Here is a 144,179-nt window from a genome sequence, read left to right on the forward strand (position 1 = left end):
GGTTACTCATGGGGGCAAATGTAAGTCAGAAAGTCCTAACTGGAAGCACACAGAGGTTCTGGAGGTGTCCTGGAGAAAGATGAGATGACCTGTTTTATAAAATCGGGAAAACAGAGTCCTGGTAGTGATAATTATCTTCTTTTATATGTACCTTCTACACATATCAGTTAAATTCTGGCCCAAATGGACCGATTTCAGTCCATGGTGATGGTGTTTCACTCGAAGTTCATGGACAGTCTCTTGGCTCATAAGTTGCTGCTAAACAATCGCCACGGTCTCTCTTCTTTCGCATCAAGGAGTCAGTACTGTGCATCAGCTCCTTGGTGCCCCTTTGAATTAAAATGATTAGATGCAAGATTAAACTCTCTCTCGCACGGTGAGATCCGGATTCAGGTGCATCTCGTAATGCAGCAGCATGATCCAGTGGGAAAGACGTGCATCCGGGACTGAGCAGATCTGGCCCCCATGTTCAGCCTGGACAACTTTCTTCGCTCTTCGGTTTTCCTTCCTGCCTCTTATCTCCTTCGTTTATTATAAGCAGGGACTGCTTCTTACTGCATCTCTGAGCAGCACCTGGTCTAGAAGCATCCACCCCCTAAGTGCTGCTTGAATATAAATAAGAGCAATAAAACCCCTTTTCCCTGTGCTAATATTTCAGTGGTGTTTTTATGCAGAATTTTGGCCTGCAGCAAAGTATAATTGGCAGGCAGCTTTTAACCAGGGAGGCCACACTGACCTATTTCAGCAAGGGACCACAGAATAACAAACCCATCTTATGCTCTAAACGTAACTGAAATCAGAAATGAAGCTTGGGTTTGAGAGCTCCTCCAGGATTTAAGGCTGGTTTCCCCCTTCTCCCCCTGAAATATCTAGGGTAAAAAAAACCCCAAATAAACAGAAGGACAGAGATGAGGTTATTCCACATGGCAGTGGAAAAATAACTGTAGTACTGGGAGTTTGAGTGCATTATCTGGTATTGCACTTTAGCTGTGCCCTCACAGACCATCCCGTTAGCACAGATGCTGTCCCTCCTTCTCTCTGTACATGGGCTCCTGACAGGAGTTATTAGTAGAGCTGGTGAAGACCTTCCATCTATCGTTCATTACTTTTTCCTCCGTTCAATTTTTCCTTCCCTCATTCAAAATTTTACGTAACGTGAGGAGGTAGGATCGACGCAGGTTAGATAGATAGAAAATAAAATTACATGTGTGCCGGCTCATCGCTGAGTTTGGCAGCCCCAGGGTAAACTCAGGACAGGGCAAGGAGGGGCTTCTCTGTCCCTTCTGCTCTGGGCCATTGGATAAGGCAGTAGGCAAAGCAAGGATGGGAAAGATGACTTTTATATCCCATGTGTGTATGTAGATGCATATATAATATACATATTATATATATAATACACAATATGTATAAGCATTATATGTATTAGATATTTTATACTATATATACACAGACATATATATAAACTAGTAGCTAATTCTCAAAATATTGCAAAGTCCTAATTCTGTAACATGGTATATATTCACTCTTTTCTCTCTTGAAATATGTTGTAAATACCACTGTTTTTTTTGTTTTTTGCCCCCCTTTTTTTCCTCTGATTTACAGCGGATAAACGAGAGACACTGCTTCTGTGAGGCCAGTGAGATTTTTCCCCTGGGATTACTGTTGCAGAAGCAGGACTACCAACAAGGAAAATGTGACTGCCCTGACTGTCAAGGTAAGCAAGCGTTGGGCTTTCTAGGAAATTTTTGTTAAAGTGGGTGAGCGCATGACCAAAGCTGGGGAAAGCGAAATGAGGACAGCTGAAGAATTGGGGTTTTTCTGTTTCCTGCTATTCATTGTTTAGCAGCATGGTCTGCAGTGTTGTCAGAGATGTTTTCCAAAACATTGTCAGTGTTCAGGAATTGAAGTTTGGCTTGAGACATAATCTTTTGCCCCCCTGTTACTCTTAGGCAAAGGCAAATGATCATGCAATGATTCAGGCTGAGAATAACTTCGGCACCTGGAAGCTTGCAGATGGTCCTTTTGGAGTCAGAGAACTGGCTGGAGGGTGCTGAGGGATGGTCCATATTTCGTTCAGCCGAAATCGTTGTGGTCATATTCATTGCAATAATAAAAAAATCCCTTTCCAGATAGGTCCGTGAAGAACAGAGATGAGCTGCTTCCTCTGGTGCACGCTTCTCAAATGGCCTCCCAAAGCTGTCGGACACATTGTGGTAAATACCTGCCTCTGAACGGGCTCAAGTCTCCAGATTAGGAAGAATCTTGCTTGTCAGAGGACTGGCATGGGGCTGAGAAGTAGATGATGGAGAAACTTGGTTCAGATCAATGAGTTTATTTTGATAAAATGAAGATTTTTGTGCAACTTGCCAGCTAGATTAGATTTAGATTAGATTTAGGCTAGATCCTAATACTTTCTGCATCCATATAACCTTACTGAACTAAGTGGATCAGATTATGATCTGCAAAACCCTCCTGATTTCAGTGCTATTTCCTAATAAAAGGACTGGCTCAGTGTGACCATTGGTCATGTAAATTGGTATATGGCATAAAAATGCTTATCAGATCTGTCCCTGAGACTATGACATTTACTACACCTTTGGGTTCAGAAGATTTGCTAAAAACTCTGCTTTGAGGGAATTTGACACTGTGGCTACTCATGAATTAAAAAAAGAGGACTGTGTCATTTGCTGGTTAACTCCAATTTCTGAATGATTCATTTGATGTCACGTACTCTTTGAGATATGAAATCAGTCTAATTAAAGACAGATGTACAAAATATAGCCTATATGATGGATATAATGTAAACATACTTTTCCATGTGAGTGGCAAAGCCTGCAGCCACAAATACCTTTCCAGCTTGGTAGCCTCAAAAATGCGTCCACAAATATTATTCATCTCAGTGGTCTGCAAAGATTTATCAGGGGTTATAGCTTCCTGAAAACATCTGTGAAACCAGGAGTTTTGTATATGTGTGTATTTGTCACTTACTAAACAGTCGCTTTCTTTTACTCTTCCCACTAGTCCAGAGAGCAGCAATTATGAGTAAGGGAGTCTGGTAGAAACCGAAGTGTTCAAAAATGGATATTATGGGGAAAATATAGCTTGATGTTTACAATAACTTCTCCATTTAAAGTCATACAAAGCATCTTTTCAACATGTCAATATGTCTACTTACCCGTTTTTTGTGGGAGAATCTTTTAGAAGGAAGAATCTGTCTGAATTTGCCCCAAATGCTTTTAAAATAGCTTCCCATTTTGATGAGGAAGACAGAATATATTCACCTATAGATGAATGCACAGTAATTCTGAAACTCCACGAGTTGAGAAAGATGCATCTGGTATTCATTGGTTTTGATGAACGACCGCTTCTTGGTTAATGGATGTTGTTGAATCACTATGTTACATCAGACTTCTTCGTGGTCATTAAGGCATTCTTAAATTTCTTAGAAGTTTCTTAGAAGTAAGAAACAAGGAAAATTCCCCATGGGATGTAGAACTGATAGCTTGTTGGAGATAGTAGGTACACTGGAGTGTGCTAAAGACCGTAAGTGTACAAATATACACCCCAACCAATACCAGCATTTCTCTCCCACACTCACAGAGGCTGGGGTGCCATTAATGTTACTCAGAGCTTTGGTTCATGAAGGAACCACAGAATAAGCTACTGAATGTCAGTGCTGGATTAAATACCTGCTGATGGTACGCGTTTTCTGTCTTTCAACGTCTAGCTGAGATGGGTGGATTATAGTCACTACTTCTGGATGTGTAGTTGTAGAGCAGAGAGAGACAGTGATTCCTAGGAACTACTGGGTTTTCTCATCTCCTGTTTTAAAAACAGATAAAATAGGGGCTGTTCCTAGGGGCTTCCATTCTGTAGATTAAACTGTCTTTTCCTGTTGATTTTCTCATTTTTCTTTTTAGCTTATCCCTTTGATGTTATCCATTAAGACTCATAGATACTGTCCCCAAAACCTCATTAATTTCAATATGATATCCACTTTAGATAATCCGTCATTTAAGAAAAATCAGTATTTCTTTTGGTTTGTTCCTGTTTCAGCTTTCCAGTCCCTTGCACAAACTAAAGGTTTTTCTCCAGAGCACTCAATGCATGTTGGTTGAAGATCTTTCCTTCTTACCTTGATGCCGAGCTCCGATAAGATTTTTGTGTGTGTGCAAGAGCTGAAAGATCAGATGTGCAAATATATAATGGATTATTGCAGCTAAAGTGGACTTGACCTGTTTGGGTTTTTTTAAGTGGTATGTTATCTATCCTTTCTGAGCTTTTTATATTTGCACTTGGTTTACTAAGAAGACCACACTGAAAGGAGTCATTTGGAGGAACTCCACATTTGTCCTGAACTATTAATTTATCTGAAGAATGGCAAATCTAGAAAATCTGGGGGACAAGAACAGAAACCAAAACTACCCAACAAAATGCTGCACAATTTCCCTGGTAGGAACTTTGCTTTCAGCTCCTCCGTTTACTGTAACACAGATGACGATTCATATGATCACAGCCAAAGGTCAACTCATTCTTGATGCTTCTCCAGAACTGAGCCAAAATCTGTTGGTTTATCTCATATAATGAAAATATAGTGTGATGATACAGAGGAGAATGACGTATAAAAAGCTTACAACTGGAAAAGGTGGATTTTGGTGAAATTTGAATCTTCATAGTGGTAAAGCTAGATCTAGATTCCACCACAGAAGTCTTAAAATACAAAAGAAAACCAAGGAACAAGGTAAATGTTTTTAGAGCCAGAACCAGGAATTTGTAAGATACAAGCCAAGAATTAAGTCCTGGGTTAAGTTTTGGGAACAGGGGAGATTATGTCTGAAGACAGATGAGCATGACTTTGATAGAAGAATACCTTAAAAAGGGTCCTTTACACAAGAGAAAAGGGCTTATAAAATAATAAAGGCAACACCTAAAATAGAAAGAAAACAGCAACATAAAACACTCATCGTGCTTTCAGTGTGAAGTGAGAATTTGCACTCCTAACCTCCCACACTGGATCTGGGTCTTGAATAGCGTTTCTGTTTTCTCTTCAGCTGAGCTAATGACAGATCTGAAGAAGTGTCAACACTGCAACCGAAAAAGCTCGAAGCGGCAGGAATGCCATTCGCAGGGGAGATGAGATGGGAGTCACAGCAAATACTCTTTTCAAGGTTGGTTACTCCTGACTAATGGCATGTCATTTTCAGCAAGAAAAGCCAAAAACCTTGCCCACAGGCAGCAGAGTGCTCCAGATGAGTCCCATGCCTACTCCGCGCAGCAGCCGGTGAGGCAATGCTGCTCTCCTCTCCCTGGCTCCTCTCTCTGCTCCCGCCGCCAGCCCCGGCTCCGGCTGGGGGGTTTGCTGTACTCGGAGGGCGACGTCACCCGCGGCCGAGGAATCCAGCCTCATTCTTGATGGCTCTGTGTGTCACTTTCTCTGTCGGCAGGAGGAATTAATCCTATGTGACTTCACCTTCCAAAAGAAACGGCAGGTTGAGTGTAAATCACCTACGCTCCCCAGGCACTCTGTTAGAGAGATTGGCATCCCTATGCAATTCATCCCCGCTCCCTTGGAGACCTGTTTTACTCTGGGATGAATCACCCTCTGGACACAGGACGAGAGGAAATGGTCTCAAGTTGCGCCAGGAGAGGTTCAGATCGGATATTAGGAAAAATTTCTTCTCAGAAAGGGTTATCAAGCATTGGAACAGACTGCCCAGGGAAGCGGTTAAGTCATCATCCCTGGAGGTATTTAAAAGACGTGTAGATGTGGTGCTTAGGCACATGGTTTAGTGATGGACTTGGCAGTGTTAGGTTTATGGTTGGATTCAATGACCTTAAAGGTCTTGCCCAACTTAAATGATTCTACGATTCTATGGCATGCCAATTTTTCTTTAGTGGCTGCAGAGATACTGACGTTTCCGATCCAGATATGAAGCCTTAGTCTGGAATGGTGAAAATTAGGAGAACTGAGTTGCTTGGTGCGTTAGATGGTGATCTGGAGCAGGTGGTCTGCTGCAACCTCGTATTTCTCTGACTGGCATCATACATCTGGACTAGCGTGTGGGGCACATCTCATCCTGAGGGCAATGAAGTGGGTGAATGAAGGGAGGACTAGAAGTTTGGGTACTCCTCCTTTGGTTTTCTTTGTGTGTTTTGGTTCCCCAGGTAGCATGTGCCAATGTGTGTTTTCTGCTTTCTATTCAGTGTTGAGTATGTTGACAGTTTGGAGGAGTTTGGGCTGGATTGGTCTAAAACAGAGCAGAGCTCAGCCCAAACTCTTGAAATTATTTGAGTCTGGATTTTTCCATGTAAGCCCAGCCTAGGAAAGACTCATGTGGCAAAGAAGTGGATGTCATCTTTGTAGGAATTATGTGGAAACAGAGCATTCCCCTGCCAGAGCGTGCTGCAGTTTCACAAACCTGTTAATGGTTTCATGAGTTGATGGTGTCAGATACGATCTGTTCTGAAATTCTTACCTTTTCAGGCAAAATACATCGTTCCCCCAAATTTGTCAGTTTTGCTACCTGGGACATAACTTTTCTCTTAGTTATAGAAGGTAAAATAAAGCTGATTATGACTTTTGACATCTCAGCCACATGGACTGAGCAGAAAGCAAGTTGCCAAGGGTCTCAAATTTAGGTCAGAAGCTGGTACCATGCCTGATATTTGCAAACAAAAATGAGAACCAAAATGTTTTGTTTCTGTCCTTTCAGTACTTTTAATTTTGTTCATTACTAAATATTTTAATTTCCCTCCCTTCTTCTGCAACTTTCCAAGTTCAATTACAAATGAGAAATTGTTTTGAAGCCAACAATTTCTTTTCCCCAAAAAGTATTTGATGAAGTTTATTCCTTTTTTTGGTCATTATTTCAAGTGCTGATCAGCTGATCTCTTTCAAGAAAGGAAAAGAAACAAAAAGTCCTCTGAAATATCCCCCAGGAATACCCACCGATAGAGGTATTTGTTGATGTGAGGAAAAACATGCCGTTTCAAAAATATGGCAGACATTTCCTCTTTCTGAGAACTTACTCCTGGAAAACAAAGAAGAGAAACTCAAACTGGTGCATGCAGGCATCGGGTGTTTGCTGCGAAGCATTTGACAGCAAGGGACGGGTTTGCAAAGGGCATCGGACTCCAGGAGACCCACATAGACTGGGAAATGGGGTTTTACTCAGGTGTCCAAAAAGGGGATTTATTTCTAAAACACCAGTGACCTGTGGCTACGTGAAGATATCTTTGCAAATCCAGTTCTTATTCCCAGTGGGACCTCCCGTTTCTCAACAGGTCTGAAATTCAGGCTGTTTCATTTTTAGAAAGCTAAATGAACAGCTAGTGCTTCTGAAATTCTGGCCTTGGCCAAACTCACTGTAGCCAAGAACAAAGTTACATGAACTCAGAAAGAACAAGCCATCAAGTTAACCTTTGGTCATCAGAAAAATATAAAACATCTTAGATTTATTCCCCAAATCCGATTCAGGTTTCATCTGTGCTGAACAGTCAGTACATCAGTGAAATAAGGGGGAATTTCATGAATTAACCAACCTGAAGCCATTGCTGGCAGTAGGGTTTTTGTGTGATTTGTGCATGACAATTTGTAAAAACCAGAATCCATCATTTAAACCTGGTGGAAAAAGTTTTTTAGTGGTGGGGTTTTTTTGTTGGGTTTTTTAAAATCATCCTAAAGGAATTTTTTTAGCCCAGTGATTAGAACTTGCTTAACTTCCTATTTTCCCCAAAGGGTGGTTATGGAAGATGGAATCTAATTGATCTAAAAGCAAAATGAGTAAATGTTAAATGAATGTGTTTGGCAGCAGTAAAGCAAAATAAGTGTCTGAGAGAAAGGAGGTAAAAGTCCTGATCTTTTGCTTTTCTCCTCTCCATCCTCCTGTATGATGGGTGATGTTATCCCATGTCCATCACATCATCATCCATTGTCATGTCCATCATGGGGACTTGAAGAAGCTGTATGGTTAATGCCATCCCTGCTGGAGATGCGGTCAAGTCATTGCAGAGAAAAGCCTGTGTCCTTACTCGGATTTTGTTCACCACTTCAAGGTGTGACTCATGACTACTCCAGAAATTTGGTATGTCTCTAAACAAGTTCAAGTTTGGTGGGTTTGGACTCTAAGGGATCTCTGTCATACCTGGAGGTCTTTGAGGCACAGCTACCGAGGGATGGGTTTCCAGCAGGGGATGAAATGAGTGGTAATGCAAAACTGCCACCAAAACACAACCCCAGGTTGTGTTGAGGGTTTTGGCTAACTTTTTTTGGGGGGGGACATGTTGTTTCTTGGTCAGTTGACATTAGCTTTAATGGGAATGGTATTAGCTAGGGCTGGAGGGGCCTTCTGAGGACTGCAGAGAAGTGAGCAGGGGGAAAGACTGGAGCCAGACCTCATTTCCCCTTCCTTGTTCACACACCTTTTCCACAGCACTGGAAGAAATAAATTGTTCAGCTTCAGCATCACTGATGGCATAATCTGCCTCTGTTGGCTTTCCACCTATTCGGAGAGCGGATGAGGCTGGAACTGACGGTGGTCCGTACGGCTGCTCCCCAGCACCGCAGGATGCTGAATGTCAGCCTTAAACCTCCTCGGCATCCTCTGTGATCAGTCCTATCACCTTCAGCTTAGGCTGCCTTGACACTCCTAATAGGTACCTGCATGACTGTCCTGCTTTTTAAACCCACAGTGAGTCTAAAACACAGTAAGTTAACTGGCCCGATGCTTTCTGGAAAAATAGGAAGATGCTACCCAAGACATTTCTTAAACTATTTTTATTTTATGAATGAACATTACACAGGCAAAATGTTTTTAGGAGATAACAGCTGGAAGAACAAGCAGCCCCTCACTATACTGTGAAAGTCACGGCACTGTGGAAACGTAATGTTCGTTGTAATAAGAAATACCTGAAAATGTATAGAGAGATTTTACTGCGAACTGTATCACAAATATAATTCAGCGGTATGTAGCATGAGAAACTGCACCCATGGAAAGATGGAACTGATTTAATAGACATCTGGTCTAGATAAATTTGTCATGTCTGCCATTGTAATTATATGCTAATGATCTGATTTCACACTGCTCATAATCTCAGAAACGTAGTGTTTCTAATTAGACATTACCCAGAAAAAAGGCCTTTCTGGCTTCCATCTTTCAATTATTGTTTTTATCCAGACACCCTCTCTCTAAGTAGGTAATTTTATGGCTACCATTGCTTCTGGTACCTGAGAACCACCTGAACGTCGGTGGACTCACGCTCACTAATCCCTGCAAGTTTAGGAAAGAGTATAATTATTGTTGCATTTTGGGTGGAGAAAATCTTCAAAACAGTGGTAAGGCTTTTAAATGTGCTTCTAAGAATAAAATAAGAAAAATTCTGTGCCAAAAATACAGTTAGTGGCTTAGGTCTGCCTCATCATTTTGCGTAGCAACAAGTCTTTCATTAGGTTTTAGTGTCTCGGAGACTTCTCCCCGTATGCAGCATAGAGTTCCTTTCCTTTAAAACCAGCCTCCAGAGATCGATGTGCAGCTGCCATAGCTTGCAAACATCTCCCACCACCTACCTCGCCAAAGAAATGTTGTTTCTGATGGCTTGCTCATGGTACTTTGTGTTCTCTCTCAATTAATCGAAGAGTTCTTATCTTTTCTGCACTTCATCCTATCTAACAAGCCTTCCTAAGGGCATCCCAATTTTATTTCTAGGAATAAGCGTGTTGTCTTATCGGGACCATGTGTTAGTCAGAGCCTGCCCTCTCTCCTCTCTCCAGTACGTATGAGAAACCATATTGATTCATTCCCAGAGCACCATCTTCGAAGATTCGTACTATTTTTATTAAACGTAACTCTGTTTTTTTTCTCCCTTCTCCCCTTTCCCCTGCACCCTCCAGCTATATCCAGTCTCACCCAGTCAAAAAAGGAATAAATGGAAAACATATTAAAAAGAGGCTTATGTCCATATGGAGGAGAATTGACATCGATTTGCAAACTGGGAAGACTGTGTTATGCTGTCCAGTTTGACCTTTGGTTATCCGTACACCTACGCTGCCTGTGCAGGCGAGTCAACGCCCGAGCACCCAAGGAAAGGACAGATGCCCCCAGTCCCGTCCCCTCGCCAGCAAGGTGTTTTGCAAAAAATGCCGTTATTGCTGTATGCAATGCATTGTGGTCAACTCACCAACGCCAGCATCAGCTCTGCAGCCCGGGGGGAGTGCTCTTACATGGACGCTCTTCCCCCTTGGAAGGCTGCGTGCTACGGCTGGCGTGCGGGGTGTAGCAACCCCAACGGGGAATATCTGCCGCTCTTGCCAGCGGGGTTTCTCATGTGGGGGTGGCTGCTCCCCCCTCGCAGCCCCAGAAGCAGCATGGGCATCTGGTTTTTTGCTTTCCTGATCCCTTGTGGTGAAAGCTTTTCAAACCTATAGATCTACTTACTGGGGTTAATATCTGTGAATCATGTTGGCGTTACCTTTACCTGTGGTCCGCACTTGGCTTATGCAAGGACCCGAGCAGCCCCGTCTTTGCTCTGCACTGAGAGCAGGTTAGAAATGGGTGATGGAGAAAGAACAGAGCATGGCTTCAGTCCCACCAGGTCTCCTCTCACCCCAGAAGCCAGGAATTTCTCCCAGACCCTCATGTGTTCAATGCAGTAGTCCTTGTTTGACCCGGTCGGCTCTCCTCACCACCGGTGCATTGCAGGGAGGGCCAGAACATCCGCACACAGCCTGCAGACACACACAGATGTGGCTGAAGCAGCTCCTTGAGAGCTGCCATGTCTGTGCCCCATGGGGAGCTCAAGTCCTGGGAAGAGTGTCTGAATGCGGAGCTGTTGGTCAACCCCATGAATCTCTACCTTCAAATCTTTCCTTAATGTTGCCCCATTCTGTGAAGGATTTGAGATTCCTATTGTCCCCAAAGTGCCTCTTGTGCTTCTCACATGTTTCCCCCAGAGATGGACTGAGGCTGACGTATGTCCTGCGGATACCCTGGGAGATGCTGGTGAGAAGAGCAAAGGGACTGCAGGCTTGCTCTCCTTCGGGGTGATGCCAAAGCACTGAGATCCCAGCACCACCCCTCTCCCCGCTGCCATCAGCCCGTTTCCCATATCAAAGGGAACTTTCCAAAGGCAGATTTTTATGTCTAACACTTGCCTGAGGTCTCTCCCCAGCTTCCCAACTCGTCTGCTCTGTCAAGTTAAATCATTGCAAGGTAATGGAGGAACCACCTAGAGATCTCTGCCTCTTGGCTGGGACAGGCGTCTGCTTCATTGCGATAATGAGCAGTGCTGAGTAGATGCGAGGGCATCTCAAAGTGAGCTAGATTTCTCTTGATGTTAATAAAACTCAGTCCCAGCCTTGAATAGATCACGGCTGAATGGCAGCTGGGACTCAGAAAGTGACGTAAGAAAGTGGGGAGAGGAAAAAGAAGAGACTGTTCAACCCTCAGCAAAGTGTTGCTACTCTTCAGGGCTGCTTTGGTGCTGGAGTGGTTTGGAACAGGGTGCTGACATCTGTTTGAAATAGATAGAACGGCTGCATCGTGTCAACACAACACCACCTTCCGTAACAAGTCAGTCCTGATTATCAATATGGATGTGATGTTGAAATCTGGTCCTGAACTATGAAATTTGCTCGTTCCCAGTACACTTTTCTCATTCCCTGGATGAAAAAAATGTCCAAGCAAACCGTCACCGCCCAGCTTTCTTTGGAAATAAGCCTTATCCCTCACTTTGGACTGAGAAATCGAGAACATTGAGGGATCTCTAAAGCCAACACCTATCAATATCAAGGCAGGAGCCCACGTGTCTTCTCTCTGGGCCACAATTGTACAAAAGTGTGGTGAATACCAAGACTATTTTGTATGGGTGAAAAACCCATACAAAACCCCCTGGAAATGTAGAAACCCGCGAGCTCTGAGTTGTGATAGTAACAGAGCGCTGAGAATCAGGCAGGATTGTGCCCATAGCTCAGTTCAAAAAAATGTGCCAGATTAATAGGCATAATCAAGACTGACACTGAGTATGAGGCAAGAACGACTAATCAGATGCTAACTTAGCTGATGCTGGCATAACTGAAAGCCTGGGGGCATAGTCCAAGGATAAAAACATAACGTCTTATCTAACCAAGGAGTCATTTGTGCACCACTAGTTACAACATGTTCTTAAAAAAGGAAAGAAGGAAAAAAAAAGTATCTATGGCACATGAAATTATTTTATGCCTCAGAAATGATAAGAAAATAAAGCTAAGTGTTCCTGCACCCAATCTTTATAGAGGAAAAGCCTGTCTAGAATTAACTCATTGCAATGTCCACTGTAAGTCCCCAGGATATGGAAAAATACATTAAAAAAAAATAAATAAAATGGGGACGAAATCAAAATTATTATATCTAAGACATTTCAAAGCTCAGTTTTGGCATATTTCGTGCTATTTGGAGTTTGCCAGGATACATGGGGCCGCCCTGCTCCTCGGTTCAGTGAGAGTTCAGGCAGTCTGGCAATCCTCTTCTTTTAGCCAAGGCTCCTTTTCTGGCAACACATCTCCCTATTTCTCAAGACTCTTCTTTTCCTCCAGATTCAACAGGATGTTGAACTGGATCTTGCAGAACAGCTCATGGAAAGGAAAGGCCCTCTGACACAAAAAAAACGTCACTGGAGAGGGAATCGTAATGTCAGGGAGGCACCTGGAACATGAAACCAGGAATAAACCAAGCACTTCAAGCTATATCGCTTTGCATGGCTGTGTTTTCTTTCCAGTCTTTTGCAGTACAGCTCATGAGTCTTAACAAGGAAGGAAGGTCTATGCAAAATTCAGTAAATTACAAAAAACCCAACCCACAGTCCTTTGGGGAAAAACTGGAATTGTACTCCCAAAATAGGGGCCTTTCCCAGAAAAGCCAGGCTCGGGTCAGCGTGAAATGCAACACCACACATCTGCAAGGGAGTCTGCCCGGTTCCTTCCAGCCTTCTCCATTTTCATCATTTGCCATTGCTTGAAACCTTCTGCCCTAACGACTCGCAACCACAACCGAGCTCATTCTCAACGGGAGATTTGGGCTGCCTGGGGTCAGGAGAAAGAAGACGCAGGTGATGGGGACAGTGGGTGGTGGGTGGGAGAAGTCACCTTCCCTCTGCCAAAGGGGGAAGGTTGAAACCACGTGGATGGCTGTAACCGAAGCCTCATTTTTCCCTTCCAGTAGTAACTCAAGGTGTGATCCAGTGTGCAGCACTGTTGGTGTCTCACGGCAATGCCTCAGGTTCTCAGTGCCGACCTATCTTGACGGTTTCCAGCCAGTGGTGAGACTGACTCATTGTCTTCACCAGGTTCAAGTGACATCATTTGGTCTTCTCCCAAGGGCAGGTAGCCGAGCAAGGTGACATCGGTACGGCATTATTTGACATGACCACCACTTTGCTCTGGAAGAGCGGCGCATGTGCGTGAACGCCTCTCCGCAGCCCGTTTCAAAATGTTTGTGCAAGAACAGCCATAAACCGGGCTGCATTGACCCGAAGATGCAATCCAAGTCGTTTGAGTCTAGGCCTTATCTACATCATATTATCGGGACCGAGAGAGCGCAGATGCACCTCGGGAAGGGAGGAGACTGCGTGCGCAAGAGGGAACGGCTTCATCCCTTCTCTCCTGGCACGGGGAGGGGACTGCGGGCAGAGCTGGGTAATGATTTGTCATCAAAAGGGCTGGGGTGTCTCTCTTTGTGGAGGAAACCTTGGCCGTGATTGACAGCAGGGCTGTTTTTTGCCGCTTCCCTTGCTGTTGACAAGCAATAATGAAGCTTTGTCAGTCCATCATGGACATGGATATGCCAGATTACGTCGATTCCTTGGACTCCTCATATACCATGCTGGAATTTGACAACCTTCGGGTGCTCCCCAATAACACCGGTGAGATTTCTGTTTGCTTCCTCTTGAATAACCTCCACTACCGTTGTTATAAAGCTGAACACCTAGGAAAGGCAGGTAGGAGGTGTGGGGCAAAGGGTGGAAGGGGTAATATTTAAGCAGCTGCCTGGTCAAATTCTGTGGCATCTGCAGCTGTGTTTCGGCTGAAATGGGACCCCTTCGCTTGCCGGTCCTATTTTGAGTTTTGTTTTCCTTGGTGGGCTGAGCGTCATGTCCTGAGGAGCCCACAAAGTACTGCAAATGTTGGTAGAGCTCTTCATGGCACACCGTAGGATTGTCCCCCTGTATGACTTATGAGAGGAGTTATCACCACTATTTCTTCCTTAAAATGTGTGTTTCCTTCCCACGTATGACTTAGGTTCATATTTAATCCCTGGAAAAAATGCTGTCTCAAATGGCATTCGTCTGTTACTCAGGCAATACACAATGTGCCCAATTTAACTTGTTCCCAGGTACTTAGGTTGAGAAGCAATATCCAAATCGTTACTTGCCTTATATTTTTTTCTGGCTACCAAAATGGTCTAAAAGCCTTTTATAGCACACAAAGAACTTGGCTGTGAGGCGTGAGTGTTTCTATGCAGAGACTTCCGCTTTGTTCACAGCAATAAAGCGTATTGCGTGATATTTAGGTTTTGAGTAGTCAAAAGTACTCTGACGTAAAGCGAACACTGTTCTGTGAAATTTCACTGCTCGCTGTGTGAAAAGTAAAGGACATTTCAGTCATATAGCATGAAACCAATCGTGTAACCGAATGAGATTCCAACGTCAGCAATGCCTTTGGAGAGTTTTTGGCAGCATTTCATTTGATTTGTTAAGAAGCTTAGTGAAATTAAGATGGGATTTTCAGGGTCTCACGTTTGCTCATTAGCTATCTCATCAAAAGAAACCAGAGTTTCAGTAGGGCTATCGTCTACAATATAAAATGATTTGACTTATTATTGTGGGGCATCGAGGGATGTCAGGAGACAAGTAAAGTTAAAAGGCCCAAATAAATTTGAATATAAAGTTGCCTTCAAGAAAATCTCTGTCTGTCCCCAAATAAAGGATTTTCAACATATTTATTTTTTGCCAGCTCCAGATAGACTGGATTTTATTTCTTATTCTTGCAGAAAGGTTTCCATCTGCCATCCTACTCCAGAAATGTTATTTAACACAGATGTTTCTCTTTGTCACTTGCTGCTGAACGATAAGATTTCATTTTTTTTTTTACATTTTAGAGTGGTACAAATTTCCTCAAAATTCAACATAATTTTGCAAATTAACTATCAAAACCTCTCGGGGGCTGTCTGTTGTTTCATGCAGTGGAACTGACAGGTTGAGTTTTTTCTGAAGTTTATCTAGATCAGTATTGCGTTATTTGACTAGCTGTTAATGAGTAACCGGTTCTCTCAGGAACTAGCTGTTTTGAAATTAGCTTGTTTGTCTTGGGTAAGTGTCCTCTTCTACAGTTTGTAAAAATAACTTCAAAAAAGACCTGAGATGTCCAGGCATGGAAATATATTGCTAACCAGCTGAGTTCGGTTCCCAGAGGTAATTCAAAATAACAGTTCACACAGGTATTCTGTAGTTTCAGAAATATTTTTAAAGTTGTTAGAATCAAGAAATAATCCCATTTTAAGTATTTTTAAAAATATACTGTATTGTTTTAAGCCGTAAATTCCCCATTATGCAAGTTTATTCTGTATTATTTCTCCTACTAAATCTAATGGCAGTTTTGCCCTCTTAATGAATGCGAACAGGAAGTGGTGCAATATTTATTTTAATGGACTCAGGACTGTTTCGTACATTCTGAACAATTTTTCAAGTGAAAATTAGAATATTTTCAAATAAGGTCAGGCTTTCTTAAAATGAACTGTTTCCTTCTTCGGAATATTATTTCATCAACATTTTGGGCTGATTAATGATGTGGAACACTGCTGGTGCTAAGCTTTCTGCCTCAGGAAGCTGCTATTGTTTTGAGATTTGCCTCGATATATATTTTGGATTTTCCACCTTTAAGTAGCCCATAATTTGCCAAGTATTTTGAGACTAATTCAAAATAAAGAATAGAAACCATTATGAGAGTGGAGAAGGAGTACAAAAAATTGTCTGTTTTAATTTTTAAGAACTGCAAAAGGAAATGAACAAAAATCAATGCTAATCCTGTCTTTCCTTTATAAAATATGTGTTATAACTGCAGAAATTTTCCCATTTGGTACAAACTTGTTTTTTTTTTACCTTGGCTGGCATTACAAGCCATATTCTCACTTGGTATTTATGTGCTGTTAATACCCATTTCCTCACGCTCTTGTCAGAGTTGTCATTTTGCTTAAAATAGAAGCATTATTGTAATATTGCACTAATTCTTTAGGCGAGTGTTGGCAAACACTTTCTCCCACGGTGGTGCTTGTTCTCTCATCTCAGCACTCAAACACCATGCTGATCCTTGGGACTTTGGCACAATGTTGGTGAAACACCGTTGCCAGCCCCGGCTACAGTTTGACTCAATTCAGACCATGAAAAAGCCATCAAAGATATTTTGACAGTGCCTGACCATCTTTCAAGCTGCATGCTTGCTTGCGAGGAGCTCTGGCCTTTCTGGCTGGCCTCTTCATCATTGCTACTGTAGGATTTGGGAAGACTAAATTAAAGCTGTGTTTTATATCTCAAAAACTCCCCCTCTATTTGCTAAAAGCTGATGTAGAAAGCAGCTGACCTGCACATGGCCAGGGCTTCAGCGCTAGCCCCCGTCCAGCCTGACATTTGTATGCACAGTTTTCGCAACGCTGGCTTTGGCCACTGAGTTTGACGGCCTGTGCATGCCCTAAACCTGCATTTATGGTCTCTTTACATTCTAGTCCAGCACGTGTAATTCGGGGATTTGTTAGCTGCGAATTACGTGCACCAAGACTGGCTTGGATTTCTGGGCAGAGAAAAGCAAAAACCATTCTGGAAGGTATTGCAAGGTAATAGTCCTATAGGATGTGCATCCAGAAGAGATGAGGACTACCTTGAAGAGTTTAGTAACCAGTAACATAATGGATAGGAAAAGCAGCAGAGAGGTCTGCGGGGGTCAGGTATCGTGCCAAGCTACAGCTCTGAATGGAAGCCAGATACCGTTCCCCGGCAGCATCCTTGCTGAGAGCATCCTCACCGACATTTCTTACCACTGTAAGACTTGGCATCTTCATTTCAGCCCTGGTTTGGCAATGGCTTACGTACAGAGGCGGTAGGTAAGAAAAAATTGTCTGCATTTCAGTTGCGAGCTTGGTTGACCCCCAAAGTTGGTGAAGCCGCTGGGACACTCTCATCGGCGTTAGGTAGGCTGTAGTTCCCAATCTGCATGCTGCTCACACATAACTCACAAAAGGTGGTTGAAACTTCCGATTTTTCTGCCAGTGAACATCTGGGACAGTCCTAGTGAGGAGTCTGGCCACAACACGGGTCTTCAGCTCAGCCTCGGACCCACACAGGATCAGTGTCAGTCTCTGCTTGGAGAATGTCACCAGCTGTATCTCTCCAGGAGGAACTTCAGAGACGCTGTGACATGAATTAGGGACCATTCTGTTACACCACGGTGACGAGTGTCTATAACGGATAGATGTCGCTGGGCACCTCTCACCAGGGTGGTGAGGACAGTTGTGAGCTTGTTGCAGTTGTTGTGAGCCAGCTGGGCTCTGACCAGATCCATCCTAGCAGCCCACGAGCCCATCTCAGTGCGGTGCCGAGCTCCAGGTAGTCAACCCCTCCAGAGAGGCACGACGTGTTGGATGAGGCTCTGACCAGGTTATCGTCTTGTGTCAGACGGGACTGAAGTACATGGTCTACAGTTTTCAGCTGATTTCACAGGCAGGCAACTGTGCGGGCAGGGATCCTGGCTTCCCTCTGCCTTCCCTAGCAGTGCTCAGTCCCCAAATACTGGGTAGGTTTGAAAGCCACATCGAACAGCCTTCTGATGCATGCGAAATTCAACAAAAGTTGTGCCTTTGCTCTTCTCTGAGCTAATTCTCATTTGGAACTCATCATCAGCTGGTGACAGGATTTTGTAATTAAAATTAATCATCATAATTAGCATACTGGCTTAGAGCTTTCCCTTTCTTTTTTTTTTTTTTTTTTTAAATCTCTGTTCACCTCCAACCAAGCTGAGAAGGACACGTGGTTACCTCAGAGGGACTGAACTTTTAGCTATTATCTGTCCTAACAGAGCCATCCAATCAGCTGTAGCCCATGGGTTTGTTTGTGCTTTCATGGGTACAAGTGAGGGCAAAATTTGGTTTGCTAACTTCCGTGGGCCCTCACGTGCTCAGTGCTGATGGCCCTTCCTCCTTGGTTTAAGGCCAGATTATTAATTTCTTCCTTATATCAGCAAGCAGCTCCTCACATGTCCTACTCACATAAGGGGAAAAAAAGTCTTTTCTGGTGAGTAAAGGCTTTCCAGCATCAGGGAACATTTTGCAATCTGGACCCAGATGAAGGATGAAGGGTCCATTGGAGACCCAAACTGTATGACCTTGGCTTAATTCCTCTGAAGGCAGCACAGAAAGCATGAGCGGAGCAAAGAGAAAATTGGCCGCCTTATCTTTATTTTTGTTGTGCAACTTTTTAAATGGAATCCAGCACACTTGGTGCATTTGTTTATGGTCATATGTTGCTCCAAAAAAATAGCTGGAGCAGCAGACGCACACATGTTTACCAGTAGTTACCCTTGAAGGAGTATTTTAGTACAGCTCATTTAATACTGAGTTATCAAGCAAAATAAAACTAAGAATCAATGTAAAAAAATAAAAATCAATGTAAATTACCATTAAATCGCCATTAAGCACAATGTTCCCAAAGGACCCAAGTGCCACTTACTGACAAATATCAGAGCTGGGAGCATCTTACATGGATTTCGGGAAAAGGTACATCTCAATTCCTGTCATTATGACCTCAGAAGGATTTTGATGCTGTCATTCTTTCTTGTCATGTTGCTCCCATCTTGCTACAACCTACTTATTTATTCAACCATATGTTAGAAGGTGAAATAGAGATCAGAAGAGTTTTTTGAGGTGCTGAAATGAACTCTGACCTTTGCATTTGTGAAGTATTACCTAAAAATGTTCTAGTCTTAGCCCTAGCTAAAAAACTTTCCTTTTTTAAAAAAAACCTAAAGCTTTATTGTTGGGTGGTTTTTTTTTTCCCTTTTGATTACAATTTTCATTGCATGGCAAATATTTTCACTAGAAACTTTGATGTGTATTCATATACAAAAATAACCTTCTCTCTCTTTCTCTGTATATATATGTGTTGTGTGTGATTTTGGGATTACCCAAAGCTATTTTTAAGCATTATGCATTAGACAACTTCCTCTGTCCAGATCAGATGCCAATTCCTCCTCTTTGAGTACTTTTCTCTAAGATTTGTCATTGCTCAATGCAAGAGCAGCTGAGCTTTTCTCATCGCTGCCCGCCTCTCCTGCGAGGCAGGATGCGTCCGGTCCCAGAGCCTTTGCCAAGGTCACTGTAGCACGAGATCAGCCCCCCTGGAGCGAAGAACGTGCTCCCAGAGGTGTGACAAACTCATAAAAGCATCTTGCAGCGAATGCCTAGGTCAGGACAGCCTCCACAAACGTTCCTTCTCTCAGCAAGATGTAAACACTGTCATCTGCATCTTCTCAAGTGTCTCCTTCCCCCCCCCCCCCTCTTTTTTTTTCTTCCTCAAGCTGTGCCTCAAATTAGGAGGATTAAGAGGGCAGCGTGTCTGGTGGTTAAGGCCAAGGGAGAAGTTTAAAGGGGAGTTTCCAGGAGTGTATGCACAGGCCATGCAGGGGCAGAGCTATTCCTGCCCCAAATGAGTGGGTGCGAACAGAGGACATGACAGAGGACATTCATATGACGTAATTTTAGGTCCCTAATTTAGAAGGTCGATCTTCCTGAACCCCTCTATTGCTTTCCAGTGGAAAGCAATGTGTCTTTTCAGAGGACAGTTCAAAGCAGGAACCAGGTTTAGGAGAATTAAAGTGACCCCTGTGGGACCTGCTGCCTCTGTCTTCCAGCTCCAGAGGACCCTCAAGAGCAGCCTTTTACCTCCAACACCTCTGTCGTGCATGAAGTAGTTCATCCTTCCTGCCTCTGCTGTCTCTTCTCTGCTTTCTGTTTACTCAAGTTAATGACATTCTTCCCGCAGTCTTCTGTGGGCACCAGCTTTGAACCACCTTCTCCAGATGTCTAACCGAGGGTGGCTCCCCGTCCCTCATAAGCATGTATCTCACATCCAGGTAACATTTCTCTGCATCTGTCAAGAAAAGCAGTGGTAATTGTGAAATTCTCATGAGCGTGTTGGGTTATGCAGCTTGAAATCTCTCTGTTCACTGAAGCAAGGGAAAACACCAACGCCAGAAGCAAAGCAACTGAGCTGCTCTCAGCTGAGGTTGAGAAGAGCACAACCTTCAATCTGGAGGCTTTACTAGCAACACGTACTGCGTGCGCACACCTGTGTGTGGGGCTGGCTCAGGGCATGCTTTGCTTGAAAAAAGCAGCTTGCTGTCAGCTGGTTCTGTTTTCCATCACAGAAGGGTCTAATGGTCCCTGTTCTCTGCCCGCAGAGGCCATCGCAGCCGAATCGGCAAACACCAACCTGCTCACCAACGGCATCGGCTCCTTGTGCTCCATCTGCGGGGACCGGGCGACCGGCAAACACTATGGGGCATCCAGCTGCGACGGCTGCAAAGGCTTCTTCAGGAGGAGCGTCCGCAAGAACCACGTCTATTCCTGCAGGTACCTGCCCTTTCTGCAATAAACAAATGCAATTTATTGATGCTGTAACTAATTTGGGGTGGAGATCAGGTTGTACAACGGGGCCCCTATCCCAAATGCTGAATTATCGTGTTACCAACGGCAACACTGCAGCTTAGTTTATGGCTGGACGACAGGTAGCCAAGGAGTAAACTAAGTCCTATCTCATCTTGGACCCTGACACCTTTTGTGGCTTGGAGCAATCCATTTGGCAAGTTGACCGTCACTGCTTTCCCCACGGTGTAAATCAAGGGAAACTTATAGACCTGAGGTTTGACTGGTGTGTATAATACGTAAGTACAGATTCTGGGTGTGGAGTGACACCATGACCTTTCACAGCCCAGCAAGGGAAATCCAATGTGGCAAAGGACCAAAGTTCCAGAGATTTCATCTCAAACGCAGTCTTTCTTGATTTTCCTGGTAAAAAGCAGCAAGCATCCAAGAGCCTGTCACCTCCAAAGCTTCCACCTCCCCCACAGCTGCTCCATTTTTGTTTTGAAATACATTAAGCTATGTCTGCTGACATATCACTGATGATTTTACAACCATTCTGAGAACCGAGCACGGACCAGCGATGATTCACGTCCACTTTGGCACACAGGTATACATTTGAGAGAATTTTTTTGCTAGGAGGAGGCCATAAATTATAAAGCAGCTATCTTGGTTGACCTTAGAAAAATGGTGTTTATTTTAGCACAGGAGGAAGGGGAAAAAAAACCCTGAATACACTCAAGCCCTTCATCTCTAATTAAAACCTGGAAGTTTTCTTTCTGTTCCAGAGCGCTTCCCCCTTTAAGGGCGTTCCAGATTTTTGCAACGCGAGTCATCCTGTTTGTTCAAAATTCTCCTGGGGTCCTTATCACTCCAGGGCACACCAGCCATGAAAGACACCCAGGGTGAGCGCAAGCGTCCACCCCAACATTGCCCATCCCTGCAGGAGGAAGCAACAGCTACTACTGATTTCTTTGAAATTTCAGCTGTCAGTCTTCTGGGAGTGGGGCTGTTGCCCCTCCCCAGGGATCCATGACCTTGTGATATTTGGCAGCTCAGGGAAGATCCACAGCATCGAAGCCAAGCAAATGGCAAATGCTCGCTTGTCTGCAAATCCTTATTTGGTGAGCCGTGCCGTTAGCCCAGCTTGCAGCTCTGTTGTTTATCGCAGAAGTTAATTCCTTGGAAAGTCTTTGGGCCTTTGTACCTTTGGCTTTTTACCAGTCTGGGAAAGTGCCTCAGCTTTTACAACCTGATGATGGTCCCGGAGCAACGCACGTCGGCTCCTCTCTGCGTGGCAGATTCCTCTTCCATCACTTCACCCACCGTGGCAAGAGCTGCCAAGTCTACGTGGGCCACCCCTTGAGCAGCCCCCATTGCAATGAATAGGAATTAGGAGCCACGTGCCTCACAGCTGGGCTGCAGACACAAAAGGGGTTGTGGTCCATAATGTAGTTTTTCTACTCAAAGCAGGACAGTGTTAACAAGCAGGATCAGGCAAGCCCCAACACTGAACACCCAGTAACTGTCTGAAAGTGGGAGATGGAGTTCCCACACCAGCGCAACTTGAGTCACAGTCACGCTTTCGCAGCCAAAACCATCACAGTCCTCGCAGGGTGGGTGGTCTGAACGCGCTGCGCTCCCAGCTGGCAGGAACGGCGGTGGGGAAGACGAGGAACTGGGCCAAGCCAACGTTGATTCAATCCATTTCTAGCAAACCTTTGGCTCTTCTCTAGGTTCACGCAGTGCATAGCTCAGTGGGGTCTGGGACTGTATTTGGGGTTGCTTGGGGAGGGTGGGGTGCAGATGCCAGGCTGGTTGCTCCATGTTTTATTTCCCGTCTCCTCGCAGGTTCAGCCGACAGTGTGTGATAGACAAAGACAAGAGGAACCAGTGCAGGTACTGCAGGCTGAAGAAATGCTTCAGAGCTGGCATGAAGAAAGAAGGTAGGCACAGAGACATTTAAAAACTGCCTGCTGCTGCCTCTGGCCCTGCTCCCACTGCAGAGCATGGCGGAGAGCAGCGGCAGCCCTGGCACGGCGAGGTGATGCTTGTGTCGCAGTGAGAGATGTCTTCTTGTAGCTGAAAGCCCCGTTTCCCATCTTATCAGGTGGGAATTTCAATGAGCACCTTGCAACAGTATTCACCCGTCCTGGAAGGCTGGGATTTTGGGATATTTTTATACTGGGAAAGGGATGGGTTTCCTCAGGGTTTATTTGGTCTCTAAGTGCTACATACCTGCTAGTGCAACTCCTAATCCCAGCTGTGACAATCTCAGTGAGGACCTGCCATCCTCAATGTCATAAATGCCAACAGTCGACTGCTGCAGAGCAGTGTTTGACGGTTGCCTTGGCTGATGCTCGTGTAGCTTGGTGCAACGCTTAGGGCAAGGTGCAGCGCGAACACGATGCCTTACGGTGCGAGAGATGCTCCTCCGTGGCCAGGGCACAGAGGCAGCCGACTTCTGTGTCCCCCAAGCTGGGACCCGAGTCAGAGTCGAACCCTCTGGTGGTGTTGTCCCTGTGGTGGCTATGGCATGACTACAGAGCCACTACTAGCACGAGTGCTGAAGGGCCAATCCAGTGGCTGATGCCTTTTGATGCCCCTCACATGGGCTGTATTAAGACGGAGGTGGAGCACTGTAGAGCGTTTGGGTACTAGTGACCCTTGGGAGGTGCCCTTCCCATGCACTAAAGGAAATACTAAGTGTTACAGTGCCTGGTGCTGAGCAAGAGGAAACCCACTTCTGTTAACCTGTGCCTCACCTCCCCACAGCCAGCTTCCCTGGGAAGGTTTGGGACCTATCACAGCATTTCTGACCCACTCCTTCAGTGTTTGCATAGTGGGAGAGCATTCAATGATGTTGACTTTCATTGCACTTTTTTTTTTTAAATTTTCACTATTATTTCACTTACCCCAAGATTTCTGTGCAGAGACTGCGTTTGTGCACTGAGTGTTAAGCTAAGTGGGGGCCCAACCCACAACAGACGGTACATCCCCCTGTCGTGCAGGTAGTTGGGTGATGGTTTCAACACTCTTCACCCTTCTTTTGTCCCATTTTCCAACCCACTGACAGCTAAAGGATGAGGGAGCTGAAAGGAACTCCAAAGTTTCTTTCCACGCCACCGAGTTAAACATCCCCCACCCAAGGGGTGAAATCATGGTCCCACTGAAACCAAGGGGAAACTTGTCACTGATTTCTGGTAATTCGTAAGATTTCACTGGTGATGAAAAAATCTTTCCAACCTTCTGACCATATGTTTTCCTGAAGAACAAGGGTGTCTTGAAATTTGGCACAAGTCATGGATGTAGCAAAAATGCCTGCTGGTTTAATTTAGGAGAAATGGAGTAAATACAGCAGATGGAAAAAAAAATAACCCTCAAATTAATAAAGACCAAACCGAAGCTGATCTGGTCAGTTCTAGATGGGGATGAAGCCAGTTGCCAATGCAGCAAGCTCCACAGCTTGGAAAGGCCTAAATCTGGTTATCAGCTCCATTCTTTGAGCTGAAGCATGATTTTTATTGGTTTTATGGTAAAAGTTATAAAATCTTGGCTCTTGCCTTCGTTATTGATTGCAGCTCAATGGAAGATGACTCATTTCAAGTTCCACATAGTCACATTCTTTGAAACTTTTTTATGAGTGCAGAGTCAGGTTGTGTGCTCACAAACCGCTCATGTGTTTGGTAAGGAAGATTTTAAAGCACCTTGAGCAACTGCTTTGCAGAAATTAGTTTAGCTGACCAGAGCTATATCCAAAGCATGTGTGAAAGAAATTTTCTTGCACAACTGTGTGCACAAAAAGAACACAGTTGTTTGCTTTAGGATGGCTCTAGATTAATATTAAACGGTATTGTGAAGCATTAGGAAAAAGGAGAAGCCGTGTCTTGGGATAGAGCAGTATTAGGAAGATACAAACGTTTGTACAAAATCTTTTGGCCGCGTGCTCCAGTTCCTGCTGGGAGACCACAGCTGTGCCGTCCACGCTCGCCGTGTCCCGTTGTCGCAGCGCTGGCACGCAAGAGTCTGCCACTCTCTGGCACGCCACTTTTCAGCCAGCCCACCGAGCAGCCATCAGACTTTCCAGGGTGTGGTAATAGCATTGTTTATTCACCGCAGAGGGGAAGAAGCTGGAAACGACCCTTTTCCCAGCCTGTCTGTGACAATACACCTGGGGTGGGATTAGCAGGGTTGTGTCACCCTTGCCCTCTCCCCGCGTGCCGCTGACCCCCGGCTCGACAGCTGGTTGTGCGATATCGGAAAACTTGCTTTTCCCCAGCAAAATTAACTGATAAACTGTAATTTTGGATCCCTAGGGATTTTTTTTTTCCAGTCCTGTGTTGTAAGACATGATGTGACACATTTAGATATTTCTTTTTTTTTTTTTTTTTTCCCCCCCCATTTTGGAAACAATTCTAGAGGTTAAGAAATTGGCTTGGCAGAAGGAAAATTTCTGCCTGGAGAAAAGGCCATATGATGCAACTACTAGCCAGCTTCACACTGACCGTCTATAGGGGCAGCAGCGTAGGTGCAGGGCTGAGGGTCTCGGCACGGGCTGGCCCTGGGAGCACAGTGAAGTCAGGCTGTAGGTTCACTATGGGTTTGGGGTGGCTGGGCAGAGATTGTTGAGAGAAGCATCAGTAGGGTCCTTCAGATTGTCTTGTTTGTACACTCTGAATTCGATCCCGCTTTTGGAAAGGACCAGGACTGACCCACGCATGAGCCCTACGGCTCCAGGCTTGTGCATTGAGATGGAATCCAGGTTCCATCGGCGCCAGCGAGAGCAAGAACGGGCCAACACTTGAGTCTTGTGGAAAATCCAGTCCCCAGATTTCCTAGAAATTAGCTCATTCAGAAACACTCCTATCCCAATTACATTTTTGATATCAATAATTCACTTAAATAACTACAAGTAAACAATCATTACAGCTGGGATGAGGGGAGAGGAAAAGGCTCGCTTGAACACAAACCCCTTCTTGCGTCCTGAAACTCCACTATGATCAGGATTTAGGATTTTTACAGGAGATTCACTCCTTTACTCTTGTTTTGTGGTTAAGGCTGGGGCTGTGCCACAGGGTGGTCTGGGTCTTTGGGGGATTTTCTGGCTGTTCTCTCTGATTTTCTCTCTTTGCACAGGAGAAGGTTCAATTTCTATCGTTTTGCACAATGCCACCGGACAGGTTTTTGGTCACTACAGCATCAGTGGATGAGGAATGCACCAGATACTTAAACACCCAAAGAAAACAGTAGGATACTGTTCTTAGCATCTTACTGAGATCATCTTTAACCTTGAATAAATTAGCAGGGTGTGATTTTTCAAATGAGCCAGGTCATCCACTCATATGGAGTTGAGCGTCTGAAAACCTGTCAGGATTCAGTTTGCTGGTGAAAAAAAAAGGGGTTAATATTTAACCTCTCATCCCCTTTAATTTATGAATGTACATGAACTCCTTTAGTCTTACGCAGAAGTTGAAAGAATTAAAGTATCACTTATGGCCACAACACGGTGGGAGGATTTGAGGTTATTTTTTATTTATTTTTGTTAAATTGGCCAGGTTTATAGGACATTTTTATTAGTGTTTCACAGGACCTCTATCTTGTTTCATACCTTTTGTTCGCACATCTCTTCTGCCAGCTTTTAGAAGGCTGGGACTGCAGTTTATTGCAAATAGGGATGGAAAATGTAAAGGCTTTTCTCTACTTTGTGATAGTCATAAATCAGGCCAAGAGACCATGAAAGGATTAAATGTGTATGCACTATTGGGATTTATTTGTAAATAAAATATACCACACCTACAAAATCAGAAGTACCTTGGGGAAAAAAATTATTTGTGCATATAAATTAAACAGGCAGCAGAAGGGGTAAATCTATCAGCGGAGACAGAAACACTGTGGGCACCGGCGATGGCCAGCACCACGCTGGGGCACTCGCCCCTCTGCGCTCTCTTTATGCCATTTATTAATGCATTTCCACCCCCGTCAGCATTAAATAAGGATGGCTTTGGTGGAATAATATGGAAACGGTAACTCCCACGCAGGCAGGGCTTTCACCTCTGCAGTCACCATGGAAAGTTACTGGTTTGCTGTCGTCCCCTCCCAATCGATGCCTGTGCCCAGAGTTACTGGGGTGCCCGGAGTTACTGGGCTCCCCGGAGGTTCCCCGTCACAGGCTCTGCACCTACGTGGCAAGGCAGCAAGGACAAAACGTTTGGGAAACGCGGGTTTGTTGCAATCTCACAAACACGCCGCTGTTTGCTCGAGAGCCGCCGCTCGTGCTCCGCAGCCCGCCCGGCTGCCGGCATCCTCGGCGCGCTCGTGGCACGAGGGTCCCGGCTTGCTCTGAACGACAAAACCCCTCCGATGGCTCCTCTACGTCAGCTGGAGAATATGGTCTTTTTCCTGCGTCCCGCGGTTGGGACGTGCCGTGGCTGGGGACGATTCCCCAGAGGGAGATGAGGGCACCATCCCGCCCTGCTGCCCCTTTCCCCGCGGGAAAACTGGGGCTATCCCCGGCCGGCAGCACCGCGGGGACTTGCTCTCGCCGACGTCCCCTCGTGCGGGGCGGCAGTGGCCCTTCACGGGGTTTACTGGCTTCGGGGGTTGCAGCACCGTGCAGAGGACAGGATTAGGGGAAAGAAAAAGGGTATCAAAGCTTTTGCCAGGCACATACTGGGAACAGTAGTTCCTGGGAGACAGCGGGATACAGCACTGGGATTTTAGTCCTTCCTGCAAGGTCGCTGAGTTTTATTGACTGCAAAGCCCAGATCACATCTGAGCCTGAGCACCCTGAGAGCCAGCACACCCCTCGAGCACTCCCGATGCCTCACCACGAGTGACCTATCCCTTCCCTTTTACAAGCACAATAAATATAGCAATATAATTACCACACAGTAACAGATTAATTTTGTGGCAGGTAAAACATTAACTCCCCTTTGTATCCAACTCCATCGCATCTTGGGTGCTTTCAGTGATAACACCCGAATCACCTTGAGAAAGTCAGTCTGTACCATCCACTTACACTTGAAGATTGAGCTTATCAGAGCATGAGGGAAGCACTGAAATATGTGTCATAAAGGGACCCAGGAGGAAAACAGGCTGAAGCCTCTTGAAGGAGTCTGTCAGTGGGGACTAGACCAGGTCTGGGGACTAGATCAGGTCTGCCTGCATCTGTAGGATGTAAAATAAGACTCGGCTGGAAAAGCAAAATTTGCACCTTTTCTTGTAAGTGGGCAAAAAGAGCCCACTCACCCCCCGAGAGCTATTTCGGGGAGCATCTGATATGAAACCAGGCATAGAAGGTTGGGTGGGGACTTTCCAAAGACGTCAGCGATGACGTGGGTTCGGGTGGGCTTGTTTCTACGCATTTCTACGCAATGCAAGACGCTGCTCGTCTTTGTGGCGTGCCAAAAAAAGCTGTGAAGGGTTAATCTGTTCTGAAGATTAATCAGAAATGATGGCTCCTATAACCACCTTTGCCTTCAAACTGGTGGGGATCCCCACAGCTGAACAGCATCTTCCGTCACCGCTCCCATGCGTTGGGTGATGTATGCTGCTGCCCAAGGTCGGTTGCAGAGCCTCCCAAAGGCTATAGTTGTTTTTACTTCTAAATTGACATCTAATTGCCTCTGTGTAGTACCCTTAGCCTGAAAAGGCTCCAGTAATATGTCTGTGTGTTGCACCTTTTACAAATCGAGGTACCCACTCACGCAAGGTTGGCTCCGAGGTGCAAAATGGCTTTGGCGGCTGGACCCCAGCACATCCCCCAAGCACACGCAGCTCAGCAGCGAGCTGACGGCAAGGCTAAGCCCCAAATCCTACAAAATAAATACTATGCCCTTGCCGATAACGGGAGATATTGATTTTTGTCACTGTTGCTTGTTTTCTGCCCTTTCACTTTGTTGGCCTCTCATCAGAGGCCGGTTAGGAAAACACAGCAGTGGTTGGACCTGAGCTAACAAAAAACCCACCTCCCCACCCTGCATGAGGGGCAGTGCCCACGTCTCCTCCTTTTGCCTGAGTTCAGAGGAACGTGCCCCGTGCAAAGGGTGATGCTTGCTCTAAAGGCGAGCACCAAGGCCAAGTCTCGAAAGAGTGATGGTGAACTGATTTCGCTGACTCTGCAAAAAATCTTTGCTGGAAATTTCTTTTCCACTGGCCGCTTTTGAGAAAAAACCACGCTGTTTCACCTCCAAGGGGTTAACGCACCGAGCGAGCTGCGCTTTGACAGCTATGTCTGAATCACTCCCCCTAAATAAAACCAAAAGGAGCCTGGAATTGCTGTATGAAGGAGGAGGGATGTGCTGCATTACTACCACATGCTAAATCTTCCTGCTTTGAGGACCTGACAACTGCCTTTCCGAGCTGTACGTAGCCAAGACGTACGATCTGTCAGGAAAACACTGAGCCCGTGTTCAGGCTCCTTCCTCCAGCCCCACATGGGCTGGTTTGCTGCTGGAGGGAGGCAATAGGGCTTGGGGGAGAAACTAACACTGAAAACGAGGTTGCTCTAAGCCTAAATTCTGCTTTTTTCTCTGCTGCTGTTTTATTTGATGGCTGCAGTGGAGGTGAGTCAGTTCTTGGAGCCTGTGCTGCAAAAAACAAGCTGCTGAAGTGCAATAAATCCCTCACGTTCAACACGCAGGATTGATGGACCGTGGGGCTAGAGGATTCTTGTGCTTCAGGGAAAAAGATGGCTTAAAGGGTGGAATGGACCTCAAAAAATCAGTGTTTTTCTGTAATTCACCGTGGCATGGCCATGCCTTTCTGTTTGCAAAAAGGCCAGGGCTGCTCCTCACTCCGCTGCGGGCACAGCATGTCCAAGGCGCGTTGTGGCACTGTTGTTAACCGTTCAGGACACCGAATGGCCTTATCTCCCGTGCTCGGTCGTCTCCGTGGTGGGCTTTTCCCCTGCCCCAGAGCCCGTTTAATCTTATTCCAGCTTCCAACAAGAGAGGGGGGGCCTTTCAGGCACTAAAGCCCCAACCCTCTCCTGCCTGGGGACCACGGGGAACAGCAGGCCTCGGCGGCGCGGGAGGTTTCTTGCTAACACGACCGCTGCTCGCTCTCGTTCCAGCCGTGCAGAACGAGCGCGACAGGATCAGCATTCGCAGGAGCAGCTACGAGGACAACGGCTCGCTCTCCATCAACGTGCTCACTCAGGCCGAGGCCATGGCGCAGCAGGTATGAAATGGGGGGACGGCCCTTCAAACCGCTACGTGGCCTTCAGCTGTTCTGTATAGGGGTGCTGGTCGACAGCCGGCTGGACGTGAGCCAGCAGTGAGCCCAGGTGGCCAAGAAGGCCAACAGCGTCCTGGCCTGTATCAGAAATAGTGTGGCCAGCAGGAGCCGTGCAGGGATCGTGTCCCCGTACTCGGCACTGGTGAGGCCGCACCTTGAATCCTGTGTTCAGTTTTGGGCCCCTCACTACAAGAAGGACGTTGAGGTGCTGGAGCGTGTCCAGAGAAGGGCAACGGAGCTGGTGAGGGGTCTGGAGCACAAGTCTGATGAGGAGCGGCTGAGGGAACTGGGGGTGTTCAGTCTGGAGAAGAGGAGGCTGAGGGGAGCCCTCATCGCTCTCTACAGCTACCTGAAAGGGGGTTGTGGTGAGGTGGGAGTTGGTCTCTTCTCCAAGTAACCAGCAACAGGACAAGAGGAAATGGCCTCAAGTTGTGCCAGGGGAGGTTTAGATTGGATATTAGGAAAAATTTCTTCACCGAGAGGGTGGTCAGGCATTGGAACAGGCTGCCCAGGGAGGTGGTGGAGTCACCATCTCTGGAAGTGTTCAAAAAACGTGTGGATGTGGCGCTTCAGGACATGGTTTAGGGGACATGGTGATGTTGGGTTAATGGTTGGACTTGATGATCTTGAAGGTCCTTTCCAACCTTAGTGATTCTGTGATTCTGTGATTCTGGGTTATGAACCCACTAAACCACCCAGGGCTGGATCTTTTTCTGTCCTTGGATGGCTCTTGCACAAAGCCACAGGGAAGAAAACGCATTAGAGATACCCGAAAGCAGACAGTAAAAATCCTTGGTGCATTATCAAGACAACATGTCCTGCAAGGAGCAGCTGCAGCCTTTGGTGTGTGAGATGCAAAGCTGCAATCCCAGGGCTGAGGGATGTTGCAGACCCCAGGACCCCTCTGCACCCAGCCTAAATTGTCGCTGCACCCAGCCTAAATTGTCGCTGCACCCCTAAAAACGCACTGCACCTCATGAAGAAGTTTATCCCTCCTTGCTGCACACTCTGTCCGGCTCAGAACGCAATGTTCCCGTCATGGTTGATTATATCTTTTCTTGTAACTTCTTTACCAGGGCAACAACTTTAGGGGAGAAAAATAAACCTAATAAAATCGCTGGGCTTCAGCTAACGCTGATTGCTTTCTTATTTCATGTTCCACAACGAATTCACCCTGCTCGTCCTTTAAATTCTTATGCAAATATCCTTTCTCCACTGAAACATACGGTCCAGATGTTGCATATTACATGCAGCAATGCATCGGCTTCCTTTTCAAAAATTACTATGTTTTAACCCTCTCCCCTCCATGCAGCTCTTCAGAGATTGAAACGGGTGTTTTGTGTCCCAGGCAGCAACTTGGGGGAGAAAGGCTGGATGCATTTTGTGCATTTGGCTGGCTTACGTGATTGATGGGAAGCTGAGACCAAGTGCTCCTGGCTACTGCTAGGAACGGAAAGATTAATCAGATTTTGTCCTAAACCAGCCTGGAGAGTTGGGAAGGAGGTGGAGGAGGGAGGGGTGTCTGTTGGGACCGAGCACCACCTCGTGGAGGCTTCACCGTGGGCTGTACGTTGGACAGTACACACTGCTGAGCAAATAAGTGTGCAACCACAACGGCAAACGTCTTGTCAATGACCTGATGAGGTCAATGGCCGTGAAGGCTCCTCATGTTACCAATAAATTGTTGCTGTCGAGGATGGCAAAACAGCACTGACCTGGTCCCAGTGCACACGGGTGGTTTCTCTTTCAGTATTCGTCACTGAGTCCGGCGCACAGCGCAGACATCGCGATGAAGAAGGTCGCAACCATCAATGACGTGTGTGAATCCATGAAGCAGCAGCTTCTGGTGCTGGTGGAATGGGCAAAATACATCCCGGCGTTTTGTGAGCTCCCACTTGACGACCAGGTAAGCTGCAAATGCTTCTTCCCTGCAAACCCACCAACTTCCACAGGAATTCCCAGCCGTATGTTTCAACAGGGGAATCTGACAGTAACGTATAGATCACCCTATGCAGAGTAAGAAACTAGCAGGAGAGGAAGGATAATAAAGGACAAGGGTTTGATCAAAATTAGTCCAGCAGCCAAAATCCCCAGAAATGTAATAGAGTTGCACAGAATACGCACAAGGACCCAGTCGAAAAGGACTGGGTTTCCCTTATCGATACCTGATAGTGGAATGTAAAAGCCATTTATTTGCTGAGAACTCAAGTTACTCGAGCCGCTTTTTGCTCTTTCATTTGAAAACAACTTTGTATTTAATTTGCCATAAATGTAGCACTTCTGAAAAGTGAAGATATATTAACAATTTCTAGCTCTTAATAGTATTTTCCCTGTAGATCTGACATGTCTAAAGAAACACCAAATTTGGCGTAATCGAAACAGCAACAGCTCATCGCTCCGTTCTCTGCTTTTCAAATGTAATGTAATTTCTTTCTTCTGTGCCGTCTCCAGGTTGCCTTGCTCAGAGCCCACGCAGGGGAACACCTGCTCCTCGGGGTAGCCAAGCGGTCCATACCATACACCGATTTTCTGTTATTAGGTACAGTAGGGAAATTCATTCCTGCTTTTATAACTCGCACACACGAGTCATTGCCAAGTACTCTGCTTGCCTGAAATCCCCTCTGGACTCCTGGGCATGGTCTGCACATCTGGCTTGAAACTAAGAGCTTGAGAAGGTCTCGGGAGGAGTGTAAAAAGGAGCAAGAAAATTCACTGGGACTTTTACAACTGCTCCCTTACTGTTTTGAAATTGTGGATGAGAAAAACTCCAATATTTAAATGGCATCTCAAACTGTGTTGCCTTGTTTTTGTAACTGGAATTGCCAGGACACAGGCGATGAGGTATTTGGGTATCAGTGCTTAAGAGCTTAGCAGAAAGGTCTATTAAAAATTATAGTGCAAATAGGTATTTCCTTTGCATGTAGCTCCCTGCCACCAAAACCACAGGTGATTTTATTCTTGGAAAAATGAGAATACTGACCTTGAAAGCCACACATGAAAGAAAAGAAGGAGGGGGGGACTTTGTTTTTGGTGGTTTGTTTTTTAAAACAAAGATGTAACACCACTTGCAAACAGATGCTAGGTATAACAGAGGGTAAACCAGAGCAGAACAGGGAGCAGGCTTTGTGTACACTGTGGGTGCACCAACACGTGCAAACGAGGCAATTAAGGACCGAAGAACAAAATCCACAGCTTGCTTCTCAACCATGAATCTGAGTATCAAGCTGCACACTGGAAATCTGCTGCACATGGACACAGGAACTATCTGGGAACATGCCCCGGGGTAACTTCTGGGTGAGACCTTGTCCTCACAGAGCTAGAGAGAAAATCTGATGCCAGAATTGTCTTGTGTCCCCAGGGAATGACTTCATCATCCCAATGCACTGCCCAGAACTGGAAATTGCTCGTGTAGCCACCAGAATCTTGGACGAGTTGGTGAAGCCCTTGCGGGACATCCAGATTGATGACAATGAGTATGCTTGCCTTAAAGCCATCATCTTCTTTGACCCAGGTAAGCTTCCGTCCGGATTGCCGAGCACGGGGCTTGAAAAGCAGGTGAGGGCTCTCCAACCACCAGGACAAGCCCTGAGCAGCAGCTCTGCATTCCCCCTGCCCCTGCTATAACGAGCAGTACTTAGCGGCGCAGCGAGGACGTGTTAGACGTGACCTATTCCGGAACACTTCAGTATTTAGCAAGTAGTGAGTCCAGCCAGACCGATGTGCAAGACTCTGCAGGTCCTAGAGGAGTTTTGCTGCTTCCGTGGCTTTTGGCTTCAGGAAAGCCCATCAGTCTGAAACGGAGGAGATGACTATTAAGGACATATATGCCTATAGTGAATTATGCATAAGCAAAGCGAGGCAACCGAGCAGCGGTGCAGAGCATCCGTCGGAGTTCAGAAAGCAGCATTAAAAACCGTGGAGAGCTGGACTGGTCGGAGTACCCAGAAATACCAAGGGTGTCTGTTAACGGATCTTGCTGGCAGCCAGTACCGACCGAAGGCAGGGCTGATCCTCGCAGGGTGGAGAACAGGGAAACACAAAACAAAAAGCTTGTTTTGAACCTTTGCTGTCTCCTCATTCCACAGCCACGGAGGTTTCTGTCTCAGCCCAGGTTCCCCCCAAACACTCCTGTTTGTTACCCCCAAACACTCCTGTTTCTACACGCCCACAGCACGCTCGGCACCTCCGCTTGTCACAACGCGTGAGTCCCATCAGTGTGTATTGCCCTGTAGCTTGGAGAAGAGATGGTGGAACAATCCCAAGTCCAGAAGAATGCCCTTTTCTCTTTGGCATCTATTAGCATAGAGAAAATAGTTATTTTTTGCTGTGTTCGCTGATTTGAAATCGAGATACTGGAGTTTTACCAGCATCCTGGACTTTGGCTCGCTAAAGAGCCTGCTGCAAACCTGAGTAAGGGTGGTATTATCCAACCGAGTTTGACAAATTACCTTCCCGACTGACCATTATTTCAGCAAAGATTTTATTTAGATTTAGATTTAGTTGATTTAGACCACTGCAACAGCGAGGCGCTGTGATTTCATCTGAAAGGAAGAAGTGCAAAGCTCTACAGAAGTGAAATTCATTCGTGCTAAGAAGTAGGCATGTCCGTGCAGTTCCACGCTGATGGACAATAACTTGTTAACCATTCTGTCTCATCTCTTGGCATGATGATCCCTAAAATGTGGTGCTTATGGCTTCTTTGTAGACAGTGAAGGAAATGGTCCAGTGAGCCAGAAATCTCAGTTTTAGATAGCAAGAGAGGCAGTAAAGCTGTAAATCCTTCACCCTGCCCAGAGAGCATGTTTATTTGCGTAAGCAAAACTGGACCAGTGGTCCATGAAAAACGGATCGACCACAGGTCAAAGACAGGAAATCAAGACAAGAATCTGGTGCTGCAGCGGGTGCAGCAGGCAGGCACTACACTTGTGTGGATTTAGTGGTAGTAGTTCAACTCAAAGTTTTCAGAGGGAAATTTCAGGCCATTTCCTTGGAAGGACAGATATAGTTCAACTTCTAAATCCTTCCTCTTCACTGATGGCAGTAGCCAGATACATCCATCTGAAACAAGCTCTTATTTTCCTGCTATTTCCCCTCAAATAGCCTATGGCATGTGAGATACTTAATAGTGGCAGCCCGATGCTCATCTGTCAGACAAACTTGGAGACTCAGAGATAATTGTCAGAGGATCACTGGCATCTCATCCTTTTCCCTCTACAGGCCCTGATGGAGAGGGTAACAATTTTTGCTTACACAGGCCAACAATTATGTTCATTTTTTCCCCCTCCCAGACTGCAAAGGCCTGAGCGAGCCTGGAAAGGTGAAGAACATGCGCTTCCAGGTCCAAGTCAACTTGGAGGACTACATCAACGATCACCAGTATGACTCCCGAGGCCGGTTCAGCGACATCCTCCTCTTGCTGCCCCCACTGCAGAGCATCACGTGGCAGATGATAGAGCAAGTCCAGTTCGTGAAGCTCTTTGGTGTGGCCAGGATTGACAGCTTGCTGCAGGAGATGCTGCTGGGAGGTAGGAACCCTGCTGAGAAAGGGCAGCAGAGTTGTTTTATTTCAAGGTCATTACAGGACTTCATAACTGGGTTTGTGTCCTTTTCTGGAGGCCCTTTGGTAGAGAGAACTTGGTCTTGGGAGGAAGGAAGTGAAGGCTCAGGCTGAATTGTAGCTTGAACATGGGTCCTTCTCACTCCAGACCAATGCCCAAGCCATTTCTTTCCAGCCTATCTCTGAAAATCTGACCCAGGATCGGTTTTATAGAAACGGGTACACTCTGTGGTGCTTCACACCAGCAGGGCACTCGCATTTTACACAACCTATCAAACTGATGCAGTTTGCCAGAAGACAACATATTTTTTCCTAGCGATAGGCAAAAGTTATAACTATATGGGAAACCCTGATACGAGCAGGAATTGGGACACACAGGGAGACAGATGAACAGTGCAGTCAGTTACTAGCTGAAACCCCAGCCATCCCAGGAGGTTGCCCCTAGACAGTGAGAAGGCTGAGAGCAAAGAGGACAGCCGGAGCAGGAAGGAAGCAAAGATGAGCCAGGACATTAACCCCCACCCACAGAGGTCTTCCACATTCTCTGAAAAAAAAAGAGATTTGGCTCAGAGCGTCTGGCTTCTCGGTAACTATGCAAAGAATGATGTCTTTTCCCACTTCCACTGCAGGAACCACCATTGATCTCCAGTACCAGTCAGGACCTCCCAACCTCAACCTGGAACCGCTGCCAGGACATGTCCTCCCAAGCAACATGAGCTCTGTGATTCACACCGCTCCAGACCGTACGTGTACATTTTTACTCTATCAGTGTCTGCGTAATGAAGGGACCAGGTAGGAGAAGCAGTTAAGAAAAAGACCTTTAGGTTTATTTATACCTTTAAGCTTTACACTTGAATCGGAGTTCGCAGCCCCACTTGCTGACCTCCTTTACTAGGCAGTCTGGAAACATGCTTCCAAAGAGGAGCTGAGATTTTCACGTAATAGCATAATCCGGGGGGACTCTGAGATGCTACTAAACATCACAAGATTGAAAAAAAGACTCCAGATTGGTGACAGCGTATTTCTAGGAATGCGGGCAGCACTGGGAAATACCACAAAGAAGCACACGCAGTTATTAGTGGCAAGAGTTTCCCCACGTAAAGTGTCTTGGTTGCTGTCAACCACAACACAATCTGACCTGAATACAAGACCATCTTCAACCACTCTGGGCACTGCTGCTAGGCAATGGCTATTTATTTGTTAAGGCATTTATCTGCTGTAGTAGCAAATGGACCATGCTATTAAAAAAAAACCCCAAAAAGTAGAACAAGTTGGAATTTAACAACCACTGCCTTGTAAGCACAACGTCTTGCACACACAGTCTCCTTCTGCCAGTTACGATCACCTATCTCTTGCAGCATATTTTGCTGTTTCTCAGCTATATCAATGTTGACATCACGTGTGTCAGCTTTCTGAGTTTTTTTAAGCCACATCATTGCAGCAAGGAAGGTTAGAGAGATGCTGTGCTCTGTAAGCGAAGTACAGTGGCCAGCAGGTTGAGCTCTCCTCTGACAAGGAGAGATGGGATTGAAAAGCAGTTGGGGACATTTCCCAAGTGCAAAATACTGAGAAGAACTGGTACGTGCCTATCAGTCCACCCTGTGCCTCATCACAAAGCAGGAAGGAAGAATATGCCAGAACATGCCTGAGTTTGGGATCAGTCCCCCAAGCTCCTGCTCCTTGGTTTATAGGATGGTTTGCTGATTTTATTTGGGCACTGCTCTATTGAACAGTGTCCAAGTCCCTTTTTAATCCTGTTTCTTTTCTCTCCTACAGCATCTCCTGAAACATCCCTTCCATCTCCTTCTACAAGCACAGGCAGTGAAGACTATAAACTAGGCTCTAGCGCAGGACCCAACACCGTAGCGCAGCTCTTGCCTCAGACAGCCATACCTAAGCAGGAGATCTTATAGGGAGAGGTGGAAGGAGAAGCTGGGAGCAATGTGGAAACGGTGCTGAAAGTGAAACGGGCCCTTTCTCTTTGCAGAGGCAAAGCGCAGCAACCCCCCGCCTGTAGCCGGATCTGTCGGTCACGCTCTCTGCCGTCCGTGAGTCGAGCACCAAGTACCAGCCTGCAGCAGGAGCCTCCCCGTGGTTCTGCCCACCGCCGTCACCCTCAATTCACAAGCGAATCGGGGATCACGCTCTCCTCAGCGGGACCAAGACTGTAAGCTCTTTGGAGCAGGGCTTCTGTTTGCATTTGTTATCACCTCGCTCGGCGTGCTCAGACCCCTCCAACGCCTTTGGCTGCTACCTGCATAAACCCAAACGCCTTACACAGCTCCTGGTAATTGTCAATGAGTACAGCGTGTCTGGAATTGTCAGTATGAAAAGGGCCATTCCCATTAAAAATTTAATTACACTCCCATTTCTCCTGCTGCATGTTAAGCTTTGGGAAGAACATCTTCATAGTCTTTGCCGGCCAACACTTTCTTATTCCACACAGAGGTGTCCTATTCCATATAGACCAGCTAACATTTACTGCCAGTCAGCTACTGGCTATATGTGATCAAGAACACGAATGTTTGGTTGTCTTCCATCATTTCCAGTGTATCTAGAGCGCAGCTGTGAGTTATTTGGGCAGATTTCTCGTGCGGACACGTAACAGACCTCTGAGATAGCAGCAAGGAGCTCTGCATCAGACCGTGGCTGCTGGGTCTGGTAAAACCCACACCTGGAAGGAAGCGCAAGAAGCTTCTTTCTATCTTCTGCAGACTTTTACTGCAAACATATTTGGAAGAGGCAACAAAAAACCCCGCTTTTCCCAGCACACAGCTATGATTTTGCTGTGGTTTATGTATTTTTGTAATGTCGGCAACCTAAATGTCAAAGCTCTAAATTAGCAAAAAGAGGCAGAGGCAGGTCTCCTGTGAGGCGTGGATTTTAAAAAATGTTTGTATTTAAAACATAAGGGTTTTCTGCACTAAATGTAAAACTTAACTTAATCAGCAGTAGGTGACCAACTATTAATTAACCACGTTACAACTATTTAAAATGATCCCAGCAGAGGACTATACAACCTCAAACCTTCCTAAAGCGCGGCCACTGTGGTACGGTGTTTATTTTGCATAAATTGAACCTCCTCAGAAAGGAGGCTGCTCGACTTCTACAAAACATATGTTCACCTGCACAGAAGTCCAACCACCTCCGTCAGAGAGCTCTTGAGCAGTTATGGGCGGCCGTACTGAACAGCAGTAGACCATGGAGAAGTCTTAGTTCTGCCAGATCGCACAAATCTGTCAACCCTCGCGCGTCCCCCCTTCGTGGCAAAGATGAGATGATGGTGCCCAGGCACGGCTTTGCGTTATTTCACTAACGCTCATGGAGCACTTTGGAGGACACGGTGGAAATGCAGGCCCATGGCTCGAGAGAGAAGTTGGGAGAAGCATCTGGCCCTTCATCAGAGGGAACACTCTGTACTCGGGCTCCCTTTCATTCATGGGGGAGATATTTTAGAGTTGCTATTCTACAGCACAAGAGAGATTTGAAAACCATGGAGGACGGGGTTGAATTTCACCTAGGAGCACAGTGTTTTATTTTTCTACTGTCTATGATGAATTTGATCTGACATTATATACTGATAACTTTGATTTGAAACAGCCATCTCTGGAAACCAGGTTCCACTGCAAACAGATGCAACTGTACTCACCGAACATTGCTCCCAGTTCCTCCCTCCATCGTGTAGATTAAACGTACATTTATACTCATTAATGGTAAGAAAATAAATCTGTGGGGGAAATAAATTCCTTACTCTCATACTTCATAGGGACAGTTTGCCTTTTTTCTTTAATTCAAACCCATGTTTTCAAGTTTCTCTATTAACTTCTCCAATACAAATATCTTGGGGATTTTCACCTTCAGGATTTATTCTCCATAAAAAAGAATCACCTATGGCTGCAAAGCACAGCTTTCGCTTGAGATTGTTGTAATTAACAATCTAGGATATTATCTGATAGAAGAAAATAAAATTACAGGAACAAGCAGATACCGGCTAGCCCGGTGAAGGTTTACAGCAAGAATAATTTACTGTCTTACAAGGGGCCTGTATGAAGGGCCAGAATAAATTCATAGCAAAAATCTCTTTCTGGCTTCCCTCTGTCAAACCCCAGTCTAAATTAAGCCAACAGTCTTATGCAACCATACCTTGGAAATGACAGTTTTATCAAATTTTTGCTTTATTGGAATGATGATTTTGTTAACAAAAGAGGTTCGAAGCCATCATTTAAAAATATTTTGGCTGTCTGGCAAGATGCCAGCTGCTTTGTCAGAACAACATGAATCGTGCATCTCAGGTAATAAAGGCATACCTATTTCTCTGTAAGTTACCATTTCTTTCACAGTTATAACATTTAGGTTTGTTAACATTGAATCTAGGTCTTTTTTGAAGTTTATCCTGCACTACAGTATTAAGAGAAATTGCAGAAATATTTTAGAGGTACAAAGTTCTACTTATGTTATTAAGAAACTTAGGACTGTGATTGCTTTGATGCATGCTGGCTGTTTTCCAGAGCTCTATCTGGGTATGACAAGGGTAATTTGCATTACAACAGTATATACGCTACTGCAATAATCAAGAAATATTGAAAAAACTGAATGACAGTATTCCCTCCATGAAGAAATTCAGAACACAGTGACACAAGCAAAAAAAAATTAATAATCTCAATCAAGAAGCACCAATCCCCATTCAGCCACAAGGTACACTGCATGAATTCAACTGTTACTCTGTTCAGAGGACTAACACTGAAAAAATATACAGAATTGTAACGCTGGCGCATTTCATTTTAGTGTTACTAACAGATTCAAGAATCATTTTACAGTCCAATTTCTGTATTTCAAAACCTCTTGTGCCACCTTCTTTCTCCAACAGCATTGAATACATTCACATATTAACACCGTGCCAACAGAAAGACGTGAGAACATTCATAGAAACACATTTCCACACAGGATAGGCATAAAGAAGTCCATAAATGAATTCTCACTTGCAACTGCTCAACCTTTTCTGAAGTCTAAGACTTCAGAAATGGTTGAGGAAACAACCTAACATTACTACTAGAAATTAAACAAGAAAATAAAAAGGACAGAAATTAGCAGGATCCATCTGCAGAGACATCTGTTCCATTTGGAGAGTAAACAAGCTCTTCCCTAACATACATGTAAATACAGCACAGCCTCACTGTTGCGGCATACAAATACAATGAAATCATTAACCTGCTTAAAAAAACCCAAGAAACCATGGCATGAAGTTTACATGAATGTATTTGGAGCTATTTTCTCCATACCTAGGAACAGCAGTGTACAAAAGTGTGATATTATAACCAGGAAAGGTACCACAGTATTTTTTAGAATTGTTGGAAATAAACTGGTGCCAGCCTCTCCACCCTTCCCCGCCTTTGTAAACCTCGTTTCCTCCTGTCCCTCACCCTTGCTGGGTCAGTTGTTCTGTTCACAACTACCTGAACTGCTGCTTTCTAGGCTGCAAAATTGACTGTCTTTGTATCTGAGGCTACAGAACTAGTGGAAAAAGTCAACATTTGGGCAGAGAAACTAGGGAGTCCAACCCTGTGCATTACACAAATACCTTGAAGGTGCAAAGCCCGCAATACCCTGTTAAGAGTTTCCAAATAGGAAGTATTCACTGTGTGTTTTCCCACTCACCTGAGACAAAGATAAGCAGCTACATCAGAGGATGCAGAAAAAGAAATGCTTAAGAACAGCTAAGCACTTAAGCATAGCTTAAAACCATTAGTAAGCAGAGTAGCATCTTTAATTTGGAGCAGTATCATCCGTTACTTGATATACATGTACATAGAAATTACAAGCCATTACCCTGAAGCTGCTGTAATCTAAATATATGTGAATACGCACATATATGTGCAAAAAAGTGACATGTGGAGCAGAAGTTAATCAACTAGGACTTCAATTCATTACTTTATTCTTTTTACATTAAAAAAATTACAATGTAACAAGGGTTTGAAAAGCCAAGTAAACCTGATTTCACACACGCACACACTTGCTAAGTCACAGGGTTCAACTGCTTGACGTGGTATTTTCTGAGTTCCATCAGGATATTTTATTAAACAATATACACATTAAGAGCCTCATGACAAAGCCAGACACATTTTTCCCCCCAATCTTTAAGCTGTGTAACTAAATATGCAAAGATTCTTGTGGAACTTCCAACTTTCCCCTCAGTTACACAGGGCGTAGTGCTGTTCGTAGTTTTGACTGCAATTTCATTGCATGTGTCCACCTAGAAATTGTCCAGTGTTACACATCATCTCCCCCAAGGAAAGTGAACATAATAAAGAGTATTGCACAGTTTTGTTCGCAGGGCCATAGATAATAAATGGATTCCTTAGTAATTTCACTCACCCAATGGTATAAAACCCAGTGAAGCTGGACCGAAGATGCCACAAACACAAAGAAATGGAGAAGCAGGTCACTCAAAAAAGAAAATATAGCTTCTGCAGTACGTAAACTTTAACGCAAGATTCTTCAGCACATTGAACTGCTTGGGGTGGGACAGATCACCAGTGCTACTGGCAAAGCAAAAGCAAGAACAGGACAATTTTAAGGCAAGTCCCAGAACAGGGAGCTATTTACTTTCTAGGCACAATTTCAAGCTATGCATCAAGGCTCCTGCTTTAGCCTTTATATTGTCAGTGATTTATAGAACAGATTAACAATAATACAAAAAATAGTCTCAATGTCATTTTTAAAGAATCCACTTTTAGCTGAATTTCATTACTTGCAGCTTGGATTTCATTACTTGTAGATTTATAAACATTTCTTAGCACTACTACTGTTTGTCAGGCCCACATAAAGCAGTTCTAGATCTATATTGCTCTCATTTCTTTAAAGTAGTTTTGGCTGGAAAACTGTTAAATTCAAAATAATTCCTTCTATTGCAGATCTTTCTACATTTCAGATCTGTTGTACTCGAAAAAGAGGCAACCTCCCTCATTCCTCTGATGTATTTGTTCAAGAGATCATTAAGTTAACAGCTTTCCTTCTATGAAAAGTCTGTACAATAAAAAAAGGGGCAGAGCAAGACCTTACAAAGACAACTGTTTTCAGTTAATTAACTCCAGTCTGCAGTACATTCATTTTAATCTCACACAGGAGGATACAGTCACTGGTCCCTCCTTCCCTGCACAGAGGACGAGACACAATCCTCCAACACCTACACTTAAGTTCCTCTAGAATCAACGCATTAAGAATTGGAGATGCATATCTGGGGGCAGAATATGGCCCACAGCTGTTAGTTAAAAGTGTTGTTTACCAAAGATTGAGAACTTACCTAAATGCCATATGAGATTAATACTGCCAAACACAAGGCATGCTTTTGTGAGCCTGGGAAGACATTTGGCAGGGGTGTAACAGTGCCTCTGATGTGTTATGCTGTTGTGTGCACCAGTCCTTTGAAACACTTGCATTTGAGGAATGTGTGCCTGAAGTGGGACACAAGAGTACAGCTCTGTTTATTAGGACAAGCTGAAATATAAATTAAAAGTGAACAAACCACTATTCCCTGAAAATTGCATTTAGAAGGCTAGGTCTCATTTGAGATCAACTTTCACCATAATGCTCCTCCTGATGATTGACAATGGCACCTAAGTATATACTTTTTATAAAAACACACAGGTAATTCCCCAAACATTTATCAAATAAAAAGGGTTTAACAAAAATGGATAATTAATCTCATAAAATAAATTACAGTAGCATGACAACATTTGGCTTCCTTAGTGTGACCACGTGCTTTTCCTTTGTTATCTTGCTGTTAAGACCATTACAGATCCAGTTCGTGTCTCTGAAAGTTAATGAGATGTCTGTGACGATAAACGTATAAAACTCTGCTTGCTACAAGCAAATGTCTGATATTGGTTTCACCTGGTCACAGATTACATGTAGACAGCCTTCTCTGGCCCCAAATAAATATTACATAGTATTTTTGCAAGTTCCAGCATAATTAGACTCAAACAGAAAACTCGGGTCCTCCTTTCTTTGCTCTCAGTAGAAGTCGCCTGATTCGAAATCCTGCAAAAGGATTGATCCACAGGAGCGACGGCTGACCCCCAAAAACAGATTTCATTCCTTCCCAACGTAGTCTCCGCTCCCATGTTGGCTTTTCACTCTTCAGTCTTTCAATCTCCTGTGTATAAACAGCCATGCAGTGACACACTGTTAAGTCTGAAGTTTAGTCAAGTCTAATAGCAGTTACCAAAACTGATGACTATTTTGCATTCTTTTAATGTACCGCTAGTGAGCCCATTAGCTTCTTATTCTTATTTATTCAGTAAGGAAGAAATAAGGATGGCAAATTTATCCCTGTGGGTACAGGGCAGAAGACTTAGAACATCCAATGCGTACCAGAAGGTTGGTCTACGTCTACCTCTCCCCCCGTCCTGCCCCAAACTAAAAGACAAAATGACCAGAAAAGCTGATGTTAAAGTAGAAGATCTGCACACAATATACCTACACTAGAGGCTGTTTACTCAGTTAATGAAACGAGACAATAAGGCTTCCAAGACAGCTCTGGTACTGTGATTACTGAAGCCAGGCTTGCTCTCCCAAATGCATTATTTTGATGATCATTTTTTGTACTTGCCACTAATGAAGGCTGGACATTTACCAATTGTTTTTCACAGTTACTTTTCAGTACAGTACACTTTTAAACAGCCCCACAGGAGAAAATTCTGAACAGCCACAGGATTCAAGTTCCTTATGTTTCCAGTCAATTATCCATCACAAAACATCCTCTCAAGGCTTAAAGCTGCAGATCTAAGGGCAAGGGAGCCAAACGTCCAAACTCTGGTTATACTCTAAGTATGTCAAAGTAGAGGAAAGTGTGAAGGATTGATACAAGATAGCTACTTTAAGTGTAAACCTGAGAAAAGCAGTCATGTCTCATGAATGTACGTATCATAACGTATCAGGAATGTGTGACAGTTGAGAAGTGCAAGTCCAAGCTGAAGTCAGAAGCTGTCCAATCTTTGTAACTGAAAGCTTAATTATAAAATTTATGTCAGAAAAGCAAATAATGCAAGAACTTAGAAAGCAATCCCCAAGAAAGTATTTCATATTCATTCCTCTAACTGTAGAAAATAAAAATGATGAGCTATTTCAGATTCCTCCAAAATAAGAGCCTCCCCTCATACAAATAAAGCAACTTCTAATCACATCTTCCTAGAGTAATTATTACAGCACATAAAAGTAGAGGTCTTTACCGTTTCATCATTGCATATTGAGTGGATTTGGGTGCCAAACATGACTGCAGTGAACGTGAGAAACAGAAAACCCTCAAGGCACAAGAAGATCATCAGGATCACAGTTACAGGTGGGGAGAAGTCACTGCATTCTGTGAAAATGACAAATGTAATTATAAAAAAATAAAATTAAAAAATCCATAGAGCATGTTCATACTGAGACATCCCTTCGTCAACAAACAGCAATAAAAGCTAAATATCTGACACTTGAAACAACATTTCACAATTTTAATTTCTAGCACTGCAGCAGCTTTGTTTGTTGCCCAAGGAAATAAAGAATTTTAAGGAAGTAACACTGTTGGCTTCCTATAAAGCACATAGTACTGCATGACTGCAATCCTGCCTCAGTATTTCAAAGATATCAAACAAATGTTTGCATGAAACGATTTCAGGACTCGGAACTGCACATATGTAAAGATGACAGCAGCTTGAAGTTTCAAACATGACAAATGCTGTAAGAACCGTCACCACTGTCAGCTCTGATTTGCCAGTTAATCCAGACGTTCCATTTTGCTGTGATTGCTTTTTTTTTTTTGTTAATTCACCACACAAAGTAATCAGGTTCTGACTTACACTTACAATCACATCGCTGGAGATCCTCTGACCAACTGATTAACTCAATTATAGTTAAACAAAGAAGAAATTGAATAGTATACAGGAAGCAGAATGTTTCAAGTCAAAAAAGGACTAAGACTCCATCCATTTAACAGAATATTCAGCAAAAAACCAGTCACATGGATTTTCTGTTGCTTCAGGTACCAGGAAGAACATATGATCAACCATCTTCTGTCAAAAGCACAAGATCAGAATGAGCTCTGGCACACTGGAACATTAAGAAATGTGAGTCAGAGCCCCCAAAAACCAACTGGGACAGTTTAGGAAATTTCTTTTCTACAGGAGCCCCACAGTTGGCTCCAGTAACAGAGTGAGGGAGAAATTTGTTTAGGTTTCAGCTGTAGTTCAGAGAAATGTGGTGGGACACACGAAGCCCAGCTGGCAGCTTCAGGTAACACAGTGCTGAGGTTATTCTAGATACCAGCTATCTGTTTCCTTCCCATTACAGAAGCGATACATGTTTACCACGTGGAAAGGGAGCGAGAATGCCTTTGACAGCCACAGCTCTTACAGTGAATGACTAAAGGAAGGGTGGGGGAAAGGGGGGGGGGGGGGGGGAAGAGAGGATGGCTAAACAGGTATGAAATATTTTCAGGACCTCACTTTAAAAAGACCAAAGTCCTGTAATATTTCATACATGGGACTGAAATGGGTGGAATGCTATGACTTTCCCTTAATATCTACTAGATTAGGAAAATTAAATATTTGCTTACCAGTCCACTGCCCTCGAACACAGGAGAAAAACTGAAACCCACACAGTATGAGCGCATGAGCTGAAATTAGGGCTATATACATCTGGAAATAAGAGAGAGTGATTACTTTTGACTGCTTCCAGGTAGTAAACCAGATGATCCTTTCAGCCAGCCTCCACCACTGCTCAGTGAATACACTTTCCTATTTCAATTTTGAATTCAATACGATAATGTGAAAACAAATTCTAATTAAATTTTAATCTAAAAGTGTAGGCAACAATGAACGTTTAAGGATTAGCTTCCTAAATCACAGTACCATTTCACTAATTGTTACTACATAAAACACAGAAAAATTAAGACTGTTTAAAATGACAGCACTTTACAAGATTAAAATGAGTATGAGTAGAAATATCTTCCTGCTTGGAGACTATCTTGCATAGACGGGAAAAAACACACCACCACCAAACAACTGTGCCCTCAAGCTATTACTCACTACGAAGCACACCCAGAATTGTTATAATCAAGGTAGATTCATACTGAGATCAAGCTGCTCTTGATTTTTGCTTACCGTAAATAGAACAAAAAATCTCTGATTTTTCTCCCCCACGCAATTATTCACCCACGGACAGTGATGATCCATCTTTCGAATACATCGTTTGCAAATACTAAAGGAAAGGAAGACAGGCTTTTGTTAAGAAACAATACTTTGCATTTTAATGTAGAAACAAGGGTATCCAGTGGTCATAAGATGATGTGCAGAAATCTACCTTCTTGAAAAACTGCAAACAGTGGTTTTACTAACATTTTATTTGCTCACTTAAAACTCAGTTTCTGCTTGTCATAAAACTGTGTAGATAAGATACTCTTCATATAAGAAAACCAGTGTTAATATGAGAATCATTGCATATCCAAACACACAATCAAGCGAACCCAATAACTTGACTTAGACACTTGTGGCACTGCATGAGCAAAGCTTGAGTTCTTCTGCATTCAGTATTAAAAAAACCCTTCCTTTCTGGAGGAGCTTTTTTAGATAGTTATTTCAAGTTTACAGACTTTCAAGTTGTACATTTATTTTGAGAATCAGGGAAAAAAAAAAGAAATTTACATCTTCAAGACAGAAATTGCCACTCTTGAGGTTTCAACTGGCCATACAACTCTAAATATATGCAATCAAAATCTCAACTACAGAACAGATTATAATGTCACACCTCACTTCCTCAACATAAAACAAAAATATTGAAACTATAAGCAGCAAACATTCTTTGCCTACTTGTTAATAAATACTTAACCGCTACTGTTCTCTGCTAGTTCTGCAAGTAATTGCTTAGTTTCTGCCCAGTTCTGAGTCAAGGTTATTTCCAGAAAGAAAAGTCAAATATTTCAGTAAGTCTGTTTTACATCTGCTAGGCCATACAGTACCAGAGGGCTCATTTCTCTTATATTCAGGTCCATCTGCAGCCAGACATGAACATTTATACAAGGGAAACAGAACAGCTGCAACATGTGTTGAAGTTCTTCCATAAATCAATATCTTAAGTAATGCTGGTATTTCATTTTCCTAGCTTTGTACTTAAGATAGCCACACAAAGTGTTTCAGATTTTCCTGCAGAACATCCAAAATATTAAGCATTTTCATTTCAGCAACTACAAAGCCAAATAAGCCTAAAAAATGCAGGCACTGTTATTCAAAATCCTTTGTTTTTAACGCATGCTTATTTATGTATGGTATCTATGAGTGCTCCAGTGACAAGCCACAAAGCAAAGCTAGATGACTGTCACTAGAGTGAAGAAAGGGGTGTGCATGTGCGGGAAATCAATGCTCTGAGGCATAAAATGATTTTTAAGTCATCGCATATGCTTGATTATAAGGTAATTCAGCAAGAGGCAGAATATACTCCTGTGCAGGTTATATGAGAAAATCCCAAATCACTCACTGCTCCTCTGAAGCTCCCTTTGCCCTGAGCTATCATAACCGAGCCCTTATGTTCCCCACTGCCTCTTGGTTTATGGACATTAAAGATGATTCATCTTCTGATGCAAATTACTTTTTAAATACTGCCCGTTACACATGAAAATCCCAATACCATAACTAAACACCGCAACCATTCTCTAGTGCAGAAGAAACAGGTTGCATTCAAGAGAAGGCATTCAGAAGGCTCTCCAAAAAATTTTCATCTCACAGCCTGCTGCCTTTAAGTTCAGCCTCTCATTAATTTCCCGAGCTCTGTGGGAAGGTGAGCTAACTCCAGTCACTACACTGGTGCAAGCCTTCTAAGGTAACACAGAAAATACACTGTCACTCTAAAAATAATGTTGATGTGACGTACCGAGTAAAATCATATCCAGATTCAATCAAGCCAAACACTGGAGGATGTGAGGTGGGCAGGACACACTTTTGCTCATTCAGTATTTCTCACAAGCCCACACAGAGCTCTCCAAGACATCAGATGTCTGGAACCCTGCCTTCATTTCTAATCTCACACCATGATTCAATGAACTCGCAGAAAAGCTGAAAACAGTGGTTCTGCCTTCTTCCTACACCCGTCACTTGTATTCTGTTCCTTCCTTTGTCCAAGCACAGATGTTCACGCGGCAAGAGTTTGGGGAAGTCACTCCATTAGCTGCAACCTGGGTCACTTCACTGTGCAGGAACGCTCACGCCTTACACAAGAGGAAGGTGAAATATGGTAGTGAAAACAAGCAGCTGTGGACAAAGGAAGGTCTTCTCCAGCTTGGCACTGCTGCTGAATGCACTCAGGCAACTGCAGGTGCAACGACAGTTTTGAATGCCAAAAATAACATTCAGAAAGACACAGCTGGTGGCTTAAGAGAAATTGGTCGGGATAACAGAAATTCACAGGAAGACTGATGCAAACATCGCAGTGACTTGATTCTGAGTAAGAGTTCCCCACACAAAAACACAGGAGCTCAGAATAGGCTAGAAATAATGACAGCTGTGCTCCTTCAGTGAAAATGAATTAGCATTCACTTAGGATAAGCCTCTTCCTTATGCTGAAAATGTTAACTGCTTAGTAAAATCTCGGTTCAATGTATTTCACTGATGGTAGATATTTAGCTGTAAATAAAGGTTTTTTGTTCTTTTTCCCATCACTAGTGTGTATTATGAAACCATTTTTCTTCCTCAAAAGAACTTCTGCTGCAGTGTTGCACAACAATTTTCAGAACTACATCATAAAAGCTTCTTCTGTTAATAATTTACTACTCAAAACATGCACTGTGGCTTTGAGCGCAACTATTTCCCAACTGGAACCAACTTCAATTTCCATTTTCAAGTCTCTTCTATCAGCAAATTGCCACTTTGACTACTTGGGACTAGACCATGCTTTTAATATCCTTGGAATGGGTTTGTAAGCCAATAAAACGTTGGCAGTATAATCAAACAAACCTTTCTTCTATTCAGTATACTTCTGCAGTGCTACATCTATGGCAAAGAATCAGATTCTGGTAGCTGGTTTCCAGGCCATTTACCTTTCTATGCAGTATGTATTCAACATTCAAGAAATTACAAAAAATCCTTTGTTTTACTTAAGAAAAATTAACAGCAACTATTAGTAGCATGTATTGTATGAGTAACAGAAACAAAGACAATTAAACCACATATCCAACTGCTGAGAAAAACATGACAGCAGGCTTACTGAAGGATAGCACATACGCTTTCAGGCTCTGGTGTTCTCTTTCAGATGTTCTGTGAAGCCAGTTATGCACTGTGCAAGCATTAAAATGCATCCTTTGCCCTTATGTGGAACATTTCACAGTGTATTTTACCAAGGAAAGTAAAACAATTCACAAGATGTGCAAAGCTAGGTGCCTGAGCCAGTGGTTAGTGAAAACAAACCCTCTGAAAGTATCACAGATTTCCTTTGCTGTAGACACTACCTGTTCTTGCTCTGCTTTAACAATAATTGCCACTCAAATTCTTGCTATAAACAATGTGTTAAAGTCCCTACTTAGCTTATTTTTATTCTTCTTCCACAAAGAAATAATTTTTCAGTCACCACCACCTTATGTGGGATCACAGGCTACTGGAACATCCAAAATGACACAGTGCCTGCTGAGGATGATGGCCAAGATACACCCAGCTCTGTACTCTGCTGCACATGGAGCGGCAGCGACTCTAGGCTCTCCAACACTCCAGCTTCATTACTCACATGCACGGTTCAACGTAAGATGCCTTCATTTAGGGTTACTTCCAAATTAGTAAGATCTGTCAGGACCAAACACTTTGCAAAGATACCTGCAAAGTCTCTGTAGGAGCCAGCCTAAATCTCAGATGAGAAAATTAGCAAGACCCAACCTATGCTCAGCAGAGCCTCTCAGGTGTCCCTTTACCACATCCCACCAGCACAACGCCAGGACATCTGAACAGACCGCACAAAGCTGGTTTGGATCCCCAGAGATTAACAGCTTATATTCTGCTGCAAGAAAGCAGCTGCAGTGCTTCCACCCCCAGGCCCACCGAGCAATCGGTACAGCTGGGTTCACGTAACACTCCACCAGAGCTAATAAAGCCAGCCAGAACCAAAGGCATTGCACACGAAGGCAGGCGGGGTATCTGCATCCATGCAAGAGTTAACCTACAACACAGATAAACTGACTGAAGATAAATCTATACTTGACTGTTTAGACATGAAACTTTTCCCTTCACACTCCAGATACAAAATCCCACTCACATCTGAGAGAAGAACACGATTTCAGTGCCAAGGCAGAGTATTTATAATGGCAATAGCTTCTCAGCCATAACTTTCACACAGATAAGCGACATACACTGCGACATTTAATTTAGAAACCTCAAATGTACAGAATCATTTCAGAGTCCTGACAAGACTTCACTCTGTTCTTTTGACGGGCACTAACGCAGAGACTTAAATTTAATACGCCACACAATTCGATACACATCACTCCTCACACCCAGCGAGAGCCACCAGAAACATTTACATATTTATGCAAGTCTTAATTATGCAGGCGTATCTACTTTCACCTCTCACACAATAAACATTACAAATGCATATCCACAGGGCCTGAAAACTCAAAAGATTGAGAATTAATTAAAACTGGATACATTTACTGTCTTTTCCACAGCATGTTAAATTCAAATTATCATCACTTCTGTCCTTATTAAAATGAATCTTCAATTCATTTTAAAGAAGTTAAATTGGTTAAAAGAAGTGCTTTTAACTAATTTTGTATACAACTTTGGGAAAATAATCTGCCAATTCACATATAACTTCAAATGATAGACTATGAAGACAAGGCGACACAAATTAAAGTGATAAAAGTTTAAAACTAATCTGTATTTTCTTAATTTAAGATTACAGGAGTCATTTCTTAAATCAGCTTATACCACAAATTTCCTTGAGATTCTTCCCTTTGACCTGCATTATCAATAGTACAGCACAATAATTAGGATGATGCACAGGAAAAAATACTCACAGATCACAACGTATTTAAGATACCCCAGTATGACTGTTTTTAAAAAAACTCTTGTCTCTTGCTTCTTCCCCCTCGTCCACATTCATTTTTGACGATAGTATATTATGGTTATTATATACTATACTTTGCAATGTAGGAATGTGAATGCTCGCTGGATATCAAAAGACATTTGTGGGAAAAAAATAACACATAAATACCAGGAACATTATTCCAAGACTCAATATGCTTAACTGCTTTAAAGAAAACTATGGCATACCTGCAATGGTGTGCACGTTCAGGTTTGATACTACAGCACTTTGGACATTTGTAGATCACTTCTCCTGGTTTCAGTTGCAAATTATCCATGTATTCTTTAGTGGCATTTCCTTTGGGTACAGCCCCCTGAAATCATGTCAATTAAAGGAGAGAAAGCTTCTTAGACGCTATGAGAGTGTTTAAAAATACATTTTATAGACTTCATACCAGTAATCTCAGAATAACTGCTGAAATAAGTTAATTTACTCAAAACTAGTCCATCATAAGCCAGAATAATTTCCAAATGAATAAAATACTTCTGTTTGACCTCAAATTCAGTTTCAATTCAGCAAGACTCATCTATGGCCAAGTATTAGCATAATTCTGATAGAATCTGCTGTCACTAGCATATATAAAATGAAGACACATCTTTACATGCAGATACAAGCACTACAGGTACAATATTTGCTGAGAAGTTACTCTGAGCAAGCACTACTGAGAGAGACATGCTTTCTTACAGCGGCGTATGTTAATTGTTTTGATGTTCAATTATTAGGCCAAGCCATCCACAAAAGCTAAATCAGCAGCAACTACTTTAAAGGTGTTATTTCAACTCTCTGAACCCAAGATTTAGCCACCCACCCCATATATGCAAGTTTCTGAGAACAGTCATCCTCTTTTCCTTTATACTTAAGCTTTTAGCTTGGACACTATGTCAGCATAAACCACCATCGGCTTCTTTATTCTACATCTACTATCTCCTGCTGCCTTCTGCTACTGTGAAAGTTTGTGTAGCTACATGGTAAAGAGTTGAAGGAACTGATGCAGAAGAAAAATAACCCATCAGAAAAAGAAATTATTTTTTAGTGATTAGTTCTCTGAGCTGTTCACCAGAGCTGCGTTAGCAGCTGTTTCAACACAGTGAGAAGGATAACGAACAGACAGGAATAGTAGTCAGGATTGCTTCTTAACAAAATTAATCTAGAGCCTCGTGAGATTGGAATCTAACTTTGGATTAGTAATAAGAAAATAATGGGAAGTACCACTGTCATCTTGCTTATTTATAGACCTAAAGGCTTATCTATGACAAGTGACTGTGAAATAAGCAGGGATGTCAAATGAAAGTGCAATGGCCTTCCTGTACCAAGTCCTCCAAGCCAGTGCTTACTTCACACAGGGACAGCCTTCTCCAGGTTGGCTTAAACTATCTGCAACATTCTATAATTACTTCTCATTCAGAAAAAGCCCACTGGCAACACCATCACTTTATATAGACATCTTAAGGAAGTTTTTGGGACAGAATTAAGAAACCAGCAGGCACTTCAGATTCAATTGCAAAACACCTCTCTACTTAGGCAGAAATTTTTTGCTGCTTATTGCCTGGAATAACAATCTTGTGTTTGTATTGCCTGAGACACAGCCCCAGATGAACTCTTTGGCTAAGTGGTGTTTCAAACTTGAGCCAGCTGGCCTTTGCAGGGATACAAACTGAAAGAGTTTCTTAAATGCTCATGTTGTATTGCTGAAGTGTTTTTTGCAATATGAATGTTCTCATTGAAGTTAATACTTTTGTATAAGCATGATGAATTAGCTCAGAGAGAAGTCCTAAAGCATAAATTTGTCTTGTTGCAGGTAAATTTATGCCTACAAAACACATCTCACATTCACCTATTCACCTGTCACTAAGGACAATAACTTCAGGCCATGCTTTTATCATTTTGCTGATAAAAATATGCTCTGTTTCAAAAACATCTTTCAGTCTCAGACAGTTCAGTTCCTTTCAATGAAAAATCTATTTTTGTAGTTATAAGACTAAATTTAATTCACATATGTTTTGAGGCAGTTTATTCCTTTTTTCCTTCAATCTTAGTTTCTATCACATGGTCGTGTCTTCCTTTCTGGGAGTCAGCAGTGAAAAAGTGGAGGAAAAAAGGTAGTGATTCATCTAAATTTCTGTCATGTTTTACCCATAAAGAATTACAGAGGTCTAGAAAGAAACAGAGTTTTACCAGGACATATTTTTAAGCAAGCTGTCCTTAAAGCATTAGCTTTCTTAGCTGTCACAGTCTGTAGAAGCCATAACACTTCATCACTGGGTGTGGGCTCAGTAGTAAATCAAAGGCCTAGAAAACCATTAACTACAACACCCTGCTGTTTTTGAACGCTCCCATAACTTCTACATACACTGTCACAGTCTCAAAAATCTGGAGAAAATAGATGTTTTTCCCCTTACTCCTCTCTCCTGAGATTTACTGCCCAAAAAGAGTAATAGATTTTAGTACAAAATAAAGAATTACATCTTTTGAACTCTTGAATTGAAGAGTAAAAGTCCTAAGAAATGAGTACTTTCAAGACTTCTTACACCTACACTGTCCCAACGTGGGTTCAACTTAAATCTCCCTTCCTACTGACTCCAAATACCTAAACACAATAATAATGCATGAATCATATAGGAGAGTAGTTCTTACTTTATGTCAATATGTGACTGAGGTTTTTCAGTATGTCTACCTCTAAAAGTTCTTTCATGTGCCATAATGGACGATACATTTCAAATGATACAAGAGGATGAAGCTACAACTTCTTACGAAGTTTTGGAAATATATCTGATGTAAAAAAGGAAGAAAAATTAGGACAGAAAAGACTGAAGCCTTATTAGCTTCTTCAGAACCTGAGTTAGTATTTTACAAATAAACTGTATTTCTCAGGAGCTTACCTCTCCCTTATAAATTAATTTTATACTGTCTGCTCCTCAAGTCAAAAATTATTTATGGTTTCATTAACAGAACAATAGGAAAAGTACAGATATCATCCCTCCAGCCTATGGGTTTTGAATCTAACACTACTTTTCCTAGCAGGAGAAGACCAATGCCACTTCTCCCCATTTCTCTGCAGATGATGAGCTACATGAGAGAACAATCCAACGTCAAGGAATGATCGCATACTTACTGGATCAGTTAGCATAGTTCTCAGATGCGATGACAAAGCTAGTACTGCCAAGCAGTTAAAGAGAACACCGTTGATCACAGAGTACCAAAAGTCTTTGGAAGGCAGCAACATGACAAAAGTCACTACGAAGTCTGCATAGACAACCAGAAGCCATGTCATTATAGCACAGACCATACCACAGCCATCTCGGATGAACCAAACCCTCTCTGCCATGTCGGCCTCTGAGGAAGAGGAATCGTAGCTGTCATTTTCAGCAAGCAGCGGGTGGTGCTCAACATCACGAAATCTGTGCCCTGATGACTGCATGGTTTTCTGGCCTTGCCCTGCAGGAAGCAAAGATACCGTTATTATGCATGAGGAAGTTGGAAATACAGGTGGCTCTCATTTTTTATTTCTGTAAGATAAAACATATCCAAGTTCAAAACAGATTACTGAGAAAAAACCAGAATGGAAATAAAGCTGTTCTAGTACATTGTTCTCAACAAAAAACAGAGCAAGTTAGAAAGCAGCCAAATTTCTTGACAAAAGTGCTATTGTGTTGAAAAAAATCAAACCTGTTATAAAGATATATTGGATAACTTACAAAATGGTCTCAGATCAGACCGAACTTAAGGGAAACAACTGGTAGTGGTTAAATTAGCATGGCAATGGATTACACGAACCAGACTTTCAAAGAACACATTAATTAATTCAATTTAATGAAAACTCTTTTAGGGCTTTGTTGTTGTTCCAATGTGGAACAAAAACAAGACTTGAAACCTTAATAGTTTTCATAAAAACAGAATTATTTTCCAGACATCTCTAACAAGCAAAGATACGGAAAGGCAGAACTGAAGTGCTATCAACAAACAGGAGACAAATTAAAGCTTAAACATTATGCATGAAGAATAGCCTGCCATTTTAAAAGTATACTGTGTCCTAAAAGTCATATTGATTCATGCTATAAAAGGCCATGTCTGAGAAACTTGAAAGCATTACATTGATTGATGACAGGCTTGCAGAAGTCTCTGTTTCCCCCCCCTTATTAATGGTAGCCTATATATGGCTGGTAGGAATTACTGCACTTCAGTTTACATCCCAAGACCTTGAATATAGGATCACTTTGTTAGTCTACAATGGTCAAAGTGACCATTACCAGGTAGAGACTCATATTTGAGTTAGTCTTCAGATTAAGCATTTTTAAATTGAAATGTTTTTAAACCCTTAAAAAAAACCTCTCAGTCCTATCTACCAGTAATCAATTCAGAAAAACACATTCTGCCCAGTAAGTCTTTCTGATCCGTAAGTCTTAATGGCAGAACTGGGAAGGAATAATCCAAGAGATTAGAAATGAAAGCAGACTGCAGTGCAGAGATCCCAGAGCGACAGTTAAAATAGCTAGCTGAGACAGTCACAGGAGACGGTTTAAGTGTGGGTGACATTCTCTGGTTGTGAAACAAAACAAACTGCAATACAGCTCTGGTGCTTGGATCTAGTTGCTAACAATGCGCAATTTCTTGTAGTTACGCTGTGTTTTCTGCCCACACATTAGGGGTTTTTGGTTTGGTATTTTTTACACAAAAGTCACCTTTCTTACCAGAATGCGGCTCTTAAGCCGTGTGGATGAGGGTAGCCACATGCTAGAAAAATACCTTAAAAAAGAATAAAATACATCTCCCTTAAAAGCAATTCAAACTTAACCTGGGTAAGTAAGGCTTACTAAGCTCTTTTCAGCTACCTGAAGTTATTCTGATCTTTCTAAATGTTTACTGTTAAAATTACAATCTATGCCAATTAATTTCAGTAGCATGTTGGGACACCAACCACTCCTTGTGGTCAATACTTGTAAAAGAAAAGCCAAGTTTCATGAAGACTGCATAATTAGCAGCTGGAACATGAAGATAACTAGGCAAACCAGCTATTATTTCATCAAAAATGGGCATATAAAACTTCTAAAAAACGTTCTTTTCTAACGTTTCTCTTTCAAAAAAAGAGCCACAAAAAAGTACGTACATAAACTTTCAACTAAGTCTTGAAGCGTATGAAAAGCTGACAGTCAAGCAAAGTTATCACAGACACAAAATACCCAACAAATGCTCTAAAGAGCCAAACTTCTAATAAAAGGCTAAGTGACAGTACTGCAGAAACAGTCAAATACAGTGCATTCACATGTTAGTATTTTGTCAAAATACTTTTTCATTGGCAAATTCTGGTTTTCTTAACTCAAATTTAGTATAAATTCAATCAAGTTTGCAATGGCAAAAGTAGTAGCGTTTTTCTATTTTTTTAGTATTCTTTTTTGCCTCCAAATTTATCTTTTTGTTTAATAAATCAATAAATAGTAATTTGGAACAATTTTTTCCTTTTTTTTTTTTTTTAACCAAAGGACTGTTTAGAAACACCCCCTCCTTCAAAACCTCCTGCAGCACAGATGTTTTGAAGTGTCTGAGAGGAACCAATGAACCAAAACCAACCTCCCAATTCTGAAGATTCCTACACCACAGAAATTTAGAATTCCATACAGCTAGGAAACAATACATCAGAGGAAGAAATGTGCAATTATTTTTCAATCAAGGCAAGTTTTCAGCTGCGCAAATCAGCAAGTTATCTTAAAGCAGAACAGACATCAAGATTCTGAAAAAAAATAAATCAATATTTGTGTATATCATGACAAACAACTCCTTCAGCATGCAAATAAAACGGCACAAAATTACCCATTTAGTTTAACTGTATTAAAGACAAGCAAGACATTTTTTAGCACTACAGAAAAAAACACATACCTCACAAATGTTTTGTATGTTATTCTGACATCGTGTCCTTCCTTTTGGCTATCCTAGGCTATTCACATAGTCATATCTGATGTAATCTGAAAAGAGATCATCAAACTCATTAGTAAAAGCACTCTTGCTTCATCAGGAAAATAATGTTAAGCGCAACTAATAGGATAGCAGTACTTTGAAACATGCTGCATATACTTACAGCAAGCAAGCTTCTGACCAAGAGGAAAAAAACTTTTAGATTAAGCTATCATAAAGAACAAACTAAAAAACAGTGTTTCGAGTAACATTTGCCTTGTTAATTTTTTTAAAGATTAGGTGGATATCCAGATTTTAGCATTACAAACTAATGTAGTCAGATACCTACTTATTTTCCCATTTGCCACTCCTGTATGACTAAGAGAGAGACTATGCAAAAAACCTAATAATTCTACTTGTCTTCAGAGCTTACAGCAAGTTTTTTGGTAGCAGGTTATTCGTGGGAAACATGCATGCCCACCATTATTTTTACAACTGTGAGATAAGATAGGAAAACAATGTTTTAACTCTAATTATTAGACCAAGCTATGGCAAATCTAAAAATTAAGAAGCTACTCATTCCAGAATCTGTATGTAAAAGAAAATGGCTCACAACTATGCCAAAGGGAATATGCACTTAGAAAGTTCTCCTTGCTAGAATTCCACCATACAGACAAATAATTACCATACGACTTAACAACATACAAGTTAGTATAAGGACTGAAGAATCACATTCCTTCCCTTTTACAAGTAATACTCAAATCCAGCACAGACTGTGCAAAGTATGAGAGCACTGGGAGTTTTAAGAGTGTAGAAGGTTACCTTTTCCATAACGAAAGAAGAGGAGGAACAACACATTTTATTTGGAAAAGCTCATACTTTTCAAAGCTTGAAAATTTCAGCAGCTTAATTTTGGAAAGCACCTTATGGCATTTGGAGCAGGACTGCAGCACAAAACCTTGAGTTAGATGTCTATTTGGGGAAGAGAACAGAAGAGGTGTGTGCCCGAATTTCTGACTGGAAAAGCTAGTGACCACATGCATGCTGCACAGACACCGCTGCTGTGCTGGTTTCTGGCAAATTAACTCGGGACCCCTGTTCTGTGCAACAACATTGACTGCCGCTGCCATTCTCCCACCCAGTGCTCCTGCTGCAAACTGTAACATCTGCCTGGCAATTAAATCCCCAACGCGTAATCAAGGAAGATTTTTTTTGTCACTTTGTTTTATATAGTACAGGATAAAATTAACAGCTTGGAGTAGGAATTTCGAATTTATGTCTGATGAAAGTTGGCTTAAGAAGTACCTAGGTTTATTTCTTCAGTTGCCTTATTTTCTAGTATTTAAAATAACAAGGTTTGTGACATGGAAGCTTTACCCTTTAATTCACAAGGTTAATTTAAATTAAAGTATTTTGAGAGTAATGCAAGGATTCTGACATTTAACAGCTATAGAAAATATGCAGCCACTTACTTCTACAAAAAAGCTTCTGAAACTAGCTTGATACAAAAAAACATTCCAAATACAACATTACCGATGGAGCTCTTCAGTACACATTTTCAATTTTTCCCAATTCAAGGGGAATTATACCAATGTAGACTTCCTCTGAAAATGAGAAGCCTCTTGTCTTATTTAAACAAACTCATATATTCTATTGCAAGCCTAAAAGGTAATGCAAATGTTTATTTATGCACACATAACTGCCTGAAGCTACTGATAGCTTTCAGTTTTGCTTTATAATAAGTTTTTACACTTTTGTTAAACAAGTTTTCATAATATTGTGAAATCCACAATCATTAAGTTGTCATTGACATGGCATTTTGTGAAAGCTAAGTAGGAACACATAAAAAGACGACAGGTTGAGTGTATCACATTAATTTGCGATGTCACCCACACTCATTCTCCGAGTCGAAGATGACAAGCAACAGAAGACACGCTAAGCCTCTGCAGGTGAAATATTAAAGTCAGAGTAATCATTAAAAATTCTTAACAGACAATTCATTGACAAGAGAAAGACATCATTTGTTCCATCAGTTCCCTAATCCTAAATGCAATTCTGTGCAAAATTTCAGTGTTTACTGTAGCCTCATCAGTTATTTGTTTACATGGAAGTGCCACCACAGTTAAGCTTTTGCAAAAATAATACATTTAGTCATTCTCATGCGATTTCTCCCTCCCCTGCTCCTGTATGCTGCCTACACCATTACCTCCCACCTTGGTCCCCTTCAAAGGGAAGAGGATCAATGTTTGAAAAGCACTTAGACTTTATGAAGAGCTAAGCATCCCCACTGAGATGCTCACAGCTTTACACTAGACTATCAGTTTATTCACTTCAATGCGTGTCCTAACCAAATTTACATTGAGTCTTTGTTGTACACTTAAAGTACAAACCTCCAGGACAAAGCATGACACTTCAACCTCTAACATGCCAAGCAATAGTTTTTATTCTGATCTTGAGCTTTGATTTCGAGATAAATCTTTATCTAGCACTGGAGGATAACATGAAATTATTCAATGTTTCATGGAAAATGTCATCTGTTTGCACAGGTGATTATATTTAACCTAAACGGATGCCATTCCACTCTCAGGTGTTACTTGAAATTCTGAGGCTGAGAATACCTCATCTGACCTGCACCTCATTGCTAACAAAATGTAGGCCCAAAATTCAGATATATTATTGGAATAAAAAAAAAAAACACTTTTGATGAAGCTACATTACAAACTCATGATCACTGAAAGATGGTCTTGTAAAATGGCTGTGCCTAAGATGTTTTTAGTTTTACACTGGGGCTAAAGAAGATCCACTGGAACAGCAAATATCCCTTCTCTAAGTTTATTGGAAGAAGGTTACAAAGGGCATTAGCAAGATGAATGATCCAATGCAACTGCTGTATCATGAGGCCCCTGCGCTGTCAGTTAAACAAAAAGGGCACTGCAGGGTTAAGCACAGTCTGTTTCCCTGCTATTTTTTGAGGAAGAAAGGAAAAACATTGTTGTAGGAAAAAAATTTTATTTTTATTGTTTTTTTTTTAACAGATATACAGATAAGAATTTATATACAGGTTAAAAATTCATCAGTTGTCAAAGCCTGAACCTTTTTTGGTGGCTTTTTCCTCCAAGTTATACAAGGGAAAAGTTCCTAAGATTCCTCATATTTCAGTTACAAGGCAGTAAAGAAAATGCCTTTATTTCAACATTTCTGATTGCGTACTGATAAGCCAATAGTTGTAGAGGCACTAACAGATATTGCACACTAGAATAATAATCCCACAGTGTCTACATACGGTGGATTTAAATCCCACCTAGAAAGCACAGCATTGATGGCAAATCAAAGTCACAGAACTGTAGTCTCATTAAAAGACTGTATAGTACATTAAAAGACTGCAAAGTGTAAAATGCAAAAATTTTAAGTAAACCAAATAGGCACACCTACTATTGCATCCAATTCCATGGGCAATTTGGACCATTCATTGCTGACAGAAGAATATCCATCAGGTAATGTCTAGACATAATCACACCTAATTTAGGTGAGTAACCTACTTTTTATTACAGATACATGCAATCCAAACTGCAAAGCCACTAAGTGACTGTGGCTTATTTTGACGACTTCTCAGTGGCTGGTCTAGCAAACGGCCTCAAAGCAAACAAATAAAACTACTCCAATAACTACATCAACCAGTGACTGCACTGAAAACCCTTTAGCTCAGCCCCAGCAACAGCTGAGCTCTGTACAAGGAAACTCTGCTAGGTACGAGGGATTCAGGGTTGAACTTTCTCAGCAGCTGTAACCCGTGTAAGAACTGCAAGAGTAGCAGGTATTCAGAAGAACCTGTCCATCAGCTACAACCCCAATTTAGTCCTGACAGACTCAACTGTTGCCATCTGTAATTACAAAGAGAAATGCCCGATTTCAACAATCTGGGACATAGGTAACAGTCCACACAACTCTGGAAAAAAGCAGCTGAAATAGCTTGTGATGGCAACCCATGATACAACCCCAAAGCGTTATTATCAACTCATCCCCAAATCTATCCCATACGCTCAGTGACATAGCTCATCATCTCTCTAAATCCTTGTTGCTTTTCGTTTAACTTAATATATTTTGTACCGTATTTGTCTCATGAATTTCCTCTTTATGCCTTGTAGCCCTTCTGAGCCATATCTGCTCTACTGCAGGCACACAGTGACACTTTACAGTGGAAACAGGTAACTACTGTGATGCTGTTTACATACAGACACCTGGCAACAAATTCAATAGACAATCTTCAGTAAGTACGTATTTAGCAGAGTCATGTTTTAAGCTATTGTAATGATTCTCCTTATGCCAGTCTCTTACTGAACAAGAAGTGCCAGACCATAGGATGACAAAGGTGGTGTTTCTTTTCAACTCTGAAAAGCTTCTTCTAAATAATCTCAGAAAAAGAGTATATAGAAAAAGTACTTAAGCAAAAGTATGGATATCTTACTGGGAGGCTCATCATCTAATTACTTACACCTTTAGGCTGGTAGCATCTTTATAAATATCCTCAAAACCCAGCAATGAGAATTCAGCGTAAAACAAGTTATGCACAATGAAAGAAAAAAACTATACATGTCTTCAGAACACATATTTATAAAATGCATTAAAAAGCTTTGCTATCAGCAATAAACCCAATAGATCTGTGATACCAAGTCACTTTTCCATAAGCATGAAAATAACATCCAAGACATTCAGCAGGGTATCTTTTCAACAACAGATTTTTCCCCCCACAGATCCGGAAGTCAAAGCAAATGTATTTCATGAGGCTCTGATGCCCAGCAAAGAAACACACTATCTGATACATAGGATAGAACTCTTCTGGATTAAAGAACAACCTTCACCTGAGGGAAGCACACGAACACAATCTACGTGAGAAATGGCTGGGCTTTGTACCTTACCTATTTTGGAATGGGACCAAAAACTCAAATTTGGATTAGAGTCCAGAATGCTAGGTGCTTAAACAAGTATCAGTATTGTTATGTGGAAACTAGAAGTTTTACTCCTTTGCCAATGGCAACTGGATGCATCACATTCTATTTAGAGTACAATTTTTAATTCTAATCTTTGCATTTATCAATACTATATCCTCATACCCAACTGCGGACAGCTTGGGTATCATATTTACCGATTGCACTGCGGTATCAGACTGGCAAGCACATTATTCTGTCAGTTATTATACCCATATGCACATATGATTCTTCCTTCCAGGTTCTAAAAAGTAATGCCATAGATCAAAGCTGAACTACTTTCACTAGCAATTTTCAATATCAACTAAAGAAGTGTTAAAGCCCTTGTTTCAATTGTTCCTCATATCAGACACATATAAAGCCTCACATTTCCTCTATATTCTTCTTCTTCTTCAGCCTTTCGACTACTGCAGAATTCTATGAATTTACCTTCCTTAAGAGTTCTATGTCTTCATAAAAGCCATAAAAAAGAAATCCATCAGATATATATCTCTGACAAAATATACCATGTTTGAGCAAAACTAAGGAAGTTTCAGAGAGATAAAAAAGTATTATCAGTTTCTTTTAGCCACAGAGCTTTCAGCTATTTACCTCTAATCTAAAACCACTAAAATTTTACATCAGTTTCATCTACTAATGAATCAGCACAGCTCTACTTTATCTGTAAATTTTCAGTCAGCCAGCATCCACTTCAACAGATCTAATTTAAGTCTGTTAATGTGAACAGTCACAGTGACTTCAACCTAATTATGTCTTCAGCAAAGCAAACAGTTACATCACCGTAATTCAGCATCCTGATACTATTATACAACTGTATATGTAGGATAGAAAATAGCCAGTGATTTCCCACTCCTGTTTTTGACAGCACAGATCACACACGTGATTCCCTCTCATTTTTCAGAGTGGGAACTATGTGCATTCCCACTTCCTGCAAGCGCTGTTCTTCCCTCCTGGAAATCAGGAAGACTAGCACCACATAAATCAGCAAAACTCCCTGCAGCAAGGGCTAGGACACTACTGAAGAGCATAGCGTGTCAAATGGCTGCTGTTCCCTCCCTGTCAGCTTCCCCCGGCGGCAGCTGAGATTCGACAACACACCTGGGCTGGGGCACAGGGGCACTTCCATGCACATGTTTCCATGGCTTCTGACAGATGATTTTTGTGGCTTTTTAAATAACCCGAAAAGAGACAGGAGCACAGCCAAGACCTAGGAACTCAAACCAAACACCGGCAGGGACGGAGACCGACGGGGCGCCCGGCCCTCAGCCCGACCTGCCCCGGGAGAAGAGGCTGGTCCCCGCTAACCTTCCCCGTTCGTCCTTCGTCGGGGCTTCACCGGGCCACCACGCTCCTTCCCCACGGCGCCGGGCCTCCGCGAGGGCCGGGGGGAGTGCAGGGAAGGCCCGCGGCGGCCAGGCCCGGGGAAGCGGCGGTGGGCGCTCAGAGAGGAACCGGCTCCGTGAGGGGAAAGTGGCCCGGGGAGGGAATGGGAATGGATTTACCTCAGCGGCGGCGGCCCCGCTGCCCTCAGAGCTGCGGCTGGCGCCGTGCCGGCGACGCGGTGGGGCGAGCCGGGGCCGAGCCCCCGCCGCTGGACCGCCGTCGCCGCCACCGTGCCCGTCGCCGGGCGCTCCGCGGAGCCGAGGACTCCCGGAAGCGGGAAGGGCAGCGCCGCAGGAGGCGGAAGCCGGGCGACCCGCACTGCGCAGGCGCCGCGCCGGGCGAGGCTGGCCCCTGGGCGTGCTGCGCAGGCGCCCACGAACGGGGGCGGGGGGGGCACAGCCCGCTGTGCGCATGCGCGCCCTGAGCGGGACGTCCTTGGCGCCGACTGTCCGGCCGGGGCTGCGGTCCGGCGGTGCGCATGCGTGCTGGGCACTGTGCAGCGCCGAGCACCGCCTCGCCTGAGGGCCCGAGGCGGGCGCTCGCATGCACCCGGTATCCATACCCCCTCCGGCCGCTGCAGGTAGACGTTTTTCCTCTCATATTTTAAAAGAATCATGATTTAAGGATAAAATCGGATTCGTAGGCTCCTGAGGTGACGCCTCGGTCACAGGCGATGGCAGAGTGAAGATACGGGGCCTGCTGAGAGGGCGGCCTCTGCCCCACGCTCCCCAGGCAGCGCCCGGGCCGTTAGGCAGGGCACAGCCCCGGGCCTGCCCGAAGCCATTGCGGCCCTGCTGCCCTGGGCGGGCGGACGCCCGAGGCGCAGTCCTGCCTCCATCCCTTCGGGCTCTTCACCGCCAGCAGCGTTGCAGTCCAGCAGCAGCGGCACGTTTACCGGCACCTGCGACCGCTCGGTGCGGGTCCCGTGGCTTTTACTTCCGTTCTCCCATGAAGGGGTTTTGCTTTACGTCTGCACACGTTTTCATTTCATGATGGTCCCTCGTTACTTCAGGGAGACTCAGGAGGGTGATTTGGCACCTAAGTCAAGAGCCTGTTCTGTGGCCGTTTACTGAATTTTGTCAATCTAGGCTTCAACATTGGTAGTTAAATTAGACAAACTTATATGGAAATACTACTGCATGACACGCATTCAGAATGTTCCGCTGCCTATTAGGAAAAACATATACCCAATAGCTTTAAAAGTGAGATGCAGAATAGCAAGCCTTGCAGTGTGTGAGCTGATGACACATTTAAAACACATAAAAAAGCTGAGGGATGACAAACAGAAATTATGACAGCTCGGGCACGCTTCGGCATCCTGTTTTTTTCTTGTAGCATGAACACCATCTAGTGGGGCACGGGCAGCAAGTGCGTAAGGGGTTGTGAATGTCAGTAAGTACAATAAAATACCGCTGCCCGCATGTCTGTGTGTGTGTGTTTCTACTTCTTTTTTTTTTTTTTTGGATTTCCTTCTGCTTCTCTGATGAAATATTACGGACTTCAGAATAGTTTGTTTTTGTGTGTAGTCTTCTATTTTCCAACAGCTGGGTTTCACACACTGGAAGAAATTAGTTAGTCAATGCCAATCTCTCTGCTATTCCAATGAAATTATGTAAACATCTATAGACACAAAATCATGGGAGGTGATCTTTTTCTAAAACATCCTTCTCCCTCCATGTTTTCCTTTAATATAACTAATATGCCATTTATCCGGGAATAAAAACAAAATTAAGAAAAGCCTGTTTTGGGGAGTACATACTTATGGGGGTGCAGTGCTGATTATAGTGAGCTTAAGTCTTGAGAAAACCGAAACACGTTGCCTTCCTTGTGCTTTTATCTCAGGATGGCTGATCTCTTGACTGTTACCCAGAAGTTTGAACAAAGTTAGGTACTGTGTTGGGGGTTTTTTTAGCAATATCAACTAGACAGGACTTTGCATGTTGTCACTCCCGGGAGGTTATCGATTTTGGAGGAACTGATGTTTAATAACTTGTCAACACCGTGTAACTAGTGCTTTCGTCCACTGGATGGTGCATCACTTATTTCTGCAGCCCCGAGGGCAGCTTAAATAGCATTAGTCGTACTGGCCATATGACACTGGCAAACAGCCTATCTCCAGATGCAAATGCAGGGAGAAAAGGTGTATGGACAAGGCAGTTACCTGACAACTTTTTAAAGAAACATATAATGACATGTAACTTAAATATAGGCTGAAGCCAGGAAGTTCGCTCCCAGATCTGAGCTTTCTAAAAGTACAGGCATGTCTGAGTCTCATACTACAGATGTGAGTCTAGCCATTGCTTCTGGATGTGGTTCGGAAAATCCAGTTTCATTTGCAGCACTCTGAGGAGGAGAGGTCATGCTGTATTTTTTTTCTTTTTGGCTTTGATTTCTGTTCAAACACTGCTAGAGAGCCTGGATAGCCTTGCACAGCAAATACAGTCAGTGCTCACTGCAGTGCAAAGATCTTGAGAACCAGTTGGGACCTCAGAGCTACACTTAATCTGATTTTGCAGGCCCTTGACTTCTGAGGGTGCCGAAGTATTTTTTCTGATGGAATACAGTCCTAATGTAGCAATTTCCAGGCAGCTGGCTTTAAAAGAAGCAGTGCTGTTTAAAATGTTCACTACGCCACAAGAAGTTCAATGGTCAATATTGCAGATGCTTAAGAGCCAGTTAGCAAATTTATGCTAACCAGAATTTCTTAAATTCAACATGCTTTGTTCTCTGTATTTTTAGCACCATGCATCAGTCGCAGGTTCCTCATTTCCTCCCAAACTTAAAAACAAATCAGTTGAATGTTTTCCTCCCCACATTTTTGCTAAGCCTGTGGAGCAGATCTTAGACTTGTTTTAATATGCACAGCGTTGTTTTTTGCCATGCTAAAAACATTACCAGACATGTCAGGACTTTGGTTCTTCTGCGAGTCCTGCTGTTTTGGAACCCATTTCCACAGCAAACAGTATTGCCAAGGTAAATTGTTTGCCAGAGATAACTCCAAGTCCTCAAACAAATTACCTAAGCAATGTTGAAATGTAATGCTGCACGAAGCAAATTGTTTCCATGCTTCCTGGCCTTGTAGGAAGGAACGGAGCTTATCTCTGTTATAGATTCTATAGAGAGAGCTACAGTACCTTCACCAATGTGTTGTTTAGGCTATGGGAATTTTTAAATACCTCACATATCAGAGGAACATATGAAATATTCATGCCCCATTTATCCTGCCCTCAGAAGTGTAAATGCTGAAATTCTAATGATTTGTATAAGGACTCCCAACAGTTTGGCAAAGGGCAGTAAACCTGCTCGTGGATTGCATTAGGAAAAAAAGGAAGAGCTTACAAGAACCTGTAATTTGCCACAGGCACTCACATCTCAAGCAGACTAGTGCTGCTGAGGGTTTAATTATGCGCATGTTTGTAAAGTCCCAACGGTTTGTCATTTTGTGGATCCTTCCCCACTGGATATTGTGTCAATACTGTGTTTAAATTTTAACTAAAAATAAAAGCTGTTTTTCGTAATCCCTTTGCAGCCTTTCTCTGGACTGAACCATCTCTGCTGTGCTGCAGATGCAGGGTGATAACATTTTGACACATCTCCTATTTTTATAACGTTTTCAGTCCCTCTACGACAGGATCTGAAGTAAGAAAATAACCTTATTATCTCTCTGGCTCTCTGCCTACTCTATGCGGTTAACTTTAAGATATGCTCCTTCATTACTAACTGAAGCAATGGTGATTTACAGAAATAAATTTCTGAGCCTCGTTGTCTTAATCTCCGGTGCCTTCTGCTATGTAGTTCCTGCCCTTCTACTTTTGATTTGATGTGGTCTGTGGATAGCAATAAAGCAATCCAGAACAGTTGTGCCTGGTCTCAGAAAAGGGGGAAGTGTGTAAAAATTAAGGAAGCTTTTTAAGAAGAAGGTAAAAGGAACATCCAAGACATTAAAGGTTTTTGGAGGATAGATAGAAACATGATCATAGAGGCAGAGTGAGTGGACATCAGTATCAGAAAAGACTAGACAAAGGGCAAAAAGAAGCAGCAGAGCTAAGGAGTTTATTAAAAATAAGTTGCATTCAAAGAAGAAAATCGAAATAACCATAAGCACTGATCCGTTAAACACAAACCACAGCAGAGGTGGTTATAAAACCAAATTGAGGTACAATTGAGAGAAGGCATAAAAATGTACAATAAATGCTTTTTCAAGGAACAGAAGTCTGCTGAGAAGTCTGTAGAGCTAACAGGGAGTCGCAACGCTCAGAAGGCAAAAGAAAGCACGGGTTCTGAGAGCCCCACCGTTCTCCAAGCGACACCAGCCACGCTTCAGCCACTCCTGAGGGGCTGGGTTTTATTTTAGCGTAGGGAAATGGACTAAATGCTTGCTAATTGCAAAAGGAATAAAAAGATCTATTGTGCAGCCAGCCAAAAGCCTTCAAAAATACAGTTTCTAGAATGGTTACCTACAAGTGACGCTGAAAGGATGCCTTCTGCGATTTTTAAATTTTTTTTTTTTTGGTGCCTTGGATGAAATAGGCTGCCAAGCCTTCTCCCTGCCCGTGGACTGAGCTGGCAGCGGGAGCCAGCGAAGGGCCCACCTGCGCCGGGAGCCCAGTAAAACGGGGTGAGGAACCTACACCCCAACTGCCACAGCCGTCAGCCTCGGGGAAGAGCGGCCGACATCGTCCTCATCCTCCCCGGGGAGCAGACCCCAAAACCCACCTCTCGCCCACCACAACACTTAACCCGGAGGATTTCCTAGAAACTTGGCTGTGCCTCTCCGGGGCAACGGCCTGAGCTTCCCTTTCAGCGCTTCCATACAGCCGGGCGAAAGGCGCCCCGCGATGGCGTTTCTCGGGAGAAAAGATTTGAAAATTAAAAAAAAAAAAAAAAAAAATTTAAAAGGAGCAAATGCGACTTCCCCGAGTGAGCTCAGCGTGCCGGGACAAGCCCCGCGCGGAAATGACCGCGGCCGGGCCCGGGACACCGCGGGGAGCGGCCCCGAGGCGGGGTCTGGCGGCGGCCGGGGCCAGCGCCCAGCTCCGCGCCCCGCGCTCGGCCCCGCGCTCGGCTCCGCCATGCTGGGGCTGGCGGCGCTGCTGGCGGCGGCGCTGCTGGCGCTGCTCGGGGCGCGGCGGGCGGCCGCCGCCGGCGCCTGGGTGCCGCTGAAGCGCTGGGCCCTGGGCTGCCTCCTGCTCTTCCACGGCGCCTGGAGGCAGCGGGCGCTGGGCGGAGGGCTCGCCGAGCCACGGCGGCCGCGCCCGCTCCGCCCCGACCCCCACGTGAGTGTCCCGCCGCGCCCCTGGCACCCCCGGTCCTGGGACCCCCTTCCCTGGCAGCCCTGTCTCCCCCATCCCTAGCACCCCATCTCCCGGCACCCTTGGCACTACCCTGTCCCCCCATCCCCAGCATCCACGCCCCTGAGTCCCTGGGACCCCCAACCCCTGGCACCCAACGTTCCCCCACAACACCCATTCCCCTTGGACCCATACCCCCCCGGACCCACACCACCCCCATCTGCAGAATCCCCATCCCTTGAGGACCCGCACCCTTCTGCATCCCCGGCACCCCAGCACCTCGCACCCCCTGGGACCTGCATCCCTCAGGCACTCCCTTCCCCTGCATCCCGGTGCCTGGCAAGCCCCACCGCCCAACCCCTGAAGCCTTGGGACCCGCATGCTTTGCCCCCTCCTTCAGCACACCCCTGGGAGGGCAGGTTGGGGATGTCACCTTGGCTGCTCCTGCCAGCGAGAAGGGTGACCTCTAACCAGGCCAGCTGGTGTCGATGGGAAAAAGCAGTTACGCTGTGGGACACAGCAGCATTTTATTTTAGCGCACTTCAGTGAATTGAATCTAATTTTCCAGGTGTTCTTATCTGCTTAATAAATAATAAACCCTCTATCTACAACCTGTACCTTGCCCACGTTTCATGCACCATCCTGTCAAAATACTCACTGTGCCTAACAGGAAGATTTGGGTGCGCTTTGCTGTATTATTTGGTGAGAGGGGGAAGCGGAAAGGCTGATGAGACAGGATTTCTCTCGGTTTTCCTTGCCTCATCAAGATTCAGCTTGCAGATGCCAGCTGAGATTTTGAATCCTAAGTCATTTTCCTGAAAAATCAACTTCTTGCGACCATTTCCTGGAGCCTTCTGGGAATCCTGAAGTCATATTATTTAACAAATGTATCGAGGCTTCTGCTTAGACATTAAAAAAAAGAAGCTGTTTTCTCTAGCTTTTCCTTTCTGCTAATTAAGCTGCTGCTTGGAGCATTTGGAAGTGTTTTGCCAATCTCAACCGAATTTGATAGGGCAGGAGTGACACCATCTTCCAAATCAAACTGACATGCAGGGTGGTTTGAGATAACAGCCAAGGGGTCTGTGATTTCCTCTCTGCTCCTCCAAGCAGCGGCACTGGAGCAATGCTTACGAGCGAGGTCTAAAAACAGATCTGGAAAATCCTTCCAGAAATTATGTCTCTGAATTTTTGCATGGGCGTCCAGTAGGCTCGTTCTGTGTGTATTTCCAGACTTTGTGCCCTCAAAATGCCCCCTTACCTGTATGCATAAGAGCAGCAATCATCTGATTTTAGTATTTTTTGGCATTTTACAATGGATAATATTTCATCAGCAGAACATCATCCATGCCCAAAAATGCATACATAAATCTTAATTTCCACGTTCCAGCTTTTAAAACTTCCCTTTGAGTGGGTTCTGCACAAATATGTGAACATATATATCTGAATTTGAACTTGTGGACTTCTGTTCATAATAGCTTTTAAGATTTGAGATGTTAACTGGCCCTATGCCAGCCCGACTGCTCATCATGTTGGTAAAGTGCCGGGTTTCCTATGACTTTCTCTTCCTGTTTCTTTTTCACTTATATGTTTCCCCTACGTATAAGTTGTCCTATATACAATTTGGAGCTAGCTGGGGAAAAAGCATGTTTGTGGCTCAATTTCGTCCTCACAGACACTCTTTTTGAGGCCACATTTCATAAGGATTTTGGTCAAGGGAACTTCTTGTTGCAAAATAATCATCGTAATTCAGGATAATATTTTACCTAGTCCGTGGCTATCATGAAATAATTATGTTCCCTCTCTAAAATGGCTTCTCATCTGCTCCCTCTTTGCTTTCTGCATCTGCCCGGATGAGGGTATGGGCAAACAAGAAAAGAAAAATGCTTTTGTGGCAATGAACGATGTGATTACTGTACGCCAGATTGACTAAATGTTGTGGATCTCGGCCATCTTCTGAGCCCATGGACTGTCCTGTCTCACAAACGAGGCTTCACTGCTGCTAGCAAAACTCTCTGACTGTTCGCTGGGGTGCCTCCTATTAAATATAAAAAGTGAAAGTAAAATTTGGTTCCTGAGAAGAAACCGACGGAAAACAAAGAATTATTCACCTTCTCCCCCTCCTTTCCTGCCTCCAGCTGGAGCTGAAATCCATTTCCCTTTTCCTAGGCGCTTGACTCGGTTTACTTCACCGGCTTCGCAGAGACCAACAAGACCTTTGTGATCGCTCGTCTTGCAAAACGTCCTGATGGGATCTGTGAGATGTGGCTCTTCCTGAGGGTGGATGGAATAGGAGAGTTTGAAGTAAGTGATGGATGTGGGATGACATTCAAGAGCAGTCTCAACTCCTGTCTTGAACCCATGTTACGATCCCAAGCAAAAATTAATGTTCTCTGCACCTTCACTACATTGACATCCTAACAGTAAGACATCAGTGCTGTGTGTAAAGGCATGTCTGCAAGCATAAGAAATTTAAATCATTTTGGGGTTTCATCAAATTCAATCTAAAAATAAATTTACCCCCAAAGCCCTGCATCAACTTGGCTGTAAGCTCGACGTAAGGAGCTGAGCTCTTGCGGTGAACTCCCTTCACACAAGTTATTCAGTTGTATTATCTGAAACAATAATGTGTTAACTTATAACTCAGGTGTTTTAGATGCAATTTTCCCGCTCTAGTTATCTGCTTACCAGAAAGCAAGGTAGAAATTCAACCAATTCAACCAAATGTTCCTCCTGCAGAAGGCCATCAGAGCAGGGAGTTTACCCATGTTGCATCCTCACAACTGAATTAAGCAAAAGTTTTCCTGAAATGTCTTTTTAGCACCCACAACATCCAAACATGATGGTGAGTGATGAATCTGAAGAGATTTGGAGTGGAGGAGGGCTAACTATTGAATACTTGGAGCCCCAAACACGCTGGAAAATAAGCTTTGACGGATTACTCAGGTATTGCAGCACTCTGTAGTTCCATTTATCTACACCTAAGACCAAAGCTTTTTGAGCACTCTCTGGAAATATATTTAACCGACTTGAACCAAAAACTGTTTGGTAACAATAGCATGCATTGATTTTTACGGAATGAAAATACAGCCAGTAATATATAGTATTACTATTCTACCTTAGCACACAATAGCGTCATTCTTCTGCAGTGTCTCCTATTGCATCCATTGCCAAACACGTAAGAAACATTTTGCTGTTTGTTAATTTTTGTGATACAAAATTATAGTGCTTTGCCTTACAGAAAAGGACCCTACCGACAGCAGTGGAGTGAAGAGGAAGGCGAACTTGTACCAGTTAAATTCTCTTTCCAGTAAGAGTGTTTCACATTTGCTTTGGGATGTATAGTGAGTTCACGGTTAGAGATTTGGTTACTGCTTTCCAAGTGTCATGTGCACAAAGTAACACATGAAGCCCTTGCCTCTGCTTTCTCTTTCTGTTTATGGACTCTATTTGTCTGATAAAACATGATTTGCTGTCAAAGTAGTGCAACATTTCTGGAGGAATGCTGCATTTGTACCTCGGAGCAGACTCCTTGAGAGAAAGCAGCATGCTCTCTCCTGCAGCTCTGCCCTGCCAGCTTCCCTTCCTAGGTAATCTGTTGGCTCTTGCAGGCCAGTGTTGCTCTTCTCGGTTTCCTTTGGTTTGCTTCCTTGAAAAGTAGTAACAGATTTAAAATGACGAAAACCAGAATTTTCCGATAATGGTAAAATGCAAAGGTTGCCACTGTCAGAGTCGCAAGTGCACGACTTGGCCTGGAATGACCTGAAAGCTAATAATGTCTTTTATTTCCCCCCCTCTTTTCCTAGTTGGGAGAACTTTACAGAAGTCTTTAACTTCGGTGTTGACAGTCACCCCAGCACGTTTGCACGTGCTTTTGCCCAGGAACCGTGGACCATCGAGTTCTTCCAGAGGGTCAAAAAGTAAGAGAAGAGATTAATTTCTTCTGGGGTTAATAGTAATTTTTCTACAGATCTCTTCAGGGTCTGTCATGTGTTGTTTTAGGTGATTTTAGAAGGTGGGTTTAATTTGAAGTGAGCTAATAAAGGACATGGCTCCTGTCAGATGTCTCCTGGTTTCGGTACCGCACCAAACCTGGCAACCTCTAAGGAGCATCCTGCACACAAGCGGGGTCTTCCTAATATGTGGGTGGAGGGACCTGCCCACAGTTTTGTTCTGTAAAACCTTGAGCATTAGGAATATTTCTTATTTTGTCTGTTTTCATTGCCAACAGCCCGATTTAGGCCGCTTCCAAAGTCAATGGTGCGGGTATATCTAAGCGAAGGATCGAATGTAATCATGTGAAAGAAGAGCTAAAGTGGGTGTTTTAATTACTACACAAGCTTTGGAGAGCTGAAAACGCGAGAAGAAAATATGAGTATCAATAGCGTGTTATCTAAATACAAGAAAATATGTATACCAATAGCGTGTTGTCTTTGGTGATACCTGCTGACTTCTAAGCAGCAACTCTTTGGTACAGCATTTTCTCAAACAAATGGCATTTTTGTAGTCTGTTCCGGTGGGAATTTGCTGTTGTTTCATTCTCAGATGTCTCATGTAGCAATAACTGGGAAATGTAAAAGTGGTTGCTAATGTGTAAAATCTGGCATAGCCATGACCCAGATGCTCTGAAATCTCACCTTCATTTTGGGATATAAATCCATCAGATTAGCATTGAGGCTGCTTGAATAGGAGACTTACTGATTTTGCCTGAGTTTGTGTCTATTCACTCTTTTCTTTCTTCCAGACAAAGGGAACAACATTTCCGACATGAGCAGTGGGGCCTGTCTGTTGGAGAAATTGAAATAGAAAATCATGAGAAAACCAGACTTTCCCTCAAAGGTGTTCGGAGCCACTCGTATGGTAACAGCACCAGGAACAACTCACTCGCTTGGCTGCCTTCGCTATAGCTGGTAGTGGCAGGACTGTGGGACTAAAGATTATCTTTAAAAATAACTAATTTAATGACTGGGCAGGAAGTTAAGACATTTCAGAGGAAATACCATTACTGTTTTGCGGCCATGCATATGCTTACCATGTTACCAATTACTGGATATTTCTTCATCCAAAGTTCCTGTCAAGTCAGGTACCATTAGTTCACATTTTCCAGCAATGGTGAACTTCAGGTTGGGGATTTTGTTCTTTTTTGCAGGTATCCGGAACTGGTCTGAGATTTACCGTTACGTCATGATTTTGGCACACTTTGAAGTAGGTATTAAGGTGGCAATGTGCTACTTAACCATGAAATTGGAGGTGTTTCTGAACTTGACAGTCATACTTAAGTATCCAGAAGTAAGGCACTGGGAGCATGCACGGTGTGCAATCAGAAGTGCTAACTGGTGCCATCGTTAGCACGTATCAGTGTGGGGAGCAGCTCTCAAAAGCAGAGATGTGTGTCTGAAAACTGAGATTTTGCTATGCTGGTTGAACCAAAAATTGTTTTGGTAACTTGAAACTGTTTGTTTTGGCTTTTTAAATATTAGATATCTAAAAAAATAGATCACAGAATCACAGAATCACTAGGTTGGAAAGGACCTTTAAGAATCACTAGATAGGCAGCTTTACAGGACAGATTCTCAGGTGCTGCAAATACCCATCACTCAGTGGAGTTGATGCAGTGCTGATTCACACTGATTGAGAGCCCGAGGTGTTTGAAGGCATCCTAAGCCTTCAGGACAGCAGTCAGCAAATATTTCTGCCTCTGCTCAGCATTAATCTCTGCTTTGCCATCGTGGTTGTGCTGTGGCTGCTGGGAGCACACAGCCTGGGGAAATGCTGAATGCTGGCGTTACAAGCTGGCATGCAACCCCAGCAGATGCTCCTGGAAAGGCATTTCCTTTGGCAACGCAGGCGTAAAGAAATCTGAACTCTCTGCTGCAGGCAGCATTACAGGAGTTAAGACTGAATCCGGAATAAAAGTTCTTTTCCTGGATATGTGTTGGCCAGCACAAAAACACACCTTGCAAAATCCCACATACGTGCCGATCCAGTAGCTGCTGTGATTTAACATATGCCTGTGTTCCTTTTAATAAGACTCTGCTTTTGCACTGTAACGTCTATAATCAGGCAGCGACCTCTCCCTTTTCTTCATAATTATTCAGGACTCAAAATAACTGTGGTTCTTCCTCTCCTAATTAAAAGCCATCCGACTGTTAGTTAAGAAGGAACTAAAGTTTATCGTTGATTGAAGTTTGGAGTCCTCGCACCCTGAGCATCTGTACATATATAACATCACAGCATAGGCCTCTGTTTGCTGTAGAGCAGCCCAAGTGGAACATGAAGGGATTCAGACTCAAGGATGGAAGAGAAACGAATAAAAACATGAGATTCCAGTTCCTTCTTTATTTAATGTTTTTCCTGTATGCTGCTCTCAGGCATAGAATAGGCATAGAATAATACAGGTTAGAAGAGATGTCTGGTCAAAACAAAGCCAGCTTTGATAGGTTGCCCATCAGTTCTGAACATGGCTAGCTGACATCTCTGCATGTATTGTTTCTCTGCTCCTCTTGTATCTGTTGTCCTTAATGTCCTTAATTTGTCCTTAATTTGTCCTTAATTTGTCCTTAATGTGTCTGGTTTATATTCTTGGGCTCTCATTTGCACCCAGATTTTCATGGAAGATGTATTGAGAAGATTTAAAAGTTTAAATTCATAGCACGCTGCATAATTTGAGTTGTATCCAGTGTCGTCTTTGTCAAGTCAGTTTATGATCAATGCAAGTGAGTCCCCACAAATTCGACTGCTTTTTCTTTATCGCTCCCTTACAGGATGGGACTGCGGCACATTTAACAGTTATTAACATGCCAGCTACCACAACTAAGTAAGTAACCAAGGAAGTTTATGCTGCTGAAAACATAGGTCTTAAAGGTGGCAGAAGCTGCTCTGCAGGACGCCTATATGCACGTTCTTGTTTTGAACCTGTACAGCCCGATTTCCATCCACACCCTCTTGCCTTCCACTCCCTCCGCCCAGTTTTCCATTTGCAATTAGTCACAAGGACGGCTTTTGCCTTCAGTTACTTCCTTCCCATTCAGCTGCCGTTTGGCTGAGGCAGCTGCCTGGCTGTCTGGGTGGTTTAGAGGTACAAAGTGAGCATTTCCAGCTGTTGCAGAAGGCGAGTCCGTCTGTGACGGGGCGTTGCGCAGGGAGCCCTGCCTTGCTGACTGGCGCTTTCTGCATCCAGAAGCCTAAAGACCAGCGTTCATGGCCCTCTGAGCAAGTGGGACCCAGTGGCCTGCCTGTCCCACCTGCCCACCACAACCCATCCTGCAAGACTCATCTTTCCTGCACGCGTGGCTTGCCCTGCTCAGCGTTTGCAACATCCCACAATATAACCTCTTTTATTTGTTCCTGCTGCTTTCCCGGGATGAAGGCTGTGCTCAGCATTGAGCTCCCCTGGAAGGCCAGCGTGCTGGTCCATTTGTGTTTTCGCTGAACTTTAATTCTGCTCCATTTCTTCCCCCCTCAGCCTCGCTGTAGGCTACGTCTTTTTCCCCGACGGGAGGAAGGCTGGCGTCGAGCGGTCCGATGCCTCGCTGGCTGAGATGGCTGGTGATGGTGTTATCAAGGAGGAATATGGAGTCGGTTTTACTGCTGGTAAGCTGAACGTAGCCCGCCTAGATCTGCTTTCAGCTTTTTGGCATGCAGTTAATTTAGTGGAGGAAAGACTATTCAGTGAAATTCTGTGTGATCCTTGGAGCAAATGTGAAAGCTAAATGCATTGTCTTACACCCTGGGAGATTTACTCCTGTGTTTAAGTTGTCATATGTGTGTGGTGTCATCGGTGAAACCGGGGTGTGTGTCCACTGCAGGATCATGTCCACAGGCAGCTGTATCAGAGGGAGAGTTGCAGTTTCTCTTTGTGGTGACTTTCGCTTATGCTAATCCCGATAAATGATACGATTTTCACTTTTTTGGGTGTCAAAACATATGAGGTGGGTTCAGCTGCTCTGGGAATACAGCTTGATCAAAGATTTTACTTAATTTATAAAGCAGACAGGAAAACTTTTGCTCTTTAGAAAAGCTTAAGAAGAAACCATATGGAAAAATAATAGATCTTGGGAATTTTTGAGATAAAATACTACTGAAGGTTGGAGACATTCTTCCCTTTTTACTCTTATCAAAGGTGGCAAGTACTTTGATGTTTCTGCAACGCTGGATAAGCAGGCTTGCCCGGTGGTGTATAATGGCCTGACTGGAAGCGGCGTTTTCCACGAGTGCATTGCGGATTTCCAACTAAATGGGTTAACGCAAGGCTGGGGCTTGGTTGAATTTTATTACAGGTAAAATAATTACAGGCAAGAAGAGGTAAAGAATCCCCATCCTCCTATATTGACCTATGTGGCTACAGCTCCATAGATATTTGGAGTATAAATGCATAGATTTTTTATCTGCTGTAAAGAAATGTTGTTCATTTAATGATTAATGTGTTTGTTAAATTGACAACATAATATAGATTATTTGAAAAAGAATGATTGTGCAAGCACTTCATACATGCAGACAAGCCATGCGTATTTGTTCAGTTGTTTGTTATATACGTTTATGTAGGGTTCTTTTGATAGGTCTCAGTCCAGGTTTATGAGTTGGTGGATGGTCCATTCTAGAGACTGTCCTATTCAGGCAATCTCTCAGATTATAGAAACAATGAGTCCTCTACCCCAAACAGCAGGCCAACTGTCTACAGGGCGAAATTTGCTCACAAAAGTGCTTGTCACACTAGAGCAGAGAACAGATAAATGATCAGAAAATCAATACAGGGATGCCTCTTTTAGGGGAAAGGATTACATCGACAAAATTTGTGCTTCTCGATGAATTGCTGTTTCTCCTGCCATATGATTATCAGTCTTTTACTGGAGCCTTTTCCCTGTTGAGTCTTTTCCCTCATAAAAAAAAGGCAAGTTTGGTTGTTTACATTTAGTTTGCTTTTTAAAATAAACAGTAATTCTTGGCTGTCAGGGGAAATGCTGTAGATGACTTTCAGGAGATTGAGAGCTCAGCTTCTTCTGAAAACCAGACACATTTAAAGCACATAAAATAGGCTACTAAACTTCCAAATGCCCGCTGGTTGAACTTGAAAGCCGTGGCCTATAGCTGCTGCCAGGTACCTGCTCCACTCGCTTCACTGGCTGTCACAACCTGCGTGGTGGAGGAGGTGACCCAGCATGGAAAGTCTTCGCTAAAACCCAAACAAGGCACCCTCTGCAAGTCCGGACAGTCCTGGGTCTTTCTAGATCCACTCCAGGAAGGCTTAATTTGGCAACGCTGACAGAATTCCTGTAGGCTCCTGTATCTGCTTCCAAGTCAAAACCATGTTAGAAATTCAAGGGTGGGTGCCTGGTTCTTCCCTTCGCCGCAGAATGCCAACTCAGCATTGCCGCTCTTCTTGCAGGGACGAAGCCGCCCAGCTGGTTCCGAATTTGCAGCTTGGTTCAAAAGCTGAAGGACCTCACCTTTCCTCCTGGCGCCCTGCGACCGACGGCTCTTCCCTGTGAGCCTTTGCAAGCTTGTCCCAGCGATGTTAGCAAGCGGCAGCTTTCAAAACAAAAAAAGTTATTCTCTGCAAAACACAGTTTTGAGCGTGGAACTCATAGTCACAGGATGCTGTGGAGGTCGAGGGTATAGAAGGATTTGGAGAGAAATGAGAAAGATTTTTAGTTGCGCAGCTCTTGGCGGTTGCTAACCATGGTGGTCTGGAGGCAATTTAAAGGAAACCTCTGAGCAGGTGATTGCAGGAAGAGTGCGCTAGGAGGGATCGCTCCACGCTCTGTCTTTTGGTATTTTTCCTAAACTGCCAGCTGCTCCCCACCGTGAAGACCAGGACACTGGGCTACGTGAATCTCTGACCCAATTTAGCCTTTCCTCTGTTCTTTCAGATTCGTTTTTGAAATAAACGCTCTATCTTTCCGAACCCTCTGGTTGTTACAGTCATTAAAACATGGGAAAAAGCTATTACGGGAAACTACACTGATTTGATAGTCTTGTCAATGACTGTATGAGAGCTGAACTGGAAGACGTAGGAGAAAGCGCATCTAAATGAGGTGTCCTTTAGCAACAGCGTTAATGGCCAATGAAATAAGTGATACACAGAATCACAGAATCATTAAGGTTGGAAAAGACCTTTAAGATCATCGAGTCCAAACATATTGTTCCCTTGTCTGAAGGGAAGCCAGGGCCTGGAAGTCAGATTTAGAAGACAATCTGAATTTCTCATCATTCACTTCAACTTAGATGCCATATTCATCACACCACCCATGTTAGTCGCTGATAGTTGCTGGCCCAAGGTAACCTACAGTGTGTTCCCTACTTAGATGCATCTTGCCATTAAGTACTGAAAATTAAGCATACTTAACAATATGTCAAGAAAAAAAAAACTACGTGGAAGACCTGGACAGGAGGAATTAAGGAAAGATGCCTTGTTCTTTATGCCAGGCAGCAATGCTATGCATCACAAGGATATGTTGTAATAGTACCTCCACCCCATTTAAGAAAGTAGTGGAATCTGGGTGCATATATATACACACACATTTATATTTATAATCTCTGCTTAGGTTGTCACTGGAGGAGACTTTAATAGATTTTAAAGAAGACTTTCTCCTTTCTGAGGTAGTTCTTACACTTACTGCTTTAAGAGTGTTATATGCAGAATAGGTGCATGAATGTAAAATTATTCAGCCTATATATATCACGGCAATGCCTGTCATCAAATTTGGGGTGCGTTACTGAACAAGGCTGGGATGATGCAAGCAACAGTCTGATATGATGTAACAGGCTGATTTTATCAGCAGTCTCTTCTGCAGCTGTCCGGTAGGGTGGAGATTCCCACTCCCTAATTACTAACGCTGTCCCTGTTCTGCATTTGTGCCCGTGAGCTGCACCCCAACGAACGCACAGATTTGTGGTGCGAGTGCCCTGCCCCTCCTTGCACCCCAAACCGTCAGCTGTATGTGGGAAGCTGATTTACGACTGTATTTCTTTTGGGATGGTCATTGATTCGGAGCTTTGGGGTTTAGCTGGACTTCTCCTATAAATACTCTGTAGTTACAGTGGTATTAAGAAACACATTCTTGTGAGTCTTACACAAATTTAAAGATGTCTTAAATCTGTCTGTGCGCTGGAAGTCTCAATGCACTGAAACAGGGAGCTTCTAAATCACTCGAGACAATGGTACTTTGACAGAAGTGAAGGCCTTACGCCCCTTTTTACACATAAGAAATCAGTCACACAGGTAATTTTAGAAGGGTTAGGAAAATAGCTATGTTATACATCACAGTTTGTTCATACTAAGTACGTGGCTTGTTTTGCTATGATCTCAGGAACATCTGTTCCTTTTTTTCTGTGGAGTTTTTGTCATCTCTTTCCTTTTTTTTTTTTTCTTGAGGACTAAAACATTAACATTTGGAAGGAATACAGGCACATAATCAAGCAAGGTCTTTGGAGGTGTCGGCGCATGTAGGTAATGAGAAAAATTGTTAATTATTACTCTGGAATGATAGTTAAAGAAATTGCTGTAAAAAAATTCCCAATCCAGGTCAAAAATTAAAAATCCATCCCATCAAGGAAGCTGTTGGTCTGGCTGTTTCTGACTCGCAGAAACTGGGCTACAATTAGGGGAGCAGTGGGGCAAATGGCAGGTATCTCCCCCGACTCACAGTCTGGGAAGTTCACGTTCCTGCAGTGGAGGAGGCAGAGGAGGATGATGTAGCCTTCACCGCTCTCCTTTTGTGTTGTTTCTTTTGGTACCAGTGGATGGAGAATTAGAGCACTTTGGAAAAGTTCAAGCAGGGTACAGAAAATGATTAATAAAGTTTTGAGCTGGCAGGTTTATTTGCCAGGTGATGAACTACTGGTACGGTATTTCAGCTTGAAGGACTGAAAAATAGACTGTCGGGGGTTTTCTCCCTGGATTTCAAATTAGTTTATAGTGAGCTTGTGTCCAGGACACATGGAATAACTTATTTAATTTAAAATAAATCTACCAAGCCCCACGCTTTGACCATATGAAGTGGTCCTTCTCTTGCGGCTCCTTTCTCGGTGGAAAAATCCATCTTGGGAAATGCTTCTGCAGCCCAAAAGCATTAATTCTGAGCAAAAAAGCAGTAAATGGAGGTAAGTCCTGGCCAGAAGTGAAATGTAGCATATGATCCGCTCTCGTCCGGCATGGAGGCAGCTGGAGCCTGGTCGGGATGAGCTGCTTTCCAGCATCTGCGTTTTGCACGTCTGGGAGGAACTGAACACCTGTAATTCCTGCTGCTGTCAATGGGCCAGTGCCTGACACGGCAAAACACTTGCACGAAATACTTGCACGTCCCACTGGAGCTCACATGCATGTTGAATTTCAAGATTCAGGCACTTGTAAAGAGGTCATTTAAAGGCTGACAGCCCCAAACTAAGCATTTCCCATCAATCTGGCCTTGGCTACTGATGTCTAGAATGGTAAATATTTTACTAGGCTCATTTATTCTCCGTCCTTTTTGCAATCTTTCATGTATTCATAGTATAGATATAAAGGCCATTTTCAGTGACATTGTATTTCACTGGCAGAAGGAAAGGAAGAAAAAAAATCTTTTTTCTGTTTGGATTTATGTCCTCGCCTTCCAGTTGGTGAAGCAAAGTGTAACCCAGGGAGTTCTGTAATTTATCAAAAAAACCCCACACTATATGGCCGAATTATCTTTGCAAAGCAACCAATTATTTCAAAAGTAGGCTTTTCCCTCCATAAGAACAAGCTCAGCCGTCAAATGACTCAAAGACATTCCAGACAAAATGACTGATAACCACCCACTCCCTTCTCCCATCTACTGGAATCCTGGCTGCCTCACGCTCCCTCTTGTTTACCATAAAAAGCCACATCAGTCTTTCTCCATCCAAAATTGCGCTTCCCTAAACTGTGGCTTTGTTACTGTTGCTGCTCCCCTAATATACTTCGGATCAGAGCTCAGGTGTCTGAAGCAGGGACTCCAAAGGGTTCTGTTCTGAGGCGCTTTTTGGGTCCTCCCTCCCCATTTGGAGGTGTTTTCCTTTCCTGGCTGAGGCTGTAATTAGTTACAGCATTGATTTTTGCTTTTATTCAGCACAAAAAACCCCTTACTAAAGACACAGTGCAAATGAAGTTCATTCTAATCTGGCCGTAAAATTTTATGAGGGATGTAAATCCAAGGGAGGAGTGGCAGCTAATGCTCTGGAACAGTTGAGCCCTGTTCAAGCTTTCTCGATAGAGTTAAATCCCTCCAGGAGCAATTAGCCTAACAAGCTCTTTGGTCCCCTTATAAATAACGTCACTGATGGAGACGTCTGGAGGTGTCTGCTCTGTGCACAAGAGACTTTCCAAATATGCTGAGTGGTGAATTACTTTTTTTTCTTAATCCACAGCAGGGGGGTGGAGATGCATATCTGACATGTCCCAGCAGCTTAGCTCACATATTTATCATGTTTTCCAGGAAAGATATAGAGGGGAAAGTAGGAGTGCCATGCTCTTCTGGAGCGTGCTCCTACATTGCTTGGTCACTGTGCGTGGGACAGCATGTCTTAAGCGCTGACCCCAAATGCTTTGGTCCAAGTAACTCAGAAATGGCCCTGTGCACAGTAAACCTGGAACGGTTCATGGCTGAAGTCCTTGTCACAGCCCCTGCGACACCTGAGACTGGTGAGGGACTTCTGGTTGTTATAGGTGTTGGAAATAGGATTTGCAGAAGGAGGTCCCTCAGATGCCTTGGCAAGTAGATGTTGACAACAGTGAGGGTCTGGGTGCAGCCCATGGCTGTGCAAGCCCTGGAGGGCTGGGGCATGGGTGAGTGAAGTTTACCCCTACAGACTGTCTTTTCTGATAGTATTTGTGGGCAGGACTCAACAAGGTTCATTTGTGTGTGACCAGGTGACTTTGGTTTCTGCATTCAGGGACATCTCCGGCACATCCGGGAGATGTCAACTAACCTCAACTAACCTCAACTAACACCATGGCCTCCTTTTCTTCCTTCTGCTTGAGAGCTGACCTTAGTTTTCGTACCCATCCCATTGGCTTGAAGTATATTCTTGGTTCTTAGGGGTTTTTTTAATTGTCATCTGTTTGTCTTTTCCTAAAATACGTTGTAAATTTCTACCTTTTGTGCTCTTATGATTATGGAGGAACCTTCCGCAGCACATCGAGAGCTTACCCCGTAAAACTGGCTTTATAAAATGCCAATTAGAAGTTTACAATTGCAAGTGTATATAACTGCCCACATCCCTTTAAAGTTCAACTTTTCAAAATAGGGCTGAAAGGGGCTCTTTAGCCAAGCTCTGCCAAAGCACGACCTCCACCATTGGTGAAAAAAACACCCACACAAGGAGAATTGCAGCACTGGATAATTACAGTAGCCTTAAGGTGGTGCCTTTCACCATCAAAAATGAAGACTTTCATAAGCAATTAAACCTCAGCACAGATGCTGCCCTGGTTTCAACCCTCATACGACTCTGTCATTTGAGTTTGTTCACTAAACCGAGAAAATTTCCATGTGTCAGGATGCATGAATGCTTTTGGATGAGAGGATGCAAAGGATGGGAAAAGGATGAAAAGCCTTTGGTCTCAGCCTGTTGGCACCTAGAAGGAACAGATCTGCAGTCTGCATATTGCATCCAGTGCAGAAAAAGTGCTGTTTTGGGCAACTAAATATGCTGATATCTGGGTGCAAGCGAAAATGGTGATTATTTCTTTCAGAAGGAATTCCGCCATAAAATCTAAGTTGATTGAGGGCAGGTTTGGTCAGGTCCCATGGCACGGGGGATAGGATACAACACATCCAGACAGGACTATGCAGCTCAACACCAGTAGGATGAAAATTGGCCTGCCCAGAAAGCCCAGTGAGCCGCGGTGCCAGGGCAGGGCCAAGAGCAATGTCATGGTTGAAGGCATGGTGCCACGCACACATCTGGGGTGACATCAGCCAATATTGTGTATGTACCTATAAACAGAGAAAAAGTGACCATGAGGACATCTGGGACCTGACTTACACCTTTGTGCATGTCAAAAATGCCCTTCATTTTTTTTCTTTACTCTTAAGGCCAGGAAAGTAGTAACTATTCAGCTAAGAAGACAATGATGGTTTTTACTCCCATCACCCCTTTTCCTTGGAGATTGCAATTTTTTCCTTCTGTAAAACGACCCAAATTGTGCACACTTGGTACATTTTGATTAACTTTTTAAACCTTCTTGTTGGATAAAGCATGGAAAATTCCACCGTTTGTTGCTTTTCTTTTCAATCCTAAATGCCCTTCAAGTAAGGGCTGGATAATCAGTTGATAAGGAATTAAAAAAGAATAATTACAGGTCCCCAAGGTTTAAGAATATTTAATAGCGTTTTGCAGAGATGAGGAGTGAGAAAAGCTCAGAGGTTACGCAATGTGCTGTGCCACTGGTTGTCTTTACTAAAGCATCCAGATCTCAGTGTTTCCTTTCCCAGTCTTGTTTCTGGTGTTATTCTAAGGCATGTAGGCTTCTACCACATGTTTATAAGCTGATAAAACCATAATGTCAGGAATGTTTTCCTTCCTCTATTAGATTAACAAAGTAAGTGACTTTTCAGATACAGCCCTGTTTACCATACTTTCCACACCAAAACATGAGTTTGTGAGTAAGTGTCATAACTCACAGATTGATGAGAAAATAAAGAGTCGCTCGGCATAAGTGCCGATGTAAGATGTATCTGTGCATCTCAGTGCTGATACGAAATGTTCTGCTCTCCTGACATGCTCTCCTGGCAGGAGCCCCGCTATTGCACCACTGCTTTGCTGGGCTGGCAACCCCCAGCTGTGACAGGAGGGGTGACATAATGTTTAGTCCAAATATCTAAGAATAAGTCCCATCAGGCATGACTGAGTCCTTCTGCAGTCGCTGTTGAGCAATTCATAGTTGTACATGTCAGGCAGCTTTCTGACGACATGGGGTTTGATTCCCATTAAGAAAGAACAGCCACACAAAACACTTTTCATAACGAAGGAGTATTTTAAATGATCTGTAATGAGATTTTCCCAAAGCCATAAATACCCTTCTCTTGATCTGTCGTGCACTTAATACAGCCATGTGTTATGTGAGGCTTTCAGAACAAACACCGACATAGAGAAGTTTTGGGGATGGGGAAGAGCCTTGAGCCATCAGAGCCAATTACCCTAAACTCCCAAAATACATAAAGCATTTCATCAAGGGAGATCAAAGTGCCTTTCATGGGAAGGAAGAGCTATGGTCTGTCTTTTACCCATGGGAAAACTCGGGGGAAGAAATTGTCTGGCCAATTCTATAGCAGCATTCTTTAAATGTTAACCCGAGAGTTCACTTTACATTCGTCGCAGCCTCTTGTGCGCTCTGCCCAGACCTACATCAGCCTTTACGCATTTTGGGGTGAGGCACGGAGCAGGCAAGAGGAAGAAGGGGGGAAAGTCTGCAAAAGAAGCAAAACACAGCCAAACTCATGAACAAAAGAAGGTAGCACCCGCTGTAGATACCTGATACATGTTGCATCATGCAAATGCTGTGCAATCGCCCCCAGTCAGATAGCTAAAACTTCTTGTGACTGCAAAGGATGACGAAATATTTTTGCAGTTGTGTTGCATGCTGTCAGTTGGAAATCATTGCTTTGGACTGCGAAGAGCCCAATGGCTATGAAGAATCCTCTGGTTTAATACACATTATGAATATACCATGATGATAATACCAAGATTTTTCCTTCAAATCACTGCTAGTGTTTGGGTTTTGTAGCGATGCCTGGACCAGCTCTAGCAGCACAGTTAGCTTTATCTGCATATTTAGTGGAAAACCTTATTCCTGGATAATCTGGTGTTCTGGAAATGATGGAAAAGCACTGAAATGAGTGATGATTAGCTCAGTTATCTCTCACTTTAATGAACTGTGTATAAAATGTTCCTTAAATGTTATTTCCATGTTGTCACGTTTGTTTCAGGGCATAGTGGCAAAGCATGCAAAAGAAGTCCAGCTCTACATAAGCAAACAGGCATGGAATGACGCTCACACGAAGACCTGGGATATGCATTCACATTTACCATCTCCAAAACATGGTAGTTTCCCATGGACAAACCAGCCCTAATATTACCAGAATACTAAACGTTTCTGCTGTGATAGGGCAAGTGAACACTAACTAGGTTGATGGACTTCATCAGAGTAAAGCATCTGGTCCTTTTATTGTTCCACCTTTTGTTGAGTTTCCTCCACCAGGACCAGTCTGGGCTGAACTCTTAGGACACTCATTTTGCTCTAATAAATACACAGGAGTTACCAACAGGCACTTAGTGAAGTCCAGCTCTTTGCTGTGTCCAGTCTCTGCTGACTAAGAGGACTGGAAGCGGGAAGTGGTTATGGAATTTGGTTTCAGCTCTTGGGTCCTGACTTTGGCCGGCACTAAGCCTTTCAAAGACTCATGTAACGTGTAGGAAGTGCTGGAGCACAGAGCAGCTTTGCTGATGTTTGAGGCTTTTCTGTAACTGGTATAAGGCAGATGATGAAGACCCATTTCTAACCACGACTTTCTCCCTCAGGCTTTCTCAGCTTCATTGATGAGCTGTGATCCTGCACCCTCATGGTGTGGACTTGGCTGACTCTGTCTCTAGGAAAAAATATCAAATCATGACATTGAGATTCTTTTCTGCATTTATTTTATTTAAATACTTCCTCACTCACACCAGACATACGATTTAAATGCAATTTTTAGCATTATGTAGCAATAGTTCATAGAGAACAATATAGTTTATGGCATTTTACTGACCGAGGAGCAAAGACCCTGGGTGATTTTGTGCACATGGACAAACTTGTGCTGGGAGCACGAAAGCACCCAGATGTGTTCGTTGCCTTCCACGTTAGCTGGAGCTGCGTTGACGCAGCAGAGTCACCACCAGCGGAAAGCTCCTCTGCGTCTGTCGGCGACGCAGTCCCGGAGGAAAGCATCACCCTGTCTGCCTCCTCGCTCACGTCACGTTGCTGCTTTCTCCTTGCATGAGTTCGGGATGATTTTGCTGTCTCCCCTTCCACTCTGCTGGGACTTGCTCTTCCAATTTGTCTTCTCAAACAACTCCAAAGGGTGTTTCCGGGAGGACCTTGTCTCTTGAATTTGTTTCTCCTGTCTGATTCACAGAGCCTGAGCTTGTTTGATCTCCCAGGGCCGGCGTTTCCAGCAGCTCCCTGGGGCTCCATGAAAGGGGAGTAAGGAAGAAGAGTTCACATATGCTACGCAGAAATCTCCATATTTTAAAGGGTATCCTGTATCCCCACTGGAGCACTTTTAATGATCCACAAATCAGAAAAAAGAAAAAAGTTGAAAACCACACTTAAGGCATTCATTGTTCATAGCCCAGGTCTTCTGGGGGCTGCCGTCTTTGTGAAGGCTCCACGGGGCCGCGATCTGAGGAAGGCTGTGATGAGATCTGACTCAGAGACCCCGCTCGCCCGGGGCTGGGTGGGGGTGCCGAGCGTACAGTCTCTGTTTATCTTTCAGGGAAATGTTTCCATTTTTGGTAAGAAGCAAAAGAAAAGGTTTCCGAGGACGAATATGCAAAGGTATTAGCTATGGAGATTTATGCCCTGCTTATGACAGCCAACGGGGATTTGGTGCAATGTGTGTTAGAAGAGGTAAAGACTTATTCCTCTTTCAAACTTCTAGAGCAGGGTCCTGCTCTCCTCATGACATCCTCTGATGAGAATTAACAGTTACCACGGCTGGCCAAGCCAAAAATGGTTGCTGGCGTTTTCAGAAGTGCTTGGTTAAACCAGCGCTAATTCAGCGTGTTGCAGCTTCTGTCTTCCCTTCAGTTTTCCCTTCGTACCCTCTGTGAATCCCAGTCACTGTGACTAACACAGGAAAATTAAGAGCTCCATAAATAAAGTTTGCCATCTTTAAGTGAGCTGTTTAATGTGTCTTCTGCTTTAGTCTTTGGTCACAGGGTGGTAAGAGGAATCACCAGGTGCTGAGAATGCTCCAGCTCTTCAGCAAGGAGATATATTTTGTGGGAATGAGATATATCTCTCTCGCTCTATATATGTAGACTGGGTCTTGTTCCTACCTGTACTCAGAAGACGAATTACTGACACTGAAGAAATAATATGCCACAGGAAGTAAATGATGGGACTGGCCAACAATTTGCAACTTCTCATTTAGGCAAACAGAAAGAAACATAATCTTGTCTTGTGAGATTGTGAGAGTAGATTCTCCAAATGTGTCCACTATCCTCTATAAATACTTTCAGAATATGTTTGTTCTACAAAGTCGTCTTGGAACGGGATTTGGTAAATCTTCTGCTTCGTGGTCAGTAACTGACTAAAGCAGAAATAGCAATTATACAACCAAAATGTAATTTCATTTGATTTCTGAATGTCCTGAATCAAAATGTACTTTCTATAACGATTCTGCAAGAATAGGACAAATATTTGTAAGGAGGTCAAAATCGATATTCATGCTTCAATAGTAGAGTTGTGCAAAGCCTTAAAAATGTTGACAACCTAGAAAGGTCAACAGCTTGTAAGGAATTCTCATTATTTCAGCAGAGAAATTGCTAAAGTAACACTCATTTGCTAAGAGAGCATCTTTTGCAAATATCCTCCAGCATATTAGAGGTCTCCAGTTAAAACCATTAAAAAAGGACTCGACAGTTTTCCCGTACTCCCCCCAGCTTGCTGTGCCAGTAGTGCCACCGTTGACTGGCCTGTTGTTCGGTACTAAATAAGATGTTTTCACAAGTAAGAATACCTTTCCCCCTGTTTATCTACAGGATAAGCAATCCACACTTGCTCTTTGCCTTAGCTGCTCTCATAAACCATGGACTAACGTATATTTTTTTCTGCCCAGGATGCAACCCCACGCTGCCACAAACTGCTTCTTTCTCCTCTTTGGAGACATTTGCCCACCCCTCCTGCAGAGGCCGTGTCCATCCTCCTCCTCCTCCTGGCTGAGGAAGGCCAAAATGTCCCGGATCCAGGAGGGGCACAACATGGGGATCCCCGTGAGCTGGTGAGGGGACGCAAGCATCCAAATGCCCCCGGAAAGGTCCAGGGGCAGCGGGCAGAGGTCCTACAGCTCGGCGCACCTGCTGCGCCCTGACGGCAGCCTCAGACTGCGGCACGCTGACCTTGGTGGGTGCGGCAGCACGCCTGGCTCCATGCAACATCACAGGCACGTACGGGAAGGAGGATTAATGGTTAATCCATCGGTACAAGCCCGTGTTATTTGGGGATCTCTAATGCCTTTTGTTGATCTCCCTCCAAAGGTGCGCGGGTGAACAGAGCTGAGCCCACCTCAAGCATCCACCTCCTTTCAAAGCAGGAGAAAAGGAATACATGGAAATATCCTGTGATTATACAGGGCTCGAGAGACCTCTCGTGGACAAACACATTTGTTTCCTCCATGTTACATGTTTGCGTTAGAGACAGCTTGTATTTATTTCCCAAGCCTTAACCCAGTTTGGTATTATTAGTGGTCCATGGTGACGCAAAGGCTGATTCTGGTCCTATGGTGACGATCAAGCAAATAACATTCTGAATATTTTTTATCGACTTTTTTCACTTTACTTTGTTCTGCAATTTATTTTTACGCTATGATCTTTGTATTCTGAAGTGGTATATGGCAGTGGAAATCATTCAAGCTGCCTTATTGCTCCTGATCAAAATGGGTTTGTTCTTTTTTAATATTTTAACTTGTTAGACAATATGGATGCTACAGGAGGAAAAATTAAAACAGCAACACTAAATTTTATTCCTATGTATTTATTGTTGACCATAAATTATTTGGAATGTGGTACTTTTTTCTCCTCCTAAAAACCTATGAAGATTCATCAATTTTCTTGACACTTTTCTCCTGTTTTTTATAGACAATATTTTCCTCTGTCACAAAGCAGAAAATTTCCGTCAACCAGAAAGAAATCGGGGGGTTACTGAGCATTTCTCAGGCTGGCAGGAGGTGTTCAGTGGTTGAAATCCACCACTCTTAAACACAAAATAAATCAGTGATTGCATTTTTATTTACTGATGAAAAAAATTCAAACTTTTTCCCTGAGAAATGTGTTAACCTGCTTGGGTCCAGGCCCCAGGAGGTTCCTCCTATGAGACGAGTGTTATACCAAAATCCACAGGTCTGTACCCATCTGCCAGTGCAGGGATAAATTGCTTTTTCTCCAGAGATTATTCAATTTTTTCCACGATCCGCCTCGTTCTCCAGTTCCATCCTTTCCTCACTTAGGTGAATTATTGGTGACCCTTGATGTTTTCCCTTAACGAAAAGCATAAGGAGAAATGGCTGTTTTCTTCACTGCCCTGGCTTTGCATGAAAGTGCCGTAAAATTAAAGGCAGACAAAACGTTTTATATTAAGGAGATATAATTAAAGAGTGCACTCAGTTCTCAGTGCTTATCTCCAGCCTCTGTGAGCAGCCCACTGTATGGAAGTCAAAGGCAAGGTAATTTTTCTTTTTAATATTGCAATAACTCTAAGCTATTTTAAGAGAAAATCTGCTGACAATTTTGGACAGAAAGCTACATTTCAAAAATAAATTAAAATCTTGGCAGGAAGCTCCTGATTTCGCAGGAAAATTTCGATGTACCAGAGAGCTGAACACCAAATGAGCGGGACATATTTCAGCTGAACACACTTTGATTTTTGCCAGGGGAAAAACACAGACTGGATGCTTCCTTTTTAATTATTTTCTGTCCTTTTTCTGGAGGGGAAAGGACGCGGCAATACTTTTTCATCATCCTTTGTAGCTTTGGTTGTAGGTGCAAAGCACTCATGGGGGAATTGGGAAGAAGAGGATAAAGCTGTTGAGGTTCAGAGTTAGCTCTCCTTTTCCAAGACCATGCTAGGAATGCTTTAAATGTTATTCTCTAAGCAGATTTTTAAGTGGATTTTTAAGTGGATTTTAGAGGAAATTTCTCTCTTCAGCAGGTTGCTCTACTCAGCTCCTACACCTGTGTATTTTTAACACCTCTTTTTAATTTATTCTTGTCCCTGTGCTGACTGTAAATCAGCATATTCTCGCAATATAGTTCTGGGTATTTTTCAGACATTGGGGAAAGACTGGAGCAATGTGGTAACAGGGTTTTTTAATATTTTTTTTCCTGTTTTTTTCTCCCTTTTATTGCAATCCTGGATATCAGCTGTACCCTGGCCAAACATGGATCTGGAATCACAAATTCTTGCCCCATTTTGCTCTCTATCTTTGCCTAAAGCTTTCTCATTTCAGTTTGACAAACCACCAAGAAGTTTGAGCCTGGATATTCTTTTTTGCGGTACATCTTATCAGCCAATTAGTGTTTTAATTTAAATGTACAAGTGCCTATCTCTCCGTTCACAGTTATTCTGCCTGATATAAAACAATTGTTTGGTTACAGACTTCATGAATCAATGTTATCACGACTCGTGAAGTATCTTATTTGCTTTGTGATATGAATGTTTAGCGTATTTTTAAATTCTATTTTCTTGGTTTTTACTTTTATGTGCCATGAAAACCAGAGTGATCTCAGCAGGCTACTTTCCTGTTGTTAAGCCCTGAACCCTAATCTGAAGGAAACAAACCCAGCTCCTCTTATTTTCAAACAGATAAGATTTGCGAGGTTATTAATCACAGGTTCAAATGGCTACACTGGGAATTGAAAATGATATACAGTTTTATATAAAACTTGTCAACATTTATTACAGAGACGGACCATCCGTCCAGTGGGAGCCTTAGAAAGTCATTATGTGTCTGGTGTATGATAAAGAGCGATTTAACTGCATAAACAGCCATGACATCATGCTGAACTTACATGTTCTTTCATCTGCCCCTAAATGATACCGTTTCTTTTTGACTATTGCCCTGAGCTTTGATTTTGGATGGGGGAGTTCTTTCTCCTCCCTGTATCATTTAATCTATTTATCCTTTTTTTTTTTTTTTAATGGAGCAAATAATAGCCATTGTTGGTTTTATTCTTCTCAAAGATCTGAAAAAGCTTTCTGGATGGATTCAGAGGATTAGCTCCTGGGTAGGTGTAAATCAATGTTATCCCACAGAAGTTGGCTTCCGTCAGACCAGGGTTTAGCTCATGGTGTTTAATCTTGGTGAATTTGTACGCTGCAAAACATGAAATTATAACCTCCCCCCACATAAACATCTTGGTAGGTGCTGAACACATTGAAAGAAGATAATTTTCAGATCGCTTTATTTCCTTTCTTGGAGTTGCTCCTCAGACATTAAGCCTATTTCATGGGTGACTGATACGTTAGGGCTACCCAACGCACCGGCTATGCCGACAATTAATGACACAGATAACTTAAAAAGGAGATTAATTTCTTTTTGCTATAGCTGCCATAAGCACTATGAGTGCCCAACAGCCGTTAGCTGGAAGGGCTTTCAGCACTTGGTGTAACATCACCATTACTATGACAAAGTAGTTTAAAACCCTCATAAATATCCCATCAAAATCTTCCAGTGACCATTCGGCACTGAAATAAACTGGCAACGTTGCTTGGGAAGAGTGAGATACATGTATATATAGGTGCAGACGTACTTTGCAGCAGCTCATGGTGGAAAGGTTCCCCTTGCATGGATGCCACGATGCAATCGCAGCTGCTGCGGGACGCCCCGGACACCCTCCCCGCTTACTGCCAAGGGCTGGAGTAGCTGGTGATAAGATCACAGTGTGCAATAAACCTCCCAAGCCCCTTCCAAGGGATAAAAGATGTGAAGCGAAGTGTTTTAAGTGCAGCCAGATTGCTGTCCTAGGCTGGGGAGAAAAAAGGAAAAGCAATGAAACCGGAATTTGGAAAAGTGGTCTCTGAACCATGTAAAATTGTGTTTGGCATTGAGAACTTAAGTTTCGTGGAGACTAATAAACACAGCTTTTTGCAACTGGTCGCTTGAACTGGCATCCCTGGGGCTGTGGATAACGAAGGGCAAAGATGTGCCAGAAGTGAAGTGGAGAAACCGAGATAAAAGCCTTGGAGAATGACAAAGATTTCTCTTGTTCCTTTCTGTGATTCCTCACTCCAAGAGGAAAAAGTGCAGGAAGACTGCTAGAGAATTGATGGGTTTTCCCTCATGCTTACAGAATGGTGGTTGTTAGAGCAGAGAGGAAGAGCAGTGTCTCTCACAACAAAGGTGTCAGGGTGTTTTTTGCAGGTTCATGAAGGAAAAATAGTAATAGGTTGGGTTTTTTTAAATCTCCTATTTAAAAAAATAGTCTCCTCTGACCACCGGCCATTCTTCCCTTATGTGTATGCTTATTAAATACTATTTAAATTGCTGGTTGGAGCTCCTGCACTCCACTCCCATGCCTAATAGGGCTTGTGTCACTTCTAAGTCGAAAAGTCTTCAGAAATCATCCTGGATCATCCTTCAGAGTAAAGGATAGTCTCCATTTTCCATTTTTTCTGGAGAAAACCAAGTGTTTTCCATTGCTCTCTGAGCCTGGTGAGCACCAATCCCTCTTCCCTGCACACCCGCTGCAATGGCAGAATGCTCTTATAAGGTTGACTATACTCTGGCAGAAGGTATCCCCAGTCTTTAAAAAACTCAAAATATCAATAAAAACAATGCAAGGAGAAGAAAGATCTTACTGCAAATGGGATTTCCACAGATGTTTCTCTGTTTTCCAGGAGATGGATGCTGTAGTCCTCTGAGATCACAGTCACAGAAGTCCTTGGGATGTGACCATGGTGTAGTTAGCTGTAACTGTGTCAGCCTTGAACTGGTCACTAGCTAAACTCCAAAATATGTACCCCACATCTCAGAGGAATTATAAAGCCTGTCCTGAGCTTTACTTTGCCATAGCCAAGTATAGATGAACTCCAGGTGTAAAACGCTAGTGCAAAACGCTGACAGCAGAGTAGCTCTTCCCTGCAGCATGGATACTCAGTGTAGAAAATCCTCCCTGCAGCCATCAACTGAATTTTTCCTGTTGCTGCGTTTGTTAAAGTATTATACTTTATAATTATTATACTTGCTGTTATTTGGAAGAAGACATTTTCATGAGCTTGTTGCTCTTGAAGTCCCTGGTGGTTGTAAGTAGCTGAGATGGCTGTATCTGAGGATAACATTTCTTGGGAATAGGAATGATTTGCATAAGTAAAGCATCTACAAATGGGTTTTATCAAAATCCACACACTGTGTTTAAAAGGAAAAGCATGTATGTGGGAAGAGACATTTTGTTGAGGCTTTCTCCATTAGTGTTTTAGTCTTACTGCAGGTATTTTCCCCTGAAACAGGCATGTAATTTTGAATTTTGAGATTTTTTTTTTATGCAAAAGATGACTTGATTATTGGCTAAAGCTGATGCTGTAAAATGCTCTGCTCTTTGGTAGAAAAACGTTCACTGTTTGTGCAATTCTAAATTCTTCCTTTTAAAATAAAATTTACAACCTCCTGAAATGGCTTGCACAGACCTCCCAGGCTTTGATTTCTTGCAGAGTTTTTGAAATGCATATTAACCCAGAGACTGGTAACAGACTGAAATAATTACACTCAATGGTAGGTGTTAATGCCTTTGACATTGCCTGCCAGTTGTCTTCATGCTTGTGAGAAATTTATGTACCAACTGCACAGCATTTTCCTGCCAAACTATATTCTTTCCATTCTTCTGAAGGATTACCCTCCATGCTATGAATCTGGTTGTTCATTTATCGTAACAATTCTTCACGTCAGATTTATTTCGAAGAAGAAAACAAGGTGTGGGCTACACATTGCTCAAATTGTGGTGAGGTTTTCGGAGAAGGTTAATGCACAGGCACGGCATTGCCTTGTGCATTTGCTGTGCATTGATTGCAGGATGGAGGAAAAGCTGGGGAAGATATCTGGGTGTGCTGTAACTTCAGGCAGTGTGCTGAAAAGTAGCCTCCAGCTCTGCTGAAACACAGATTTGAGAGGATATCTAATGACAACAGCTTGGTAAACCTCCACCTCAGTCTTTGTCTTGGCTAGGGGAGATGGCATGGTTGGTTTTCCAGTCTCCTGGGTTAAACTTCCGCTGTCCCACTGCAAAACTATATTGGAGGTGAGAAGATTCAGTGTTTCTGTGGAGCAAACTCAGCTATGGTGGCACTCAGTCCATGTCCTAGAGGGAGATCACAGTCAGCACATCTAGAGCCTCACCTCTCCTTGCTTAGTCTTATGAAATCCATTTCTTCTCTCCACAAACCCCACCTCCTTCACCGCTGTTTCAGACTTTACAGTGTGATAATGCATGTGTTATCTCAATGTTTAAAAACAAAACAGGTCAAGAGGAGGCTGAAGTCCCTGTGCCAACGCACAATGGTCTAGGTGTGTCTCTGGCTTGTGGGACCCTCTGCCCCCAGACCCCTCCAGCAAGAACTGGGGAATGTGCAGCTAAAGATAACTCAGAAATCAGTTTTTGCCAGCTTTGCAAATGCTGGAGACTGAACCTGCCTCGTGGAGGTCTCCTCTGACCTTTGGAGAGGGGATGGGGAAGGTCATCCTGAAGGGAGGAAGGAAGACAGGTAATGGAGGATTGAAACCTCACCCCAACCAGGCTGTGCATTCACAGGCAGCATTGACTTCCTCTCCTCTCAGCTCGGTGCCAGGTCTGTGGTAGCTTTGCAATGACAAAATGATGAGGATGTACTTGCTAAAGTGCAGGTCATGCCCATTGCCTGTGCTTTATTGGGTTTTCATCCCGGCTTTAGGTAAGAGGTGGATCCAAGGTGTCACTGCTGTGTGTCCTCCACCCGCCGCTCCCAGCGATGCGCCATGGCAGGGTGTGCCGTCAATCGCAGCATCTCTCAGGCACAGATACTGCTGCAGTTTTATAGCAGGGTGGGACCACACGTCCTCTCTGATTCTAGATGTGCTGAGCCAAAAAGTCATGACATGAAACGGTATGATTTCACCACCCTTTTGTTTCCTGGCAAGTGAGTGTGTGCATCACGGTGCAGGAGCATGTTTAACCTGCACACGTCGGGAGATTTGATTCTCTTCTTGGTGCTTTTGCAGTGGCTTTGCTTCCAAAAGGCAATATACAACTGCACTGGAATAATTTCCAGTTCAATCATCTAAACAGGGGCAGGGAAGTGATGTGCTCACTTCCAATAAATGACTTTGAAGGGAGGGTTGTTCGTGCAGGCAACTGACCTTCAACATAGACAAGTCACTTCACTTGGAGAAGTCAGAGCTTGATGAGGTTTTACATTACATCCCGATTCCAAAAAGAGTTGAAAAAGCTGCTTTTTAGTCCATGACAGCCAGCATTGAGGTGTGGCAGCATCTGCCATCCTGAGTGCCAGAGTTGCAGAGTGCAGCATGAGGTACTGTTATCTCTGCAGGAAACGCTGGTTTGTGCTGGGCAGATTGGATCTGGGCTTTATTTTTCCAGGTGGTTGTGGAAGAGGCTCGTTCTGTACGTTGTGGTGATGAATGTGGCAATTTTCCTATCAGGTTCTGACACGTTAAACTCTTCTGGGTGATGCTGAGGAGACTGTGAGAGGATTTAAACACCTAAACAATTATAATTATCTGCAGCCAACACACTCGTCTGTCAGTACTGATGTTCAAAGTGAAAGCGTTGAGTGAGAACTGAGTGACAAGTAGCAAAAAAAAAAAGAGGGATGGAGAAGGAGGAGAAACATCTCCACACCTTCTGTACTTGTCAGAAGGGATTTGTTGGGCACATGTCCCGTAAAGCAGCATCTGCAGCCCACGTTTATTGTTCTGGCGTCTTTGAGGATGTGCTCAGGACAGCTGCAGGCAGCATACACAAACTAGCTGCAGGGTTGGAAAATAAATATAGCACGACAGAGAATTTGTCACCTTCCACAAGTGTTTCACCAACTGCCTTACTCCTTGGTGACATCTGGTTTTGACCGTTAGCTTAAAGAACCTGATGCCTCATGAACGCCTTGAAGGGCATGTTCTGCTCTCCAGGGCTATGCTGGTTCTTTTTTCTCTTTTTTTGCTGTATAAGGACTTCTCTAGTCAACCCTGCATTTAGTTATTTCAGTGTCTACTTTTCATGTACCATAGGTAACCCAAACAATCTTTTTGTAGACTATTTCCAGAACTTTAGATTCATTTTGAAGTAAAAAACAATTGATAACAAGTATTTCATAGCTTTTGCTTTTAAATTCATCAGAAGTGAAGAGAGGGAAGATCAGTGGAAAGCTATTTTCCTCTTGGTCCAGGGAACTTCGAAAAGTTTTGCTAAAAGAGTAGAGTTCTTTAATAATGTTTTCAGCTACACTCCATCAAATAGTGTGGCTAAAAAGAGAAATGGCCAGACCTTTGAACTATTTTTGTGGCTCCTCATCACTCACTCCTGCACAGGACTCTCTCATAACAATGATCCCAAATAGAAAGGCAGGAGACATATTTAATACACGAGCAGTGTTTCCTGCCAGACCTCAGCTGATCTCAGAGAAACTGTAAATGATCCTACATCTAGGCAGAACCACGGGTTGCATCGCAGTCATTTTATTTTCATTAATACCTTAGTTGGGCATAAACCCTGAGGAGGTCCTTTGGCTTAGACCTCTGCGGAGCATGCGATACAGACGAAACCTCCCTATGGGTTGAAAGAGACCCTGTGAACCAAAAGCTTTGGGATTTACGTTAAAAAAATGAGAACTATCCTCAGACTCATTTATCTCCCGCTGCAGTGAAAGTGCCACAGGGATTCGGTTCCTTTGAAGTCTTGAGTTAAGAGAGGCGTGGGGAGGTTGATATCTGGGGGAAGGCATTGATCCAAAGAGCGGTCTCTCTTGGGTTAAGAATAAAATAGCAATGGGTGAGCTGGTAAAAAGCAGTTCTTTTTGGACATGGGGCCCACAGGGTGGTCACGTAGAGCTGAGAGGTCTCCAGACCTCCCATTGTACTGTGCAGGAAGCTCATGTAGAAAACCATGGTGTCCCAGTGGCCACCTTCCACCGCCTCTGCCAGCTTAGCACCAAACTATCTGTAAGCTTTCCTGGATGAAGGAGACACAAAGTATTAACGAGCCTTTAGCTGAGTTTACAACCCTCATCCTGATGTTGGGAGATGTGAGTCCCCTTTTGGGCACGTGGGAGCTGGAGGGTGGCCACAGCCACGCTGATGGCAGACCAGGCTGTGGCTGGGTATTTCGGGTCCGGTTGTTGGCAGGGGGTGCGAGAATGCGTCCCTCTATTTACTACAAGATAATCAGCCCTTGTGGGACGCGGGCTAGCAGGGCTGAGCCGAGAGCAGCAGTCGGCACCGCTGTGGCATATTTCCTCTTGTAGATTAAAAGCCCTTTCTGTAACCTCAGCAACACCCGCTGCCAAAAGCATTGTTTTACAGAGTGCTGTAGATGCTGCCCATTAAACAGCAATTAGTCTGTGTTGGATGCATAGCCCGCTCTCTCTCCCAGATGGCTAGTTATTAAGATATTTATGGTTAATATGAATTTCCCCTGCCATAAATCACCAGCCTTTATACCTGCAGGGAAGTCATGGCAATCAGCGACCCCGCTCAGTCGGCCCGGGCAATGAGCGCTGTCTTGTAAAATAAAGATTGTAAGAACTTATCGTCATCGTAAAAACAACAGGAGAGGGAAAAATCCCAGTGCTGGTATCTGATAACGTGCTGTAATCAAGCGCTTGCATATCCTCCTCGAGGACGCTGGTAAATGGAAAGTTACACGGATTCATTTGTCACTCGGGGACTTCTGGAGAAGGAGCCAAAGCCTGTTGCAATTAGATGGGTGGGAGGATGGAGGAGCAGTAATGTGGACGGCTTGCAGGAGGACCGCGCGCCGGCAGGCGTGGGGTGCACCGCGCGCAGCACGGGGACGTGCGGGAAACGTCGGGTTTTAAGTAACTCTGCTGGGAACGGGGACACCACCCGCTGGGACATGCTACTTTAGGTGCCGCAGGCTAAACTTATTCCCAAATCAAGGTTGTCCTGAAATATGTACATGTTTTCTGTGCAGTTTCCATGCTTTGAAAACCTGGGTTATATGTATGTCCCAAAAGAAACCCTCCTCAGCAGCAGTAGGTGTGCACGTGGCACATTGTTTTGCTCTTGTGTGTGGCACTCGGGTGTAGAGCGGTTAGGAGCTACATGGAAGTATGCAGAGTATTTCTACCTCTGGGGCTGATCTCTTTTTTACCCTGTGGCTTTGGTGTTATCAGAAACTAATGTTCATATCAACACTGACCGGTTCTAACCACAGATCTCCAATCCAGGGAAATCAACACTCCCTTTCTCCCTTCTTTTAAGTCTATCTGGGAAACCTTAACTCTGCGAAGTAACTTTCTCAAAAGTGCCTTAACCGACAGCGGGTGGCAGGAGATGACACGTCCTCCTCCACAGGTGCGCAGCTCCCAAGCATGCTTTTTTTCCCCATATATAAGACACCGGTGGCCCTGCTCACGTTACTGCCACAAGCCCCGTCGCTTTGTCTCTGGTCCTTCCTTTCAGGTGTTTCCTCTTGTCTTAAGTAACGTGACGAGGGATTCCACGTGCACCTCGCACAACAACGTGCCTGTTGAGCACTGCTGAAGACAGCTTACCATCCTTGCATTCCCCATTACACTGTCCTGCGTTTTGCAGTGGAAAATCCAGACCTGCACAGTATCTTTGCCTTTTCATTAGGGGCTCTGGATTGACACCAGTAAATTTAATCCGTTGCAAAAGCGCTGCTAGCACTAGTGTATTTTTTTCCAGTATCAGTTTACTGATATCACTTTACTTTAATGATCAGTTTATCATGCTGTAGTAGCATGCCCTGGTTAAAAAGTTAATACAGTGGTGAAGGGATAGAAAAATCAGCTTTCAAGGTCTCGTGCTGAATACCCAGGAGTTGTTTCAACCGTCTGGGGAGAGTATGAAAATGCAATGTCAGTAGATGGCACTATTTTATACTTTATGAGGACACAGTACAGGTAGGGAGGGAGCGGTAAAGCTCCGGTGCTGTAAACACAGATTTCCTCTTTCTCACTCAGTGCAAAAACGCTCCACCAAGATCAGTGCAAAAGAGGTGAGAGGTTTGCTCCGCGTGATTCCCTCTCTGCCCCTCGCTTGTACTGAGCCTTTTGCAAAGGTTAAGGCTGAAGGATAATCTCTGTCATTTATGGTTCTTGGGACGATAAGCTCCCATTGCCACGTGAAGGCAGAGGTGTGTTTGTGTGCTTATTAAACATCTCTGGCTAACCTTGCTCGGAAAATATTCAGCTGTGGATGGTCTCATTTGCTCCCAGAAACTTGATAAAAGTGGGCTAAAAGGGGTGACATTTTTATTCCTCTGAGGCCCAGAGTTGCTTTTGGAATGACTGAGAACAGCTTATTTTCAGCTGGGCGGGATTTAAAGGTGTCTCTAATGTAAAATGGCGCTGGGTGTTTTATACCTTGGCATAAATTATTCTGTGATTAATACTGTGTTGGAACCTCACTCGGGCAAACTGGGGGAGGGAAAAAAGGTACAAATTGGGGCAAAATGTGGCTTTTCTGGTATCCATTGTAAAATCCACTGTACCATAATAACAGTCTGTGTCCCCAGTTTAATTCTTTCACCCGCTGCCGTAATGCTGGGATAATGCTGGAAAAATCCACCGGCTAACTCCGGTTCGAGGCTGGGGCAGGGGAGCAGTTTGGCCGCTGTCTGTCTGTCTGTCCACAGGAGCTGCTGCCACTGCAGTGACACTGGACGGAGCTAAACGATGCCATGGGTGTGCAGCCGAAGCCACCCAAGGGACCAACTCTGCTGTTTGTTGCCTTTTCTTTGGAGTTGGCCGGGTTTTATTTTGGAGGCTCTAAAGGTCAGAGAGTTCAAAGTTCAAAAATGCTCATCAGAGTTAACATATATTTTGCCTTTAAGTAAAAAAAAAAAAAAAAGGGAATCTGTCCTTCACTGCTAAATCCCTTATATTAGGTATTCCTCTCATCCTTTGACAGTGACATTTTTATTCCCTTTAGTAATTTTTTTTTCCCTTTCCCCCAAGCCTCCCTTGTTTTCATTTGATTCTTACCATTTATTACTTTCCTTTTTACTTAGCATCTTGGAGAACTGTCACCATTCCACTAGCATGCTACTCTGTCCCTTCGTACATGTATTGTCTCTTTTTCTGTAGTAAAAACAAATAAAAGACATGCCTGAAGAGCAGTAAAACCTCCTGGTCTCTGCTAACACTGGTCAGCAGAAAGACTAAACCGTGCCCGTTTACACCCAAGTCATTTCCCCTTCTCTGCCCTCCCGCCTGCTCCCTTTCCGTTGCTGATGCAATGCTAGATTTGTAAAAAATCCTGACTACTATACTGTTTTTATCATGAGGAACATCTAAATCACTTAGAAGTCTGTTGGCTGAACTCAATAAATAAATAGCAGAAAGCTCACTAGTAGCAGTGAGTTATGGCTTTTCTGTCACTGCTACACAGGGCTGTATACGGCAGCTGCACTAACAGCAACCCCTCTATTAGCATATGTTTCTTTTAATCCAGTTCAGAAGAATTAAGGCAGTGTTCCCCGCATTGGGGAGCGTGGCGATTTATAAACTCTCCAGATTAAGGTCTGCCCAGGCGGTGTTTTGCTGCCAGTAAAGAGTCACAAGGGTTTGGCCGTGGGTCCCCTCTTGCTGCGTGCAGAGGAGATGCTCAGACCTGACCGCACGTGCAGCCACGCTTTGATTTGACGGAGCAAATCATCCGTTATCGTGAAAATCCCCAAGGAGCTGGCAAAGCCCAAAGCGAACCAGAAAATAAGCAATGCCCTTTCCTGCCAAGGAAGGAAGCCTGGCTTCATGCGAAAAGGAAAGCAGAGTCGTGCCTGATGCTCTGACTTTCACACATCCACTACATGTATGAACTATCTTTACAAGTCATTCTGTACAAGTCTTGACAGAAGACCTAGTCTAATGTATGTTTGTCTTATATATTGCGTCAAAAGTACATGACATCTGTGATTTAAGCAAACAAATAATTCCTTATTCACTTGTCTTCTCTATACTGGTTACAAAAACCTAGTTTTTAGATATCTACATTTTGAATATGTTTTCTGTGCCACTGAACAGCAATGGCTTGTTATTTTTTAAATATTCTGAATTTTTGTCATGCAAAAAGCATACTAAGATATATTATTTTTTTAAATCCCGGAGAGTGGCATGACTCATTCCTGTTCTCAACTTTTGACAAAGCTTACAGTTTTAGGTTCATTTATAGGGGTTTTGTATTACAGCTTCACAAAAGTATTTACAATATTTCATTATATTTTAAACCAAAAGCACTGAGAAAGAATGCTTTAAATAAAAATGCCCATAATTTTCCAGTTCCCTTGTCACTGTCTGAAAACCTTATCAGAGTTCCTCATTACTTTAATGGTATAGGATTAAGGGTAATGAAGAAACATTTAGGGTTCTGCAAATCACTTTGATTTCATTGTATAATGTAACAGCACTTCTGTTTGATTTACTACTCAGTTGTTTGAAATAGCCTATGGTATTTATCAGTCTTGGAGGAAACTCTGTTTCCTTGAACAATTAACTACTCAGACTAAAGTTGCGTAACTCTTTTATTCTTTTTTTTTCAAAGTATTTGTGGATGAGAAATAACGAACCCTCCACTGCATCCTACTTTAGTGTTTAGTGGAGTAGAGACGAGTATTTTTATTGCAAATTTTCTTGCAAATATTGTGATTGTCTAGACATTTTTCCCCTTTTTGAAGCTTAAGGTAAAGGCCACTGAGCATTATTAAATGGGGTTTACTTCTGTATTTTTGGTAATTTTCATTTGCTCATTTTGATTCTCATTTTTCATTTGGTTTTCAGTTCAGATCTGTTTTCCTCATTGCCTGCATGGTTTTCTCAATTTCCTCACTTGAAGGGGGTGTTCTCGAGTTAAAAAAAACATTTTGAAATAAAACATTCGCATTCAAACAGAACAATAACATTTCTGACTATTAAAATGCTCATAAAATAAAATAAAAAATCCAAAGAACTCCAAAGTCACCCATATAAAAAACCTTTAAAAAATGTTGCAATTTTCATGGCAATGAATTCTGATCTTTCAGCTTTTCCTATTCATCAGCTACAGAAGAAAGAGTCCTCTTTACCAAGTTCTGCAGGAAGATGCCCTGCCTTGAGGTGAGTATGGTGGTATAAAACCAAAAAGAGGTGGCTTCTTGACTTATATTTCTGTTGGCTCAATCCGTGGCACACGGTTTGAGAGCTGTGTCTGCGCCTGCACTCTCTGCAAAGCGATTTCTTCCGCTTGGGATTCAGCTTCCTCTGTAGTCTGAACCGATGCTGCTGCATGACCTGTGTATTAGGAACGCTGAAGCCACCCCGAGTTCATGGGTAGTTCAGTGCATGTGGCGGCACGCAAGGCTTCAAACAAATTGCTGGCATCGTGTCTAAAATGTTTCAGAGTTCCCCGGTGCAGTAAACTCCTTTAAGCAACTTAATAATTGAGGATTAAAATAATGTACCTGTGATTTTGCTTTTACAGGGATGAGATGAATGTGTAGCTGGACCAGTTCTTTAATTCTCTTTGATGACTTTTTCCCATGGTATGCACTAGCCCGGTAAAATTAACTGGCAGTTTGGAAAGCCTTTATGTAAGCACAGACTCACCTGAAGTTCAGCTCTTCCCAGCAGGATGATCAGCAATTGACCCTGACATAATTGTGGTTGCATAAAACGAAGACTGGGATATCCCCACCCATAAAATTCTGATCAACACAACATCCCTGGAGCTGGAGATAACCACGTGAAGCAGGTGGGGAAAGAGTACCAAGAGGTCTAGGAATGCCTCTGAAGCCTGGAAAGTGGTGAATATTGTGGATAAGGCAGGTGTGTCCTAACAGGCACAAGAAATTTGGTACGGAGGAGAGACTGTCTTCTTGATCCATTTTCTTAGGGCATGAGCTCATGTTGTAATTCCTCCACTTCCAAATTGTGTGAGAAGGCATCCATCACGCGGTTTTGCTTTGAGTCCTGTAAAATACCGGACAGATACCCACCGTGAAACAACTTGAAATCCCAGTGTAATTAAAACACAACTAACAATACTGATTCAACCGTCTGTCACCTGGCAAAGATACTGTAAGAAACAGCCATCTGAAGCTTTCAAAGCAGCGATCTACAAACAAAGGCATCTCATGAAAATTTTTCCCCTTGAGAAATAAGGAATATAGAACATAATCTTAAATCCAACAAAACCACTGTCAAAAACACATAAACAATGTAAGAGCTTACAACCTACACTGAGTCTAGCTTTGTAAGACTTGGAAAAGTTTAATCCCATGTCTGTTGTTTGGAAGTCTCTTCACCGAATTCACTGAGCTCTGATTAGTGTCTGATAGTTTCTAGCTACTTGCTTTACAAATTTTCAATGTTTTCTTTTTAATATCCCTGGTCTTGTAAGAAAAGAAGTAGCGTAGGAACCATAATATATCATGTGCTATATTATACCAGCAGTATAATCCTATACTGCTATTGGGAGATAGCAATATACTTAAGAACTTAGGGAATCACAGAACACTTTTACAGTGTAATCAGTGCTACCAAAATCCCTCTCCCAATGTTTGGGGTGGGGGGGGCAGGAGGAGGGAGAGATTTCAAGCTAATTCTTTCCATCTGGGCTTCATTTACAGATTATGTGGGAAAATAAGAGATTAATACGTCGGAGGAATGAGCACACATTAATTTGCCATCTGTGGAAGTAAACAGGAAGCCCAACAGGTTGTGCCTTAATGCATGCTTATTGGTTTAGTGAGGAAAGATGAGTTGATGCCATGGGTCTTATGCTGAAAATATTTTAGTAAATTCTAATAAGATATTATAAACAAATGTCAGTCCAAAGCTTTTCCAAAGAGGGGAAAAGAACATTGTCCTTGGATACAAGTGCAGCTGATAGGAGGGAAAAAAATCCTTTGAATTAATTTGGCAAGAAAATCTCACTTGTTTGAGATTATTTTTCTTGACGTTTGATTTTTTTTTTAATTTTCTTTGACTTGAGCATGTAAATGAACGCCCATGCTCAACTTTTGAGCTTCTGCCGCTCCTTTTAAAATGTCATAATTGGCCTCAAGGATTGACAATGCTTTTAAAGCATAAATTTAAGTATAATCTTTTCGTACTGTGATGGCTGAGCGAAAGAGGAATGATTTTATCCCCTGACCTTTTCTTTTTGTTTCCCATGTATTCATTAAGACTGGCCCAGACCACCTACATGAGGTGTAACCCGGAGGTCTCCCTGCTTTGCTCCCAGGTGATGGGATCCCATCTCTTTCCACGGTTTCACTCCCTGAAATACATATCCCTATCTTTCCTGAGCACGTTTCTCTGGAGAGGTGGAAGCTGAGTAGTTAAACAGAGATGACACCAATTCTTCTTTCCCAAGACCCATGGCTTAACTCCCACCTTCCTCTCCTGCGGCAGGGGGTGGCCGCGGCAGCCCCGCTGCCCCGTAACCGCAACCGAAACACCGCAGTGCGGTTTCCCATCATCTGCACGTGCAGGATGCCAGCAACACCCCGTGCAGGGCAGGAATGGAGGCTCGGCAAGGTCCCTCTGCAGCGTCACACCCAGGTAAAATTGTGGAGGGGTCCCTTGGGGTCAGCAGTTTTTCATTTCCCTTAGGCTAAAAAAGCCTGCATCAGGCTGCATCTGCTCCCAGATTATCCAAAGGATGATTTTTGCCTATGTGTGGGGCCGTGGTCATCACACTGGGGTTCATAAATACTCCCAGGGAGAAATACTAAGGTCTCTCCAGACAACTGATTCTTTCAAGCCAGGAGTGTTTATTTGCTGTCCCTGATTTGAGACAGTGATCAGGACTGCAGACAATAAATGTCAAGCCCTGGCATTCATAGTTTTATACAGGATTCATTTGAGAATTAGGGCAGGTTGCTTTTACGTCTGGCTACAGAACTGGCACAGTCCCTTTTCATTTTAACCCGTCTATCCAGCTCCCAGGATCTGCTGTGGACATAGGCATCCCCATCCAGTAAGCTTTGCAGGGCAGGATGCTCCTCACAGTTGAACGGGGCACCCTTCTTTCATCCCCATGCACCCCACATTGCTCCTTGCCCAGGAATCTGCTGCAGGGATGTGGTTGGTGATGGTACAGCATGAATTTCATTTTTAAGGAATGTATGAGGCTCCTCAAGACTGCTAGAATCCCACAAACCTAGAAGATAACTCATTTAAATCTCAGAGCAGTCTCCTTTCCTGTCCGTATCCCATAATTATCCTCTATATTAATATTTTTCAAGTACACACGTGTATGTGTGTGTATGTACTCATCTACCATTAATTGTGGTGTTTTATAAATTTCCGGTCCCATCTAATGACTTTTTACAGGCAACGTAATTACCAGTTCATTTTATTGCTATTATAATGACTCAAATATGCATACAAAAAAGTATAGTCTAGCTAAAGAAATGGCTGCTATAAAATTCTATATATATTTTCTCCGCGTAGCTTTAAATTAATTCATTTTTATTACGGTGCTTGGCAAATAAATTAATCGGAAACTGAGTCCAAACAGATTAGGATTTATTGCAGCTCTATAACTCTGAAGAGTGACTTGATGGATTTAAACCATTTTTACAATAAATAAGAGAAAAAAAGCAAACAAATTATTCTGGCTTAGAAGCTGGAAACCCATTCTCCATTCTTGTGCTCTGCAGTTTGAACCAGCTGAGGCGATACACTCCAACTTCGAGTCCTTCAGCAAGGAAGACTGATGAACTCAGACCAAACGGCATTTGGGAACTCGGCTCTCAGCAGCTGCCAGGACGCCAGATTTCACCGCAGACACTGCTCGGTGTCACAGCACGGCTGCCCCCGGACCCGCGGCGGAGAATTCGGGGAGCAGAGCTGGATGCTCAGTAAGCAGCACCTCAATCCAGGAGATTCATTGATTACAATTTTTGAAGGTGGTTGTTAATCAAATACGCAGCAGGGTATTGAAGTTTAGAAATAAGCACTTTAAGCCTCAAGAATGCTAAACTGTTCCTTCCTCATCTCTTTAAATATGACATAGTTTTGTGCCCCTTTATTTTCTTTTGAGTTCTTTGTGCAGAAAAGCAAACCCAGTTCAAGCAGGGAGATGCCATTATGTCTGCGATGCCCTCTCAGATCCAGGGCCTGTCTGTACCCCGTCTTGATGAAAGCTAATGCCGGTGGCAAGTCGGTGGGTGCTGAGGGCTCCCAGGACTGCCTGTGGCTGCAATGGGCTGGGCAAGTGTTAATTAATCCTCCGCTCCTTTGGAGGAATGTTTTCCAAGACTCATTTTACATGCTTTAAATCAAAGCACAGAGAGTTTCCTTTGTATGCTTTGATAAATGCTTTCTTATTATTTATATTACTGTGGTGTTCAGAGGCCTTAGAAGAGATTGAGGTCCTGTTTCAATAGGTGCCATACAAAACCTCTCTGAAGAGCTGACAATTTAAACAGCAAAGGCAAAAATTGGAGGTATGGAAATACAGAAAAGTGATTTGCCAAAAATGTAAGGAGGCTAGGAGCAGCTCTGCTTCCCCATTGCTTTGGTCACCCAGTGGTCCGGCTAAAGACAAGACCCAGCTGCCACAGGTGTAGCCGCAGCCAAAATCATTCCTCTTTCTTAGATGCTGACTTTAATATTGCCTTGGGATCCCCTCTGGAGAAAACAAGGTCTTGCAGTGTTGTTCAGCATGGGCTGAAATTCAGGAGCTGCAGGGACAGGGCATATTGGCATCTAGCAGAAGGAGAAAAGATTTACAGCAAACTAGGAGCCACTCTGCTCATCACATTCCTCTGAATATCTCAGTCCAGAAAATGAACTTCAAGATTACAACACTTTTCATCCATTTTATGGATTTCTCAACCTTCCTGAGAACTAGGAAACGTTTTCTATATGCCCTGAGCAGTCCTTCACCCAATAAACTGTCACTAAGCCTTTTCTTGCCCAAAGGCAGCTGCCTGTCCCTTGTCTGTCACAGCGTGCCTTGGACTGCCACATGCTGTAGTTGCTTTCTCTCACACAAAAGAGCAAATGAAGTCACTCAGCCCTCACTGGGGACTTGGTCTTCATAAAGGAGCACAAGGTCATTTATAATAACAAGCGGGGGCTGACCCACATGCAAAATGTGAAATCCCAGTGCAAATGTACATCTGGCCATCCTGGTTTTAAATGATGTATTTTCTTCTTTCCCCCACAACGTTGTCCGTTATCCTGACCAGTGTGGACAAGACAAATAGCACCACACACCAATGTGTCTCTGTCACAGGACGGAAGCGGCAAAGAAGGCTGCAAATGCCTTCTCAGAAGTCACTGTTGACCTTACTACTAACACAGACGTTTCTGATTCAAGAGGCGACTCCCCCTGTGCTCCTATGTGTTCCCAGTTCCTGTGTTTGCTGGATATTTTTCTTTATCTCCTTGCTTTTTTGTGTTAACTTCTTCCACCGGCAATGGCCATCACTCACTGGGTCACCCCAAGTCGTCCTGAATCGGAGCATTGGCAGCACTTCTCTTATTAGTCAGCCAACTCATGGGATCCTGGCAACTTTTTTCTCTCTATAAGGATAGGGTCCAAGCTGCTCTTTGATGTTGTCAAACCATGACTTCCACTGGTCTCCCCGCTGATTTCTTTGCTCTTTCTCCCTGGGAGTAGAAAGCCACAGGGAAGCATTTAGTGTTGTATCAGGCACCACGCCAATATGGTTTCAGTTTTTGTAACTGTGTGGAGCAGACTGCCTGTCCGGTCCTGGATCTATACGAGGGATGCTTTCATCTTATAAGAATGTTGTGCATTTCTATCGTTCAGGTTGTTCCACCTATAGAGCCTATCCAGGCAACCTCTATAATAGTCAGCCTTCCTGAAATTTGAAGGAATGACAAAAATAACAGAGTTCAAAGTTTGCCCAGAATTTGTTTTATGGATTCAGAAACATAGAGGACAAGGTGAAATCTGCTTTTCTGGTGGGATATTGATTTATTTCTGTTCCATTTGCCTCCTAAGGCTTGAAATATGTGGACAGAACGGAGTCATTCTCCATATCTGAGGCAACGCAGGCGAAATTCTGTTCCCCATTAAAGTCAGTGGCAAAACTCCCATTGACTACAGTGGGGCCAGCGTTTCACCCCATGATTTCTCATCTTGCTTTATTTTATTGACCTTTCTCTTGAATACTAGCGAAATGCAAATATTTTTTTCCAGCACCAGTCTTTGTACTCTATGAACTCTGCTGGATGCAAAGTACTTCATATGTATATAAGAAAAACAGTTAAAAACAAAAGGGAGAGCAGTTAACTGTACAAATAATGATCTCCACAATCTATAAAAAATGGCCGTGCTCAAAAAGAGACAGTGGTTTAAATGGTCAGAATAAATAAAACTGGCTTAAGGCTAACGTTTGCACCGCAAAGAGCATTCTTAAGCCTGCATGGTAGAGACCACACATCTTGGGAATGCAGATCGCCGCTGAGGCCACCTCATCGTGGCTCCGTAGTGGCCATGAAATCACAGACACTTTAATATCATTTTAACATCATGCTGATGTACAAAGCCTAAGGAATCCAACAGTTTTGATGTGAGAGGATGGGGGATGCTCCCATTCTTTTGGCATTATTCTGGCTAACTGTTCACAGTGGAAGAAAATGGATGTTTCTTTCTATGTGGATTCAGTCTCAACATGGAATGAATAAAAATAGCTGATTTCAGAGACAAAGACTTGCCCTCTTTACTTTATCTAAAAGCCTTGTCTCATCCTTAAAATACTTAGGGATAATCCCCTCTGTGTTGCAATTGTGAATCCAGGTAGCTTCACAATTCACAAAATTATTACTCTGTATAATGGAAAAGCACACTGGCAGTGCAAATTGTCAAAGCTGCTTTTCACAATAATCTCACTTTTCATGGTACCCATCCCTTGCCCACCAAATCCAGAGTTTCATCACAAACCTTTCAGCCAGCACCATTCATAATATTAAAGGGCTGCGATGGACTGGAGATCCAGGCAGCACAATTGGAAGAGACCTTCCAAGAGCACCTCAGTCATTTGCTGATGGTTTGCATGGTTTAGACAGTCCTCAAAATGGTAGAAGGATGTGATCCTCACTAAAATGATCCTGATTTTACTACAAGCAAATGGAGGCAGAAGAAGTTGTGTAAATGACAAGTCAAGTAAAAGCAGCTGTAGTGGGAAGAAAGCAGAACTTTTGACTCCCAAAGCAGACATAGTATCATACCCAGCACCTTGATATGACACAGAAATCAGGAATGATACAAGCCAAATAATTTGGAAAGTTTGATATCACTACCAGTGCCCCAGTGCAGAACAAGAGCAGAAGGCTTCTGTTATTCCAGCCTTCATCTTCATCTGTTGCCTCAGTGCATTGAGCATCCTTAAATCTATGGACAACCTCACTTTTGAAGAATGTAAAATCCAAGGACCATCTTGTGTGGTGTTGCTGTGAGGGCTTTCTTTTAAAACCAAATAAAAATGAGGCTAAGTTTTAAGTGCTTTGGGCTTACATTTTCTCCCCTTTCATTTATTTTTGTTTCAGAATGTGCCTTTCTATTACAAAAAACCACAACAAAGAAATTGCTCTCACCTCTTGGGCCATGTTCTGATGCCTCATGGACCACCAGTGGTTTGCAGACCACAGGGTGAGTAATGGTGCACAAGAGCACATTGCATGTAAAGTCCTCCGCTCTGGCTCCTTCTGCCAAAGTAACTCTGTTCACACTAGCGTGTTCGCCCATGCTTTGTCAGACCCAATTCTGCGTGATTTGAATTATGAAGCTTCCATCATGTCTTTGGGGAGAATTATTTCACTGTCTACCAGGTCTCTCAGGCCAGAATGTGGATTCGTGAAGCCTGCGGTGTGTGTTTAGTAGAAGAGCGCTTTGAAATTAATAAGGTTAAGGAAACGAGGCCAAATTTCTGTCCTCAGCCTCACTGGTGTGGTGCATGTTACAGCGCAGAGAAGCCGCCTGAATGACAAGGGGTGGAGGATGGGGGGCTTCTACAGGGGCTGGTGCATCATTGAATTTTGTGATCTTTGGGAAATCCTTTGACCTTAATCACCCTAGCTGGCAAACTGAATAAACCATCAAACCCTTGCTAAAAAGCCAGCTTCTGCACTTAAATCGATGTTATCACTTACATAAATAACAAACAAATCATACGGTTTGGGCTCTATTTCCTGGATGGAAGGAGCATGAAGACTGATCACTCACATAAAGCAAATTTTATACCAGTTTTGCTTTATTACAAGTGCTGTACCACACTTGTGAACATGGGTTAACAATATCATACTTTCTGAAAATGTTAGCGCTCACTGAAATGTTTCAGACAAACATCCTATGAAGACTTAGTGGCTTGAGCTTGTTTGACTTGGAACCAGACTGGATTTCTAATTAGCCAATCTTCAGCAGTCTGTCAGAAAATGCAACGAGCTGCCAATTTTCACACCTTAGCCCAAAAAAAGATCCCAATAAAAGTCTTAAGAAAAATGGCCTATCACTTCTACTGCTAGGAAACTCCCAAGATGTTCAAGGTTCTTCTTCTCCATCCACACACACACACATACATGCATGCATGCATACATATGTATGTGCCTACACACTCATACATGACCAGCACCCAAATCTTAGTATATATAAGCTTAGAGAGTCCAAGGTAAGAACATTTTCTTAATTTCCTACAATTTTCCATAGAAAAGGAAAGTTCCATGTATTTAAACAAGCCTCAACCATTTAAAAAAAACAATGTTAACCAGCATTTTAGCTTTTTAAATCAAAACACATGCACTGATGTTTTTATAACAAAAATCTATGGGGAAATGAAAAAAAATAGAGTGGATAAAACATGCTGAAATATAAGCTATCAAACAGCTGTTTAGGTCAAGCATAGAAGTGGTATAAGTAGCATAGCTCAATGGAGTTGAAACTGTGCCCATCATTATTTTAAAGGTCTTTAAAAATTTCATTGCAAGTCTCGAATGTATCTGTAGCATTTTCCTTCCAAATTTTGTTCACTTGGATTCATGGTTGATCATTTTCTGTGGCCCCAAATCTCAGATGTAAGTGGCTTCCAGTGGGACACTAAATTGCAACTGATTCTTGTGAGAAAAAAAGAAAAGCTAGGTAATTTTCATTCAATATTTTCTGTGGGTTTGTCAAGATTTCTCTTTGGTAGACATTTTGTGATTAGTTTTCTTCACTTTTGAATTGTTATTTATCCTCACACTTTGATTTTAGAGCCTTCATTTACAAATGTGTAACAGTCTTCACCATCTTGCTTAGAGGAATGGCTGAGGAGTCTGGCTTCATCATAAATGTATATAATCTTGACTCAGATCTAGCTCAGAGGGAATCCTTGAGGGGACTGAGTATATCATGGACTTCACATGCTGTCCTCTTCTACAAATGTGCCTAAGAAGCAATCTGTACTCCATCTGTAGATAAGCTACCTGTGGTACCTGAAAGGTCATGGCCATAGCTTAGTTCCCCTATGCTCTCTGACACTTCTTCTTTGAAGGTGTATTTTGGAGTAGTAACTTTTTCATCGCAGAGGTTAAAAATCTGAAAGCCCATTAAAAAAAACCAAAGCAAGTATTACTGTCCTTGCTCCTCAAGTGGTTAATTTTCATGGAGGTTATTTCTCTACCTTCACCCCTGAAGACCAGAATAAGTTAACGTGTTGTTTTATGGAAAATGGTAGAAATTGAGATGAAACAGCAAAATATGTGTTCTTAATGGTGTTGGCAGATCCAGAGACGTCTCCATCTCGTTTTTTGCTTTTGCTTCACATTTTCAAGTATTGGTTCTGTCTTCTTTTCTCTCTCTAATAGTGTTCAGATGCGAAGGAAAATATTGTTCACTCTCAGCCGCAGTGGTTGTACAGCTTCAAGCCCATATACTTTGCCTATAAACTGCCTTGTGTGGACTTCTTGACACCTAATCAGAGCATCTGGTACAAGAAAGGACAGTGGGTTTTAGTCCTGAAGACCTTTTTCAACTGTTATGGAGCCCCTAACTCAGGCAAATTCGAACTGACTTCAAGAGAAATTTTGGCCAATTAAAGTCTAGGTGAGAACTCCCAGATTTGGCCAATACTAATAAAATTAGAGAAACGTGACTCGTTTCCTCAGCTAATAGTTTCCTTAAAGGCACTACCACATGCCGCCACATTTCTCTAATCTCTCCCAGCAGCCCAAACCCAGCTCGCCTTGTTGCAGTGCCTGCTCCCATAGATGTCATGTCTGCTAGGGATTATTTGCATTCCTTAAGCAAGCATTCAGCCCATAAATTATGACAAGAAAGGTTCTTCTTTGAGCTCTCATTATAAAATTCGTCTTTAGGAAGGTTTTCACTCAAATCACGATCCATTAACTAAGCCATATGTAGGATCCTCCATCCAGAACCATTCCACTCCCAAAAACACAACTGCTGGGGAGAAATGAATATTTGGATCCATTCTTGTTTTCCTTTCTGGCTGTTTATTTAACACCGGAAAGATTATTGAAGACGTTATCTCAGAGAGAGTTCACTGGGGCATTTTTCTGTGACGGTATTATTGCAAGCGCAGTCGGCTGGCTCTTATCTTCAGCTAATAAAGGTGCATTAAACAGGCAGGACTGATCAAATGTGCATTGACCGTAATTTTATTTGAGCTTTTTCTGTAAAGTAAATATTCTATTTCTTACATCTTTTGTTCAGTTTTAAATGGTTCTGCTTTGCTTTCTCTACCTAAAAACCAGAGGAGCTTCATTTGGAAAAGGACGATTTGTGTGTCTGCCTCAGTTCTTCACAGCCTCTAGCACCAATGTAACAGTGTATAATCCAGAAAGGTCCATTAAGTTCCCTGTGAAAAATCTCTCCAGCACACCAAGCAAGAGTGAAGACCTTGCCAGGAGAAGAGTAAAGTATTTATAAATTGATCAAAATGCCCAGATGGGACTAAACCATGATTTACAGTCCAGGATATGGCAGAAAATGGGCTTGCTGCACCTCCAGTCTCCCTGGAGACTCCTGCCTGTTTGAGGAGCGGAAAAATGTATTTCCAGTTGCAGAGCTGGCCACTTGTAGTCACTCACATCTGCCAGGGCTGCCACAGATTTGTAGGCATTTTTGGTGCCCCGCAGAGCTCCATCACATCCTGGTCCAGCCATTCTGATGCTTCAGCAAGGGATTAATCCATGCAGTAAGGAAACATGGGATTATTCCTATTAATACTGTGTAAATAATGTGCAACAAGTGTCATGCAGGCTTTAAGAAAGGCGTCAACATCACCTTTTGGGCAGATGAAGTTTAACTGTACTCTTTTTTCCACATTTCCAGCATTTTTAACAGACTGAGGCTGAATTTCATGGTCTGTTGGTAATTTGTATGCATTGTTACCACTCAATGATCGTATTCTTTCTGCTGATCTCACTTGAACTTGCTTCCCTTGAGTCCATGGCAAGTCCAGGAGGCAAGGGCTTGGTTTACTGCAACGAGCTCTGGGTGGGACTACACCTTTGGACCACCCAGGAATGGCAGCAAGCCGTAGCACTGCTCATATCTGGAGCCCACCTGTGCTCCTTGACCTGTGTTGGCTTCCCCTTAATTTCTGGTCTCATTCAGAATGACCATGCCCCAAATGGTTCAGCTCACAGGTACCTCAGAGACCTCCTATCTTTCTCCTTCCCTCTCTCTCCTTGCAACATCAACTGCAGCGGCGTAGCTGACTTTATTTGACTTAACTGAGAGCAACTGAGTGCAGCTGGTGTGAATGCAGCAGGCTTTGCTGGAAGCTATGGGAAGTCCCATGCCAATTTGCATCCTCTAAGAGCCTGCCCCAGGATGTTTTCTATTTTAATTTTTATGTCTGCACCTAGCGTTCCAGTTGGATGTATTTTAAAGTAAACAGAGTTGATAAATAAAAACTTGTGTATTCCCCAGTCATTCCAGAGTATTTCTGTTCCTCCCTTCTTGCCTCCCCTCTCTTAGTCTTTTAATGTTTGCACAGATACAACAATTAAATATTCAGCCGGCATGCCAGTTTCCTCTCGCTTGGTTGATTCATCCTGAAATCTGGTTTTTGAATGGACTTATTCTTAAAGAAGTAGTGCCAGAGTGGAGAATTTAGGTTCTTGGGTAGAAAACTCCTTATGCGGGACTCTTCACCTCAAACTAGTGATCAATCATCAGCAACCAAGTATGTTTTACCCTGACCTTGGGCTTTGCCAGAGCCAAAATGCAGAGGCTTAACAAGAAGGATGGGAACAGTAACACCCAGTCGACCAGCAGCTGGCAAATAGCCCTGTGATTTCTTCTGGATCTGGATGGTGGAAACAACAGGGAGGCATGTCCACGTTCCACATGAAGGTGAAGGGGGTGTGTGGGAATGGGTCTGTCTTCCCTATCAGCTCTCGCGATGCTCACCTTCCCTGGCCTTCTGCATCACCAGCTCCACACTGTGTGTTTAGGCTCTTTTCCAAATCTGTGACTTCAAGAGAATTTGCCTTAGTTTGAAGCACCAGCCTTTGATTCTAGTAACCAAGGTCTTTATTTAAGATGGTAATTAACTGAAATTAGTAATGGAAAGATTTTTTAACTTAATGGGCCCTTAAGTGTTTGAAAAGCAGTGTTGGATTTAAAAAAAAAAAATCCCACTTTTTTCCCACTTTGTGAAAATGCTTTCTGTTCATCCTTCTCATTAAAGACCTCAGAGCTAACTGCTGGGGCTTGTGACTTGGGAAGCATATGGATTTTACAGTCCATGCAAACCAAAAGACGAGGCATTCATCTGCACAGACTGTTCCTGTTTGTTTATTGTCCCAGCAATGGGACTTCTTGGCTTGGCAGTCATCGGAGCACAGGTTCCAGAATCTTGGCTTTTCAGGCTCTTGCTGTGTGTCCCAGCTGCATTAAGACTCTGGAAGGTCTAATTCTTCTCCGATGGCCACCTTCCTTCACTTAAAACAAGCCTGGGGATCATCAGGCCTTGGTTCATTTCCAAAGTCTATTAATTGAACCTGCAGGGCTTAGTTCTCCTGACACACAACCAGCCCAACTCTGCAAGCTTCCAAACAGCTGCTCTGCCTATTGCAAATGCAGAGCACGTGCCAGCCTTACAGCTCTAGGTGGGAAGTAAGGGACTATTCCCAGCCCAGAGGGACTAAACCAAATATATTTTTTTTTTTTTTTTAAAAGAAGGTCTCATTCAGAGTATGTTTCCTGGCTATGAAGAAATTATTCCTACACAAAAATTGTGTTTGTGTCCAAACAGAGCTGTGGAAAGGGTGGGATGAGAAAGAAGCTTGCCTCAAAGGCCCACTGAATAAAGGGAGACTTTCTCACACCCTGACATCTGCTGCCCAGAGTCCATGCATCCTTGCCCATAGCCAGAGAGAGTGCTTGGTGACCGGGAGAGGGACAGGAACTCATTGTCTAAAGTGGCGCTTTTGATGCAACGTGTCACAGCTCAAATGCGAGACACTCTGAAGCCAGCAGAGACCCTCTGGAGGCTTCTGAGCTGCTTTGCCCACTTCTCCAGAGCTTTTTGTAGCTGTGGTTCAATTTTTTTCAAACACATGGGAAATAGAAGGAGGAATTCAGGCTTTGCATTGTATCTTCTCCGAAGCAAAAGGGCTTCTTCTGAGGCCGTGCAGAAGAGCTGCAGGTTACTGCTGAATGATGACTGAGCAAAACAGTCTCCTACTGGGGTCCTCAGCCCTCTGAGGAGTCTTCCACTTTGCTGATGAAAGCAAACACAACCTGCCTCTGTGTCTCCTTTGCATTTTCTTCTTTTGAGCAGTGGACACATCTCTCTTCTATTTATCTGCTTTGGCAGATTTTCTGAGCCTCCATGCTTCCAGCCAGTGTTCGGACAAAAGGTGATCTAAAGACTTAAGTTATCAACCCACAAGTAGCTCTTCAAAGTTGTTTGGGATCTCCTCAGGCATCTCTCTGGTCCCAACAGTTACTTCCACAGGATATGGGTCCTGTATCAGATCTGGCAGCCTCTTGTAGGTGCCTCAGATATTTCAGGATGTCTCAGGACAATATATTCAAGCCCCAAAAGTCTATGGCTGGGCCAAGGTCAATCCTCCATTGTCCTACTTGGACATAACTACTCAATGTCCATGACCCCTTGCAAGCCTTGTTTCACCTTCCAGTCTGCTTGACCCCAAAGCTGGAGGTTCCCGTCATGAGCACCAGTTCATTGAACGCAAAGTGGTGAAAGGCAGGCACAGCCTTATCCCACTGCTGCTGAATTGTGGAGCCATCTCCATCAGCCTTTGCCCAGGTAGAACCAGATCCCACAAATGACTGCGGAAGGCAGAGAGCAGAGGGGAGCAAATACACAGAAAGCCATTTGTTTGAAAACTGGGATACGCATTGACTAAAAATACTTTGCAGCATTCACTCAACCCTAATAGGAACTCACACATTCCTTGAAATGGGCTATTCATTATACAGCAGCTAGTAAAAAAGAAGGGATTTTTTCCCCCAGCCCTTAAACATATGATTTTTAGCTCCAACAAGGACTTCACCAAGTTCACATGGAGAAACTTCACCAAGGGCAGCGTGTACCGCCGTCAGCCGTGTGCGGGGCCGGGGCACTTGCTCGGGGCTCGGCAGGCCTGGTGCAAACCCGTGTTCATGGGCCCCTTGTGCCTGGGAAGCCGTGCCAAAGTCATGAGCTTTTATTAGCACTAACTTTCCATTTAGTCGGGAGGGACCTTTCCATTTGCTTCCCCTGCAGTATAGCACTGGCTCCACCTCAACATTTGCACCTTATAAAGTGTTGTCATGACCCGACTAGAGCAGTTTATACAAGGCCCTTCAAGATCCCCAGTAATGAAGAGTAAATAACCGAGGAAAGCTTTCTCTCACTTTGCAGCTTTCTTTCAGTCTCAAAAGAAATAAAACAACTTACTTAACAGCATTCTTTAATCTTTTGCACCAGTGGCCTCCTTTATAGGGTGTTATACAGAGCCAGTGTAAATCCAACCTCTGTAATGGGGTCAGTGTTTCTCAACAGGTGTTGGGTGGATACAGTGTAAGATCTATTTTTTCAATAAATGTCAAGCCAGAAAGCTTGCTGTTCATACACAGGCAACGTTAACATGTGGTTCTCTCACGCGCTCGCCCTCCCCTCCCCAGTACCCCTTTCCCAACCTTTTTTTTCCAGCAGCCCACCAAGGTCTCCAATTTAATAAAGGAAAGCAATGAATGCCCATTGCCCAGTCGTAGGAGCAAAAGCACAAGAAGCTGCTAACCTGCTATGCTTTGGGCACGACAGATGCCAAAAAGATTAGAGAAATCCTTCATTTTGTGTCAAGGAATCCCTTCTCCTGCTCTCTTTCCACAAAACACCTTGATGGTGCAGGGGAAGTACAGCAAAGCCATTTGAAAAGACTCACTGCGTTGTATGGGAGCAGCCCCAGGCCTGATCCTGAAGCTCTTAATTATTCTTTTACTAAGGCAAAATGCTCTCTGGAGCCAGCAGAAAGCTCGCCTGAATAAAGATGACATCAGTGAGCCCACGGCCATCAACTTACAGCCTGAACTGAGTTTCATGACCAACAGATTTGTTTCAGCAAGGGCACAGTTTTATGTCGCTTCTGCAATGGTCCAGGAAACTATATCATAGCAGCATTAGGATATATATGATAATTAGCTATACACTTAGTTCCCAGAGGAGCAAGTTATCTAAATAATGCAAATTCATATTCATGCATATGACCATTATTTTAAATGAGTCTTCTTAAATATTTGCATTTTAATATAAATTAAAATCTTTGCATGTGTCGTCTTTGGATCAAGCTAATATTCCTCAGCTGGTAACTGCCAGGTAATTAGGCAGCTCCCTTGGGGCTACTGCTCCTCTCTGGTGCCAAAACCTGCTGGACTCCCCATTCCCCAAACGGTCTGCCCCTGTGAAGGATGGGTCCAGAGCATGAAACCTTCTTTGCAGTATTTACTTGTGGCTACAGCAGGCTCTGGGGCCTCCTTGCATGCTTGTCCAAATACCATATAGGAAATTAATGCAAAATATTTCCGTGAGTATTCATTTGAATTTAAGGAGGGAAAAAAATCACACTTTGCAATCATTTGGGTTTCTTCAGCAAAGTGTTTACTTACGTACTTAACTTTAAGCATATTCTTAAGTCCCTTTCCTGTTCATCAACACATTTCAGCATCTAAATAAAACCTTAAGCGCTTTTCTGTATAGGGGACTGTAAGAATTGAAGTATACTGGGAAAACATTTGTGGAAGGCAATTTGCAAGGTATTATAGAAACCAGACCTTAAATTTGCAGGTTCAAATATCCTTGCTATGCTCTTTCAGTGAAAAATACTATGTGGTCTGTCAAAACTGAGCAACAAAGTTCTAACTCTAACATTGCTGAACAAACTTAGGGTCTGATGAAATAAAATATCCATATACATTGTCATCAAACAAAGCAGGAGAACAAATAGATTCAAGGGCATCGCAAACTGCTCACAGATATTCCATAAACCAGTACAAAAACACATTTCAAGACACACTAGATATTTGTTGTTAATTTTTATCTGGTGGTGGGCATAAAATTACCAGTGGTATATAGCAAATAAAAAATCTTTGTTTATATCAGATTTGATTATAATGGTATTTTGTGGCCACCAATCCAGTTTTGTCTGGCTGGATGTTAGTCAGTTAAAAAAGAAGGGGTTTCTTTCTGCTCTGTTTTTATCTGGTAAACCAGAAACCAACTTACTCATTATACATTCTGAAAGCAGTTTTAATAATCTGAGTAAAGTGCTGCAAGCATTTATATATTTGGGGAGGAAGAATGAAACTGGTGCGATAAAAGATCATGTGGGCTGGCTGAAAATGACATTTTCTTTGTTTTCTTTTCTAATCCAGTTGGAATAGTCAAACTACCAAGTGAGTTGGTAGCTACCATTGGTTTTGCATTGAAGTTGCTTGGTTCCAGTGGGTTTGGATCATGTCTCTACTGTTTAGCTGGCAGAGCTGCAGTACAATAGAATGTAGTCCAGGGATCAATACACTTTCTAACTAGGCAGGGGGAAAAAACCCCACATGAATAGAAGTAAGTTTAAAATGCAAATAAACAAAAAACCATTCTATGCTTCAGAAATATTTCACTCAGAATATCTGTAGAAATTTAGTTTAAAGGACTCACTCCCCCCAGTGAAAAAAAGGCATTTCCCCCCAACAACATTCTAGTTGTGTCTTTGCAAATTTGATTCTTCTTGAATACTCCAATGCCATACGTGCCACCAACTTTAACTCTTTCTCAAAGCCATCTTAAGGAGCACTTTTTAAAAAAAGGTGAGACTTTTCATAATCATAACATCACATTTCCACCAAATACTAATGTTCAGATCAAACCAATTGAGTTTGAAAATGGAGTGTGATGGTAATGTGACTGTCCCAGTTGGACAATGAGAAATTCACCCTAGAACAGCTATTAGTGGAAGCAAAATTAGTGAAGCAGTCATAAGAGAGAAGAAATGAGGTAAATAACAGCTATGGGATCAAGTCTTTTATTGGTAACTTCCAAGAATGTTTGGATGACATCAAAATCAGGAAGGGCCTCCATCTAAATGCTTCCATGGTTGAGTAATGATGAAAGTGATTTATTTCTAATGAAGATACAGTAACAGGTATTTTGAAGTCAGGTGGGATTATGAGGCTATCTAGTGTGCTATTGAGAATATTTTTTTTTCCTGATGAAAATATGTTTGATTGAAGAACCTAGTCTTGATCAGAAGACCTCAGGTTTTCAAGAGGTATGAGAAAATACAAGATTTGAAGATGCAGCAGAATATAGTTACTTCTAATTTTAAATTAAACATGGATCATTTGTAATGATAATGATAATAATGCTCCATTAGTAGCAGATAGGTACTGGTTAGGGAAAAGAGATTAAAAACAAGGGCAAGAACAGAATGATCCTTTCCCTGGTTTGTCCTTCCAGCTCCCAGCGGCTTAGGAACTAAGTAAACCAGACATTGCATCCAGACTCCCATGTTTGGTAGCCACCAGTGAATTTATCCACCATTCATTTGGCTAATCCCTTCCTAAATGCATTCTTTTGGCCCCCACAAGAGTCTGTGGCAGAGATGCTGAATAAATAAGATATCTGGATATTTGTTCAGGTTTTGTAAGCATAAAACAAATAGTAACATAGGATTAAGTCATGATTGTGCAACCTCAGCCCTCATGTATCTCAATGGGAGTTTCAGCTGTTAGGTTTCATTTGCAGTTTGGCGTTTCTCTAGGACAGAAGCTGCATGTTCCTCTAAATTTTGTTCAACACTGTGTGAGCTAGCATCACTGGGAAAGAAAAATGGAGCTCATTTCAGTACAGAATTTGGACAAGGGCACATTATTATCCCAAGAACATGTTTGTAGAAAAAGAAAAAATTTGTTTCCTAAAAATGAATCATGCATTTACAAACTTTTGCCACAAAAGCAAAATGCTACTATAAGTGCAAAAATTGAAAAATTACTAAGAAAGCCCACATCTTTCAGTTTTCATTGGAAATATTGCAGAAACCTTGCAAGCTTCCAATTAAAAATGAAGGCAACCAAAGCAGACACCTTTTGGAAAAACTCACTGAACTAAAGCCTTTAATTTTTGGTTAAATAATGGCTTGGAATAATATTTTCAGGCAATGCAAGTAATGAGTAACTTTCATTTCTTTACTTCCTTATAGGGATCAAACCCTTAGACAATATCATATAAGTTTCTTTCAAGCAAGGAAGTGGTTCCTGTTTTCAGGCAGTGGGACAGCCTTTCATTCAAGTGTGATAGCACCTCTGAAGTCAATCATTATACATCTTGCTCTTGCTATATATGTGTGCATGAGAGATTTAGAGAGTAATTTTGTTTATTCTCTAAACATAGGGATTCAAGATATTGTGGGTGTAAACAGCCATATCATATGAAGGATCTTCCCATGTTCAATGCTAGTATTGTTAGATTTTGCTGGTGAGCTCCTGAGTCAGAGATAGCTTTATTTTATTCATTTTATAGCACCCTAGTTCATTCCTTTGTAGTACTCTGGTCTGTTATTTAAGGTAAGCCATGTTATCTGTCATCATGATAGTAGTGTCAAACTCAGAGTAGTGCCGTATCTTTTAATTCTCAGAAAATCATTCAAATTTTAGTGTTTGAATAAAGACCTGAAAATGTAATAGCACAAGGAATTGTTTCAGCATGTGAAACCACAACTGCCAGATACAGATGGGAGGACAAATACTACTAGTAATGGCAAGACCTGGTTAGCCTGAGATGTAATTACCAGTAGATACCTTTACCAGAAAACATGAAAGTAAATACATTTTCAGCTTTTTTTGGTGGGCATGTAGATATGATCTTCTGGAAGAGGAGACTGAGAATCAGATAAAACTTGAGCAACTCTGAGCTGACCCAAAGAAGGACAGAGAATAAAAATTCCAAAGTTTGTAGCCATCAGGTCCACTTGCTTGCCTAATTTTATTTCAAAGAGTGATCTCTCATTATTAAAGACTCTGATTAGGGCAATCAGCTCCAGTTAAGCTTTTGCTGACTCGTACTTGCAGGATGTTTGAAAATTCTGTGCACCAGAAGTGGAAAAATGATGTGGGTCTCACATTGCAAATAAGAGATGGAAAACTTGAAGGGTGCAGAGCTAACTGTCTCACTTCATAGGGTCTGTTAGGGATAAGAATGGAAAAAGAGATGAATCTGCAGAGGAAGCTGCATTTTAGAGGTCAGCAAGAATAGGGGTAAAGTGAGAACTGCCAAAAGTCAAGCTGAGTTAGACCTTGCAAAGGATATTAAAATAAACAACAGAAGTTCTTTAACCAGAGGAATAAAAAGAGAACCAGAAAAGAAGACGTGGGTTTGCTATGCAGTAAGGATGGCGATGAAATTAAAAGAAACTGAGCATAATTCCCAAAATTAAACGAAAGCATCACATGTGTTTTCAGTAAGGAAGAGTGTATAGAATGTAGGGTAAAGGCTGGATGGCTCTTGAGTGGCTAGGAATGGAAGTTACCACATCTGAGGTGGGAAGAAAACTCAGAGGACTCAATATGCTGAAATCAGTGTACAGAGGGAAAAAAAATCAGCCAGAATAGTGGAAAAACTGGCAGAGTCCATTAGCCAGGACAGAAATAAATGTATCCAACTGAAGTGACCTGAGCAACTACAGATGCCTGCAGCTGTCCTCAGTAATCTAAAAAACGTTAGGAAAAAGAGGAGAGAATAAGGATTATTACAGACATCAAGGTAAGGAAAAGAAACAAAATGTGATGTGAGTTTACCTGAGGTAACTCTAACATAAAGTCTTTCCCTGATCTTTTTGCATTCTCTAAGCAGAGCTAAAAAAGCATGTAGTGCTTCAGAGTGGAGAAATGGAGAAGATGGGAGCTTGCACCAAATTGTAACCCAGTAGGAAACCTGTTAAATGGGAGCCAATCACATCTGGAATGGTTGAATGGTGGGAGGCTATAGGCAACTCCCAAAGATCCATCTCAAGACCAATTTTAAGTGGTGTTCTCAAGAACCATAGTACCAAAGATCAAACAAGGTTAGAACAAAGAACCAAAATTAAGCCTGGAGACCTAATCATTACAAAAAAGGCTCAGCATAGCACCTAGAAAGAACTAGAGGACACTGAAAGTTGAAGCAATATAAAAGACATTAGATTCAAGACTGCAAGATATGAAGTTGAGGGAATGAGAGTGATAATTTCTGCAAGTCAGAATCTATTCTATTCTATGCTATGCTATGCTATGCTATGCTATGCTATGCTATGCTATGCTATTCTATTCTTATTGGTGGGAAAAGAGAGAGGCAAAACCAGACCTGATGTATATACTCATTCTCAGTAAGATTACCAGCTACTAGTGTGACTTGCTTTTGAAAGAGGCAAGTGAAACACTAATGAATGCATTCAGAAGAGGGAAATGAGAATGTGATGGTGAAAGATACTGATGGTCACCCGGAACACCATGGGTCTTCAGTTCACTGATCTGTACCTGGATGGATGCTGTTGGGAAGGTATGAGGATTTAGGGACTTTGCTCTCTTTAGCTTAGCAAAGCAGAGATGGAGCAGGGACACAACTGTCCCCTGAGACTGCATCCAGGGAAACATGCTGGCGAGAAGGCAGAACTCACTGGATAAAGAACAATATTGGCATACACAGCAGATGCTGGCCAGAAAGGCATTTACGGGTTTAGAGGGAAAATAAATGATCCAAAAATGTCTAGTTTGCTGAATTTGGTGGTCTCTTCAGACCAAGTCATTCCACTGGCAGCAAAAGGCGCTGGAACAAACTTCCTGCAGAAGTAGCAGAGTAAGGAGCAAAGTAATTAAAAAGAGGAAACAGACCCCAGAAGTTCTTTACAGTTCCTTATTTCTGGACCAGTAATTTGAGGCTTTGTCCAGAGCTTATTAAATTGCTCAGAATTCTCCATCAAGGCCAGCATTTAATACCTGTCCATATAACAGCCATTGGGGATCAGGAGGTACTAAATATAGGTATTAAAGAGTCTAGTGCTCTGTTACACTGGGTTTCCATTCCACTTGAAACTTCTGAAGTCCTCTCCTTCCTTCCCAACCCTACTTTTCAAACAGACACTTTTAACAGAGAATCAGGACTGAGCCATAAACTAATTTTCACAGTTTCTAGGCCAGTTGGCATAAATCATTGCCACCAAACTGCTGACCAAAAGCATGTATTTAACAGACAATCTTTGTGAAACGCAGCGATAGTTACAGTTTTAGAGACACATAATTTTAGCCTCTAACAAATATTACAAGGAAGGCTTTATACTATTTAACCTTGAGTCACTATCAAGAGTTTATTTTTAAAGTGTTTTTCTCTGTTTACTCCCCTTCCTAATGTCATCACTGACATTCAAAAAAGTTTGTAGAGCACTGACATGTGGAATAATAAAGAGAAGATCATTTTTTAAACACAGGAAAAAATCTCTTTCCATTCATATGAAATATTTTCAAATTAAATAAAACAGTTTACTCTTACCAAGTTTGCTCTTGTTTTTTTCCCAATTTACATTTTATTATCAACCCCTTTCAGTGTTTTAAACTCATCTTCTGAGCACTTTTTAATTGAGATAAAATCTTTTAAAATCAAAGGAACTATGAATAAAATCCAAGGAACACAAGTTTAACTGATCTTTCTTTGCAAGCTCTATGCAAGTCAGGATACGGGATAGTCACTTCCTGACCTGAAAAAGCAATGAAACACTGTCCCAACATATATACACTAAAATGCTCAGATATAATGAATTGCAGCCCAATATTAAATCTGTGCAATTTCCCAAGCTCCACATATGCTGACCCAACCACATGACCAATAAATAAAAGAGAAAAAACCCAACAAGGGTTTCTCAAGAGAAGGCATCTAAGTGCTATTTTAACTGTGCAGACAGGGTACAAGGTGCCTTTTCATGATCAAAAGCTGTAATTCATTCTCTCGGGCTAGACTTTGACTGACACAATACACCAGATTCCATCCAGAGCCTAAATTCATAAAATTTAAGACCAAAAGGGACCATTAGATCAGCTAGCAAACAATCCAGACTCTTGCATTTCACCCTGTTACTCCAATATTGAGCCCTAAACCAAGTTCTTAGTTAAATCATATCTGTGCTGAAGGTATCCTGTCCCTGATACAAGACCATGGAGCTCATTACTTCAGGAGATAAAACTGCCCTTTGGACTTGAAGCTCTTGGGCTGATAGCTTTCTGGTTTATGGGGTGACAACCTTAACAAGCAAAACCCACCATCAGCTCTGAGGTAACTGATGGGAAACGGCAGTGGACTGCTTGCACTAGCCCACGAATGTCAACCCCTGTGACAAAGATTCCTCTATATGGGCCGGTGTTGCTGTAAAGATCTACTGGTCAACCCATAACTGTGGGACTCAAGTGTGTCCTGATCTTCATCTCTGCTTGGGAAGAAAAAACGTTTGATGCAGCGTATGAAAATGACATCTCCACGCAAGAGAATGAAGGCTGCTTGTTCAGTGATCACTATTTGGGGAACATGCCTTGCATTCTGCAAGGGCAAGGAGCATCATTAACACTTTTTTTTTTTTAATCTGTAATTAAGAATATCACTCAACTTTCTGTTTTAAAACAGTGTGTTCTCATGAGAGCTCCACAGGTTGTTTGAAATCTGGGCCTCTTCCCAGTATTTTTCAGCCAGTTTCCTGAGCTTGCTGACAGAGCTGTCTGGACGGCCACTGGCTCACATTCCTCGCAGTCTCTGCTCCAAGCCAGCTTCTTTGGGCCCAATTTCAACAAATACAGACGGACCACCACAATCCAGAGCTCAACGTGGGACTGGCACCACATGCCTTTGAGATATTAAACATAAATCAGCTGTGGCGAGCAGAGACAGATGTGGGCGTTAAGAGAACTGCCAGCTCTATATGCTAAATATGGAGCTTTGCATAGGGAATGCCAAAGATCGCAGGTCTTTCTTTAATGCAAATTCGGGTGGAGGAGCAAGAACAGCAGCCAATTAAGAAGCTTTCAATAGAAAGCAGGCACTTTCTATTGAATTTGCAGCTGGGAGTCCTGGGTTCAAGTCAAGAGAAGGGACAATATTGCAACGTAAAGTTGCTTTGCTTGAGACGCAGGAGAAAGAAGTCAACTTTGTGTTAAGAGAGCTCACGCTGGGAGAGAACCATTGCTGGGGACCTGGTAGCCCTCAAGGGATTTCCTTGCCTTTGTGCTCTGAACTGGAAGAGCAGTTATTCCTCCGAGCCCTTGAAGGAGGCACAAAAGCAAACCTGTTTCCAGAAACCTGCCTGAAGGGACGTGACTTTGTCAAGCACAATATGAGACTAACAGGGAGATGGAGCACAGCATCAACTTGATCGTTTCTGGAGGTTTCACGGGATTTGTAACTGGCACAGGGAGCAACCCTGATTCCCAGGGGAAGCCACAGGGTATCACACTGTGGGCAGCTGAGGCTTTCAAGCACACACTGTTGACTATCTAGCCTCATCGCAAAAGCCTGCAAAAGCCAAATGCAAACACAGCCTTGTGGTTTAGGTCAACCTGGTATTCCTGACACACCGTTGATTTCATTTCTAAATCAGCGCTGAATTTGTGGTCTTTATTTTCAGGGGGGTCTTGCTCATATCTCACCCTTGCACACCTGGGAACACCAAGAGGCCAGGTTGGGCTATGCCATTAAATATACCACTCCATCAAACAGCTAGTGCATCTCCCAATAAAATGAAGCAAAAGTGCTATAATAAATTGTGCAGAGCCAATGTATATTTTTAATGCTGCTTAATTATTAGTTTATTTATTGACAGTAACAACTGTCAATAATAAAAAAACATCATCTGCGAACACATCGAGGGTCTCATTTGTAAGTATTTATGCATGTGAATAACTTTTCTCATATGCCTCAGTCCCACTGAGGCTGACTGCTTTCTGTCATTAGAGAAACCTAAACCAAAGCTTATGGGTATGTATCAGTAGGACTTGGTCTGAGATGCTGCCGATGTCAATAAGACTGTAGGATACATTTTGGTTCCAAGATACTCCAGCTGCCCTGGCTGGTCTCTATTTGATATCTCACCTGCCAGCTCCATCCTGTTTTAAAAAATGTTAGATGAGAAAGGAAGATTAGAAACTGCTTTCGTTTCCAGAGCTGTAGCTAAAGCAAAGCAACATTATGCTTAGACAGAAAACGAAGCACTGAGTGTTTTACTCAGGAGTTGGGACATTCCACCAGATTTTGTATGGGAAGTTTACATTGATTACAGACCAGAAACATCTTGTTAAAACTCCTGAACCAAAAAGGGATAGAGCAGCCAGCAGCTGGCAGATTACGGAGGTGGACTCTCATGTTAGCATCTAATTACCATTACATCAGGTGGCTTATAAACACAGAAATGCTGACACACTCTCCTGAGTGCCATTGCAGGCTGACAGTGCACCACAATCAGAGCTCAATTGCTGGATTTCCCCTTGTAGGAAAATAATATTGCTGCAAAAGAAGTTGCAGTGAGGTGGAAGTTGACACAGTTTTAAGAGATCTATCTGCCTTCGTAGGATGGAGAGTGGTCTTGCCTTGTGGCAAACATTTCTGGTGTCTGGTGTCAAATTTATTGAAAAAGTATCGCTGCTGATGTCAGCTCATATCTTTGTCAATGTAAAAGTTGGCTTCGGTACCAGTTCCTGCCAGAGATGGAAAGCTGAGACCCAAAGGAAGCAAGAGGGGGATGAATATAGATCCACCTTTTAATAAGATGACAAGGTCAGGGGAATGCAATCCTGTCCTTTGTGCTTCTGAGGCCGTGGTTACCCCTGTGATTGCTTTGGCTGGAAGCAAACGAGTCCCTTTCAGGCACACTGTTACTGACCATGAAAACTCATCTGTTAAAATTCATCTTCATTACGGAATTTCCAAATTTCTCATCACATTTCTACATTGTGGCATAGAACTCAATAAGAAAGGAGAACTCACATGAAATGCATTTTTCCCCATAGATAAAAACATTAAAATTCTTTATGCGTGAAGATGTCTTAATTTCTACCACTTCCTCACCCCCTTTTCACACACCTCCAGAATAATTTCTCTGAAACATTTGATACAAATAAGAAGTAATAGAGTATTAAAAAGGAGGTGCATTTGGAAACCCCTGTCTGTAATTATTCAAACGCTTGCATAGTTCTGCAGTTTATATCTGTGACTCCCCCCTCAGCAGTAATAAGTTTCTTGAATTCTCAGCAAGTGAGCAAAGAAACACCGAAGGCTTGACTGTAATATCTCTTAGCAAAATATTTTTTTCTCTTCAAAGAGGAGAGTAACAGATATCTGTCCTCAGGAGAGCAAACCTGGTATAGAGGATACCCTGTGCTGCCTGGAAGGGCACTGCTATAGGTTAGGTGATCTCTGAACTGGCAGGCAGAATAAGTGCCACAATCTTAAAGCACACCAATATTTTTCTTTTTGATACCAGGCTTATTTTAGATATACAAGATATACAAATTTAGAGGGTTTTTATGATGTAGAATTAAGGCAGTGGACAAAACTTGTTTTCCAGTATCACTGCAAGCTTCATACATGTCCATTTAAGAGAAGCCAAGTTTTGTAGCCAAGGACTAAAAAATGAGAGGACGGGATGTTGCTAGGGTTCATTACAAAAGGTGACCCTATCAGCAGTATTTCTGGGGAAGTAAATGTTTTCACTAATTTTATTTGCTGAGAGGCATTGCTTTGCATTCTCGGTGAGTTAGGAAGAGAGATAGCAAATTTCTTTTTAACTGGAAAAGAAGAAAGTGGAAGTGGCAGCTCCTTCTTTGCTTTTCGTATAAAGAGAGAAGTAAGTGGAAATTTCTTGCTGCAGCCCTGCTGTTGCACCTCTCCACAGCTAGACTCTCACCAGCAGAGAGACCACCTCATCTCCGTCCCCTGAGCACAGTTATCCTCCTTTAACTTTTAGCATGTTCCCTGAACTGAAATTTCCCTCCAATAGCCTATGTGTGAGACACAGGGAATAAGATAAGAATTGTAATATATCTGTCTAATTCCTTTCCTTCCAGTGAAGATAAAGAGATACAGCTGAATTCTTTCCCCACACCCCCTAACAGCAAAGAGAAAACCTTGGGGAAAAAAAAAAATCCCTTTTGAAGAGGTTATTGGTTTTTAAGAGTATTGCTGCAGCTTGGTTGAAGCTAGAAGGACAGACAAAGTATCTCCATAAAAATGAAATCAGAAAAATAAAGTTTCTGAAGCTTTAGGATTCCCCACTAGGATCATAAAAATAAAGCTACTTCCTCAAAGACAGAAAAAGAAGCAATTTCCTTTACCAGAAAGAAAGTAAGGGAGAATAGATCTGTTCCCTGCTTCCTGACAGCTGGTTATCAGCTAAGCCTGGAGGCATTAACTTATGGGCACTCTCAGACAGAAAAACTCAGCATTAGCTAAGGTAACCCTGCAAAAGCACAACTTCACCAGAGCTCTTTTGGACAGAGACTGCAAAGAGCAGCTTGAGCAAATTCATAACAACCTCATTAACACCTAGGCAGCTGGAAATTACACAGAAAACCCTGAAAGCTAATGCCCTGGTTTCTCTTTTTTTCCCTGTCCCACCTCCCGCTGTTTGATGAAATAAATTAGTATCAGGGTTGGTTTCCACTGTGTGTCATGGAAGCACCTTTGTTGTTAATAGGGTTGGACCTACCAGTGGGGCATGCACTGGTGATGGACAGTCCTCCCCTTCTTCCCACCTAAGGCATGTCGAAGTGTGAGTCTGACACAGGGGAGCTCTTCCACAAATAAAAGCTTCTGCCCATGCCTCTGGTTAAAAATAAAGTTCCTGTGCTGGAGAATGACCACGTTATTACTGTTTTGCCATGGTAGAAATAAAAAAGAAAGGAGAAAAAAAATACATAAACCTATATAGTTCTGCTAATTAGTTAAATAAGGATGCCTGACGAGCATATCCACTGCCTCACCACTCTGGTATTTGGGGTAAACTTTAAAGAGTGTTAGAATTAGCAATAGATTTTGCTAAATTGTGTAACTTCTCCTTGCTAGATTTCTGCTCATAGCAGACAAATTTTAAATGTTATGATAATTTTTAAAGCAGCTCAGGAATCAATTACAAGATATTAGAGGAGTTTGATGATATGGTGGATCTTAGAAGGTAAGTAACCTTCCCATGTACCATCCTATAATTTGGGAAAACCTTTCCTACAACAGAGCTACCTACAGGCTCAGAGATGCTTAATGTAGCACTTTTCTCTGTCAGTAAAAGCTGACACATGTCCCATCTTGCTCTCTGTTACAGTGCAGTTCTGGTTTTGAATATGTTTGCTTCTCACCATTGCTGAATTCATACCTATTAACAGCAAAGCTATGGAAAAAAGATTAAGAATACTGTCCCCTCCTCAAATTTTGGGTTTCTTTCTCTGCTTTGTACCATTACAACACGAGATAGTTTGAGCAACTGCATTATTTCAGAACAAATCACAAAGCATTTTGGATTAAAAAGTCTAAGGCGTTATTTATATTAGCACCATTTAGAAGCATTAGGGTATGCCAAGAGATTACTATACGCCAAAAAGTTACAAGCATTCTGTACAAAAACAAAATCTATGGTGAGGCTGCTGAAAATCAGGTTAAATATAGAACCCAGGTTTGCTAGGAAAAAGCATTCAACCAGAAAAATAAATGCAATTTTTTGATTGGTCCATATAGAGCCACAGGTGCTATGAGGAAAGTTGTTATACTAGATTAAAATATATGCAAGTTTTTGGAGGTTAATAAGGTCTCATACATTGAAACTACCATCAGGGATTTAATCATTGCATTTTGGTTCAATATTGAGCCAGTGTGACTGAATTACTACTAACAACTGCTAATGAAAATCTTCGCGAACCTCATGGATAATCTTGGATCAGTATTAATTCCAAGCCACTTTGTTATCACCAGTTCCGGAAGCCAAAGCTCTCATTTTTTTCTTTTCATTGAAGCTGTAGTAAATTAATAATCTCCTTTAATCCTGTAAAAATCAACAACACAAAAAAGGCTTTTCCTTTCCTGTAAAAATCAACAACACAAAAAAGGCTTTTCCTTTCCCCATGCTCAATGGGTCTCAGCTTGTAAATCAATGATCCTTGAGCTCTCAGTTTTACCCTTTCCAGATTTTAACCTTCTTTATAAAGGATACTCTTCTTGAATGAGATTCCTTGATTTCTGAAGTTTAAGTTTCCCTCTCCAGTGTTTTCAGCTGCTGCTGGTTTTACTAGTGGGTATAATGGATGCTAAATTTACCATGAGCACGATATTTCCAGTTTGAACTGCCTTTGATTAACTGGCACTCCAGTAATTCAAAATGCTCATGGCTGTTGCACCTAGCAGACCTTTGGCAGCTTGTGTTGGCTGCCCATTTTTCTTGGGAGCATTCATGAGGAAAGGAATTTTATGTTTGCTAAAGCCCCTGATGGTGAAAAATAAAACACAGCACAACACAAACCCCCCAGAGAGGTCAAGAGGGCAGTGAAAAAGTCCTGACACTATCGTCCTTCGGAAAGATCTCTGTGTGAGTTGTAAATAAGCGCTCTGTTTCTCTGCATCTCTGAACCTCACGATTCACAGACTGCTCGGAAATTGGGTAAGTGGGGGGTTTTTTTGGTTTTTTTTTACCCAAACTTGAGTAACCGCTTTTAAATGTATGGTTGGAAAATCTGGCTTGCACAGCAGACCTCACAGTCATTCTCCCAGTGAAATTCAATCCTCTTGGTTTATTTCATTTTACCTAAGACACCACTGAAGGAAAAATGGTTTTGGAGTAGATAAATCTCTTTCCATCCATGTCTATGGTTTTCTTTTCAGAAAATCTTGTTCTTTTTTCTTTTTTTTTTTTTTCCCTTCCCCTTCAGCTATAATTCAGATAGTCTGTTTTCTACTCTCTGTTTCCCACTGAATACAAAGCAAAGGCCGCTTGCAAGGAGCAGGCCACTCACTGGACGTGCGATTTCCTACGGCTGTGACTGGGTGTCTTTGCTCACTGTATTTGATAAGCGAGCCAGACAGCTAGGAATGATTTACTACAAGTCTGCGTTTGCCCTTGTGCTAGGATTACAATCTGGGAGGTTTTTCAACAAGCATTCTCAGCCCCCATTTTTAATCAGTCTTTCACCCGGATAGGCCAAGAAAAAGTTGTAAAGTCAGAAGAAACGCTGGCATCTGTTCTGTGACTCAGAACAGAGCAGAGGTTGTCTCCCTTCCATTTTCTGCAAACTCCAATTTTTTTTGTTGACCACACACAAATGGTTCTAATCAGCTTCCAAAAGGCTCTTGTTGGCATTTTAAGATGTTTGCTCTTTGCATTCTTCTCTACATCCCCCTTTCCTTTCTCATCTGAAAGCAAAGAGGATGTTGAAAAAATGGACAATTTTTTTCTTTTCTTTTTTTTTTGCTCTCAGCGATTTCGGTTTGCCATTAGCTGAACACTTCTATTGAAGGGTGTTGTGCAATGAAAGTGCAACGGATATGGAAACCTCTTTATTATGCTTGGAATGTCAAGTCAGACATTTGTTTTAGTTGGACCATGCAAAACACGGTCATGGCAAGAACAAGCCAGCAGTTTGCTTCTTTAATGACCCTTCCTCTGCTAATGGGACTGAGGCTGTCAAGCAGTGATGCATGTTCCTCGATTGCAGGTGAATTCAGGTGCTTGTCCATCCGGGGCCAGCTGGGAGCTGACAATGCCCATGTCAATCAGCTACCCAAGAAGCATGATTGGCGATGCCTCTTCAAATGGAGCATCCTTCAATCATACCACCAGAGGAAGCAGTTACAGGCCTTTTTCACCTCTGATGGCATTGAGTTGTTGAAGACAGCAAGAAAAGTTGAAAGCTCCTCAGGAAGGAGAAAAAGAAAGATGGTTGTTGGTGTAGGAGCTGTTGCGACATCCCACAGTGAGAGAGCACAGAGGTTGCTGAGAAATAGAAAGCAAAAATAGAAGATATAATGCCCAGCAACTGAGCATATATGTCTCTTCCAAAAGATTTTCTTCTCTGCTACAATATTGACAATGAAATATATTCCTTTACATAAACAAAAATAACCCCCAAAAAATGAGCCCTTGGCACAGGCCAGTAAAATCACACATTCTGAACACGGCCAGGCCAAGGTGGAAAAATACTCAGTCTGTTTTTCCTAAAATCTACCATATTTCTCCACTCTCCCCCCCCCACATGTGTGTGTATGCAAGATGCTCAGATTTTGCAGGTATATTTTAGCGGCACACAACCACAACCTCACTGCGTGAAACCACGGCGGCCCTCAGTGGACTGATTTCTATGAAGTCCAATGGTTCTTGTTTTGGCTAGAGGAACATCAGATATTATGTGACAGACACTTGCAGAGAAAGGTTTCCCCACCCCTCACAGGCCTGGAACGCATTTCCATAGATGGTCTCTGTGGATATCACAGCCTCCACACTGAAGTCCCTGGTTTCCTGAAATAATTTCCTACCTGAAAAATCTTTGGTTCCAGTAGGGTTTTGATTAGATCTTACACATGAGCTTCTCCTGAAGCCGATAAAGCTCAGTCATAAATTCACAGAATTCATCAGAAGTCCAGAGAACCCATGAAAAGTCTCAGATTTTCCTTCATGACAAGATGCAACAAATTAATATGACAAACAGGTGGAGAAGCTAATGGATCAAATCAGTGTAATTCACAGCCTTGAATAAGGAGGAGAGGATTTAAAAGAAAAAGATTTTTGTTTGAAATTTCAAGGGGTTATTTGCACATTTGCAATTCAATGATAAACTCAAACAACCACCTTGCCCTCATAAAACCCAACAGGCTAATGGTATATCTGAAAGTCAGAAACAGATGCAGAAACCCCAGCTGCAGTTCTGGTTTTGGCAATCCCCTCCTGTCTCCATTTTCCAGTGCTTCCTTTAATCCCTTGTCTGCTGAGCTGCAAACCCTTCAGGAAATATCTGTGCATGGTGACCAGTGTCCTGGTGCTCCAATCTCATCTGAAGCACTTGGATGTGTTAGTGCAACTCACAAGAAAACACTAAGTTCTTCCAGAAACTATTTTTTTAAAAGAGTGAAAAGGTGAGTTTACTCATGAAAATATTATCCAAAAAAAGAAAGGCTGGAGCAGGGAGAAGGAGATCTATTTCTTCGTGCTGCTTGGAGAGGTGACATTTTGAAAGAGAGAATAAAATTAGTTATGTCATACCAGTTTGTATTATTTATGTGCCAACAGATAAACATTTGGATTTTTCAGGTTATCCAAAATGGATAATGTTAACTAATGTCTTCATGACCAGGAAAATAATCAGAAAGATACCATTTTACTGGCTAATATCCCCAAAAACCTGTTGAGTCAACATCCAAGGGGCTAATTAGTGATCAGTGCAAACTGTTCAAAGCAAAGGAGTCACTAAAATCATCTGGAGTTATTCTCATACCTTAAAGAGCATTTTCTCTTGTGTCTTCCTGCAAGTTGGAGAAATCTGGTTTATCCTGCATGAGTCATTGTTTTCTCCTCGGGGCACAGAGGAGCGTTTGTGAAGGTAACCACACCAACCAGCCTGAAGGTGTCCTCTATTAATCAGCTTTAGCAAACCTGTCCTTCAGTTTTTTCCTCTTTGCACAGTTTTTCCCATCTTAGATGGGACTTGGAATGAATCAAAGATTAGTTAACAGGATGGTTATGGGGCAGATTGGTGCTCACCCACCAGCTGGACCCCCACGCACCCCTGGAAAGGGAGCAGACATCTCTATCTCCGTTGTTTCTCCTTCTCCTTTAGACACCCATGTGATTTTAGCTTGAGTGCACTCAGGTCTGTGAGGGAATGGGCAGGTGACAAATGCAAACGATCACATATATGGAAATAACATAGAATTTAAATTTTTTCTGATCAGATGACCTAAGGTGTTTAAGGTGTGTAACTGATGTACACAGAGTAATGGAAAACTGAAACTTTGCTCAACAAGGTTAATATCTGCATTCTATTGGCAGTGTCAAACAATTTCTTTTTGTTTTTCGTTTCTCCCTTCCTCAATGCCAGCTATCCAGCAACAGCAATGTAGGTAGCATGACAATATAATGCTCTGTTTTCATTATTTTGAATTAGTTTTGCTTTGCTATTTTTAACTACTGCTAATGCTACAGGGAATAGGTAGAATTATTTTGCCATTTTAGCAGACTGGAAAGAAACTCAGTGAACTTTTGCATACAGTGGGATGTTACCCTTGCCAACACTTAAATAAAATAGGTTTGCCTGTGTTATTATAGGACCATAATAATGTAATTACGTAGTACTAGGAGAGTGTTTTACATCTCTGCACTAGCGTGACATTAATCTGGGCAGTAGCTAAATATTATCTCCATTTCACAGACTAGGAAAGTAGCGAAAAGCGTAAATTTCTGGGGTGATAAAGAAAATTAGTACTATGGTGCAGCTAGGAGGAGTCACGGAGTACTCCCTACAGGACTAAAAGAAAAGCCATAGGGATGCTCTACTGTCTTATACGATTTTTAAGGTAAAATACTCTCTTGGCTTTTCTTTTTTTGTCTTGACATAGACATATCAACCAACTCCAGGATCTTTGCACAGATGACACTGATCATGCACGGTGAGTCCTCTACCCTCTGCAAAACCCAGTAATTGATAACCTAGCTATATTTAATGCATTTATTCTCACATCTCTGTATGAAGGGAAACCTGGGCAATGAGACACTATATGGTTTATGCAAGTCTCCGGGATAATCGGTTATAGGGACTACCCAGCTATAGCCAAACATGCTTTTGTCCCTTCTCCACAACAGCCCCAGAAACTACAAGGGTGTTTGTGACAAAAGCAGAGGGTTTTATTCAGTTTTCAGGGACCCATATTAAATGCCTTTCACAATCAGTGCCCAAACTGATTCAGCATGTGGGTCAGCAAGACCATGGCACCCATGGTGAGACTCCTGAAAAGCCGTCCTTTATTTCCCCCAAATTCACATTCCATCTTCAGGGACACTCTCTTCACTCCCAAAGACAGCCACCTTGCTTGAAAAGCATGTCAGCATTAACCCTAAGCAGCCTCAAGGGCTCTGGATAAATGCTCTAATGAACATTTCCATGGCCAGATTGCATCTTCCCCTTCTTTGCTGGACATCAGCCAGTGGGAGGGTTTCCAAAGTTAACTGAACACAAGCAGCCTGGTCTGTTGGTCCTGGTGGAAGGACATGGGCAGGAATTTCTTGCAGCTTCACTCACGGGTGAAACAGTATCTGTGGATCTGTAATGATTTGTCATTTCCTCATTCCTGGAGGCCCGCTCTTCTCCAGCATCCATGTAAGAGAACATTTCTATTAATAGCTCTCAGGCTTTGTATTTCCTGCATCCAAAGCGCTAATGAAAACTTCTTCCTGGTACTCCTCCAGGGGAAAGGCAGTTTCCTACACCTCCCCATCCCTATCAGTACATCTGGTCACCCGAACTTCTGGCCATTTCTGTCCTATGGCAGATTTACATGAAACATCTGCCAGTTCTTGTTGGGGTGGGTATTTTACAGTGAAAAGCCACAGGCTGTCTCAGGACAATAAGTGCTTCTCCCTGCCCAGATGACTATTCCCATTCTCTGGAAGGGAAATAGCAACCAGACCTTTTGCCCTGGTTGACTTACCGTATTGCTGCTTCTGTCCAAGTCAGGTTTCCTCTAGGGCCTGTCAAGTGAAATCCTTCATCCTGCATAATTTTAACTTCATCTTGATGCTGAGGGCTGCTTTGACAGCTCAAAGAATGTGACTTGGGAATTTTGGTCTCTGCAGATGTTGATATGGGAATCACTTGGCAAGGACAAAAGTGTGAGAGATGTCCTACCTACATACAGCTCTTCACCAAGCAACAGAGCAGTTTTGCAAGGTTGCTTTGCTCTATTCCTTTGTCACAGAAATTTTCTTGATATAGAAGACAGGTACTGATCAATTCCCTTCTCCATGCAATGTACAGCAAAGCTACAACCAACTTGGGCCAGGTTGAAAATGCAGATTCCAGCATTTTCTTAGGAGTTGTATCGTTGCGTATGCCGCATTGCAAACCAAGGGCTGCGCCACTGGCTCTGCTCAACCTCTTCATCCTGGTTGGGTGGTCTGTAACACACTCCCAGCAGGATATCTGTGTTGTTTGCCTTCCCCTTCATCCTTACCCATAAGCACTTGACTTGACAATCATGACAATCGTTGATTTCTATACAATCAAAACACTCCCTAACATACGGAGCCACCCCACTGCCTCTCCTTCCACGCCTATCCCTTCTGAAGAGCTTATAGCCATCTATTGCAGCACTCCAGTCAGGAAAGTCATCCCACCATGTTTCTGTGATGGCAACTAAGTCACAGCTGTCCCGCTGCACAATGGGTTCCAGGTCCTCCTGTTTGGTGCCCATGCTGGGTGCATTGGTGTAGATGCAATTGAGATGGGCTATCGATTTCACCCCCAACACCGGCATGCCACTCCCAGGCTCACCTCTAGTGAGCCTGGTTTTATTCCCTTCCCCCTTCGAATCTAGTTTAAAGCCCTCTCAATGAGGCCCACCAACTCATAAGCTAGAATCCTTTTCCCCCTTGGAGACAGTTGCACTCCATCTGCTGCCAGCAGGCCCGGTGCTGTGCCATGGTCAAAAACCCCAAAATTCTGCTGACAGCACCAGCCCCTGAGCCATGTGTTGACCAGGTGTGCTTTCCTATTCCTTTCAGCTGCCACTTGCAGGGATTGACAAAAACACTACCTGTGCTCCTGCTCCATCGATCCAGTCACCCTGGCACTCTGAAGTCCCTTTTAATCGCTTTTGGGCTTCTTAGCGCAACCTCATCGTTGCCAACCTGTATGACCAACAGCAGGCAGTAATCAGTGGGCTGAACCAGACCAGGGAGTTCCCTGGTGACATCTCTCACCCGGGCCCCAGGGAGGCAGCAGCACTGGTGAGGCCACACCTTGAATACTGTGTTCAGTTTTGGGCCCCTCACTACAAGAAGGATGCTGAGGTGCTGGAGCGTGTCCAGAGAAGAGCAACGAAGCTGGTGAGGGGGCTGGAGCACAAGTCTGATGAGGAGCAGCTGAGGGAACTGGGGTTGTTTAGTCTGGGGAAGAGGAGGCTGAGGGGAGACCTTATTGCTCTCTACAACTACCTGAAAGGGGGTTGTGGCGACGAGGGTGTTGGTCTCTTCTCCCAAGTAAATAGCGATAGGACAAGAGGAAATGGCCTCAAGTTACGCCAGGGGAGGTTTAGATTGGATATTAGGAAAAATTTCTTCACCGAGGGAGTGGTCAGGTATTGGAACAGGCTGCCCAGGGAGGTGGTGGAGTCGCCACGTGTGGATGTGGCACTTCAGGACATGGTTTAGGGGACACGGTGGCGCTGGATTAATGGTTGGACTTGATGATCTTGAAGGTCCTTTCCAACCTTAGTGATTCTGTGATTCTGTGTGATTCTGTGATCTGCCTCGCCCCAGGGACGGCTGGGTGTGGCTCCACCGACCCATCTCCCTCTCACACTCCCTGATACCCTTCGGCCTCCGCCAGCTCTGCCCCCAGGCCGAGCAGGTCGCTCACCCGGCCGCACCGCACACGGGTGTTGTCTCTGCCGCCCTCGGGCACGAGTGACGGGCTCAGGCCCTACCTGCAGCCAGACACCGGGGCAACCGCCTGCTTGAGCGGGAGCTCGGGCTGAGCCGCCACATCACCCCTGGCCACGGCTTTCGGCCGCGGGGAGACCACGGCGGGGCCTCTGCCGGGCGGGCGATGGCCGCTCCTCGAGAGAGCCCCCAGTGCCGGGGGGGCTGCGCCCCGCCCGCGCGCCTTCCCTGCACGAGCTGCCGCGCGACCGGCCGCGCCACGCCCCGTTCGCCCGCCCTGCTCGCCGCGCTGCGGGGCGCTCGCGCTCCCGGGGGCCGCTCTGGCACGTGAGGGGCTGCGGCCGCCGCCGCTCCTGTTCCCGCCCGCGCGGAGTCAGCGCTGCCGCGCGCCAGGAGCGCGCGGGGACGGCCCGGGCGGGGGCGCTGGGGCCTCCTCTCTCTCCCCGCGCTGCCGCCTCCGCAGGTTTGCCGCTTCGGGAGGGGTCCCCGGGCGCGACCCCCCGCTCCGGAGCCCTTCGCCTCGGTGGCTGCCATCTCTCTGTGAACCCTGCGGCGGGAACGGCACGACTCGCGGCGAGCCCTCCCCGTGTCTCGGCCCCGAGTCCTCCCCGTGATGCCGAACCGTCGTGTTCGTGGCCTTGGCGAGCGAAGGGCTGCCTGGGACTAAGCTGCTTGCCGAGCGAGGCCAGCAACTGCACCAAGGGGGGTGCCATCAGATTCCTCTTGGGGAAGGGGCAATTTGCAAGTAATTTTTGGTTTCCGCTCATTTAGGAGTGGGGAGGGCATGGGAGGGGATGTTGGGAGCCTGATGAAGCCTGGCACTTCTGAGGTAACTAGAGTAGCAATTTTTTGGGGGGTACATTTCCTATTTTTTGCTAAGTTTGTGTTTTCTGCAGCAAATGTGATACCTAAAATGCCAGCAACATTTGGTTTCCATTCCCCCCAAAGAGACATTTGTCTCCAGACTAATAAATCTGAATCTGAATGTGCAGCCTGGTAAAAAAACTGGTGCCAACATGACCTGTTTGTGTCTCCCCTGGCTCAGTTTTTCCATTTGAGGAACAAACTTTCTGTTACAAGGTTTTGTAGGGTTTAAAAATGACGGGTTTTGTATCAGGTACAGGTTCCGAATCAATACATCCACTGAGCTAGATAAGAGAGGCACGTGCAAGAAACTATTTTATGTATAAATGAAGTATTTTTATGAAGAATCTGTCACCAAAATGGTTTGAATGGTTTCGCCTGAGCAAAGTGTTGGCTGTTGAATATTTTCTCTTGAAAACGAATACCTCGACAGCAGCTAGTTAAATATTGTGATTTCATATGGCGCCTTTATTTACAATGTGGCATTATCTTTAACGGCATCTATTTATAATGATCTCTATGAGATAATAAACAGTGCTATCCTATTAACAGGGATCTCGGGGTTCAGCCAACAGCAAGAGGAGCCTGCCAAAAGAGCTAGGTGGCCTTCTATGCAGAGCAGCACAGCTGATGGGATTTTTTATGTCCCTATATTGCTGTGTTCCTATTCAAATAAACGTGCATTAAGGTGCGAAGAGAAATTTATTGATATATGTGCAACCCCATGACCATATGGGGTACTCCAGAAGGGGAACAGTGGCACTAACCCTTTCCCACCAGGAAACTCCATAAGAGGTAAACCAGTAAGCAAACTTAGACGTTTAATGAGAAAAAAAAACCTATACTATTTCCCCAAGAAAACTCTCCTCCCCTGTAGCCACCCAACAGGGAAGAAGCATAGTCTTTCACCTTCTCCATCCTGAGGGTGGGAGATTTTGGCACGAAGGAGAACTGAGGATGAGCTCTGGTACATCACAGGCACTGGTGCCAGAGCCCATCTCCACACTAAATCGCTTCCAAAGTATATAATAGAAAAAAGGATGCATTTCTCCTGAGGCATAGCCCACTTGGGATGAGGAACCTCCTCACTTCAATACCAATGATTTGCTGTGAATGCTGCCACATTTCAGAGGTCAAACAGAGGCAGCAACCATGAGGGGTAACTCTTTTAGGTGACTATTTTAGGTGTGATTTCCATGCTTTTGGGGCTGGGAGTGCTCTGCCTGCTCCCTGCTGTGGTTGCCATGGCTGTTGCCTGCCTTCCCTGGTGTTGGGGCCACCCCAGCTGAAAGGGAGTTTTGGAAGTGGATTGGGCCCCCGGGGCAGTGTCTGTGACAGATAGAGGCATGGGTTGGAAACCTGTCTGCAGCAGACAGAAATCCCTGTGTTGAGCCAAGCAGAAGGTTCCACGTGGTGCTGCACAAACAAGTCCCTTTTCATGCAAACGCCTGCCCGGAAGGCTCAGTGCCCTGGACCAGGGAAAAGCCCGTCCTGTTCCAGTACCCAACGGATGGCACATCCCACCAGAAAGGTTTCCATTCCTTTCATCATATTATGTATTGTTTTGTTCCATTCGTGGTGGAAGGGTCAGCTTTACCCAACATCATCTGTTTTCAAAGCCAAACAAGCTGCTATAAATGCCTCCTGTCACTGTTGGGGTTTGTGCGTGTTATATGTTTGACATCATCAACCATGGCTAAATGTGGTTACAAGCAGTAATTATGCAACTATATTGCATAGGAGGTTGTGTTTTAATTACAGCTGTAATTCAGCCATGGACAAGCACCTTGGATCTGCTGCTCTTCAGAGTCAACAAGTCCAAACCTTCAGGAGACCTCCCTATATCACACAGCACCTTTCGTACAGCACCATCCTTAATATCGAGGCCATCTGGGAAACAAGATGCAAGCATCCCACTGAAAGGCAGGTCCTGCTGTAATGGCTAGAAATTTCCAGCATAAATTTACAGGACAATAGTTTATCCTGAAGCAGGTCCGCAAGAGTAAGGGACATGTCATGGGACAAAGCAGCGTGGGGAGGACATTGCAGACATAGGGCACAGCAAGGACTATGTTCTGTGTTTCTTCTCAGAGATAACACCAGAGTATTATCTGCACTGTAAAATAAATGATAGCTTGGAGAAGTATGCAGCAAGCTCCTGTACGGGCTCCCAGGACTGCCTGCTGGGATTTACAGCGATGTGTTTTTGCGCTGGCCGGCAAGTCCCACGGTTCCGCTGGATCTCCACTGCCATGCAATGGCCATGCGAGGTAGGGTGATGAACTCCAAATGGCCACTTCGTAGAAAAGTCCCAGCCTGCAAAAATCTCCACATAAACAGCCTGGGAGTCCTCAAAGTGGGATGTATGACAGGGTGTATGATGCTCAAGAACATCTGAAACCTGCCTGCTGAGATGCTGCTGAAGGACACGGTGTTTCTGGGAGTGATCCATAATGAAAACTGAATTTCTGAAGATCTTCAGTTCCTGACAATACCATGGTCCTTTTCTCAAGAGGATGTGTATGAATATTAATATATTATATATTAATCCCATTTTCCAAACTCCTTTTCAAGATTAGTTCAGTCCTCTCCAGCTCTGTAGTGGAAATGTATGAAAAAAATTAAAACCCTCACTTCTCAGTTGCAAAGCATCCATGAAAGCAAGCTGGGAAGGGTGGCCACCTCAAGAATATCATCTCAGAGGTAGCTGAATGGGTGTGGTGACATGCGGCCCACATCCAGGGGGTTCAGACTGTGCCTTGGGAACCTGTGAAGCATGAAATGTTAAGATGAGGACTTTTTAAGATGGGCTTGAGGGGGATTTATGACCCTGGAGACTTCACTAAGCTTTTCCATAGGTTTCCCTGCAGTTCACACAACAACGGAGTCCTAATTCACAGCCCAGCACTAAAAACTTGGACTTCCCTCAAAGAAAATGGAGGAGAGAAAAAAGATATCAAAGAGATCAAAACTGTGTTTGTGTTAACATCAGAAATCAGATGATGGCAAGGTCCTCTGAAGAAAAAAGGCTTCGATCTTTTCTTCTTACCGGTGTCCAACCTGTAAAAATTAATGTGTCAACATCTCCAAGATAATACTGTCTCCCTGACTTTCTTATTCCCCCTTCAATTGGAGGCTGCTGCTCATCATTAAAATGTTTTCTCTATGTTATTTCACAAGATAGATTTGTAGGAAAAGCCATTACATTAATACAGTGTTAATTGTTTTGCTGCATAGAATTACCTATAAAAGATATTTTTATTTAGAGGCTAAAAAGATCTACATTCCCCTTACAAAGCCTCTCTCTTCTGCCACATGCAGCCATGAAATCCTTTTGCTACATGACTTGAAATATTAATTCTTTTTGGGGTGGGAGGTAAGTTTATAATACGACTGAAAGGATACTTTTCATCTCCTAGCCAGTGATATCTATTTATTTATTTTTTTTTTTTAAATGAGACTCCAGCTGAAGACTAACACTTGACTTTAGCAACTGCTGAGGAAAACTTATTAGCAGGGTGATATATAGGATCTTTTTACTTCACAGATGGGCTCTCCCTAGTTCAAAAGAAAACGAGGTCTCAAGTAGCCTGTTCTTAAGAAAAATAATAAAGCTTGACTTCAGAACAACGGTATGTGCCCTTAGGGCTGCTTTCCAGATCACGAGGGGGTTAGGGAGAGGCAAAAGATATGCCCTGAAATACACGGGTGAGCTCCTATCCACAGCCCTTCCTCTGCAAGCACCACCAGGCAGGTTTGGCAAAAACACTGAAGATCTGCTCAAAAACACAGAAGCTGATGGTATTTGGCCATTGTTCCCAGGGGAAATAAATCCTTACGGGCTGGGATTAGCTTTGTTCTGACTTAGCGTAAATACCCTACACCTATGTTCCCCTGCACCGCAAATTTTGGAGTCCTAAGACTTGACACACGAATTACCAGATTACTGATTAATTTGCTTTGCAGATTGCTATGGGTCAACTTTTTATTCCTAGGCAAAATGCAGGGCAAAGATGTTTGTCCCTCTGTTTCAAGCCTGGAACTTCTGCTGGGGCTGGAGCATTTGCTCGCTTGCTGGAATGGTGCCGGACGGCACTTAGAGCAAGGGGATATGCTTTGCTGTTCTTCACAGGTTACAGGTGTTGGCAGCAAGCAAGTCAGAAACTCAACATTTCTGCTATAGTCTAATAA

General features: G+C 43.2%; 3 protein-coding genes across 4 annotated transcripts; 2 read left to right on the plus strand and 1 right to left on the minus strand.

Annotated features, from left to right (window-relative positions):
- Positions 1-13,778: 13,778 nt before the first annotated feature.
- On the plus strand, positions 13,779-37,361 carry LOC309409370 (hepatocyte nuclear factor 4-beta-like; the record flags this gene model as incomplete). Of its 2 annotated transcripts, none has more annotated exons than XM_082005506.1 (10): positions 13,779-13,893; positions 20,441-20,645; positions 22,506-22,600; positions 29,728-29,834; positions 31,642-31,797; positions 32,343-32,430; positions 33,250-33,402; positions 35,180-35,416; positions 36,078-36,191; positions 37,225-37,361. In XM_082005506.1, the coding sequence occupies 10 exons, from the start codon at positions 13,779-13,781 to the stop codon at positions 37,359-37,361; spliced, it is 1,407 nt and encodes a 468-aa protein (XP_081861632.1). The 2 variants fall into 2 exon arrangements, with proteins under 2 accessions (XP_081861632.1, XP_081861633.1); XM_082005507.1 differs by having other exon boundaries at positions 20,474-20,645.
- A 6,062-nt stretch (positions 37,362-43,423) lies between these two features.
- On the minus strand, positions 43,424-54,961 carry ZDHHC7 (zDHHC palmitoyltransferase 7; the record flags this gene model as incomplete). Its single annotated transcript, XM_082005689.1, has 6 exons — positions 43,424-43,600; positions 44,676-44,806; positions 46,043-46,124; positions 46,590-46,686; positions 51,732-51,856; positions 54,656-54,961. 6 exons carry the CDS (start codon positions 54,959-54,961, stop codon positions 43,424-43,426), a joined length of 918 nt encoding a protein of 305 aa, XP_081861815.1.
- A 13,674-nt stretch (positions 54,962-68,635) lies between these two features.
- Positions 68,636-77,368, plus strand: LOC309409496 (uncharacterized protein; the record flags this gene model as incomplete). Its single annotated transcript, XM_082005655.1, has 10 exons — positions 68,636-69,073; positions 71,255-71,389; positions 71,907-72,031; positions 72,327-72,395; positions 72,892-73,005; positions 73,830-73,945; positions 74,235-74,290; positions 75,850-75,902; positions 76,551-76,678; positions 77,208-77,368. 10 exons carry the CDS (start codon positions 68,636-68,638, stop codon positions 77,366-77,368), a joined length of 1,395 nt encoding a protein of 464 aa, XP_081861781.1.
- Between the last annotated feature and the right edge of the window lie 66,811 nt (positions 77,369-144,179).

Source organism: Phaethon aethereus (assembly GCF_964289735.1).
Source record: "Phaethon aethereus genome assembly, chromosome: 13".
In the NCBI taxonomy this organism is placed as follows: domain Eukaryota; kingdom Metazoa; phylum Chordata; class Aves; order Phaethontiformes; family Phaethontidae; genus Phaethon; species Phaethon aethereus.